This window comes from Periplaneta americana, chromosome 13 (assembly GCF_040183065.1).
Source record: "Periplaneta americana isolate PAMFEO1 chromosome 13, P.americana_PAMFEO1_priV1, whole genome shotgun sequence".
In the NCBI taxonomy this organism is placed as follows: Eukaryota; Metazoa; Arthropoda; class Insecta; order Blattodea; family Blattidae; genus Periplaneta; species Periplaneta americana.
The window spans coordinates 37,742,017-37,863,912 of NC_091129.1; the positions used below are offsets into that span (position 1 = coordinate 37,742,017).

The 121,896-nt window shown below is 35.0% G+C and overlaps 1 protein-coding gene across 2 annotated transcripts; it reads right to left on the reverse strand.

Moving 5' to 3' along the window:
• Nucleotides 1-11,778: 11,778 nt before the first annotated feature.
• LOC138711805 (alpha-tocopherol transfer protein-like) lies at nucleotides 11,779-120,366 on the reverse strand. Of its 2 annotated transcripts, none has more exons than XM_069843049.1 (7): nucleotides 120,232-120,366; nucleotides 80,845-80,993; nucleotides 75,300-75,468; nucleotides 58,764-59,013; nucleotides 40,043-40,153; nucleotides 29,148-29,253; nucleotides 11,779-12,160 (listed from the first exon to the last, which is right to left on the reverse strand). In XM_069843049.1, the coding sequence occupies exons 2-7, from the start codon at nucleotides 80,987-80,989 to the stop codon at nucleotides 12,009-12,011; spliced, it is 933 nt and encodes a 310-aa protein (XP_069699150.1). In that variant the 5' UTR covers nucleotides 80,990-80,993; nucleotides 120,232-120,366; the 3' UTR covers nucleotides 11,779-12,008. The 2 variants fall into 2 exon arrangements, with proteins under 2 accessions (XP_069699150.1, XP_069699151.1); XM_069843050.1 differs by lacking the exon at nucleotides 120,232-120,366 and adding an exon at nucleotides 114,433-114,503.
• Nucleotides 120,367-121,896: the final 1,530 nt, after the last annotated feature.

A 121,896-nucleotide genomic window follows, 5' to 3' on the forward strand; every position in this document is an offset into this window, starting at 1 on the left:
ATAAACTTAGAAATATTTCAAGAATTCTACAAGGTGATAATTCTGTTGCGGTTGAAATGGATCCTGCAATGTTGTTATGTTTTAAATTTGCTCCAATAACTTAGAAAGCATGATGGAATATTCAGATTGTCAATTTCTATAAAAATTCCATCTATGAAAACCTTACCCAAGACACATAAAAACCCCATAACAATGAGACCAGTAGTTAATTGTATAAATTCTCCAAATTATAAAATATGCAAATTTCTCCAACGTTTCCTAAAATCTGCCTTGAAATTACAACATTTATACACAACAAAAACTTCCAAGCAATTGATTAACAAACTTCAAAATTTCAAGATTACAAAAAATACTAAAATGTTATCATTAGATATTGAAAATTTATATACTAATATTCCCATAAAAGAAACTCTTGACATAATAGAAAAAAACTACTTAAAAACAATATAGAAAAAACCACAATAGAAAAAATAATTAAACTATTACACATTGTAACCAAACAGAATTACTTCCAGTTCAATAATAAAATATATACACAACAAAAAGGATTAACTATGGGCAACCCATTATCCGGTTTACTTGCCGAAACATTTATTCAAGATATTGAAGATAAAGAAGTCAATAATATTCTAAAAACACACAATATTAAATTTTACAGTAGATACGTAGATGATACTTTAATAATTTATGAAAGCCAACAAATCAATAAACAAATATTAGAATCTTTCAATAATTTGCATAATAACCTAAAATTCACACAAGAAATTGAAGTTAATAATATGAATCATTTTTTAGACATTATGATAAAAAAACATAAAAATAAATTAGAATTTAATATTTACAGAAAACCTGGAATTACTAACCATAATATCCCCATAAATTCAGAACATCCTACTGCACATAAATTAAGTAACTTCAATTACATGATTAATAGATTAATACAATTTCCACTAAGTAAAAACAATTACAAGAAAGAATAAAATAAAATAATAGAGATAGCTAACGAAAATGGCTATAGTACTAATTTGATTAAAAAAATAATAAACAAGAATAAAAGGAAAAAAGAACTAAGCAATATATCTACATTAACAAAACAAGACCAACAAAAAATACTTCAGTTTAACATATAATAAATATATATCTAGCAAATTAGCTAACTTTTTTAAAAAAGAAAATATTTCCATAGCGCACAAACCAACTAATAAACTCAATAACAATTTAAACAATAAACTTCAAGAGGTTAACAAACTTCACAATAATGGTATTTACAGATTGGAATGTTTTACATGTAAAGAGAAATATATATAGGACAAACCAAAAGAAATTTCAAAATTAGATACAATGAGCACATTTCTGATTTTAAACATAATCGTAAGAAATCTACATATGCATCTCATCTAATAGATACTGGACATGAATTAGGCCCAGCAAATAAAACCTTAAAAATATTAAAATCAGGAATAGAAACTAAATTGATAAATTCTGTAGAAGAATATTACATTGCTAAACAGATTCAAATAGAGAACAGCATTCTTAATGAAAATTTAACCCAAATCCGAAATCCCCTGTACAACCTCTAACCCCGTCACCACACAATATCCTTCCGCGTGGTTGTTTACACGAATACACACTCCCCCCACGTCATACCAGTTACAGTCCTAATAGAAGCAGGTCGCCTCACGTCTACGTAAGTACGTCCATAATTTAATCCTCCAATTAATTTTTCAAATTCTTCTAAAATTGATATTAATTATTATTTCATTACAGATAATTCACATAAAACACAGGATGTTTATAGTGATCCATACAGTTGTTAACTATGCAGTTGTCATATTTTAAACGACGTGAGTACTTTTAAATATCCAATCCGATTACAATTTACATTTGATAATTCCCATCTCTATCCGTATTTTTTATATATTTCAGATACATTCACCACTCATTGGACTGAACAAGTGTTCCACATATTATGAAGTTTAATTACTACATGGTTTTTAACATTTTTAACATTATTTAAGTTTATTACCTGTAATATTACATTTTAATAATGAAGATGTCCTATACATAATTAATTTTAAATAGTACTCACCACCAATAGCTACGTATATGACATTGAGATATTATATAACTCTGCCTGAGGATGCCTGAATAGGCGAAAACGTTCGCAATTTTGTAATTCATGTATATAAACTTAATGACTATAAAATAAGTCATTATTTTACTTTGATTTGTCATTGACTGAGTAATAAAATATTATATTGTATTCATTTTGCTCCAATAACCTCTATCGAAGTTGAGAGATCATTTTCTCATAATATGAAATATGTGTTATCTGACAGGAGACTCAACATGACCCCAGAGAACTTACAAAAAAAAGAAAAATTGGTTGTCGTGAGCAATGCATAAGGCATTGCAGTACATAGGCCTTCTAACAACGTTTTCATTTTTGTATCAAGTACAACACTAGCACTTTGTTTAAAACTTTAAAGTTCTTTAAAATATGACTATCGAGTTATTGAATAGTGTAATCTAGTAAATAAATGGGTCTAGTGAAAGGTTTTTGTAATTGCCTTTTATTACGTATTTTAGCTATTTATAACGCCTTTTTGCCTGCCTTTTTATCTATTTATGATGCCTTTTTGCCTGCCTATTTTAATGTTTCATAATACCTAAACTTCCGATCTCTGATAATACATAAGTGTTGCAGCTGTATTGTTGTGTATCTTCAAAAGGTTGTATTCAATTTGTGTCTCCAATACTAAACTAATTTACAAAGCCAGGAAATAATATAATTTTGTTATGTGTGTTTAGGCACTGTCTGTCTAAAATTACTATAGTTATTGTACCATACGTCATTCTGAAATTCAAATCATGGAGTAGATATCACGACCACCTGCATGAGCCTCCAGAGCGCACCGTGGCAGTGAATTGCTGCGAAACTAGAAACAACTTGTAACTGCTGCGGCTAGCTCCGTCTGTCTTTCTCTCTTTCAAGGTTTTTTTTTAGCACTTTCATAGTTTTTGAATCCACATTACACTAAACAATCACACCCTCACAGGAAACGTAAACAGAAGACGCAAAAATCAGGATCACCCAGTTCTGAAGATAGCTCACAACAGGCTGCAATTAGTCATCAAGGTACCGTACCTAGTATTTAACACGCAAAAGCAATAAACTACATATTCCGAAGTAATATAGTGTTAAAAGTTCTGTAATCAAGATGTATAAAAAAATTAGAAAATACAGACGTCCGAAAATACCGTCGGTACAGCAGTTTTTATATGCATTTATTTATACACGCTTTAACATCTGTGGCCATATCGCGTGTAGGATCTCTGGGTATATCAGTAGGCCGTTGACTACTTTTGAGTTCCTGTTTCTTCTGGCATGTGTTCCATAAAGATAGCTTTTACTCACGTAACTGATTTAGATTTCGTTTTTATGATTTATAAAATAGTAACTCGTTTCATTGTTTAAAAAATTCCCTGCCTATGTATGTATAAAAACGTTCAATATTGAATTGTAGTGTAATTTTACTAATAAAATTCACGGGAAAACTCTACAAACTGTAAAATTTACGAAAATAATAACTATTTGTTTTCCAACGAATGAATGCATGTGATTTTGCAAATATTTCTGAGATGGCCGTTTATACAATTTCGAAGGCCGTAAACAATTGCATTGCTATAGAATATTTGAATATGAACAAATGAAAGTAGATCTAATTAATTATATATCATTTGAAATTTGCATGAAAATTTTGAGAAAAATTACGAAAGCCTGTGTGATTTATGATATCTCAATTGAAAGCTATTGATATCGTGATTATGGGAAAAATATAACATTGTCAAACTTTGGATGTTGAAAATTATATATAATATTTACGTTTGAGATTGTTTCTTTCTTTCCGCTTATTTCATGGAATATAAGTTCGAGATTGTTGCCTTCGTTTGATATAAAATTGTAAATAAAGTGCGTTGTGTGAAAATATTAATGGAGGAAGGGAAGATTTTTGTTTCTTATTGAGTTGCAAAGTGATGCTTTCATCATGAGTGACCGTGGTCGTCCATGGAAACGTGGTAGGACTTAAAGAAATATTAGAGTTTCATGCTATGAAAGACGAGTGTCTATAAAAATGGCGTTGGTGCCATGGACAATGTATCAAGACAAATTTAATATTATAATTCTTCCACTCAACCAGCAAGAAAGTATACATACAAATGAATGAACTTACAAGCTACAAATATCACAACAAATTGAGTTACATAAAAGTTACGTGTATACAAGATTTACTTATGAATTAACAGTAAAATATTATGAACTATTAATTAATACAAACTGAGATACGAACTGTGTTAAAAATTGGACTAATATATATAGAATGTTAATATATTTCAAATAATGTTATATTATAGGGAGAGATTATCATGAGACAATATTGTGAAAATACAGCGCTATCAGAAAACATGTCTAAAGAACGAAGTTACAATGTAGTCAGTGACCATTCAAGTCAGTGTAATTAGAATGATTTGCTAAGAAGTTTATCCTTTAAGATATTTTTAAAAGTGTTCATTTTCTTGCAGACTTCAATGCTTTGTGATAAGAAATTCCATTGTCTCGAGATAGTAACTGTAAAAGAGGAGAAGTAACCAGATGTTCTGTGAAGAGATATGCTAAGCATTATGATGTAGGTCCAATAAATGATGCAAGTAGTCTTTGTCAAGCATTTCATTATAAAGGAGTGATCGTGAATGAACATTTTATTCCATGCTGCCACAACGCTGTATTGTCCTTTACCCAGCAGAGTGTAGGTCTATACAGAGTGTTTCAGATTTCAACCAAAAAGTTCAAGGGTTGTGGAGGGGTAGTATGTAAGTATTTTCAGATAGTGAACTAGGGATCTGCGAGTTCAAACTTGCACGTAACTGCGTGAAATATTTTGGGGTCAGTACGCCACTGATTGAACCTACACATTCCATAGCGATATATTTGTAAATCTGTCGGATCAATATTGCTATGTCCCTGTAGCACAATCGGTGAATACTCTAGATCAGGCATGTCAATTGATGTCCACAAGCGCGCGCTTTAGAGCCCAGGAGAGCCTGAGCGCTTTACAGCGGAAAGGAAATAGACAGACGAAAGAGGTGGTATATGCCGCTTGGTCGGGCTATATTCAGGGATGGCCAGCACTGATTCAATAGATAAAGGGAAGAGAACTTATTAAAAGTGTTTCCATGTTAATTTTTAGATTTGTCTGAGAAGTATAAGAGCATTATAAGAAGGTAAGTTTCAATTGTAATGCTCATTTTTCACAAGTTTGATTTTTTTTATTCAAAAGAAATATTTTCTCAACTTTTCGTATAGAAAAGTGAAATTTTCAGGTATATGCCTATTTATTTAGTAGCCTTACAGAATGTTTTCGTAAATCTAATATACCGTTTATACGTATTACTGAAGATAGTGTATTGAAATTTTTTAAAATATTCGCATTTAATTGTTTGTAAGGAAATGAATTAACAAAGCAACTACTGTTACATCATAAGCAAAAGATACGTGCCCAGGTGTTGTAAAAATGTCAGCTCTATAGCTTCAGCACATTTCGAGAAAATAATTTAATATTTTCATGATAGGAAGTTGCTCACAAATATCACCTTAAAAGCATAATGCGATAAGTGTTTTGTTATGTAATATTAGTTACACTTAAAACAGATACTGTACCTGTGTAACTTTGCTGTGTACTGTAATATTGTTTTGATTAGTTTATTGGTTACTTTTGTAAGGTTAAAGATACCATCAATATAAATACCAACTTATCATGTCATACTCAATCTCTTTCTTTGGAATATCACTTTCTTTATGAATGATGTGTTTCATCCACTTAATACAGTATCATATTATACTACTATGGAATTTAAGTGAATATTCCTTCTTAACTCTCTATTATGTTATTAAGATTTAAAACAAAAGGGCAATATTAAGAAATCAGTGTTAGTACTTTTGTTTTACAGATAATAGGCTACGTGTCACAATAGCTGTTAGACATCTCTGCCACGTGTGTATAGCTATGGGTGGAGAACACTTTGAACAGAACTTGTATAGTTGAATCGAATTATATTAAAGGGTGGAACTAATTCTCACAAAAATGCTTTTTGCTTTAAAATGAACGTAACACGCTCCCATTCAACATATTAAAAATATACAATCACAACATTGTGCAAAGAATAAATAATTGCGGATTCGCTACACATTAGCTATATGAAATGCATGATAATGAAAGATGCATACGAAGAGTACAGTGAAAAAACAATGAAAGTCACAGTTCCCTTAAGGGTGATGTCATCTTCTAATTCAGTAGGGGATTGCTGTTCCTAATGAAAAAGTAGGAAAGGATGATTGTATCCGCGGTCTCCTTTACCAGTTCTGATAAGAAAAACACAACCAAGTAAACAGTCCAAGCGGAAATCGAACCCGCACCTGAGCGCAACACCGGGTCAGCAGGCAAACGCGCAACCGTCTGAGCTACGTCGGTATCTAATATGATATAATTATGCCTGCAAAATTATAGTTGATGAACAGTGTTATAATATGAAGTGTACGTGCCGCTGATATATACTGCCATATACGTTACTACGCAGAAACTGTAGCGGGAAACATTGCAAAAATTATGAAGGAAATGGTGATAATAATAAAGGAATATTTAATATTACAAATAGTCTTTATATTGGAATGCCAGATTAACTGAAAGTTATTATTTTAATTTCATTGTAATTAAAAAGCGTTGGAGATTATGTTATTGAAATGTTATTTTAGTACTTATGTAAGGCTAAACCATTTTTCTATATGAATTTGTTGCATTAAGATGAGAATGTCTATTTTATACATTTTGATCTTTGATACTTCTTAATGCAGAACAAGTCAATAAAACTTTTGTTGTAATTAGTTTCTGGTTCCGATTTTCCCCTCCCCTCTAGTACGACTCTACTTGTAAGGGGCTGCAATACGATGAATATTGATGCAATGTTGCTGGTACAAACATGTATTTTCCAATTAACAATGATGAAGCATTTAATCATATTTTAATATTCTGAACCTTCGGCATCTTAAGTAAGTATAAGAGAAGTTCCATATAATACAAATCGTGTCAGAAAATCATTGTGTTCCAAATTTCACTTCAAAAGGGCGTAAGACTAAAATAATGCCGTACTTTAAAAGAAGTTTATATTTTATATTCCAAATGGCCCTATCTCCCACCACCTTACAGTTTACGAAAACTATCTGCAACTCTCTGTATCAACATAGTTATCATTAGTGTAATAAAAAGGTTCGAAATTAATGAGAACGCTTTGAGATAAAGGAAGCTCTCCAGCCTCCAATCCGACTCGCATGTGCAACATGTTTTCAGGTTTTATTTTCGATCAAAGCTAACGCATTTATCTCACAACAAAATGTAAATTATTTAACTTTTAATAATGACGATTTATAGGGAAATATGCAATATTACACGAAACTATTTACTGTTTATCAAACTGCAACATTTCAGTATATGAATATGAAAGTTGTAATCTTAATGGATACATAGTAGAGAACAGTACTACATTCACTTATGAGCTGTTAAGTCACGTGACTAATGCCAAAGACTCTGGTTAAATTATATTCAGTCCATAACTGCAGCGGAGATATTCTCGTTCATTCGCTATTCCCTCTCATTTTCTTTCCTTGCAAAGCATAATATATTTCTAAATCAAAGGCAGATTACTTTAACCAGTCAGAATGAAACTAACAACGTGACGATTAGAACTGAATTAGTTCTATGTCCTTATTAACACATGGATTTCGAAATGGATCATTCTATCGTTCCGGACAAGACGCTGGGACTACATATATTTTTTTTGGAATTAATCACTTTTATTTCTGTCGTATTATTTCGGGGGGGGGGAACGTGGCAGATGTTCTTGAATCTCTCTTCTTTCGATTGAGATAAAAAAATAGTTTTTATAATGAGATGGCGACGAAAATTGAGATCAAACTTTCGTTCCGGATATGACGCACTTCAGACACGCTTATTTCCCATTTCTTGAAAACCCTCAATCTCGGCAAAATTCTTAAAACTTTAGAAATGAAAAAATATGGGACGTTACTCATTCTTAAAGGTTTATTTTAACGCTTTTCGAACTTTATACCAAGAAAACATTCCCAGAATATAAATGAAACTTGCGTTCAAGACATGTGGGGAGAAATTCGTTATGGACATGACGTCCGAAAATATTTTTACATAAGTTATAGAATTGTCAATATTTCTTAACATGCTGTTATATTACATAAATATTACACTAACAATGGGAAAACCTGACTCAGATGTGTACAATTAAAAAAAAAAAAAACTTTCTTATTAACAAAGTAGGTCTTCAAATGCTTCATTCACCTATGAAAATCAATTACTTTTAATAGATCTACTATCATACAGTAATTGATTTGTATTACTACGAATTCACTGTAAAAGCTGGTCCACAATAAATCGGGAACGGAAACGACAACGAGAATGAGAACGGAAATATTGTTAAAATAAATGTATTAAATGTGAGGATTCACAATTAACTTTCACGTTCGCGTTCCCGGGCTCCGGCAAGCTTCTCGTTAATTGTGAATGCTAACATTTAAATACATTTATTTTTACATTATTTCCGTTCTCGTTGTTGCTTCCGTTCCCGGTTTATTGTGGACCAGCCTTTCCTGTTACGGCTTATTTTATTTAAAATACAACGAGACTGGTTTTAAGTTCATTTTTCAAATATTAACCTACTTAACATTACTTCAAATGCCAGATATTCATGTTTTAGCATTGAGAGATATGTTGAAACAGTTCCGCACCTCCTATGACTTATTCCTATAGGCTCAATATGATGTAGTTTTTGTGTCGAAAGTATTCGTCTCACTTTTTCCCACTGCGAGCGATATGTCAGTTGCATTATCTTTGACTTCTCTTTCGGTGATAAGGTTAATATTTATCCCTTTGGTTTGTGATGACAAGTCTACCGCATGCTTCTTCAACACGACGGTAGTTGTTCTTAAGCATCTTCGCCGTTTACCCCACTCCGTCTACAGCACCCTAGCGAATGGCACTAAAGAACTCCAAGTAAAGAGTGTGCCTATGGTTTTGAAATATTAGTACATGAAATTGTACCGCTGTTTGAATTGAGAGGCGGCTCCGGGGAGAAGAAATGAAATGTTTTAATGTTACTCTATTATTTTGAATTCAAGATCTGTAATTGTGTAGTCAATCAACAAAGATACTGCACGCTTGTCGTAAGATAAATAATCGGGCACTATGGCGTAATTTACTTTCTATCATTCAGCTGCACTTTGGCCGTGAAAAATGAAATTTAATCCTGACATCAATGCTGAGGCCGTCTCTCTCGTCACGTCGTCTGCGTCGGGTTAGGTGACTATGATCGACATCTCTCCACACGACGTTTTCTGCCTATTCTTTCAGCTCCGGCTGTCAGTTCCACTTATGTCGGAACGGGTGATTCGAGGTGGCAAGTTTTGTTGTGTTGTTGTTGTTGGGCGCCAGGCCCCTCGAATCAACTGTGGTAGATCAGAGTTCTCAGGTAGCTAATGGACGATCGAGACGAGGAGTTTGGGAGAACGTAGCGTAATGTACTAAATGGTGTAATCGACACGCGTATAAATTTGAGTTCACTAACTCCAATTGGGATGTTTATTTTCGATTGTATGATGATATATATATATATATATATATATATATATATATATATATATATATATAGGGTGTTTCAAATATACGGGGAATAATTACAGGTATGTATTTCCCACATGTGGACAATCAAAATAGTTCATTACAACATGTGTCCGAAAATGCTTCATTTCCGAGTTAATGCCTTCACAACATTGAAATTCACCGGAACGTTTTTATTTCCGCTGGTCGGTGTCATTACAGAAGATGTTAAAAATGTCCACCTTCTGCTTGAATACAGACCTCACATCGATGCCTCATTGACCTGCGAACACGATCCCAAACTCCAGGAGTATTGCGTATGTCCTCAGAACATGCCACAATTCGACTCCGAAGGGATTCCAAATCAGGCACCGGAGACGAATAAACCAATGATTTTAAATGGCCCTACAAGTAGAAATCGAGAGGGTTCAGATCAGGTGAGCGTGGAGACCAAGCAATTGGGCCACCTCTACCTATCCATCGATCAGGAAACTTTCGATCCAAGTACCGGCGAGCCGTACGACTGAAGTGTGCAGGAGCGCCGTCATGCAAGAAGTGAATGTGTTGACGATTGATCAGTGGAGTGTCTTCTAAAACATGAGGTGTGGTGTTTTCCAGGAAGTTTGTGTACGCCTGCCCCGTAAGTCTGTTTACAAGTACATGGGGTCCAACTAATCGATCACCAATGATACCGGCACACATGTTGAGGGAGAACCGCACCTGGTGATGAGATGGAACAGTTGCACGTGGGTTTTCATACGCCCATACATGCTGATTGTGGAAATTTGTTATGCCATCTCGTGTGAACAGTGCTTCATCTGTAAATAATATTAAAGCAGGAAAGTTCGGATTTACACCACATTGCTACAAGAACCACTGACAGAACCTAACTCGTGCAGGGTAATCTGCTGGTGATAGGGCCTGTACACGTTGCAAATGATAAGGATACAATTGATACTCTGTGAACAGTCTCCAGACAGTCGTATGAGGAACATTGACTTGCAACGATACCCTTCGTGTGCTGATAGCAGGAGTCATGTTCACAGCCTCCAGAATCTCCTCCTGTGCTTCTGGAGTTGTAGATCTTGGTCATCCCCTTCCCAAACCAGGAGAGTTAAATTTTCCATATTCGCACAGACAGTAATGGAGACGTACAAATGTCTTCCGATCTGGACATTGTCGCTGTGAGTACCTCTCCTGGTACAAACGACGAGCCAGCGCAGCATTTCCGTCCGCCTTACCGTACATGAAGTGTATCTCTGCCAGCTCTTGATATGAATACATGTCGCACAGTCTAACGCCTACACAACACTGGATGTAACCTTCGCCTCGGAATGAACTGTCAGAGTGCCCTCTTAATGTCTCCTTTGACGGCAATGACCTGCGGAAAGAAAACGTTCCGGTGAATTTCAATGTTGTGAAGGCCATACTTAACTCGGAAATAAAGCATTTCCGGACACATGTTGTAATGAACTATTTTGATTGTCTATATGTGGGAAATATATACTTGAAATTATGCCCCGTATTTTTTAAACACCCTGTATATATAGCTATAGCAGAACGCGTATGCAAGTGTGTGTTAAGTTCACTGTTACAGCAATTGACGAATTGTATGGTTTGTTTTCCCTGGACGAATAATAATTATGATCGTACTCGGCGAGGTTTTAAAGTTGCTAAAAATTGAAGAATGACAGTGTGATTCGCGAGTAATGAAAGGAGTTTTCTCGGTGGCGGCTGCTATGATATCTTCCTGCAATTATAACCCGTTTTTGTACGACTATTCAGCCTTAGATTTTCTATTCAAAATTGACTGGGTTGGTGTTACATTTTCAGCAACAGGAACACCACAGCAGGTGCCTATTTGATTTCTGTTCCTAATGAACTATTTAAATATTATAGTTTGAGGGAGTACGGAAGATTACAAACATTGACAACTGTACTGTCTGATAGTCCCTTTATTACTAACAGAATACCACATCGCAAAATATTTCGTACGCGCATGCGCAATAATCACACTTATTTTGTTTGTTACTATACCATATTTTGGAACAGAGAGAGTATTAATTACTCTACAAATTATAATAATACAGAACTTTAATAAAATTATCAGAATTTTACTACTTGTGAACACTTTGTGACCTTTTATTCATCCAATTTTAACCTCTACTTATTTCCTTTCTATGTTTCATAAACGCACCGAATTCATCTGTCAAAGTTGTCTTCATTTTCGACCCCTGGATCACACATTAATTGACAGACGATCCCTGTCCACTAGTCCACGTCCAGTTTCCTAAATGAGCCCTCGAACCCAAACAAGTCGCTACTAATAGCATTTCCTCCTAAGCGCTTCTTCTCATCAGACTTCACGTTTTCGTGTTGCAGGAACCAGTTTTGGTAAGTTTCGAGCTTCTTCAACCATAAGTCTGAAATAACATCAAGTTAGTTTTAATAGCAAGAATTTTTAAAAATAATATTTATTTGTATGAGTACATCGTGGAATACAGAGCAGTTGTGGTGCAGCAATTCTGCTTCAATTATTTAAACCATATAAACCAACCAATTGGAGGGAGAACCTCGGAAAAAATCCCAAACCAGGTAATTTGTTTCAAGCAGGATGTCAGCCTCGGCACGCTCTCTCTACGGTCTGACGTGCTAATCTTTTCTCCATAGCGCCTCAGTTCCAGGTCCTTAGGGTTTAATTAGTTTTCGCCTGATTTTGTTTGTACGTCTTCATAAGTTTATTTTAGGCACTAAACAATCCGTTTGATATTGCTGTTAGGCAGATTATATTGTTTGTATACATACTTAAAATATAATATAATTACAATTAAAAAAAAATCATTCCAAAAATTTAATGGATTTTTAATTGAGTAAATATGGAATTTCCTAGACAAATTATTTTTTTATTGTCTAAGATAGGTAACATATTATAATATTTAGTACCTAAATAAAGATGAGAATACATTATTTAATCTACATTCAGGTAAGGTAATATTGTTTTTCTTTTTGTTGATTATTTAGCGTCCGTCGATGGGATTGGTGATAAGGAGATGTTATTGGACGAGATGAGGCCGAGGATTCGCCATAGATTACTGATATTCGCCTTACGATTGGGAAAACCTCGGAAAAAATCCCAAACATAATCAGCACAAGCGAGAATCGAACCCATGCCAGAGCGCAAATCTAGATCGGCAGGGAAGCGCACTAGCCGGTGGCTAAGATTATTTAAACCTAGTACTGTAGATATATACAGGTTTGTTTAAATGGTTTATTTTATGAACATTTATCAATTGCAATGATATGAGTGAAATGAAGGTGATAATGTCAGCGAAATGAGTCCAGGGTCTAGCGCAGAAATTTACCTAGTATTCGCTCTTACTGGATTGTACGATTGTGATTTGTACGAACAAGGATCACGGTTAGACATGCTAACCGTTACTCTGCGGCGGTGGACATGTAATTATTTAGGAATATAACATTCCAAAAGATAATCTCGTACATGAACTAGAAAATCTAATAAATATAGATTCAGAACTGTCGAAATTATAAAGTTAATGGAAAGAAGCTTAAAAAAGTTCTCATATCATATTAATTAATGATTCTTGAGGGACACTAGGACTGAGATTTGACATTTTTACGATTGAAGGGCTTCCTGCATAGAGGGGTGGTCAAACTATTTGGTGAAATTAATGTTTTGCTTGTATGACACTTTAAAATTATGTCCGACTTTTTGGTGGAAGATCGGTTAGATTTCGTGAATTTAGCACTAAGCTACTGTGGAATTGGTGTTGAGCTTCCAATCGTTTCGTCGCAAAATAGGAGGCGGCTCCTGGAGCTACTGTATATACTCAGTGAACCGAAAATTAACTTTGCGATCTACAAAAGAATTTTACAATGTTACATTTGTTCGGATAATACCTAACAGACCAATAAGATTCGCAATCGCGCATTTCCGCTTTGCAACTGTACATGACAGCTTGGCGCAGCATCTCCACCGCTTCGATATTTATCCAAATCCAACCTGCACCCTTTGCGACCTTCAAGAATCGATGAATAGGAATCAACGCCAACGCTGCCAAGCTCTAAAATCGCGAACAGAATGTGCCAGATACTGGGTAGCGAAAAGCATCATGCCTCTGCTTAGTTCTTTAAGTTTTTTGTTTAGTTACTTTGTCATATTTAATTTTAAAGTGTATCCGGTTTTTTTAATGTTTTGATCTTGAGGTTGTGATCAGGTCAAAGTTAAGTTATCTATGTACCTGACATTAGAATAAATAAATATAGACCTATAAAGAAATTTATTCTGATCAAATTTCTTAAAATTTAAAGGATAAAAATAAAAAATTCTTTCAATAATTTATTATCATTATACACACCTTTCTTAAAATGACCGAACATATTGGAGATTAAATCAATTGCTTCCAAAAACACGCCATGAAATGCGTCATAAAACAATTTGTATCTAAAAAAGTGAAGCAACAACGAGCAAAATTCCATTAAACTTTTTTGTTTGAAATATCTCAAACAATAAAAAACACACACACACACCTGCTATGTATTTTGTTGTAGTTTATAATATTGACACAGTAATTGTATGTTTGGTTCAAAACTTAGCCAATTATATACTATTTTATTGAAAAAGAGGGTAGCTTCATTACTTCTTTATATTCTACCTCATAAATAGCTGATTATAATAAATATTTTTGTGTTAAAAAGAAACTCCTAGCTACCTAGGACATACAGTGAAAAGGTAAAGACGCTTAGTTAAATTTTGAAATTTTTAGACTTTGTTTTGTTATTTTGAACATATATATATATATATATATATGAATGTGGAGCTACCTCGTTTTTGCAGTGAGCCCTTCAATTTTAATCACATTTATTTCATACTTAACTGTTTGGTAGAGGCGGCCGGGTAGCTCAGTTGGTAGAGCAGCTGGCTACGGACTGAAAGGTCCGGGGTTCGATCCCAGGTGGTGACAGGATTTTTTCTCGTTGCCAAACTTTCAGAACGGCCCCGAGGTTCACTCAGCCTCCTATAAAATTGAGTACCGGGTCTTTCCCGGGGGTAAAAGGCGGTCAGAGCGTGGTGCCGACCACACCACCTCATTCTAGTGCCGAGGTCATGGAAAGCATGGGGCTCTACCTCCATGCCCCCCAAGTGCCTTCATGGCATGTTACGGGGATACCTTTACCTTTACTGTTTGGTAGATGCATTAAGAATAAGATGTGTGGAAATTTTGAGCACAATGAGACTGCTAGTTTCAAAGTTAATTTTATTTGAATTATGTAAATGGGTGATGTAATGACAATGTTCCATGCGCAGTAGATTTAAATAGATCAAGTTCATTTTTTCTTATCTTTGGGCCCCTGATTCACGGGTGATATTTTAACGTTGAGAAATCCATGATATGTAGGCCAGTTTAGGCACACATCTTTGAACATCAGACATTTAATTACACACATTTTCATTCCATCTTCTAAACACCAAGCTTTAGAATCTGTGCGGTACAAATGTACCCTACACAGGAATATTTATATTTTCCTCATTTTACACAATAAATTCGAACTTAATAAGGGGAAAATTTAACTTCCTTATAATATTAAATACATTATCAGTCACAAAGTCAGTCAAGTCCCTATGAATAACATTTGCATGTTACAGTTTTACTGTCAGCATGTTCCTTACAAAAAACCACAAGCACTTATTACATTTCTTTCTGGATTTCCTGTCCACTTCTCTTAGACATAGTTTCCACCGTCCAATGTTAGAACATTGTTCCACTGTTTGCTCCTCATGTTCAGCTTCGTGAAGGTCCCCCATTACAGCCACGGTTCGTGATATCAACCTCTTCATATTCTTCACTCTTTTTTTCACATACAGTTTTACTAGTTATTTTCCCAAATCCCGAAGAGACTCTCTTTGCCAGTGCGGTCAGGGACGTCTCTAGGTGGTTGCGAAAGGATGCGCAAGCACTCCATAAAGAAATTGAAGCACCCTTTCCGCACCGCAAAGGACATTTAAAGGCACGATTTGGACAATTTATTAAAAAAAAATACTGTGCACTAGTTATTTTGAAGACCGAAAACAGACATGTTCCTGTAAAAGTGTGTGAACCGAATTTCACTAAAGCCGAAAAAATAAAAACTAGCCATAGTAGATAAGAAATGACGGGAACCTCCTGGAGGTAGGCTGGCGGTAGGGTGGAGGTAGGGGTTCCATGTGACGGCATTGTGGGCGTGGCCAAAGTATGACGTCAGAAGTGGGCGTGGCCAAAGTATTACGTCATAGTGGGCGTGGCAAGTGACGTCATGGGCGGGGCTTAAAGTATGACGTCACGGAGGGGGTGGGGGGCTAAAAGTATGACGTAGGAAAGTGGCGTAACTTAAATTACGTCATAAGAGTTCAAGGTTAAAGTGTGACGTCATGCGGGTATGTAATGGCATGACATGTTCATACATGTTTATCTCCTCAATGTGGGGGGCTTAAATTATGACGTAGGAAAGGGGCGTAACGTCATAAATGGCAATCTAAGAGTTCAAGGTTAAAGTATGACGTGCAGGTATGTAATTGAAGTTGTGGCATGACAAGTTCATACATGTTTATCTCATCAATGTAATGTCTGCTATGTGTGCAAATATTATGCTGATTCATATCCGGCAATTGTTCTCGGGTGAAAGACACAAGTTCATACATGTTTGAAAATCCCATCTGCTATGTGTGCAAATATTATGCTGATTCACTCGCCTGCTATGTATGCAAGGTCACATCCGGCGAGTGTCCAAGAATTAATCTATCACACTTAAACACATACATTATTTTTCTTAAGATTCTAATGTAATGCTAATTTAATTGATGGGGAATGGATATTGGAATGTGGGACATAAATGGTTGTATAAAAATTAATCTAGCACACTTGTAAATTAAACAGGATGTGGCTCAGCAATTGCATCGTCGCCGGAAGTGATTAAGCAAGCTTGCATAATATTTGCACGCTTATGCATTACACAACATATACATCTACATTGATTTATCTGCTACAATTACTGCTCTAAATCATAATAATGTCACATTCTGATGAATTTAATGTTGGTAATAATGTATGGCTTAAATTAAATACGCTAAACAAACCACTCAATTTTACTTCAAAATGTATTACATTGGAATAATAATAATATGAGAAGAATGTATGTGTTTAATTTACAAGTGTGCTAGATTATTTTTTTTATAAATTGGCTTAAAGTACAACCATTTACGACATCAATAATTCCCGCATTCCAATTTCCATTTCCCATTACTATTTATCAATTCAATTACCAGTACATTAGAATCTTAATATTTTTTATCAATTACTCAACAATTGGTTTAAAGTACAACCAGTTTCAGGACATCCATTGGACAGCTGGCCATTATCCAGCACTTGCGTCTTCACCGGATGTGAATTAACATCTTGCATATTATTTGCATCATGCAATATTTGTGTAATCTGACACGTTGCAGGTGCTTCAAAAACATGCTTTTATTATTACTCAGCAATAGCATCACCGGATGTGAGATTGCATAATATTTGCACATGTAATCACATCATTGTGTAGATGAAATCTCAGACATGTATGAACTTGTGTATTTCAACTATACAAACTTGTATGAACATATGTAATTCAAATTATTACGTTACGCCCCAACCTGCACTTGCGAATGACGTCACACTTTAAGTTATGCCATGTTTATTTCAAATTATTACCCCCTCCCCCATTTCCAACTTCAGCCACATCCTGTTTAATTTACAAGTGTGCTAGATTAATTTTTATACAACCATTTATGTCCCACATTCCAATATCCATTCCCCATCAATTAAATTAGCATTACATTAGAATCTTAAGAAAAATAATGTATGTGTTTAAGTGTGATAGATTAATTCTTGGACACTCGCCGGATGTGACCTTGCATACATAGCAGGCGAGTGAATCAGCATAATATTTGCACACATAGCAGATGGGATTTTCAAACATGTATGAACTTGTGTCTTTCACCCGAGAACAATTGCCGGATATGAATCAGCATAATATTTGCACACATAGCAGACATTACATTGATGAGATAAACATGTATGAACTTGTCATGCCACAACTTCAATTACATACCTGCACGTCATACTTTAACCTTGAACTCTTAGATTGCCATTTATGACGTTACGCCCCTTTCCTACGTCATAATTTAAGCCCCCCACATTGAGGAGATAAACATGTATGAACATGTCATGCCATTACATACCCGCATGACGTCACACTTTAACCTTGAACTCTTATGACGTAATTTAAGTTACGCCACTTTCCTACGTCATACTTTTAGCCCCCCACCCCCTCCGTGACGTCATACTTTAAGCCCCGCCCATGACGTCACTTGCCACGCCCACTATGACGTAATACTTTGGCCACGCCCACTTCTGACGTCATACTTTGGCCACGCCCACAATGCCGTCACATGGAACCCCTACCTCCACCCTACCGCCAGCCTACCTCCAGGAGGTTCCCGTCATTTCTTATCTACTAGCCATTATTCAATGTGTACATAACGTTTTGTTTTTACACGATTCCCAATTAAACTCAATTTTATGTTAATCATGTTTTTATTCCATCACTAAACAGCATTATATCTGCTTGAACCTCACTAGCATTAATATTTACGAATATTGGTGCAATGCAGTCGACTCGACAATGAACATTCCCGGATGTCAGACTCATTATTGATATGATTATATTATTATTTTTCAATATATTTAACATTCTTTATCAATGAAATTAACATGATTTTAATCTACGTACAACAACAAGACTATTTGTGAAATTTCAGGAAGATTGAACGAAATTGAATTTTCATATGACGTCATATTATTGTTCAGCCATGTTAGGAATTGAGCGTATATCAAGACAGTACTATATCTATCAGGAAATATTTAATCAATGCGACAGTGCAGTATGCAGTTGACTTCTAACATAGTAAGCTTGTTCTTACGAGTTGCCAGTTTAAATAAAATGTTGTTCATAATTATAAGATATTAAGTGATTTGGTTGCAAAAAGACAAATCCTACATTCTGTTATAATGTCTACAGGGGAAACACGTAATATATCGGACTTAGTTTCACAAATCACGCAGAAGCAAAAAAAAAAAAAAAAAAAAAAAGCAAGTGAAAAAGAAGATGTTACGACAGAATTTGAAAGTGAAGCGAAAGCGATAGAGTGTGATGTACTCGCGCTTAATGAGAGTAAAAGTTATTTATTCCCAGTCGATATAGCTAAATCAGTTTCCGACGGTTTCACAACACTTGGTGTTAAATGAATACCCGAAAAGAACATTTGGGGAGGAGGAGAAAAGAAGTTTCCAGTCTGAATGGTAACTGTCTCCTGGCTGGAGTGTAGTGTTTCTAAAGATGCTGCATTTTGTTTCGCGTATCGTTTCTTTTCGACTGAGAGTGGTCGTTGTAAGTCTCTAACAATGAGAGACTGACATAACAACTGGAAAAAAGCACTTTCCGCCGACGCAGGGATAAAAAATATGAAAATGTAAATCACATAAGAAAAGTTGTGCTGCATGGGAAGAATATCGAAGCATCAAAATAAGAGATCCACAAACATCAGTTGGGAACTTGATAAGCGAACATACACTATTAAGGTGCGAGAGAATCGTATGTATGTTGGACAAATAGTAGAAATCCTCAGGTTTACTGCTGTACAAGGTATCGCTCAGAGAGGCAACGATGAAAACACAAGATAGTGAAAACCGGGGATATTTCCTAGAGTTACTACAGCTAATATCTAAAAACAATCCCACTGTAGAAAACAAACTAAAGGAAGGGCCAAAAAATGTTAAGTATGCTTTTCTATCAATTCCGAATGAAATCTTACATGTCCGTGGTAGCTGAAGTTGTGAGCAAAGAAATAAGCAGCGCTATTTATTTTGCTCTTATGGTAGACGAAATTAAAGATGTAAGTAAAACTGAATAATTATCTATTATCGTTCGTTTTTACGTAAATGACAAAGTTCATGAAAGCTTTTTAGGTTTAGGCCAGCTAATTTGTTAGACGACACTTCACTTCTAACTTACATAAAAGAAACCCTGAGTAAGTACAAAACTGTATTGCACAAACTTATGACGGTACCAGTGAAATGAAAGGCAGTTAGTGGTGTACAAACTCTATTTATAAAAGATGTATCTCAAGCGACTTATATCCATTGCTTATATCATAGACATAATCTCGTTATTGTTGATATTTGTAAAAATGTTGAAAGGGTCAACAGATTTTTCTCATTGCTACAGTAGTTGTATGTTTTATGTTAGGATCAGCCACGCATTCCGTTTTTATTAATGTTCAGCAAGAAGTAAGAAAATCTGTTATAGAATTGAAAATTCTGAGTGAGACGAAGTGGATTTGCTAAGCAGCAGCCTGCGAACATATGAAGAAAACGTTGCCTGCCAATCATGCTTCACTGACTAGCGGAAGATAGAGGAAAAGGAGATTGATCACAAGAGTCTTATGGGTTACTTAATTCAATAGATATGGGATTTTTAGTTAATTTGTGCGTATTAGTGCCTTGTTGAAGGATATAAAAATTGTGTCAGTTGTTCTGCAGAGTAAAGATTGTGACATTTGTATTGCGTACAATTACAGTAGATTGAAAGCACCATTGGTCGCCTAAAGATTCTACGAACCTGTAGGGAGGATTTTAGAAAAATATGGCTAGAAGCTTGTTTATTGAAAGAAGGAAATGGAATTCAAGACAGCAGGCGTAACACCGTCTTCATAAGCACTTGAAAAAATTTGTTTATGTACAGCACTGACATAAAGAAAAACTTGAGTCAGAAGATGATTACTATCCGCATGCCTTTCTGTTATTCTTAATAAAATTTTTAATGAATTGGAACGCAGATTTTCTGAACATAGCTCAATAATTAAAGACATGAAGTGTTTGCAACCTGAATCTAAGAATTTGTTGGATGTGAAACAGCTACGTCCATTAGTGCATCATTATGGATATGAAGAACAAAATGGTGGAAGCCGAAGTGAAACTAATCCCAAAAACAATTGAACGTTATGAGAATGAATATGATGTTTCTATTGAGAACATTTTGAACTTACAAATTAAACCAAACCCTTTAACTCTATTAAATATAGAATATAATCTAAATTTAACAGAACAAATACTGAAATCAGAAATAAACACTGAAATAATGAAACAATTGTCTTTAGAGACAATTAATATTAGATACCCTCCACAAAACTGGCTTCATTTACACACCGACGGATCCTTGATCTCCAGAGAACAAGGTGCCGGTGCAGTGTTACGTGCTGTCTCTTCACACTTTATAGTTCTCTTGTATATGGAACAAGTTTTTATGGAGAAATCTTTGCAATAAGTGAAAGTCTCAGGAATCTTCTATGCCACATCAATAAATTTAAGAATGCAGTTATATTGTCAGACTCCCAAGCAGCTATTCTATCAATAGTCTCTAAACACACACCTTCATCTCAAACAGCAGAATTAACTAAAATGCTCTCTCAATTAATATCACTCAATAAAAGAATTGCATTCCAATGGATACCATCACATTGTGGAATCCTGGGAAACGAGAATGCGGATGCTTTAGCAAAGAAGGGCAGCACTGCTACTTACAGACCTGTTACTAAATCTACGTATTACTCTGTGAAAAGATTTATTAAATCTACATACTTAGACTTCAACAAACAAAATTTGAAAACAAGGGAAAAAATGGAAGTCTCTGCATCATAATCCACAGTTAATTCCCAATTTACCACGAAAATCGTCTGTCGCTGCATTTAGATTGGCAACAGACCATGATTGTTTGGCCAAATACCTGCATAGAATTGGAATATATCAGTCTCCTAACTGCCCATTGTTCAACTCAAACCAAGAAATGGATTTGGAACACCTCAAAATCTGTGCTTCAGTGGCTGGTCATGATAATATCTTTGAAAAATATTGGAGTGCAAGAGGTCAAATGACTTTATTGTCAAACGTCTGGCATTAGAAAACAACAACAACATTTTAAAATTTGTTAATTTTCTTCAGGAGTATAAATTAGCATTTCACGAAATCCACAAAATTTCCATGATTCGTGTCGTTACACCAGCATCTAGTGCGGGATGTGAACGTGGATTTTCGTATTTACTTGCGGAACAGAACGGGCCATGAACGTCTGAGCGATCTCGCTTTCCTTGCTGTGGAGCAGGATATCATAAAGGCCCTATACATTGAGGATCTAATCGACAAATTTGACACTGTCCACGGTAATCGACGCATAGCTTTACATTACGAAACTCAGCACACATTCCAAGGTAAATAGTAATAGGCTAGTAGCAGTAGTAGCAGTAGTAAACACATGTATAGTATACGCGCAAATCCACATAAGAGAATATTTTGGACTTCTTATGTACCACATTTTTACAGCTCGCACCCCATCCTCACCTTCCTTTGCTCTGATCCTGGTGACGTCACTGAGTACGGTGACTTAATTTTCCATAGGAATTTTAAGTTTTTTTTTTTTACATTGTATATGCAATAAGTCATGCAACGTCTATGATATTCTTCATCAACAAGAAAGGCTTACTGTTTATAGATTTTTGCAGGACTATTCATTTTATTCATTGTGTCAATTACTCCTATAGTTTGATAATAATGAAATAAAATATCTGTGTGTGCACGATCTCTTCATTGGCTTAACTGCCATCAGGGTGCTCAGAACTTAAGAGAAAAGCTGCCTCTTTTAAGGTTGGGAGGGATTCATACGAGATTAAAGTTGAAACTTCCATTTGAAGCAAACAATGATAACATTTCTTTCCTAGCAGGCATAGGCTGAAGCTCTGATGAAATTTCAGTTTTGTTTTTCCTTAATGTTTTTGTGAGAGTGGATCCAGTTTCAAAACTCATGATCCAGGGAAACACTGGTAAAAGAACTGTCTGTTGTGATTTCATGGCCTGATTTCAATGAGGTTCGTAAGGCTTAACACGACTCGGCAACTATGATTCTTTTCGGCTGTTGACATTGTTTTCCTGCACAAATCTCTATATTCACAGCATATGATGTTCTAATGTCACATGCCAGCCATATAATTTTATATCATATTTTGCAAATTGCATCAAATTTAATTTGACGCTATTGAAGTCTGTGTTGTTGTCGTATAAGAAACAAAAGTTGCATTGTTGAGAGAACCTAAACAAAGCGTCAATAATGAATTAATTAAAACGAAATCTGCTGAAGAGAGGAAAAAACGCAGTGAAATATTTTACCAAGTGGGTACAACTGTACCCCACATCATTTTCAAAGGCTTAATTAATAAAATGTGACTTCGTTTTTGCATTGGGCTGTATCATGATACACAGCGATGTCTATTTGACCATGTAACTATGTATGAAATACCTACAAGAAGTTTAGTGTACACAATTTATTAAAAAGGTACGACTGGGTGTACAGTTGTTCACCGCTTGGTATACGAAGGGTTAACTACATACTAAATTTTCAGCTCCTAATTTTCAATATCGTCAATATTTCTCAACGATAGATCTAAGATAATACATGCGTGGACACATGCGAATATTTCCATGGAATTTCGTTAAAACTGCATGGGAATGGAGTATTTCAACATCATAAATATACTGTAGTTTCGAGATAAAGGGAAATTTGTGAGAAGAGAATATTAACGTATCGAGCAAGCCTGTATAAAATTCACTCCTGGACCTCAAAGGAAAAATAGAGGCAGAAAACCTCTATCAACTGCCTAAGTACCCCAGGAATAATTTGATACGTTCTTACTTGTAGTTTCTATTTTATTTTATTTCTATATTCCTGTTATATTAAAAATATTTCTGAACTGCGACCAAACACCAGCGCTCCTCATTCGATCCTTAAAATTATTAATATTAGTGTATCCTCTTTTATGTACTGATATATTACTATATTCTATTTCTATTGTTGTACATTCTGTATTTTGTATTTATGTGCATTTTTGTGTATATTTACAATATGTTAATTAGCAATAGCAATAAATTTTACGAATCTTTCGTATTTATACAAAAAAGTTATTGTTGGACCAGTTGTAATGTCAGTTCTAGTGTCCCTTAATACTGTCTTCTGTAAACGCGGGATATCGCCTGTCTTTTTAATTACTCCAAATTATATCATATTTAGTACTAGCCGTACCCATGCGCTTCGCTGCACTTGTTATAAATAAGTATCATTGACTTAAATCTGTTATATTTCCAAATACAGCTTTGTTATTGCAAGTGAATAATTAATTTATTATCGAGTATAAATCGTTTTCTCCTGAATTACTTTCAAAGTTGTATTTAGAACTACGAATGTAACTGTTATTACCATGCAGTAGATTCTGGAGTTGTTAGATTAATTCTACTTTTAAACGTAGTAATACTCATATATTAGACATAACAGCGTCTGAAATAGAATATATTTGTAAGAACTGAAGGTCGTTATTCTCAACTTTAAGTAGGCTTTGTCACCAAAAGATACCATTTGAAAGAAATGTGTTTTATTGCCCTAAATTATTTAAAACGTATGTTGATAACGGATGTACTACTATAAGTACCTACCCCTCTTATACCGAATTTTGCACACCTCTACTCCCTCTTACTTATCTTTCCGATTCCACAGTCTTTCTCAGTATCATAACCTAAATACTCGATCACAATATAACACTCTAGAAATACCACCCCACACATCATCTCTTTGTTCTTCACCTTTCACTGTTGCTACTTCTCGTCACTGGAATTCTCTGTCGCCTGAAGTCAAGGGGTGCCGAATTTTAATTTCCTTTAAATGTAAATTAGAAAAATATCTTATGATGAGTTGCCAGACCTGACGCGTTGCAAATATTTAATGGAATGTGTTCCACTGTATTTATTTTTACATTTTATTATTATTATTATTATTATTATTATTATTATTATTATTATTATTATTATTATTATTATTATTTTCTGTTTCTTATTTTTATTGTGTAAGCATGTAAATCATGTTTATTTATAACTTAACGCCAATATGTATCCCACAGTGTTGTTTTTTTTATTATTAATATATTTTTGTGTACATTTTATTCAATTGCCGGTTTCTGGTTTAATTGTGTAAATCCTACTTAATTGTAATCTAATACTAATATGTATACTGTGTACATTTTTTATTGAATTACCGGCTTCTGTTTTTATGTGATTCGTATTTGATTCTAACAACATTAATATGTATTCCACTATGTTTATTATTATTTTATGAGGCAAGTTTTTATGTAACTATCTCTTTTGATCTCATTATGTACCATAATTGTATCAGTATGTAATTACTTAATTCTGATCCAGTTTTATGTTCAACTATGTAAGCAAGTTTTAATCCTGGTTGAGTGTAAGAGAAGGCCTTACGGTCTTAACTATGCCAGGTTAAATAAAGCCATTATTATTATTATTATTATTATTATTATTATTATTATTATTATTATTATTACCTAAGTGTTTAATTTGTTGTGGAGGTTCTAGAATCTCAGGAAGAAAAACATTTCCAGCAACACAGCATACTCAAGACTAATTTACAAACATATTAAGCGAATTATTCTTACAACGAAAACGGATGCTCCCTAGACCAAATAGTCGTATTTTAATTATGTAATTACTTCATAATTGCATATGGTATTGTATGATGTTATGACTGAAATACCTATGTTGTTAATTTTTTTTTATTATAACATTTGGCCATAACTGACAGAAAACATAAGACAGTGTTCGTCGGCACTCGCTGAAATGGGAAGAGCGCATGGAGGGTAAGGAAATATTCTCCGTCATGCACAATGGATAGAGAGACAACATATTCGCCAGCTGCCACGAAAGCACGCTAGGTTAGTGTCTTGTCCGCGGGTAAGAGACGCTAGCCCGAGAGTGCAGTCTACTGATGACCGCTCATATAAGATCTCGCGCTCAGAGGGGTTGAGTTCGGGTTTTGAGATGGCCTACAAACCACAAGTCATGCTAAAGATTTTGGTTTATTAATTATTCAATATGGAGTATTATGCACTAAATAGAACTGTTACCTGTTAAGTATACATTACCGTAGCTCACGAAAATACGTAATTAAACAATAAAAGTATGTACTGTTATGTTACTGAATAATTAATACGTAATATGTGCCGCGTTATATTTGTAAAATTATTCCATTTCTGGCTTTCATTCTGTAATAAAAAACGCAACGCAAATCAGACATCAAATTTCAGTACGGCACCTCCAAATAGCATTAAATTTAACTGCAGTGCATGCAGCCAATTATAATAATAATTATTAGTCTCGACAGTATATAAAGTTTTCTGAGCGTAAGGTTCTGTTAACTCCTAACTCGTCGATTCACTCATGAGCTTCTGTAATGGCATAAAGCCTACGTCCATCTAAAGGAACTACACTTTCCAATGATGAAAGAATTATATAATCTATTAAATAGTTTCCTGAGATTGCCTCATACAAACACACAAACACTCTCTATAATATAATAATATTTAGTATATTATAAACACATATCATATCATCCGTATATTAATCCGATTGTTGTCCAAGGACTCCAAGCCGGATTAAATAATTGCAAAATCCTTTGTTTTATCTTTATACTCATATATTAATCAAAGCATGGGGCTCTACCTCCATGCCCCCCAAAAATGCCTTCATGGCATGTTACGGGGATACCTTTACCTTTTACTCATATATTAATCTGACATGGCCATGATATTAAAAGCATTGTTATTTTAAAGGAGATATATCTCGGCATATGGTAATGCAGAATTCCTGCACGAAAATATCACCGTGTACTTCGGTACATCTTGTAATATCAGTCCTATCAAAATTTTGTATAAAATAAAACTTCTCGGAAATCGTTTTTAAAGGAACTTTTGTTATGTAACATTTTTCATAAGAATCAATAATAAGCGAGATATTTTGATTTATTTAATTCAGGCCCCCTTATAATCTCCTTTGAAATAAAGTACTTCGAATGAGATATAGCCTAAAATCTAAGTTAGAACGAACTTAATTTATATTCTAATTTGCATATAAATCGGTTCAACCATTATCGCGTGAACAGGTAACAGACATCCCGACAGACAGACAGACAGACAGACAGACAGACAGACAGAGAAAAATTAAAAAAAAAACTATTTTGGGTCTCAGGATGGTTAATTATATATGTTAACAAAACTTATTATTGAAAAGGCTGAAATTACCAGAAAAAATTTGGTTACAGATTTATTATTATAATAGATGTGACTGAAAATATATATCCTCATTTGTGGATAGACAAAAAGTTATTATTTTTATTATTAAGACAGGGTCGTCTAGAGTCCTGCTGTCAACTGTTGACGGTTCCGGATAATTAGCCACAGAAATTTGGGAACTGAACAATTGGCCACAGAAAATTGGTAACAGGGACAATTCGCCATAAATAGACAATTCGCCACAAATAGACAATTTGCCTCAGATAGAGAATTTGCCACACTGAGATACAAAGATAAATCTATGACTTCCAGAAGCTCTATATTGTGCGAATGGATACAGAGATTAATAATTGTAAATTCCACTAACTATGCGAATTGCTATGTAAATGTAAATTTGGCTTCAAAAATGTCCTTCCAGTTTGTGGTATACAGCTCTCAAGTACCGGATGACGGTGCCTTCTCCCTTGTACCGCGGGTATTCTTCAACTATACATGATATTCGTCTGTCCATGTTGTTGTACTTCCGCTTCTTTTTGGTAGGATAATGACCACGTTCCAATCTCTCTATGTATCTGTCGGCTATAACGTTCAGTTGGTCAATATTCCTTGGTTCAAGTAGGTGCAGCTTCCTGGCAAGGCGCACAGTTTTTTTAATAGATGGTTTTTTCGGTAGGTTCACATAGGCTTCGCTTGCAGTACGCTGTAATTCATTTTGAATAACGACAGACGTTGGTTCTCGCGAAGTCCCTGCCCTTGCCTTCGTGTTCTCTACACATTCCTTTGCCTTAATCCTTCCCCAGTCTGCAGAATGATTCTTGTGTTTAGACGGTTCTTTGACGACACTGCTTCCATCTTCTGATAACGTGAATGTTGCATTACACCCGCCACGCATGTCACAGCGCCAAACAACTCCATTCTTATTTTCTCTAAGTCTCGTGTACATGTAGCCAAGATATATTAATTTGCCTTTTTCTGATTTTGTGAAGCGAATTTCTTCCGCCATAGTTCCGAATTAGTTTACAGCTTCTGGATTTGTCTTGTGTTATCATAGTACTATATTATAAATTGTTGCGAATTTGAGTATTGCCTTGACTTTTATTGTGTGGCTAATTGTTTTTGATACGAATTTAAATTATGTGGCGAATTGTCTTTGATACGAATTTAAATTATGTGGCGAGTTGCCTTTGTGGCCAATTTTCTGTGGCGAGTTGTCCCCAACCTAACTGTTGATTGTGAATGTCCCATTTCCGCTGATTATCAGTTTTAAGTCTGAGAAATTTTGTAACTTCATAATTATGCATATTTTTCAAACACAGATTTTAAAGTTAATAGTTCATAAGTTTTATCTTAATATAAAAACAGAACATTAGCACTATGTACTATATATACAATGCATATCGAGATATTCAAGAATATTCGAGCTTTGGGAGAATATATAGAGAACAAAGATAATTAATAAATATTGGTATTTTAATAGCTTCATGTTCACGGCTGTGGAGTAACTATATATACAATGCATATCGAGATATTCAAGAATATTCGAGCTTTGGGAGAATATATAGAGAACAAAGATAATTAATAAATATTGGTATTTTAATAGCTTCATGTTCACGGCTGTGGAGTAACATTTAGCATGCCTGACCGTTTAACGAGCGAGCCTGGGTTCAAATTATGGTTGGGACAAGTTATCTGGTTGAAGTTGTTTTTCAGGGTTTTCCCTCAAACCATTAAGATCAAATGCTGGGTAACTTTCGGCGTTGGACCCTGGACTTATTTCGCTGGCATTATCACCGTCATCTCATTCAGACAAATGTATAACCATAACAGTTGGAAAATAGTCGTAAAATAACAAATTTCAACAAAATATATGCTACATCATTATCATCATAATTACGGTCACATCTTTATCATCTTTACTTCCAAATTTACAGTGACGTACCAACATGACATGTCCGAGTTCCTTGTTTGATTTAATGTTTGAAGGTTACTTAACAATAGGGCTTTTTATGAGATTAATTTGTACAGTTTTATATTAATTTGAGAACAAATGATACCAGTGACAATAGTAAATGAAAGAGTGTTAATGTGGAGTCACAGACACGGGATATGTTAATTTGAGAGTGTAAGGACAATCTTACTCCAGTTCTCACTAATAGAACCTCCGCATCCTCCCATTTCTGTAGGAAGACTCTCCTTTGGGACTTGCTTGTGAAGCTCGGTAAGGTCTGATCCATGAACATGTACCTGAAACATGATATCGTTGTTTTTACATAAAGAACTGGTACATCAGAGAGAGAAGCGACGAACAGAAAAGAGCTCAACATTAATATTTGTCTCAGTCTTATTATAGTGGAAATTATGTGATTAGGCATAGTTTGGAGACCTGAACAATAGGGTAGAGAATATGATGGAGGAGTGGTTGGACACTCGGCGAAGAAACAATAAATGACAGTGGAAAAAGACTAATCAACGTTGGTAAGGAACATGAATGTCTAGTGACTAATGCTCTATTCCAGAATTGAAATGTACATAAATTTACTTCGGATGGATGTGGTGGAAATCAAACTATATAATAGGTTTATTGATAAGATGATCAGAGAGAAAGGTAAAATTTCCTCTTTTGTCTTAACTGATGCACAATTTTATATTATTGTGTAGAAATATCATTAGGCCTCTACAACAACTGAAATACGAGATTAGATTAAAATAAAAATGGAACCCATATTTAAAGTAGAGAATACAGTTGTTAGGTAAATTAAATCTTTAATTGTTGTCAGTGTTAACTTTAAGTGAATTTATATAGTGGTAACACTGTTAATAAATTATACAAGACATATGGCTGAACGAGTAAACTAAGTACTATTTCATGGTCCTTCTGAGCCTGGATCGTTTTACTTGAAATTCCGAGAAGCTGGTGTCCTAACTGCAAGGTAATCGACAAGTACATAGTTTGCATCATCATCATCATCATCATCATCATCATCATCATCATCATCATCTATGTAAAAGTCTACATGATTAATTGATTACATTGGAAATTAAACGAATACCAAGTGAATGAGAATCAACATCATGGTAAACGGAAACAACGTTTGAGGTACAACTAACGCCATGTCTCTTGCACATCTCAACTTGTCAAAGGGAGCCAGTTTTAGTCTAAAGCCACAACCCTTTGCAATACAAACTCATTAATTTCTTAACGCCATCTGTTAATGAAATATTAACTTTTACAAGGTCTTGAATCCAGCACCATCAACCAGAGAAGTTGTAAACTAGATGAAGGATAATAATTTTAAGTAACCATTGTAGAAGGTATTTACAGTCTACACAAACCTCTTTCGGTGTTGGACCCCGGACTCATTACACCAACATTATCACCTTCATCTCATTCAGACGCTAAATAACCTAAGCTCTTGATAAAGCGTCGTAAAATAACATACTAAAATAAAAAAAATAAAAAATATATACATAACTGGAAAGGTATTGACAGTTCTCTCTTGCACACGCGGAAAGGGAGCGACGTTGTGAAGTTGTACGGTAGTGCAGTGCGATTCTTTGCGGCGCCTGTCTGCCGTGTAGGAACTAAGCAGCTCACACGAACTCGTAAACTCAGAAAAATGTAATCTATCATACGGCAGTATATGAGTGGACTAAAATAATAATAATAATAATAATAATAATAATAATAATAATAAACGTACGAATGAATGCGAATATGGTACTTAGGCTAGTGTGTAAGCAATGAAAAATATGTAAGTTCAATCATAAGACTTATCTCTTTTGCAAATATTTATTTGCTATGAAGGTATAAAATATATAAACGTTTTCGCCTCATTGGGCATCATCAGAAATAATAAAATACGTGATCTGGAACTTGAGTAAATTGACAAATGAACAATATAATATACATGGCAAATGGATCTTCATGAGTTTTATGTATTGAGTTATAAGTAAAGTTTGTTAGAACTAATTTCAATACAATGTGAACTTGAAGGAATCGAAAAAATAGTTTTGTATACATCTAACTCATGTTACAAGTATATATACATGGTAAATGATAAGTAGATAATGAAATTATCTACATATATAGCTCTCGTTAACTATGTCTACACATAGCAAACCATCCATGATCACCATTTATAGCACGCATTAATCCAGATACAATATCATATCGTCGCCTGAATGCAAGAACTACGTAACTTGATTTTTCATATTTTGTGACATTGCCTATTTACTTATTTATTACACTAAGGAAAATGTCTCGTTTTCTTGTACCTATTTGTTATATTGGAAAATAGATGCCGCTGGTATCGTTCGATCAGTTACCTACTTCTTGCATTACATTTTGTGCGATTTTTACTATGCTATAAAATAGGTATCTAAAAAACGCAAATTTCGAGTTACCTAGTTCTTGCATTCACGTGACGATATGTAAATCCAGGCGTATACATACCACATCACACAGCAAATTCCACAAGCATATCATTTTCGATAATGATCAATTGACAACATAAAGCACAAGATTAATTAATTGCAACATTGTATTAATAACAATTGATCATATAGTAATTTTAAAACATTTTATTCTTCGTAAATTTTAAATCCATGACATCTTGTTACTTTTATTTATAATCATATTTTAATTAAAATTTTAACATCGCTGTTACCTGCATAATTTAACCACTTATCATTTACCATGTATATATACTTGTAACATGAGTTAGATGTATAAGCAACTATTTTTTCGATTCCTTCAAGTTCACATTTTATTGAAATTAGTTCTAACAAACTTTACTCTTAACTCAATACATAAAACTCATGAAGATCCATTTGCCATGTATATTATATTGTTCATTTGTCAATTTACTCAAGTTCCAGATTACGTATTTTATTATATCTGATGATGCCCAATAAGGCAAAAACGTTTATATATTTTATACCTTCATAGCAAATAAATATTTGCAAAGAGATAAGTCTTATGATTGAACTTACATATTTTTCATTATATTACTACACTTACCTGAACACAAAAATGAATTGCAAAAAAAGTAGTGTGTAAGCGTTAATTTCTCTCCATTAATACCTTACGACCATTGACTTTGTTATACTTGAAACCTAAATCCTTTAAGACAGTGTGCAGAGAAGAAATACTGCTGTGGAAAAGATCCGCATCTCGAAGCGAAGTTTTTCAATATTTTTAACGTAGGATGGTACTCCAGTCGGTAATATAAATATACATTCCGCCGGATTGCATCCTCCTGAAAGGCATCTAAATTTGTCACCCGCTTTTCTACTTTCCTTTTCATTCCCGGGGTTTCATTTCGGGAAGTTCCATCCTCTTGTTCATTCAATTTAAAATTTTCCTTTCCTATTTTTACGATGATGTTCTTTCCTATTTTGAGAGCATCTGGAGTAGTATTTACCACCTCTTGTACAGAAATAAGGGACCAGTCATTGTCTATTCTTTTTGAAAATAGTCCCGCACATTACAAACCATTTCTCTCGCCTGTTGTGAAAGGAGCACCTTTACCGTTACTTCTAGACCTCCTGTTGTCCCTTGTAGCACTCCTTTCTCCCTTTGAGCCCTTGGTTCATTTTGTGCCGCTAACTGCAGGAGTGATACTTTGTGACATTGTATAAGTGAAACACACGGACACTATAAATCGCGTTACAAAACACAATTAAATTAAATTTAAAACTAAACTCAAACTAATTCTACCTTCATAACAACAAAATATCTACGAAAACAATAGTAACGACAGAACACCAATACATCTGTAACACAGTAACGAAGATTCAACACTTCCGAACAAGGCACATGCTGGCTGCGAAACAGTCGGCAACGTCGGCCTTTTGTCATGGTCTCTGATTGTCTAGTTTAAGCGGTTGCCATGGTGACGCTTAGACGCCGCTGAACTGTTAATACCTTTCTAGTTTTGTATACACTGTAGTTAAATAACTACATTATAATATTCTCATCCCTGTTGCCACAACACAATAGCATAGACATGGACAATGCCAACAGAGGATTATTGACAAAAAAACGAGCTACCTTGAAGGCTACTATAACTCGTATTCTGTAATTTGTGAACTGTGACATAAACACTGCAGATGTTAGCCTCATTCATGTTAAACTGAATGGACTGCTCTCCATTAACGAAGAATTCAAGCAAATCCAAGGCGAATTAGAATTACACGATGATGAAAGCGGGGAGGCTCATGCTGCCTACAGAATAGAATTCAAAGACATCATCGATCTGCTCGAGGCTAAACTGAGAAAGACCTCCAACGGTCAAAATACGCATGTGAAAGCTCAGGTGCCAGCTGAGTTATCGCATGACATGTCCAGAAACATAATGCTTCCCAAAATCAAAATCCCTATCTTTAGCGGGATTTTAACTACCTGATTACATTTTAAGGATACATTCGAAAGCCTAGTGGTAAACAACAATGACTTATCCAACATAGAGAAATTTCACTATCTGCTCTCCTCATTGAAAGGGAAGCTAAAGACAGTATCAGTATCTCCCACGCCAACTTTCCTGTAGCCTACAACATTGTAGTGACCCGTTATCATTCGCCCAAGTTGATCGCAGCCGAATATATTAGGCAAATTATGGATACTCCGAGTAAACGCAGCTCAACCGAGAGCGAAACACGCCAGCTAATCAACACATTCCGAGGCAGTATAGACGCTCTGAACGCCCTAAACGCCCAACCAAGTATCTTAGATCTACTTCTTAACGAACTCATGCTCTCTCGCTTAGACAAAAAAATTAAGGTTAAAGTTTGAAACAGAACACGCTCACCTCGTAGCTGTAGGAAGCTAGAAGCTCGTTATCTTCTTAGAAAGACTCTGTCAGACACTGCTACTATGTCCATCTGCACAGTCGCTTACCAAAAGTGTGAACCATCACTCCAAGGCAAGGCCAAGGATTGCAGCACAACAACAGTCATACATTTCAACTGCAGAGAGATGTTATATTTGCTCAGAACAATATAGACTCTACAAATGCCCAGAATTCCTCAAATCCAACTGTAATGAAAAATTCAATTTAATCAAGAATAGTAACCAATGCACCAACTGTCTGAGTCCATTACATTCGTGGAAGCAGTGCAATTCCAAAACTGCATGTAAAATATGCAAGAAGTGTCATCACACGTTACTTCACCAAGAAGAAGAGAATCGGGCAACGACCAACCCAAAACAAACAAACGACGCCATGACACAAAATCCACACAGTGACAATTCACGGCAATTGTCGTATCACTCTCTTAGAAGTGCTAAAAGAATTCGGGTACTTTTGAACACGGTCTCAGTTAAAATTAAGGACTGTAATGGAGGATTTCATTTTTGCGCGCAGTATTACACAATGGTGTTCAGAGCAACTTCATCTCGGAGCACGCGGTGCAACAGCTCAAGCTCAAGAAGAAAAAGACGACTGTCGTATCCTTGCAAGCATTTGGTGACCTTACTTCTGAAGCTGACTCGTCGGTAAATGCACAAGTGCACTCGACGGTCTGTGACTTTCACTTGAATATGGAATGTATAGTACTAGCCAGGATAACTGGCATTATTCTTGCATCATACATTAACTACAAGGAGTGGAATATCCCGTACGAAAACATCCCCGCTGACCCAGATTTCCACCTACCTCAGAGTACTCGCTTGCTGATAAGAGCTCAGTTCTACTTGTACCTATTAAAGGAGGGAAGAAAAACGCTACCAGGATATCAAAGTCTGAAGGGCACTCACCTAGGATGGATTTTATGTCAGGAGTATCCGCAATTAAATGAAGAGAGATACAAGAGACAAGAACCTAAATCATTCCTCATTAGATCTGACCACAACCTAGAAAATCAGATGCAGTGATTTTGGGCCCTAGAGGAAATCAGTGACATAACGTATTTGCCAGAACATAGAAAATGTGAAAGCACTTCAAGGATCCTACTGTACGTGATGAAAATGGAAAATATATTGTAGAATTGCCTATTAGGATGGAAATTAACCTTGGAAATTCGAAGCAGATTGGTCTTCAACGCTTTCATTTTCTGGAGAGGAAGCTGCAAGCACGACCACGCCTTCGTATAGAATATGTTGAGTTCATGAGAGAATATGAGAAACTAGGGCATATGTTCGAAGTTTATTAAAATTCTACACTACGAAAGCCGGAGTATTACGTAACTATCATGCTGTTGACAAACGTTCAAGCAATACAACAAAGACAAGAGTCGTTTTTGAAGCTTCTGCAAAAACTGACAATGGCGTGTCGATAAACGATAGTTTACTGGTGGGACCAACTCTACAAGATGACTTATGCTCATTAATCATGCGATTCCGCACACATAAAATAGCCTTCACAGCCGACGTAGAGAAGATGTACCAACAAATAAAGATACACTCAAAACATCAATCTTTGCAATGCATATTGTGGCGAGAAAGCCCTCAGAATGAGCTGAAGACTTACGCTCTTACAACAGTCACCTGTGGCACGTCATCAGCAGCTTATTTGGCCACGCGATGTTCCCAACAGCTGGCAAAAGATGAAACAAAGAGATTCTCTCGAGCCGCTTCACTCCTACGACACGCCTTTTATGTGGACGATTGCATTTCAGGAGCCGATACTCTAGAAAACGCTCTAAGGCCACCAATCGAACCCCAAAACCTTCTTCTGCTTAGAGTATTCCCACTACGAAATTGGTACACGAATAGCCTAGAATTACTTGAGTCCATCCCGAACAACTTAAGACAGCATAGACACGCATTGACTGATAGTGACAGCAGTATAGTCAAGACATCGGGCTCGACTTGGCATCCTTCAACTGATCAATTCAGAATTAACTGTGATCTAAATTCAAACGCAAGAGGATCCAGCTACTCAAAACTTATGGTCTTATCCATTATATCACCGATATTTGACCCACTAGGACTGATAGCTCCCGTTGTTGTTCTCTTCAAGATATTTATGCAGCACCTATGACAAGAAGGTTCTGGATGGGATTGCCAAAAACGGGGAACTTACTCGATACCTGGAATAACCTTTATCAGCAAATATCTGCTCTTAACCGTCTAAAAATTCCACGATTGGTCCTCAGTGAAGGAATAGTGAAGAATATTGAGATACACGGCTTCTGCGACGCATCACAGACTGCCTACGGGCTTCTGTATACATAAGATCCGTGAACCGAGAAGACGAGATCCTCACGAGACTCCATTGCTCAAAATCAAGAGTTGCGCCTTTAAAGCAAATCCCGATTCCGCGTCTCGAGCTGTGTGGTGCCCTAACATTGGCTCGTCTAATCAAGAACACACTTAGTGCAATACCGCATAACACTGACAGTATTGTGCGACTTTGGAGTGACTCAGTGATAGTACTGGCTTGCCTGCACGCTTGTTCCACAAAATGGAAAACATTTGTGGCAAACAGGGTGGCAGAGATTCAAGACGTTTTACCGGGTTCCCATTGGTGCCATATAAAGTCACAGGATAATCCCGCGGATCTTGCTTCACGGGAGGTACAACCAAAGCTTCTTCAAGACTGCGAACTATGGTGGGAATGTCCCAACTTGGTTACATCTAGATCCACCAAAATGACCCTCACAAATAAGCTGCGATCACTCAAGGATTCCTGACCAGAGAACTATGACAGCACTTATTGTCATGCAATATGATGATTCGTTCTTGAGTCATATCTCATTCTTACACTGACTACTTAAGTCTGTTGGATACTGTCTGAGATTCACTTCTAACTACAGAAACACCCGCGGTGAGAGATATACTGTAATCTCCACTGAAACCACAAGAGGTAAGTAATGCTTTCAATGCCTGTCTTAAAATTGTGCAATCGGTCTCCTATCAAAGAGAAATACAATGCCTCGCACAAAATAAATCAGTCGATACAACCAGTAAACTCAAGAGCTTGAGCCCTATCTTGGACCAAAATGGCTACCTTCGAATCGAAGGAAGACTACACATGTCACCAATTCGCTATAAAGCCAAGCATCATCTTATACTTCCGTCTCAACACCACCTCACGAAACTTGAAATTCTGAGTGAACATTTACGTTTGTTACACGCAGAGTCTCAACTTCTCATCTCATCATTACGACAGAAATACTGGATACCTATGATTCCCCAAGTTGTGAAGAAATTCATTTATTTCTGCATCACATGCTTCAAACTGAGGTCACTAGTAGCTCCCTAAAACCAGAGTCACGCCCTCTAGACCTTTCCTGAACGTGGGGATAGATTATATTGGTCCATTACTAATACGAATAAGCAATCAACGAAGCAAGAAGTCAGCAAAGGCGTATGCTGGAATCTTCACATATCTCGCAACCAGAGATGTACACATAGAAGTCATATCTGACCTCTCAACGAATGCATTCATGGCGGCACTTCTTCAGTTCACCTCACGTCGAGGTTGTCCCTCCAACATCTATAGCGACAACGGCACCAATTTCATCGTTGCGTCCAGGGAACTGAGAGAAATTCAGAAGTTCCTAGAAGACCAGGAAAGTGAGATTGTAGATGGCGTATGAATATTAGGTATTACCTGGCACTTTATCCCTCCATCTGCACCCTATTTTGGAGGTGTCTGGAAGTCCATGGTGAAAACATTCAAATATTGCCCTAGTAGAAATATGGGAGTAACGGTTTTCAACTTCGAGGAATTAATCACCTTTTCCTCACTAATCGAAGCGTGCTTGAACAGTCGCCCACTATCTAGACTTAGTGACGATCCTAGCGATACATCCTATCTCACTCCATCCCATTTTTTAATTGGCGAATCTCTCACAGCCCTTCCCGATTATAATCTTGAATATTGTTCCATCAATAGTCTTTCCAGATGGAAACATATCCAAAAGATGACTGAAGACTTCTGGCGGATATGGCACAAGGACTACCGACACACACTACAACAGTGACACAAATGGACACAAGAACATCCCAACATACGTCCTGGGGAACTTGTGCTCATAAAGGATGACAACTTGCCCCCACTTCGATGGAGAAGTGTCTTGATAGAAATGGTCCATCTCGGCGATAACAGTCTTGCCAGAGTGACTACTGTGAAAACCAGTTCCGGTGTCATCCTGCTTCCTATCAAGAAATTGTGTTTGTTACCGAAACCTGTTTAGTAGCGATTGTGAAAACATATTCTTAATCTAACTGCTATACTCATTTCAGTAATTAATATTTGTAAAAGGCCACTGTATGTTAGGTAAATTTAATCTTTAAATGTTGTCAGTGTTAACTTTAATTGAATTTGTATATTGGTAACACTGTTAATAAATTATACAAGAAATATGGCTGAACGAGTAAACTAAGTACTATTTCAACAGTAATGCACTAAATGAATATATCTTACCATTTTCAAACATAATATCAAAATTTCTACAAAAAGTTCCTCCTAAAGGGACGTTCTTTAAGTGATTTAGCTCAATTTTAGATATTACTTTTCAAAATAGTAAAATGAACCATTACAATTTGAGGATGAATTTTAGTGGCACATCTAAAGATATATTGACGTATTTACCAAATGCAAAAAAATAAATAAATAAATAAAAATAATAATAAATTTATATAACGTAGAAAAGTATTCTAAGAGCCTGAACAATATCTGTGTCAAATGTCATGCATGTGCGAATATATATAACCTTCTATATGAAATAAAGGAAAAAATTGAAGTTACTGGAAATTGCACATTTTGAATGTAATTTGAAAGCTCTGTGCACCATAGCTTTACAATAGCGTCACAGGAGCCAACAAATGCCTGTTAAATTTTATGTAGACCTAATTTAATGGGTTGTTAGCTCTTCCTTCAACCCCCGACCAGGAGGACCACCTCTTATCGGCTGTCCGCGACTGTTTCTAAAATATAATCGCAGCTACCTTCCATATCTGTAGGCCGTCTCCTCTATCCACAACCTGAGGACGCGCTTACCGGTGTAATAGGAACGCACAATACATAGAGAATGTAATAATAATAATAATAATAATAATAATAATAATAATAATAATAATAATAATGAGGTTGTTCATAGCTGTGGAGTAACTGTTAGCATGTCTGACCGTGTGACGAGCGAGGCTGGGTTAAAATCCTGCTTTGGACAAATATCTGGTTGAGCATTTTCCGGGGTATTCCCTCAACTTATTAAGAGAAAATGCTGGCTAACATTCAGCGCTGGAACTAGGACTCATTTCGCCGGAATTAGCACCTTTATCTTACTCAGACGCTAGAAAATCACATCAGTTAATAAAGCGTCGTGAAATAACCAATTAAGAAAAAGATAGTGAGGACAAAATGCAGGTGTGTTTATGTAATCCCAAGAATTAAATAAATACAATTTTGTGTTAATAAATGTAATTTGAATAAAGAATGCTAACATAATGAAGGAAATTAATGTTTTGAAGACAAGTATTCTACAAAAGTAATATTTTAAGAGAAATCATATTCTGGAGAAGAAAAGCAGTCTTTCTGACAATCGGCTTTCAAATAAGTAGACCCTCTAAATGTCTGGCAGATCTTTACACTATTCACACTAAAATACGCTATTTTCACTATTACCTTATTATAAAGAATGAAAGCTTACGTTGATCAAACATTATTCACACTATTATATTAGAACTTACAAAATAAGTAGGCTATAGAAATAAAATATCTTGCATTGTATTGCGCAATACTTACTGTATACAAGCTTAATATTTTAATAATGTTCGATCAGTATAGGCTTGCAATCTTTATTTTAGTGTGAATAGTATAACCAGCGTATTCTAGCGTACACAGTGTAAATAATTTCAATTGTAAATATTAGTGTAATGGTTAAAGCGGTTCATGTTTTGTTCCGCCTAACTTTACCGGAAGAATGTCTCGTGGATAGTCAATCAAGTTCATCGCTTGCAAGATGCACATGCGTTATCCACTACCGTTAAATCTCCCTTAATACTTAATATTGTAGCCTTCTAGGACAAAGTATGGTCCCTAGAGTCATAATATCAATCGTCAGAGAAGTTTTGTAATTCACGTACCCTTGCTGCAAGCTTAGAAGACAGGACAGATTTAAGTATCTCGACGGCAACTCCAGCAAAGGGCGGTGCGTTGATGTAGTGGATGGCTTTCAGGCGCGTACTGAATGCTTTCTGAAAAATAGAAATGCAAACAAGTTATATTATGGACCTCTAACTATTGCTCTTATAGGAAAAAGAGTATATAGTACTTTGTGATACGGTCCATATCTTTAGAGGACAGTAGGTAAAATGAGCCAACGTTGATCCAAATTTTATGAGCTATTGTAAATGACCATGTTTATACAGAGTGATGTGAATATGTAAACTGCGGCACGAGGCGTATGCTCATCAATATAGGGATTATGTAGCTTCACCGCATGTGTATATATAAATAAATAAATAAATAAATATATATATATATATATATATATATATATATATATATATATATATATATATATATATATATATATAACAGTCAGCGAGTCTGGCCGCGAAACCAGGTGGCCCGGGTTCGAATCCCGGTCGGGGAAAGTTACCTGGTTGAGGTTTTTCCGGGGTTTTCCCTCAACCCAATACGAGCAAATGCTGGGTAACTTTCGGTGCTGGACCCCGGACTCATTTCACCGGCATTATCACCTTCATTTCATTCAGACGCTAAGTAACCTAGATGTTGATACAGCGTCGTAAAATAACCCAATAAAAATATTTATGTATATATACATATATTATTGCTTGTAGAGACATAGATAGAAATAGAGATATTTTAGTTGGTACCTCACTTTATACCAGAGCATCTGGACCAATAATAGCAGTAAGCAATATAGACAGTAGTGAGGGGCAGCTGGGAGCGCGGTGTAGGCTCTGTCACGTGGTCAGAAGTAGATTCATACATTTAACAGCAGTGCGACAGAACTTTGAGATTAAACGTGTGGAGATACATTGTTCCACATTTTGGAAGAAAAAAAAAACAACTTGTTGAAATGAAAATAGGCTACTCCAATCATTCGTAAATTACTCAAATTAAGGTTTTATTGATTTTTAAATTAATTTGGAAATGATCGATTTAAAATATTTGACGAGAGAATACCTACTTCTTCCACTAGAATTGTGGAATTACATTATTATTTTTATTGGAAATATTTGGATAGGAAGCGAAATATACAGGTTTTTGTAAATATTGAGGAGGTAGCAGATACGTAAGAGTATATTTTTTGGGATAGATCAGACTTTTTCAAATAAAAGAAATGTGTAAATTTTTAATTTTGTGCACGCTGTGTTTTTCATGAATTTATATTGCATTGTCCTATCTCCTTTGCTTAACTCCCTCCTTTTCTCTTTTCTTAAATTATTTGCTCTTTATTTGTTGCTTCTCTTACGTTACCATGTAGTTTAAGTTCTTTACGCCAGAATTCGACATGTGTTTTACTGTTCACTTACATCGCTGCAAGGGTTTATGTTTTATGTAGCTAGGTTTGAGATTTATTGTCTTCCCTTATTGGGTTCCAGTCTAGTTTGTTAGATAGTTAGTTAGTTAGATAGTTGGGTTTAAATCAGCTACTCTCGATATTTGCGACCTTGTCTGAAATTAAAAAAAAAAAACATATACAATACAATAGGCTGAATGCTAACCCGAAACTAAAACACGTTGTTACAGTAAAAACGAGATATACAAATGCAGTATCCACTATGTGATTCTAAAAAAAATGATAAAAGTTAGCAATCCTCAGACCTTAGGTAGTATTTGAAAAGAAACAATAAAATAATAAAACAAATACCACTAGAGATAAATTATCTGGCGCATTACAAAACAATAAAATTTTATAAAATATCCGGATGTAAATGCCCGAAATAAATAAATAAATAAATAAATAAATAAATATATATATATATATATATGTGTAAAGGATCCGGAGGATATGTAAAACAGGTCAATAAAAAACTAAATCACCCTGTCAAGTCCTGTATTCGATAAAAATCTCAGCACTGCAATTGCACAATTGAAATCTTTTCCAAGAGCGTCACGTAGAGTCGGTCGTATTGCATGTTGTTGACGGTCACGTTCATGTTTCCTGCAATGCAATAAAGAATGTACGACCGTAAGCGGTATACGCCATATATCATACTCCGGCTGAGGCTCGCCACATAGGAGATAGCTATGTGTCAGACGAGAGTGGCCAATCCTCAACCGGGTGAGCAAAATTTATTCGGGTCGTGACGCTGTTGTGGACGAATCCCAAACTCAAATAGTATTATGTTTATACTTCGTAATTTGTTTTTCTTTTGTGCAGACCATTCTCTTTCTCATTACCACCATATTGCATATTTCAGGTAATTTTTAATATCTTGCCACCTCTCTCGCCTATACATCTCAGAGCCATTCATAGCACCGTCCCTTGCTGCAGCATCAGCTGCCTCGTTGTCAGAGATTCCAACATAACCCGAAATCTAGACTATTCCAATCTCATAATCAGAGCTAAGGACAGTGTGGAAAAGCTCCTGGGTTCTCAACACAAGCGAATCAACAGAATTAAACAATTGCAGGGGCTGAATGGCACTTTAAGAGACGGAGCAGTTCAAGAATCTGCACCGGGGTTGTCTAATTAAAAACAATAAATCTCTGTAAAAAGAATATAGTTCGGCGATAAAAAACACTAATATATTAGCTCAGTTTATATTTAAATATCTGTCATTTGCAAGGAATAACCAACACAATCATTTACCCGGGATCCGTTAGGAAAAACTAAAGAATAACTTGGAAATCGTGATACAATTTCACTAAAACAAAGTCTATAAACAAAAGCTGGTGTAAAATTTTAAAAACTCTAACTCAGACATACATCAAACATTGGAAGTCGCATAATCTACAGTGAAGTGGTCTTATACTCCAGTGGTGAACTGTTGGAAGGCGGATGTCGAGCTCAGAGAGCAGTTCACGAAATGGACACCTGCTGGACAAAGTCTACATGGATTTTAACTTTATCGGCAGTAAAGACACGAATGGTGAAAGGAGCCCTATGAATTGTGCTCTGGCCGCGAGCGCAGCCTTACAGCGTATGAGTACAACAAGACATTACGTCGCCATACAGGGATGGTTCTCCCACTTCGCAATACAGATTCTCTATCCGACTATTTCGGAAGGTTCCTGTAGCGAGTCGTATCCGTTGATGATGGATAGTATCTAAAATACGTAACTTTGATTTATTTGCTGAGTCATATATAAAACAGCCATAATATAGCTTTGATTGGATAAGACAACTATAAATACGTAAAAGCACTACGCGGTCCCCACCTCAGCGAACTCCTGACTAATGGCGTAAAATATTGAAGGACTTTTGACAATACATTCTCAAATCACGTACAGTATATGCGACGCCCACGTTAATTTAAAATCAAAGATAATGCCCATAAATGTCGCAGTGTCTGTATATTGCAACTCCATTCCATTAAGACACAGTTCACGGTGTGGATGAAGTCCAAGATGGTTGTAGAAGTGGACAAACTGCGTTGTCAGAGTGGAGAATGAAACCCATTGCGAGGAGCCCATGCTGACAATACATTGATGACCAGTTGCAACTGTCGATCGATAGATTAAAGATATCGGGAGCTATAATATAAACTGAAGTCATCGACCTACAGCAAAGAAGATACTCTTCCACGCACACAGTGGGCAGTTCCATTAATCGCAACGGAGAAAAGAAGAACGCTTAATACAGGTCCCTCCGGAACGCCGTATTCTTTGAAGTGTTGGTCAGAAAGTGTGATGCCTACCCGGACTCGGAAATACCGCTCTGCCATGAACTTTGCTATAAAATTTGGTAGAATGCCAAAAAGTCCCCAATCATGCAGATTTTGCAGAATACCATGACGCCATATGGTATCATACATCTTTTCTACATCAAAGTAAGACCGCCACAAGATGCTCCTACTTGAGGAAAACATCTCTAATGGCGGTCTCCAGCCGAATGAGATGGTCTGCAGCTGATCTGTTCTTACGAAAACCACATTGGCTATTAGATAATCGGCTTTCCGATTCCAGTACATACATCACGCGTTTACTTCTCATGTTTTCCATAACTTTACACACACAGCTTGTGGGACAAACTGGCTTACAGATAAAGATAGACTCTTTCCCGATTTTTGGACTGGGATTACAATGGCGGAACATCAAACAGATGGAAATATTTCCTCAGTCCAGATTCTGTTATAAATTGTCAAAAGGAAGGATTTTCCAGTTGGTGGGAGATGACGAAATATAATTATGGATGTTATCAGGGCCAGGGGAGGTGTCAGGGGATATGACTATTGCCGCTTCCAGCTCCTCGGAAGTGAACGGTGCATTGTAATACTATGGTACCTGATGGAAAAATGATGCTTCGTTTTTTTGAAGAATTTTTTTTTACTTTAACATATTGCGGATCATAATTTGTAGAGCTGCTTATCTGTGCCCGGAATTACAGAAATACTTTTCCTCATTATTCGACGGACTTTGTTCCATACGTTGTTAGCTGGGTCGTGGCGTAATTTGTCCAGGACGTCTTGTTAACATCGCACACAGTGCGACGAGCTTTGGCTCGAAGACGTTTAAAGTGGATAACATTTTCTTGGTTCGGATGGCACTCAAATTGGCATAGGGCTTGTTTACAGCTCGGATTGCATCTCTGCAGGCTTCCGTCCACCAAGGGATAGAGAAGCGTTTTGGCCCGTAGGACGAACGGGGGATGGACAACTTTACCGACTTAATCACCACATTTGAGAAGTGTTCTATACGGAGTCTACACTTTCATGCTCGTTATCATCGAATGAAGTGGAGTCCGAGAATCCGACACAGTCCGCCTTTTTAATAACTCAGTTTGGAGAACGAGATTCCGCAGAAGATAAAGCGAACATACGCGTTCGGATGGGGTAGAGGTCACTATCGTTTAGGTCATGAACCACAGAACACTCAAAATGCGTGGACCAAACGGGGCTACAAATGGAGATATCTATAATGGAGCAAGTACCATAAGCCAAAAATAGATGTGTTGCTTCCTCTTATTTCAGGGTAATGAGATTTGGACGGCTACATATCTCTGCTATTTTATTTCCTCTGTAATCATCGGAATTTGAGCCGCATTAGTGGGATGCATTAAAATCCTCACTAATAGATATGGAGCAGGTACCTGGGGCAGAATACCTTCAATATAATTCACTGCGAATCAAGGTGTCTATACAGGGTGTTTAAAAAATACGGGGCATAATTTCAGGTATGTATTTCCCACATGTAGACAATCAAAATAGTTCATTACAACATGTGTCCGGAAATGCTTCATTTCAGAGTTATGGCCTTCACAACATTGAAATTCACCGGAACGTTTTTCTTTCCGCAGGTCGTTGTCATTACAGAAGATGTTCAAAATGTCCACTTCCTGCTTGAATACAGACCTCACATCGATGTCTCATTAACCTGCGAACACGATCCCAAACTCCAGGAGTATTGCGTATGTCCTCAGAACATGCCACAATTCGATTGCAAAGGGATTCCAAATCAGGCACCGGAGACGAATAAACCAATGATTTTAAATGGCCCCACAAATAGAAATCGAGAGGGTTCAGATCTAGACCTACATATATTATAACAGACCTGCCCAGATCAGTCGGAGTACTGTCCGCCCTGTAACTTCTCAAACGGCCGCTTGAGCGCTAGTCACCCACCATACGAAGGAAACACTAGTAGACGACAGCTCGTTCGTAGGCACGTGGATATGTCGATGATATGTTTCTGTTTCATATTGTGTAGTGTGTTTTAAGTGTAAAATGGTGTATTGCTGTGTCCCTTTTTGTACCAGTAAAGGGATTAAAGGTACCACAGTATCTTTTCATGAATTTCCGAGTGATGGTGAGAATAGTACGAAGTGGATGCAAGTCATATCCCGACGAGGTTAGTTAAACCCAAAATTTGTTAAATTTGTTATATATGAATTGACGTCTATTAGCTGCCGATATATAACTATAAATATATAATGCAATAAAATCTCTGTGATCCGAAATGTAAAGTGGAAATATTTCTTTGTCAAGTCCAACTAGAACTAGAGCGTAGCGAAAGGCAAGTTTTATTAATAGGCCAACACAATATATTATTGCGTATTCAACAATGGCTTTATAGCCAAAAATTATAAAATGGTCCGCAGTTGTGGCTATGCGGATAGCATGTGCGCTTCCCAATCAGTGGTCCGTGGTTTGATTTCCGACTGGGAATGGAGGAACTGATCTTCTGTTCGTGGGACTGTGTTCTGTGATGTCCTTCATTCACATATAGCGGAAGACAACCACCGCAGTATCAACCTACCTAGGAAACCGAGGGAGGGTCTGGTTCGCATACCCACTGTCTCGTCTAAAGGATATACATGCCTTCGGGCAGATCACCCGCCATCGTCATACAATGTAGCAAATGAAATAGTACCGTATTTTCTAAACCTAAACGTCTATGCCTTTTAGTTCATTAGCTAAATTACAATCTGTCCAACAATGTATACAATAAGTGATAATATGAAAACATTTTTAAGAAATTGTTGCCGATTAGCAAGAATTTGGTTTATAAAATTAGTTAACTCGAAAATATTATTTCTGTTTCCTCTGTCTGATGAGCACAATTTCTCTATTGTTTGTTTACATCTGAAGTCAGATTAGTGTAAAATATTACTAGTCAGCGATGTATGCAATGGAGAGGAACAGGAACTAGACACCCTAACCCACTATCTCCTGGTCTAGTTGCCTCATAAATTATGTCTTATTGGTGACACTTATGAAGTTTGAACCTGTCTTCTGACAGTTCACTAAACAACAATAGCAACAACTATGCATTTTAATGGTTATTTAAGCTTTTTAATAGGCCTAAGCAAGACACTATTTTCAAATGTCTTCTTTTGTTGTGATGCTAAATCATGTGAAGTGTAGGCCTATCTCACATTGACATACCAACATTTGGAAAACAGAGATTTTTATTGAGAAGTGAAATAATGCATGCTAAATTATTTTATTACAATTTTTGTAGGTGATGATGACGGCTTATGGGAGCCCTCTGATTGCAGTGTAGTGTGCAGTTTACATTTCACTGAAAACGATTTCAAGGAGTGCAGTTCAAAGAGGATCCTAAAATTAAGTGTAACTTCTTCCGTATTTCCTTGTTACCCTTCCTAAAACAAGTAAAGGATGTTTCCTGTAGAACAAAACGAGTGAGAGAAGAAGCGCCTGAAAACCATCGAAAGAAAAAGAAAGACATACCGGCACAATTAAACTTGGAAATTACGAGTGACATTACCCCTGAAGCTGCAAATTCGTCAAAGCAATCTGTTCATATTCAGACCGATCCTAGTTCGTATTGTGTCTTGAAAAGAAGACAAATTCAATCGCTCAAGCGGATCAATCGTAGAGTGAAATGCAAAATAAAAGAACTAGCAACAAAAACAAAGATTTAGAAAAGCGCTGCATTGAATCAGAAAATAAAATTAAATCCTTAAACATTAGAGAATTGGAAGATGCTGCAAATGAGGGTGACTTTAAGGCATCGTTTTTTATTGAACAATTACACGCGTTCGGACAAAAAAAAGTCATCGCTGGAGTGAGTCTACTGTTAGATATTGTGTCTTATGGCGAAGTAAATCTCAGTCGGCTTATGATTTCGGAAGAAACGCATTATTTACACTTCCTAGCAGATCCACACTGAAGAGATATATTGGCACATGCACGAAAAACATCATAAAGTGATTAATATCTCAACGGCTAGCTGAACAGCGCAGTTTGCTGGGGGAAGAAGAAAATCTCGGTTCGTTAATCATTGATGATATGTCAATTAAACCAGAGGTTCAATACCTGAGATGTAGTGATACTGTAGTTGGTACAGTGGATATGGACGGATTGGAGGAAAACAATGGAAGAGAAAATATCATTGCCACTCATCTTACATGTTTTGTATTTCAAGGTCTTTCAACACACTTTGCTATTCCTGTGCATTATTATTTTACTAATAACTTGACAGGAATAGAACTGAAAGAACTTACGCTGAATGTTATTTCAGAAGTAGAATCTGCAGGATTTTTTGTAATTAGAATCGTCACCGACAACCGCGCGACCAATGTCAAGATGTTCTCTGAAATGTGTGGAGGACATCCTAAGCCACAAATACAGCACCCTCTTGATTTCTCAAGACTTCTGTTTTTGTCATATGATTACTGTCATATAATAAAAAATGTCAGAAACCTCTTCCTCAAGAAGTCATTTCTCAATAATGGCAGTTCAATAAGTCCCATGTACCTTAGAATGTTGTATAGTATTCAGAAGAATGAAGTCTGGAAGCCTGTCCGATTCCTTACAGAAAAAAACATTTAATCCCAGTAACTTTGAAAAGATGAATGTTAAGAGAGCCGTGCAAATATTTTCTGAAGATGTCATTGCTTCTCTAATTACTTTAAACTATCAGGGTCCAGCATTCGGAATAACAGGCTTTGAGAACTGTGAAGCAACTGTACAGTTCCTGGAAATAATGAGGACTTGGTTTAACATACATAATGTTCGGAATACCACATATCATATCCATTCTCGTGACGAGACTTGTAAGCATTTTCTTGAAGTAGATGGTTCCAGACTTTATTGGTTGAAAATGATTTTCCGAATTACCTTGATCTTTGGAAAAACACCTGCACAAATCCGAAAACTCAGTTTCTGAGTAAAGAAACTTACGATTCCATTACTCTGACAACTATTTCAACTACACAGTGCATTAAATATCTTATTTTATCAGGTTTTCATTTTGTACTCACAAAGAAGTTCTCCAGTGATCAAATTGAAATTCTGTTTAGTTCCATACGGAGAATGGGTGGGAGTAATGACCAGACGAATGCAGTAGTTGCTGTTCAGGCTATTCATAAAATCCTAACTACGGGCATGATATCTGCATCTCTGAACGCTAACGCTGTTGACAATAGTACAGGAATACAGAATATACTGTCAAGAGATGTGACGCTACAATCAACAAGCACTAGTAGTTCACAGAATGAAAATAATAGTAATAATAGTAATAATAATAATAATAATAATAATAATAATAATAATAATAATAATAATTTAACATTAAGAGAAATTCTTTCCCCCACCTTACAAGACTTAGAAAATGGCACCAATAACATTGAATCCACATTAACTACATCAATATTAGCAGTTATTGCTAGCTATTTGATACGAACTGTCAAGGACAATCTAAATTGTGAAAATTGTAAACAATTTATTTGTATCTGAGGATGTCAGTATCCCTGCACTCTCTCTCTTAAAAAATCTCAACAGAGGAGGATATTTTTATCCTACATTGAAATTCTTGAAAATAGTGTGTGCTTTCGATTCTGCAGCAAAAATCGCTCTTTCCTACATGTACAAAGATAAAAATCCCTTATAAAAAATTAAAGATATTCTACATCCTGTCTTGATCCGAAATCCTACTGTATAATGCGATAGTTCTACAAACGATGGTAATCACGAGTCAAAATTATGTGACCTCCTATTAAACAAATTCCTCAGACCTTACATTAGTAATTTTTGTCGGAGAATGTCAGAAGAGGCAAGATGTAAGAAAACAGCACTTTACTCTAAACCCTTGTCAAGAAAGGTGCACAAAATATAAGCTGCAGTTGGATAATCGACAATGATGAAGTATCGGTACCACATTGTTTATATTGAAAACAAATGCATCCCGGCGCGTCAGCTTATAAGGTAATCAATTGCGTATATAACATTCCGTACTACATTTGTTGCATGAACTGTTTAAATGTGATATTAAATGCATGTATAACAGTCTGACATTCATGGTTACGTTCCATATGAACCAATACAGTTGATGGTGGGTGAGTGGCGATCCTGCGGCAAAAAGTTGAACTACGACGCGGACAGCTCATTGCATTGTGTGCGGGAAGAGTGAGCAGGTCTGTTATAATATATGTAGGTATAGGTTCAGATCAGGTGAGCGTGGAGGCCAAGAAATTGGGCCACCTCTACCATCCATCGATCAGGAAACCTTCGAACCAAGTACCGGCGAGCCGTACGACTGAAGTGTGCAGGAGCGCCATCATGCAAGAAGTGAATGTGTTTACGATTGATCAGTGGAGTGTCTTCTAAAACATGAGGTATGGTGTTTTGTGTACGCCTGCCCCGTAACTCTGTTTACAAGTACATGGGGTCCAACTAATCGATCACCAATGATGCCGGCCCACGTGTTGAGGGAGAACCGCACCTAGTGATGAGATGGAACAGTTGCACGTGGGTTTTCATACGCCCATACATGCTGATTGTGGAAATTTGTTATGCCATCTCGCGTGAACTGTGCTTCATCTGTAAATAATACTAAGGCAGGAAAGTTCGGATTTACACCACACTGCTGCAAGAACCACTGACAGAACCTAACTCGTGCAGGGTAATCTGCTGGTGACAGGGCCTGTACACGTTGCAAATGATAAGGATACAATTGATACTCTTTCAACAGTCTCCAGACAGTCGTATGAGGAACATTGACTTGCAACGCTACCCTTCGTGTGCTGATAGAAGGAGTCACGTTCACAGCCTCCAGAATCTCCTCCTGTGCTTCTGGAGTTGTAGATCTTAGTCGTCCCCTTCCCAAACCAGGAGAGTTAAATTTTCCATACTCCCACAGACGGTAATGGAGACGTACAAATGTCTTCCGATCTGATCTAGACATTGTCGCTGTGGGTACCTCTCCTGGTACAAACGACGAGCCAGCGCAGCATTGCCGTCCGCCTTACCGTACATGAAGTGTATCTCTGCCAGCTCTTGATTTGAATACATGTCGCACAGTCTAACGCCTACACAACACTGGATGTAACCTTCGCCTCGGAATGAACTGTCAGAGTGCCCTCTTAATGTCTCCTTTGACGGCAATGACCTGCGGAAAGAAAAACGTTCCGGTGAATTTCAATGTTGTGAAGCCATAACTCGGAAATGAAGCATTTCCGGACACATGTTGTAATGAACTATTTTGATTGTCTACACGTGGGAAATACATACCTGAAATTATGCCCCGTATTTTGAAATACCCTGTATACACAAACTATGGTGAACTGAATGCTAGGCAGAATTATTGTTGCGACAATGCATTAATGTGGAGTGTCAGTATTTATGACAGAGGAAAAGAGACTTTGGCGGAGTAGGAGGGCACAACCTCCGTTGGCACGAATACCGGCAATATGATCGTACCGGTAAAGAAAGTATTCCGATATATTCAGGGAGATGTGTTTCATGAAGACATAAAATAGTTGTCATGATAGATCAATTTTTTTAGTTCTGTATAAACCGTTCATTGTTCATTGTATATGAAATATAATCATTAAGCGAGCAAAATACCATCTATCAATAAAAAATATTGGTTAATAAGTTACTATTATAATAGTGAGTAGTAAATATATGCTATTGTAGCTTTGTGTACAATTTACATCCTGATTTTATTATCTGGGTTATTTTCGTGTGCAGGTTACATACCCATAATCGGTGTGTGTAAATTACCTTCTTTTAGGTGGTATACCTGAAACGTGTGTGCAGTTTACCGCGCACGAATAGAAGTGGTAAGCACAATAAGCCTCAGGCTGCAGTACAAACTTTCGGGTCCCTTCATCATACAAGGGGTAAACAGAATGCGCCTCAATAACACCAATGGACCATCACTTCCCTTTATCACAAAACGTGTTTATGTTAGATGAATTTTTTAATGGGTCCGTTTTACGTGAGAGAAAAGTTACAAAATATGTTCTAAATTACATTAATTTTGTCTAAATGAACCCCGGTATAATGTGTAGTGTCCCTTACACAAACGTAATCAGAGTTTGTATACAAAACAAATGTATTACCTGTAACTACTGTAGAAAACTTTATGAAAATCAGTTATATATGAGACGAGTTACTAATTCGCTCTAAAAGCATCACCCTAAAAAAAGTTCATCAGAGTTTGTATACAAAGCAAATGTTCTCTAAATTGAACGTACTGTAGGAGGTAGTTTTTCGTATACAAACGTAATCAGAGTTTGCATACAAAACAAATGTACTACCCAATAGTACTACATAGAAGAAAAGTTATTAAATTTCTTTTGATGCACCTCCCTATAAGGGAGGTAACTAAGGGAGGTAACTACTGCATAAAGTTTCATAAAAATCTTTTAAATAGGAGAAAGATTAATTTCCTCTAAATGCCTTGGTTCTCTCAACCCCCTTTCTCTCACGCTTATACGAAGAGGGACACGAAGGCTTACATTGCATCCTGGGGCTTTTTGTCCTTACCACTCCTATTCTGTAAATGATTGTTTAGCCCAAAGGCCGCGTTCTTGTACACGTACAGCACGCAACACTGTGAACTTAACCAGGGAGATGATGATGATGATGATGATGATGATGATGATATATGAATTAATGACTGCGAATGAATCCAGGCACAACATCGGAACTTATTCACGAATTATGCTTCAATTGGTTCAGGGAAGAGCTCGGAAAACCATAACCAAGTAACTTGTTCCAACCAGGAGTTGAACTCGGGCCCGCTCGTTTCACAGTCAGACATGCTAACCGTTACTCCACAGCGGTGGACTGCATTATGAAGTCTTAGCCGCAGTTTCTCTATCTTTTTTTCCCCGCCAGTGTTTTTATACTGTTTTTTATATATTTATATTTCGTATATTATTTTCGAAAACAGTATTCAAAGAGTAAATTTATATTTCATTAGCTGAAAGCACCCGGCGTTGCCCGGGTTTTCCTATCTGCTTCTGCAAATCAAATCTTTCAGGTAAAGCTTCCTGTAAAGCAGATTTGAATAATTTCAAGGGAAAAATTGTTCCGGGGTCAGGTATCGATCCCGGGACCTCTGGTTGAACGTACCAGCGCTCTGTCAACTGAGCTACCCGGGAACTCCACCCGACACCGTCTCAACTTTTCCCTTTTATATCCACACAACTCGCGTGGGCTGACGAAACGCCAGAGACCCACATCGAGTGCACACAAACTCTGTGTGACTTGAAATTGTGGTTTTCAAATCTGCTTTACAGGAAGCTTTACCTGAAAGATTATATTTGCATAATATATACGTGACTGTGTACGTTAACAGAAAACCACAATTTCAAGTCACACAGAGTTTGTGTGCACTCGATGTGGGTCTCTGGCGTTTCGTAAGCCCACGCGAGTTGTGTGGATATAAAAGGGAAAAGTTGAGACGGTGTCGGGTGGAGTTCCCGGGTAGCTCAGTTGACAGAGCGCTGGTACGTTCAACCAGAGGTCCCGGGATCGGTACCTGACCCCGAAACATTATTTCCCTTGAAATTATTCTTTCTGTTTCTGTTATTAAATTTTCGGAAATCTCGGAAACCTAACTATACACAACCAGAACGAATTGTCTATACTAAGCTTTCCTCGCCATAAAGATGATTCTTTACCTAACGTCACTTACATGAATTAATGAACTCCTGCCAGGGTTAACTCAATTTAAAACAGCCGTAAATCAGGCACCGAAAAGAAAACATTTCATCATGTGCCTGACGTTAAACTGCTGTTTTAAATTTATATATATATATATATATATATATATATATTCTGGTATAGTTAAGGCCATTTGGCCTTCTCTTCCAAACCTCCAGAAATACAAATAAAGTAATAGAAAAATCAAATTATAAACAAGGTACAACCCAACGAAAATATAATTCCTTCTCCTCTTTCTGATCAGTTTCAGCATTGAATCAATATATACATATAAAATTTAATTTATATTGGAAGATTTTTTACCTCTTGACCGCTGTACACCCACTTATATCATACCCAGTTTTTTTTTAATATAACTTGAAACTATATCTCATAAATTCAGAACATATTATATTAATTATAATTTCATACACAGAATACAGATACAATATAAACTGCAATAAGTCATTTTTTAACATAAAGACTAATATTCTGAGAAACGTATAGGCCTACCGGTATTTTAGAAATTAAGAGATTTTTATTTCCATAACGCTTAACATACTACATTTTCAACGTGATTATACAGATTTACTTTCGCAGCAACACATTTTCAGACGTGAACAACACTATTTTGAGAATTAATACAATTTTATTTTCAGTGGGCTTATGTACATTCACATACTAGATTAACAACATGACAAAAGTATCATTGAATTGCTTATTGATATGTGTAATTTTTTTTTTCACTTCTTTGTATAAAATATAGTTGAGGATGTGAAAAACACGCAGTTTTTAAGTTAAAGTCTGCAACTTTGAGCGACTGTCCTTGAGTTTCATTTTAATATGGCCATTACAAATGCTAGTGGCATTGAAATTGCAGTTGCTTAAAATTGAATGAGTATCCTAGCAATACTTGGAATAAAAAGATCTCCTTTTATTTTTGCAGTTAATATTGCCAATTCTTTTACGTTTCGTATGAGTTTTTCACATCATTTCTTATTCGTGCATAATTTTGGTGGGTTAATATTTCGCAATAGTATTATTGGTTATTCAATATTAAGTAAATTATGTGGTAGCAATCTTGTAGTTTCAAATAATTCTAGAATTCAGTTGTATAAAACAGTCTGCTCACTATCTACAAAACTGCATTCATAATACGGTCCTGGACTGCGTAAAGATACTTATTGCATGAATTATCTAGTTTTAGCCTTCATGTGTAACAGCAATGTAATTTAATTTCGTGTTAAAATTTCCAAGGCCTCTTGAAAGTCGATGTTGAATGCAACAGACAATAATAAAGAACAATTGACTGTATAAGATTTTTCATTTTAATATTATACACGAATATTTGATCTATTTATTTTTATTTTTTATATTTTAATTAATTTAACTTCCATTTGCACAATTTTAATGTAGCCTATGTTCTTCTCCTGGTTATGAAGGTTAAATATGCAAACTTTGACACATATCGTTCAAAGCGTGTAGATTGAGAACATACATACATACATACATACATACATACATACATACATACATACATACATACATACGTGCATACCCACATTCAATTTAATATATTATGATATTGAAAAAATTTAAAAGAATTTAGTTTCTTCAAAAATCATTATTAAAATTTTGGCTTTTATGTTTACATTCCAACGTCATAAAGTTAGTCTTATTCACAGAAATTCTTTTTTCCGTCTCTGATAGTAGTATTTGGTTCTCTGTAAATATAATTGCATTTATTTGTATATTTTTACTTTTAAAATTATGTTTATACTTTTTGTATCAGTTTGTCTCCATCGCTGTATGATTCTGTTCATGTATAGAGGGTGGAAGGTAACCACTGCACCAAAATTAAACTGGTGATAAGTTACTGTATATCATGAGGGGATGTTTGAAAATTTAAGAACTTTTTTTTTCGCAACATTAACCATTTTAGATGAAGTCGTTTTGTTTCTATGAAGCATTTGGTAACATCGCGGCTACTGCAATACGGTAACTCTAGCATGCGCGGCTGCCAATCCCTTACCTTCCCCTCTCTCTCTCTCTACTGTAGCCTATTCATGCGACACTGAGTTACGTTGAAAGATTTATTGTAACGATTTTTGCAATTATTCAGTTAAAATTCATGGATAAACGGTTTAATTTGCAAAAAAAAAAAAAAAAAAAAAACTCGAGACACTAACTTTACAGATTATTTTAACTAGCTGCTTGTGTTGTTGTAATATCCTGTCATTAAATAACGATTAAAATTGTGAAATTTTGTTTACTGCTGCTAGAGAAAGGATTGATGTTAATAATCCTTTAAAGTTTCTTGGTATTTGTATTGACTTCAGATGAAGCCTGAACGTCCATGTACAATATGCGGCTAAGAAAATTACTAAAGGATTATATATGTTAGTAGATTAAGTGGTGTTGTGCAGCAAATATTTAACTGAATGTAAACCATGCACAATTACACAGTTTGATTTCCTATGGTATAAATATCTATAGATCCATAGCTGCGTTCGGACATTGGTTCGATTCCCTCTTGGACTTATTGTCCGGTTGGGTTCTTTCAAGATTTCCCCAACAGTAAGGTGAATTCCAGTATCCCCCAGGTCCCCCAGGTGAACCCTGAACCTCTTTTCGCAAAGTACCATCTCGTTATCACGAATTCCAACAACTGTATATTACCTAGTAGTTGACACAGCGTCGTTAAATAAGCAACTAAAATAATATATGAATATGTTCGTACATATCGTCGGCTTACTTCTAAAACCCTGGAAGTCAAATTTTTATCGACTATCAAAAATATGTATACTTTCAAAATGCGCCTGCTGAAAGAACCTCGTGAGTCTGCAAATGTTTCTATATTTTTTATAAAACAAATGCATAACAGTTCTTAGGTGGGACATAAAAATAATGAAAAGTTAATTTCCTAATGCAGTTACGGTGTTTTAAAAGGAAGCAAACCAAATGCATCAAACCGTAGCAGCACTGAGTACCATTTTACGAAGGGAATTTCAGTAGATTCATTTCTGTGTACAACATAAAATTTACTTATCTTGCTGAGTCTGAAAGAAGAAGAAAGTCCGGATAAACAAGAGATAATTCACAGTAATGTAATCAATTTCGTAAACTGGAGGCCGTATGGCGCAGATCCATATTTCATTCACGTGAAGTGTGTTACAGTAGTAGGTAAGTTCATCGTGTCGGAATTCGAATATCCGTCAATATCATTTTTTCTAAAAGAATCGGGCTTTGGCTGAGTCGGCGACACGGCTATGGGTTTTACATCAATACTTAAATGCTTAAATCGAGATCTTACGTTTGGCAACGAAAATCAGTGCGTTACTGTATCGGAGTCGCGAGATTTACTGCGAGGAAACCTTCACCTACGACCAAAGTGACCGCCAATAACTCAGATCTCCACCTCCGCCTCGCATCGTAGTTGTATACCCGACCGAACGAGACCACATTTATTTCAATCGTGTTTTAGTCACGGAGTTGTAGTGTCGGAAGGAATCACCCTGCAAAAGTTACTTCGTCTTGTCGGTTTAATTTTAAAGACGTATTCATGTCAAAACCATAAACTAATTGAAGGACTCCTTGCAAGAAGGGGGAGGCTTTCATTTTTTGGTAAAATTAATGTCTTGTTTCATAAGTTAAAAAAATATGCCCGACCTTTTATGCAGGAATGGTGTGATGCCGAGAATTTTGTAGAAAGTTACAGTGGAATTGGAGCTGAGCTTTCAATCGTTTCGGTGCAAAAAGGAGCTATATACAGAGTGACCCGTAGTGTCATTAATTTCAGGGATATTCTTTCAGATGTTTTAAACAAAAATGTTTAATACAGTTTTGCTCGTTTTTGCTTCCTTTTTGACATAAGAAATACTGTTTTATATTAATCATATAGATTATTTTCGGAAAGTCATTGATTTAATTACCAATGTGCTTAGTCATTTTAAGAGAGCTGTGTATTCTTTAAATAAGTCATGGTCTTTTTCCCAAGGCAGATTTTTCACTGGAAACCCAGCATTCTCCAGTCTATATTCCGGTTTCTTCTTAGATTTTGCATATGATCCATATATCTTAATGTTGTCTATGCACTGTATTATGTATTATGATAATAAATAATTGAAACTATTTTAGTTTTTTCCTTTAAATGTATAGATAGAAATTTGATCAGACCAATTGTATATTTTCATTTTGTAAAGTAACTTTACAATATTGTGAATAATTTCAACAATTTCAAGGAAAAATTGAATAATTATTCAAACCTGCTTTACAGGAAGCTACTACCTGAAAGCCAGATTTGTATAATACATTCGTTACTGGAGGTACGTTAACAGAAAGCCACAATGTAAGTCACACAGTATTTGTGTGCACTCACAGTTGAGTTCTGGCGTCTTGTCAGCTCATGTGAGTTGTGTGGATATAAAGGAAAAATTGTGACGGTGTTGTTTATAGTTCCTGGGGTAGCTCAGTTCGTAAAGCGTTCGCGCGCTAAGCGAAGGGTCCCGGGATCGATACCCGGCCCCGGAACAATTTTTCCTTGAAATTATTCAAATCTGCTTTACAGGGAGCTACTACCTGAAAGCCAGATTTGTATTTACAATGTTGTATTTGTGTGGATCAGGTTTCTGCACATTAAAGGACAAAACTAACATTTTTTTTCTGTAATTTATTATCATAATCCACTTCTCTCTTAAAATGACCGACCATATTCCAAAAATACGATAATACGTTTCTTATATAAAACAATTATTTTCTCGAAAGGGAATAAAAAAATTAGGAAAATTGTATTAAATTTACATTTTACTCCCCTAAATTTGCTGGTTATGGTTCAGTGATAAAATGAAATTCCTAGGTACCTATGACATACTCAGCCGCAAGTTGAATGTTTTAGAATGTTCTTTGTGGTTTTCCACAACTTTGTAAAAATGGAGCTACCTCATTTTTGCTACTCCCTTTGTTCAGTGAGAGAGAAGAAAGATTCATAAGCGTACTTTCTCTCAAACATGGAAACAGCTGAAATTTTGGTTGTCTGGTTCCTAACTTCAATCATTGCATCAGTATGGCAGGAGTAAATCTTAACTGGAACAGATTTCTCAGAAAGCGTCACGTCTAGATTTACGGCACTCACGCTGAGAGTTCGCGACATAATTTGCTCTTCCAAGTAAATTAACAATAGGCCTATCTACCTATACATATCAACTAAAAGGTGCCTCTGAATGAGGATTACAAGCATTACGCTGAAAAAAAGATTAAAAGAATGAATTACCGTAGTGCAAACTATGCCTTTCTTCAAGGCTGCAAATGAATATTTGGTCACGTGTGCTGGTGTGTAATGGGCCAAATCACTGATGAAGATGTCTCTGAGACTATAGTCCTCACACATTCTGACTTCTAAAGTCATCTGAGCCATTCTGCACCAATCTTCCATCACTAAATCTGTTGGGTCACTTGACAGAAGCCCGATACATACTACCCGCTCACATTCTGGCGTCATCTGGGGCATGGCGGTGAAATATCTGAAATAAGAGAATATTAAACTTCAGTGGTTTAGTAAATTGTTATTGAAACATGTGCATTTGTTCAATAAGTGATTTCGATCTGTTACCTTTGCAAATTCAAACATTACATAAAAGGAGAGATTTATGAAATTATACTGGTATGTACGACGCTTTTGTTTGGTTATTTGAATAGTAAATTCTTTTGAGAATGTGTTCAATTCCAAATAACTGTGTTACTACAATAAGAACTTTAAGCTTAAAAAAATTAAAGGCTTAGAAGTTTGTGTTGGAGGTTATGTTGACCACTAAACAAAGGCACAAAGAATGTATCCACTTGCAAAGCGTGTTGCTTCAATACATGGAAAGATGATTGCAATATTGAAGAAGCTCCGCTATGATGGCTCAGTGCAAGAGCTTTGAACTTATTATCCAAGAGAACCGGGTTCAAATCCCGGTGAATTCACCCTGAATTTTTAAATTGTGTTGGACGGGCTCGTGGTCCCAGCTACACAGGGTTTTTTTCCGGGCACGTCTGTTCTCTTGTAGCATCCTTATTTCTCTAGCATCATTCATTAAGAATGTAATTAATATACAGCGCCTGTAGTGTCCTCTGGATAATATCTGACGAACTAAGTGATCTACTCTTTTCGACACGTATATTTATCAACTTGCCGGGTAAAGGCGGGCCAACAATGGCAAGTTAAAAGCCTTGTTATTGGATAAACATTAAATCAGATAAGCTATTTTTGTAAAATTTCACGAAGTATTTGATACTTTATGTTGAAAACTTGTGTACTTATAATTGAAGACCTGAATTGACAAATATACAGACTCCAATATTGATTGAATTTGACTTTCTGTGTGACCTATGTTTTTTTTTTTTTTTTTTTTTTTTTTTTACAGGCTACCATTCTGTGTAAAAGGAATATTCCAAGACCTACACTAAACTTTTGTTTTTTTAATCATACAAAAATATTTGTTTCAATGGGTCTACTTTTATATGGCAAGATTTAGATTTTATGCTCCCCTGAAAATATTAGTTCAATAAACTTCGGATGTTTTACAATTCAGGACTTAAATTTTATTTGAAGAACGGTAGAATTCTAAGTAATTTAAAGCTTTGTATCACAATGAACGATAGAATGTTATAGGATAGTGTATGTCATAATTGAAGAGTTCAGAGCCATAGCATCATTTATTAAAAACGGAGAAAGCAAGGGTTAAGTGAATACCATAATTTAATGACGATTGACATATCATTTAATTCGAATGTATATACTTTATTATTACTTGCTATGTGTTTCCATTGAATTATGGTGATAGCTTCACTTTAACCCTTGTTTTATACGGTTTTTTTTTAAATGGCGCTTAGCCCACTATGGTTCTAAAACCTTCAATTATGCGTTTCATAAAGTAACTCATATAATATAAAAATGACTATACTGTATATATAGGCCTAATATTGTGTCTATACTGTATATATAGGCCTAATATTGTGTCATATTAATTCCAAACAACTATTGTCAGGCCGTCCTCTCTGGAAATTTAAAATACTAATAATAACAATAATAATATATTATTATTATTATTACTATTATTATTATTATTATTATTATTATTATTATTATTATTTCCTTTGTAATAAAATAAAATATGATAGAAATTGATTTAAATTTAGTTTCAAATAGGTGGTTGTTCTATTTGAGATTATTATTTATAATATTTCTAAGATAATCTATGTACCTTTTAATCTGAATATTACGCTTCTCTTTTATTGAGATAAACGATTCCTGTGCCATTATTTGCACGTTCTCTTTAATCTTTCTGTATTTTAATGAAGAATTCTTGTACCATTGTTCTCCTAGCCATATAAAAATGTTTCTAGATCACACGTTGAATTATTAAAAAGAGAGAAAAAATCTAGAAGTAGTCAGAAAATCGTGTAAATCCCTTCAGCGTTAAGATACATACTTTTTTAAAACCATTTCTATATAAAAATATAAATGAGACTATATCACTGTTGATTTCCTTTTGACCAAAATATAGGCCTACATCTTCTATTCATTAGTGATTTTGTGATATAAAATTCATAAGAGTATTCTTTGTTAGTTTTCGCTTTTCTTCTGCAGAGAAAGAGAAAATCTTAAATATAGGCGAAAAATGACGAAAAGGATCGCTTCTCTCAGGTATTACCAATGCATAGAAAGTTGATTTACCTTTGGAAATTCCACCGATAAAATTGAACTTTACATTAATTTGTTCTCGCGAGCTTCGTCAGAAATCGTAGAGGAAATGACTGTTTCACTATTCGTAATGATTACCAGTAAATCCGCGGAATTAACGTGTTCACTTAGTGCAGTGTAGGCTACCTTAGGGAAACCCGGGCTAAGCAGGTAAGCTGAGAATAAACAATGCCACTGGCTGTATTTTGATGCTCCCCAAATAAAAACTTCGGGACATTGGTTGTGACACATGTTGTCCACATATATAAAAAAACAGCAATTCGTTTCCCGTACCTTCGGACAGTGATATGATATGAGAAAGAAAATGTAGTTAATTATTCGCTTTGCCCGGGTACCCAGGCAAAGTGAATAATTAACCCGGGCAAAATGAATATCCCTATAAAATTTTCACATTTCTATTTAACTTTTATTCACTGATAATAAAATTAAATCAACACATAAACACGATGTTAATGAGGCATATGACACGATGAGAAATGTTATTACAGCCCTTTACAGCACGTTAGATTAGTACAAAATACAAATTTGAACAAGTCGGCATTTCACTGGCACTGAAGACTTGGATTTCTTCTGATTTTGCTCCTCCCCATAAGTTATTTCTCTTTCAACGTTTTTAATCGGTATAAATGTAAAAGCTTCAGAGTGCTGACATTTTATTCGTTTACCTCGTATCTTTCGAGCATCCACTTTTGGCACTGGTCTAAATCAGAAGAAATGACTTGCGTTCTCCTGCTGACGATGTTGAGGGTTTTGGTGTACCCAGAACTGAAAACCTGAGTGCATTGCTGTATTCAATATTTCTTCAATCTGTGAAGAAGACATCACAGGGGTAGTTGATTCTGAGTGAGAATTAACTGTTTCTTCAGCCGCTGAAGAAGCTGGCACCGCAGAATTTGTTAAATCTGAGCCAGCTGTCGTTTCGCTGATTTCTGTCTCAAGTGGGCGATCTGTAAGTTGATCTGGAGTAAAATCTTCATCAACACAAACATTATGGTTGTATGGCCAGATAGCAGAACCACTGATTGGAAGATTTTATTTCTTCAAGTGCTTTCTTCATGATTTCTTCAGACCATTTGGCTTGTACCATCTTCCTCTTGAAAAATTTAACCATCTGAAAACACATTACGACCTTTTTAAGTAAAAATTAAGATCAGTGTTGCTGATTTATAATTTAATTAGTGTGCCTTAATGCCTCCACTATGCAAAATGATCTAACACGCTTTATTACAGTAGACAAATACACACAAAAATACAGCTAATACTTATATAGTCAAATAAAGATGGCAGGGCAAGCGGATAAGTTATCCACTTTGCCCTATTCACTTTGCCCGCAGACGCCACTTCGCTTTTCATTTAAAATTATACAAACATGAACGTCAATAATCTTGTTCGTAAGTACGGCACTTCAGAAGTAATCGTATCGCCTATATATTACTATCACATAACAAAGAGTTTCTGCAGTATTGTGTGTTGTACATTTGTTTCTCTTACCTTGAAATATTTTAAGAAAACCGCCAATTTTCTTCAAACACACGCTGACTTTTTCTCTCACTAGCTAGAATGACGACAAGTCAGTTCCTGCAACAAAATCTGGTAGGGATTCTTCCCTAACATAGCAGAAAGGGCTACCTTTTGGCGTTTCTAAGAAATATGCATTATTCTCTTTGCCCGGGTTATTCGTTTTGCCCGGGTCTCCCCTACACCTACACATCTTTCTTATTCTGATGTTCCTCTAGCTAAGGAACCCGGCGTTTAATTTCCTTAATAATTCCAATACCAATGAAGATATTACAATGAAATTTGAACAGACGTACCTTCGTTGTGTGAGAAATGTAATGTAATGTGTGGTGCGGTCCGCTTCGCTTTTGTTATATCAAGTAGGTAGTGGTCCTCCAATCAGCCAACTTCTAGCATATTTCATGATGTTTTCACATTTGTCTCAAAGAGAGGTATATCGGCTTCAAATTTCATTGCAATATCTTAATTAGTGTTAAAATTATACAGAAATTCGGGGTTCTTTAGTGACTGGGAGTAGTGCTATGTAATGTTCGAACATGAGAGGGAATATCAAGATACTACGAACTTCGCCCTACTTCATTAGCATCACAACATTACAGCCCAGTTACTTTATGGTGACAGATCGTTGACGCGAGAGAGGAGAAGGTTCGACTGTGGGAGGGAGACCGATCCGAGACGGAGCGAATGGAGGGAGGGAAATACAGTCATATTAGAAATGAAGTCTCACGTTGTAGCGTCTGCATAATTTTGAGCTGCTGTCACTGTGTTCACTTCATACTCCGGAACAATAGTCGCTAATAAACACTAAAGAAGTAAACTAACATGGAAATACAATGAGCAACAGTTCGGAACAATAATAAACACTAAAGAAGCAAACTAATGTGGAAATACAGTGAGCAGCAGTTTGGAACAATAATCACTAATAAACACTAAAGTAGTAAACTAATGGAAATGCAATTAGCAGGAGTTCGGAACAATAATAAACAATAAAGAAGTAAACCAATGTGGAAATACAATGAGCAGCAGTTCGGAACAATAATCACTAATAAACACTAATGTGGAAATACACTGAGCAGCAATCGAATCACTATATTTAACAATTTAACTAATTAACAATGAAATATACTCACGCGGAAATATCGGTAATGTTCATCAGTGCTTCACTGTTACCTTTCCCATCACCACCACCACCACCACCACCACCACCACCACCACCACCATCATCATAATCATCATCATCATCCACGTAAAAATGGAGCGGCCTTCTTCTCTGTACTTCTTTATTTTTCTGAAATACTGCAAACTTTTGGCCCTAATGCTGTGATGCTCGACCAAAATTTGGCGATTATTTGTGTTTTTTTTTTTCAATGAAATCCTAATTTCAAAATAACTTTCCTCAAAGTCGAGATACCTCCCTGAAAGTCGACAGTCTTTCAATTTCAATAATATATATATTTTTTTAAGTGTGGGCCGCTATTTCTGTGAAATATAGAACTCGTGCTTTGGTTCGTCTTATGACAGCTTCATTAAAGTTGTCCACAGTTGATTTTGGCGCCGATTATCAATGTCTTTACTCTCCCTTATTATTTGGCTAACACAGCTCTCAGACACAGCGGTAAACTCTGCTACAAGTTTTCCAACAATTGTTACGTTTTTTCTTCCGAAGCTATCTTCATAAAGCGCTACACGTTGCTCACGACTTCTCGCGACTGCGAATGCAATACACGACCTTTCAGTTTGTTTCTAACAGGCAGCATTTTCGCAAACAGAAAATAGCAGTGAATCTAGACAATAAATACTACATACTAAACAATACAAAACAGAAGCACTACAACTATTTAAGTAACTAAATGAAATGTACGTAACAAACACACTAAATTGCAATATACAAGACAGTGGTGGTGTAGTAAGTCCTTAGCGCGACTGTACGCACACACTAACGCTCCCGAGCAGTGGCGATTTCTCTTAAGGAGCACAGGAGCAGTGCACCACCTCATCAAATAACACGTTTTTAAAGTTATATCAATGAGCTGCAGTAGACTATGTGAGCAACATAATTCTTTATTATAATACTACGTAAAAATAACACTGCACGGTATACTGGTCTTGTTGACGCCTGGGAATTATGTTTACCGCTCGACACTTGCGGCACACTGTTCCATTGGAGCATGCGCAGTAGTGCTGTTTCACTGGCAGGCTTTGGAGCATGGTAGGGAGGCAGTACAATGTGCATAAGAGGGGTTAGGAGCACTTTCAGATGTGTTCTCAAGCTGTCTGCAGTAGTCGTTAGATCGTTACATCACAAATGTTACAATGAATAGTGTGCAAAATCTTTTAAATATGTAATTTTCTGTAAGACCTTTACACGAAAAGATCAAAATAAAGAAGATGGATACACCTACACGTGAATTAAAATTACAAGTGGCGAAGCATAGTAATAGAGAAGAAAAAAGAAAATTGAACATTCGGACTTACGAAAAAGCAATATTCGGCTACAATATAAAATACGCAGTATTTTGTTTTGCTTGCCAATTGTTCGACGGCGATAATTTATTGACAAAAACAAGTACGTTTTATGAATTTTATTTATTTTTCTGTTTGAATTTTGGACTGTGCGTAGTAACTACATAATTTTGATTATCTTTCTGCAGGTATGATTGATTTGAAGCACATGAATGAAAGAATTAAAAAACACGATTCTTCAGCTGCACACATCAACAATAATGTTAAAGTAGCAGTATTGGTTCAAACAAACATACAGACACAATTGGATTTAATATTGGATTGTTGAACTTCACAATGATAAAGTTACCAAGAACAGATATGTGCGTGCGGTTTTGTGGAGCTTTTGAGTTGGCTTTAAGAGGTCACGATGACGGAGACTCATCTTTAAACGCTAGTATTTTTCTTGACCTCATCAATTTAAAAGTTCTGAATTAGACGCACTCTTAAGGAACATTTGGAAACAGCAAAAGTGTTTAAGAACACATCAAACACTATACAGAACGAAGTCCTTCAAGCCATTTTGCGTGTATGCCATGATGAGATTTCAAAGAAATAAAGAATGCTGTTGACTTTTTAGCAGATAAGGCTGATGATGAACTTTGTTATAAAACGCAATATAGCTAAAACAATATTATTTACGGTGTGTTGCAATAGAAGTTCAACATTTTACTTTGCTATTAATGGACCTACATAGGAAACTAATTAACTGCAATTTCTTGACTAACAAAATTATGTAAATCTATACCTATATAACATATGTTAATAGTTATGGAGTAGTTAGTACAAATAATGATAATGATAATAATAATAATGATAATAATAATAGGGTGTAATAATAATAATATGATAATCATAATAAATATTTGTGCACCACCAGGATTATTTATAACCACACGCCACTGCTCCCGAGATGTGAACTCTAGCGCAGCCAGGGGAAGACTAAAGGAACACCCACCCCTTCGAACAAACAGTGAACTCGCCCAAACCACTGCGTCGCCAGGCCAGAGCTGTCACCATAAAGTAACAGGCCTGTACGTGGAAATGAAGCATTAAGCTAAAATAACCTTGTCTATTGAAAACCGGTCAGAGACCTTTATGTTCGGCTCTAGTTGGCCGAGTCTCTGTAGAACCGATGCTCCCTTTGCGTTTGTCCAGTCTTTCCCCTTCCTTACAAATGTTCGGTGACTTTCGTCTTACTTCCTCCTCTCCTTGCGCCTCTATGTTTTACTGCGTAAGAATGTCAGGCACTTATCTTGCGAAGTTACGGACATTAATGAGTATAGTTAATTTTCCTTATTAATAATATTACAAAACTTTCACAAAATATATTCGTACGTATTATAAATAAATAAAACACAATCTATACTAATAATAAAACTGTAACATAAATTTTTGTAGTAATTTTCGCTTTAAAAAAATAATTGATGTTAATATGTATAGTGAACGGTCCCGAAACCGAAAATAACATTTCTGACATTTTTGTTTGTATGTCCGTATGTTTGTTAACTTTTCACGCGTTAATGGCGAACTGATTTTTTTAGGACATTGGTATATGAAATAGGCTATGTCCCACATAGATTTTAGGCTTTATGGCATTCAAAATACTCTTCTAAAAAGGGGTTATAAAGAGGACTGAAGTAAATAAATCGAAATATTTCGCTTAACATGGATATCTTAGGATAATATTACATAACAAACGTTGCTTTAAAAATGTTTCCGATAAGTCTTACTATTAGAAAAATTTTTATAGGGCCAATATTTAACGAAATATGAGTTTTCAAATAACCAGGGGCGTACACAAGGGGAGGTTACCGGATTTGAACCCCCCACCACCTTGAACTTAAAAATAAGACATGTACGGTACTGTACTCTGTATTAGAGTATTCCTTATCCATAAACGTTGTTCCTTCTCTAATTTTTCACTTTAAGATTAACAAAATCTACATCAACATAAGGCATAATTTTCCTACTCCTTCTTCAATATATTCATTCACTTTCTGAGAAACGAAATCTACATTGACATAATCCTCCTACTCCTCCAATATATTCTTCATCATACCACATTTATTCTTCAACTTTGGTGAGTTCTGTGTTCCATTATCGATTTCAATTAAATTTATTTCAATGTAGTTGATTGTCTCCATGGATTTTCCTGTTATATAAAGTAAAGTTCTTACCTATCACATACAAATAACTGTTGCTGAATGATTATTGTATAAGTGTAATAATGACAGAAGCATTTTTGTTGTACAAAATTAAACAAGTTATAAGAATATTCATGAATAACATGTTCTATTAGAACGTAGTATAATTTATTAATATATATACCGTAACTTAATAATGATAATAATAATAATAATGATAATAATAATAATGATAATGATAATAATAATAATAATAATAATAATAATAATAATAATATAAAATTTAAAAACCGATAATGTGAATTGCAAACAATTTCAGTAATAACCCACCACACTTGATAAAATTCTGCGTACACGACTGAGAATTACATAGAGTTATGTCCGTTATAATAGCCTAATTTCATCACCCGCATAGTCACACTTCTATTGTTACCGAGCAACTGTGATTTATTTCAATAACAGGCTATGCGAAGAATGTAATTATAGCTACTTCCTGTCGGTAATTGGTATAGTAAAAAGTGTCATACTCGTATATTTTAAAAACAATTTGTATACTGTAAATAGTTATTTTCAAGTAAAATATCTATACTAATTATTTTACGTTATACATTCATAAAACATGGAATAGTCCTGGAGGATACCTACCATTATTCTGCAGCAGAAATCCACAGTGCAATGGTTAATTCAAACATCTAGTCTAACCTCGGCAGATGCTACATTGAAGCACAAATTGCAGAGATTATAGCGGAAGGTATGAAGGATAACTTAAACCGATGGGCAACAACCCTGGGGGCAGATTCCTTATCTGCTCCGACTCTTTAAGTGCATTCAGTCGCTGCAGCGTTTGAATTCTGATGATCCGTTTGTGTTGAGAACCCAGGAACTTTTCCACACTCTCCTAAACTCTGATTATGGGATTAGAGTAGTGTGGACTCCGGGTCATGTTCGCATCCCTTGTAACAAGGCAGCGGATGCTGCAGGAAGAGACGGTGATATGAATGGGTCTGAGATGTATTGGCGTGAGAGGTGGCAAGACATTCAAAATTGCCCGAAAGATACTATATGATGGCAATGGGAAGGATAATGGTCTGCACAAGAGAGAAATAAATTACGAAGAATAAAGAATACTGTTAGAGTTTGGGATTTGTCCACAAGAGCGTCACGACACGAAGAAGTTTTACTCACCCGGTTGAGGATTGGCCACTGTCATCCGATACATGGCCATCTCCTACGTGGCGAGCTTCAGCCGGAGTGTGATGCATGCCATGTTCCACTTACGGTGGAACATTTTTTATTACAGTGTAGAAAATATGACTGTGTCCGTCGGAAATATGGAATTCAGCCGACTCTGCGTAACGCTCTTGGAAATGATTTTAATTGCACAAATACAGTTTTTCGATTTTAAAATCGAATATAGGACTTGACAGGGTGGTTTAATTTTATAATGACCTGTTTTACTTATCCTTCGAACCCTTTACATTCGGAGGTTACATTAATTGTTTAGCATATGTTTTTTACAATCTTGGCTATCGGACCTTTTACATCCGAGCATTTTATAAATGCGCCAGATAATTTATTTCTGATGGCATTTGTTTTATTATGTTATTGTTTCTTTTTAAATGTCAGCTAGGGTATAGTAACTGCTCACTTTTATGATTTTTATGCATCACCTCGTTTTAACCGTGACAATTCTTTTTAGTTCTCTTAAGCATTCTGGTTATTGTATCGTGGTTCTGTTTCGTGAAGGATTTTTAGATAAAGGCTTAAATAGCCATAGTAACTGACGCGCCCTTCTTAAAACCGACCGACCGACCTCCGACCGACTGAAGAACTAACTGACTAACTAACTAACTAACTAACTAACTAACTAACTAACTAACTAACTAACTAACTAACTAACTAACTAACTAACTAACTATATGTAACATAATTGGTGAACTGGAAATTCTATTACATGAAAATAAATTCTTAACTGAGTGTTTAATGGGACATTGGTGTAAATCTTATAAGATTGATTTTATTAAATTACATTTTTACACTCGTGTTGCTAAATTCTGTAGAGAAATCAAGTTGCATGTTGGTGTTGCTATTTTTCTCGATGTAAACATTGACTATAGGACTATTGATGTTGACAAGTTTTTTACGAAAACATTTTGAGGTTGCTGCTGTTTATATCTAGTTTTAATACGATTTTATTATCGATATATTGCTCCACTAGAGGCGACAAACTTTTGCTTTGTTATTGGAGACGTTGTTTATATTTTTGAATTCTTTTAATTTGCCCTATGTTTTATGTGGTGATTTTAATATAGATGTTAATATTAATACAGATTTAAATTAAATTTTTTAACATTTTGAGAGCTCATAATTGTTACTGTACCAACCCTACTAGGGGGAATCTTGTCTTGATAACATTGTTACCAATATATCTAGACCTTTAATAAGTTCTACTATTTTAATTTTCCTTTTTCTAATCACAATGGTTTGTCCACTGAAATTGTACTTCGTGATTCTATGTCCAATACTAAGAGAAGTATCGTACGTAAATTTAGTAGTAACAACATTCTATATTTTATGGACTATTTATATTCTATTGATTTGAATTTAATTTCAATATTAAGTGCAATTTTGACACTTTCTTTGCTGTATTTTTATATGGATTCAACTATTTTTTCCCGTTACACATGTTAGTGCGAATAGTATTAATGCAAACAAAACTCGTACACAAACGATGGGTTGGTATACGAAGGATTTGAGTATTTTAAAAGATCGTTTATAGAAAATCTATAGCGATCTTGAGTGGGCAAATTATTATAAAGTTAATATTACTGATGTCAAAGCTTTAAATACTCCAACTAAAAAGGAGTATGCATTGACCCAAAAACAGGCGAAACGTGAATTTAATGAATCTTATATCGATTCATCTTCTAAGAAATGCAAAGCGGTTTGGCATGTTATAAATACTGAATGTAATAATTTGCATTTGCAACTATGGATTTAATATTGATGAGTTTAATAATTTTTCATAAATTCTGCTAAACATATTTCAGAAACGGTTAATCGTTATAATGCCACATCTATGGACTATCTTTTTAATACGTGCTGCATTCATTATTGAAACAGATTTTAAATGGAAATTTGTTATTCAAGAAGAAGTTATAAAAATAGTTTTTGATCTCAAAAATTCTACATGTAAAGTTTTATATGATATTAATATTGATTGTATTAAGTATGTTATTTATTCCATCATCGAACCATTAACTTGTTGTATTAATGGGTGTTTATCAAATGGTGTTTTCCCTGAATCCTCAAAGGTAAATAAAACCATTTCTGTTTTTAACAAAAGTGATCCCTCTAAAAATGGAGAGTTTTAGACCTATGTCAATAGTTCCTGTTTTTTTAAGATAATTGAAATTATCATAAATAAGAAGTTCACTCTGTATTTTGAATCTAATAATCTATTTTCCAATTCACAATATCGTTTTCGATCAGGATTATGCACCCTTGATGCACTTAATTATTTAGTGGGCTGTTGTTACTCGTTTTGAAAGGCTAAACAATACTATGTCTACACTTTGTGACCTGTGCAAGGCTTTTGACTGTGTATCTCATGAAACCATTTGATCCAAACTTCAATTCTATGGAATCAGAAGGAAAGAATAGGGCCTAATGAGACCTTATTTACATAATCATACCCAAAATACATGTATTAATGAGGAATTTTCTAATGCTGTTAATGTTAATATTGGAGTTTCTCAAGGATCTGTTGTGGGTCCTGTACTATTCCTTATTATGATTAATGATCTATCTTTTAATATAAATTGTGGCACAGTCCTTTTTGCTGATGATACTTCCTTTTTGCCTATTACGTATGACATACATCATCTGTCTTTATTAATGGATTCCTATTTATGTGATGGTGCTGGTTGGTTTGAAGGTAATGGGTTGAAGCTTAATAGATCTAAAACTCAGCGGATACTACTTTCATTAAATCATTTTCGTAATGAAATGATTTCAGAAGTTAAAATTCTTCGTATTACATGAGATTCAAAACGTACTTGGGCGGGGTACATTACGATTGTGTGCAAAAGGTTATCTTTTGTGTAAATTAAAAGCTCTTGTACCTAATAGATATTTGAAAGAATGCTATTATACATTTTTCCATAGTGTATTACATTATGATATTTCTTTGTGGGGTAACGGTGCTAATATTAATAGTGTTCTAATATTGCAGAAAAAAGCATTACGTATTATTACTAACTCATATTTTAATGCCCATTGTCGAACTTTATTTCGTAATGCTAATATTCGTACTGTGATTAATCAATATATTTATGACTAGTCTACACCAAGATTAATTTAAATAGTCATACTGTACTTCTCAATCCCAGCTTTACAAGTATTGTACTAGAAATAATCATTACCTATATTGTAACACCTATAGTCAGGTTGACAAAGACCAAGAAATGGTTCAATGTTATTTCTTTAGATAATATGTTTAATAGATTGCCTAAGAATGCCCACTCATTACCTTGTTTAGAATTAAATTTGTTTTAAAAATGGCTTTTAGATAATCTTTTTTATCATATTAATGAATTTTTTGACAGCCATGTGAACTTGGAATTTTAATCTGTTTCTTTTTATTGACCATTGTCTATAATTACGTTATTGTAATTTTGATAAATAAACATGATTGATTCATTGATTGATACCAGCAATAACCAGAGGAGAAAGTTAGTCGTAACCAACGATTGCTCCGCCAGTTGTGGTCGCTTCTCTGAACAGCACTAGATACTCAACTTTTTTTTCCTCTCTGTTGTCTCTTTATTAATTTTAGTCGAAGATGTCATTAGCCTAATTGTATTTGCTTCTATGTCATTAGAAAACAAATAGCCTTATTGCATTTCCTTCAGTGTCATTAGAAAATAAATAACCAACTTGCGAGAGGTTTTTCCCGTCCGTACTAATGAACTACGTAAATTCATTTCAGCACGCAAATTTCATAAACATTTTCCATAATTAGCAGGATATATGAATCCTGCCAGGACCTGGTTTATATGTTTTCTTGTCAAGTTTAGGAACTTAGTCATAGACATATTATTTACAACAATTTAAAATGATTTACTTTTGCCATTACTTAAGACAAATTAGCGTATAGAAAAGTTACATAATTGTATCCACTTTATCAGCACAGTCGCACACAATTCACATATCAAAGCACGCTTTACAATATTAAAAATAGGTAGCCATGCAATTTTCAAAGAACTGGAACTAGCTTCGAAATAACCAAATTGACAAAACTTATAATCCTGCAATGCTCCCCGGGATGACGCGACACCCCAGATGACTCGATTTTCTTGTGTAGTTTTGTGTAATAATCTAATAATAGATTGTGCTATTCAAAGACAAAAGCTTAAATTTCCTGTAGTAGCGGTAGGAAGGAGAGAAAAGTCGTCTGGTGACAACATACCCAGTGAGCAGTAATGACGTCCGAAAAAGGGTGATCAGACCAGAGTTAATAGTTCAGGGATTACATAGACCGTTAAAAATTTATTTTTCATAAATTTTATTCCTTCATTATCCTTAAGCTCAATTTTTATGACTTTTTATGTGCTTAATGTCTGAAAATTTCTCTTCGAACTAAAAGGGGGAAAAATTGCCTACAGAAATAGTTTTTGGAATTGTTAATCTCCAGAATTGTTATTTTCCAGTTTGTACATAACCTGAAACAAAATTTGGGTCGCCTGAGTAAGCTCTGAGTATGCGAAGTAGGGACTTGAAAAATATAGATGGCCAAAATTTTGTTTCCGGCTTTGAAACAAACTACTACTTAAAAATAAATCCTAAGTATTTTAATATATTTTAGTAATCATTGTTTTGCAATAAAAGTAGTAATAATAATAATAATAATAATAATAATAATAATAATAATGGTGATGATAATAATGAAAATAATAATAATGAATATAATAATAATAATAATAATAATAATAATAATAATAATAATAATAATAACATCCGTGTCAAGAAGCTCAAGCTCAGTGGTTAGAATTTGTGCACTGAAGGAGAAGAAAATTTTTTCGTTTACTGAAATTTTAACAAAATTTCAATTTTTTTAAACCGATAGAGCAAAGATTGAGCTACAGTCCTTTCATCTTACTGAGAAAAAGTGCCATGTAAAATTTTATATTATTATCTGAAAATAATAATTATTGTGAATTTGTGATTTTAAGAATTAAAAAAAAATAGAGTTTTTAGAAAATTAGAGATAAACTTATAGACTGCTGGCTGGTATTGCATTTGCATTGCAGGATAATTAATACATAAATTGATCAGTTTCATAGCTATCTTAAAACAACTATCACATATTATCTGAAAATTAAAACTCATAATAATTACTATAAGCAGAGTTAAAAATCAATATGAGCGATACAACTACATGCAAAACATTGTAATGCATAACTTGGTGAATTTTATAGATATTATCTATATAACTCTTTGTCGCCGAAGGAAATTTTAATGTCATGTTACTTAGGCAGTTAGGAAAAAAAAAAATATTTCTCTCGTAAGTCTTGCACACCCATAACAAATCGATCTCCAAAGAAAAGCAGACAGAAAGAATGTGAAAAAGCATTTTTTCGGTCTATTACTGCTGAAAATGTGCATTTCTGTGAACATTCAAAATATATTTTTGGCTTCGTCATAATTTTTCGTATCACCGAAGCTTAAGAAATTGCGGAATATTTATTTTCCTTTGCTTTAGTACAGACTGTATAGTTGTAAATTTTCCTGTACTTTAAATTCCAAAAGTAAGTAAAGTAATGTGGTGATATGTGATCAACGGCGGTCTCATAAAAATGAAATACAAGTAGCTCGGTTTGTACATTAGTAAATAAGATTTGCATTAAAATATAAGAAAAACGCCTTGCGGTGGTTGAGTGGTCAGACCTGTCACACAGGCGCTCGGGTACGAGTCCCGGTCAGGTCTGGTGTTTTCCATTTAAAAATTCCATACTGACACTTGTGGGTCGCAGTTGGGATTTTTCTCGTGGTTCTCCCGTTTTTCCCCATATTAGTCATTTATATCATTGCGTCACCATTTTTCCATTTCGTCATCATTCCATAGAGCGTATTCCGAATCTCAGCACTGAGCATCTGATGGCATCACGGTGTTCCAGATTTCACCAATGGCGTGACTGATGTTCCACCAGTGTCGCACCGGTGCCATCAGCTTGCAGAGGTTGTGGCAGTCTCCATCAGCCGCCATCAGTGAATCTGATTGGTTCTTGTATAGGGCGGGAATTAGCAGACGAATGACTCGTGCTCTGTTGTGTCATGGCGGTGTGTTCTGCTTTAGTTCTGCTGTATTGTTTGTAATGAGCACAACGTAAAAACAATATGTTAATGGCTTATGAGCGAACATATCAACGGACCAGTTATTACTACCGGTTCAAGAAATAAATTGTTTATGCTCTCTTTTCTTTGAACGAGATGGCAGTACGGAAATTTCGCAAAAATTTGCTAGCGTAGCACAGATAACAACTTATACAGTCGCCATGACAGCCATCGATCCTTCCAGCAGTTTTGTTCCTATTTCGCTACAGCGTGACGTCATTGTTGTCCACCGAACCGGTGAGATTCGGAATAGGCTGATAGCATTCCCCGATCACCGGCTGGTGACGTACGGAGGGGGCTGGCCTAGCTACGAGGCGGTTGCCTGCTCGACTCCTGGGTACGCAGCGAATCTTAGTGTAGTCGGCCGGTGTGTGTTTGGGAATGCGCCTAGCCTGAGGGTTAGCAAAATAGACCGTAACAGGTTGCAGTGCTGGGCCATAGTGCCCCACTCCCGTAAATTCAATTCTATTCAATATAACAAATCCAGGAGTCCACTTACGCTAATTTACTGACAGTTTTAAACCACTTGCTCTGTAAGTTCCAATCCGACATCATTTCAGGCGAGAGAGACTTCAATGTGTAGTACATGTCTACGGACTGCTTGGTTCTCTCCATGCTGTTCTTGCAGCGTATCAACCAGCGTTCTAATCGGGCCTCATGTAAACTGCCTAAAGACAAAGAAAATTCAATCGAATAAGAAGAAAGTTTGATCACCTCTGTGCACTGTGTGATTTCTGCTTCTTAGTCAGAAATGTCTTTAATATAAACTATGATTATTTAGTTATCATATTCGTATGTTTGCTCAGAGTTGCTTTCGGTAATAGATTTATACTACATTTAGAATATTAAATTATTTATTTTTCTGATTTATACACACACAGGATAAACCGTAAGCAGTGTCACTAATTTTAAGGGGCTATTCTTCCAGGGGCTGGTGTTTAGTTAGTATAATTTGTTTATGTGTTTAGTTTGTAAGTGTATAGTGTAAGCTCTCTTGGACTGGCTCCCCAAGTGTAGTAGACCTTCAGCTCACCCTACACTCTCCTGTAGGAGGCCGTTGCCCTTATGGGATTTCAGGCTTTTCGTATTTCGTATTCTTCCAGACATATGAACAAAAAACTGGTTGTTCCTTTATTTTCGAGATAAAAATTGTTTTGTATGATAAATTTTATAACATGTTTTGCTAAAGCCATAGATTTAAATCCCATTATGGTCAGACAATTTAACAGGGCATTGTGTTATGATAAAATAATAAATGAGTTATAGAATTTTAATTTCATTCCTTAAATGTGCAGCAAATTTATCTAAACAAATGTAATATCTCTTTCTACAAATTAATTTTACAATGTTACATTTTGTTCGGATCAAATTCATGTGTATTTAAAGGAGAAAAATAAAATCATTTCAATCAGTTATTACCATCAATTCTCTTAAATTGACTGAGCATATTGGGACTAAAACCAATGGCTTTCCTAAACATGCTATGAAATGTTTCACATGAAACAATTTTTATTTCGAAAAGGAAGCAAAAACGAGTTTAACTCTTTTGTTTGAAATTTATCAGAAAATAACCTCCTGAAATTGAAGTTAATATTTACGGTTCAATCTATATAGGCTATATATGTGTGTATATATTATATATATAAACTGTACATATGGTGGAAGAAAAATTGCTAGAAAATTCTGTGATATGCAAGAATAACACGAAAACAAACAATTTGAGTTAGAAAACCACTTTACGGAAATGGGTTACATATTACTATACTCAGTATCTGAAATCTGTAAAATATAGGAAAGAAGGCCTGTGCACGAGTGCTGAATGGATGGGGCTAGGTCAATGATCGATCTGGGGGAAGGCATTGCCTGCGTTCAGCCGGGACAACGCTGGGCTAGCGCTGAAATAGCGACTGGATTGAACGCTTTGCTGACCGACAGCGCTAAAATAGTGGCCGCCATATTTCATAGCAACATTTATTTCGCTGCAAGCCAACGAAAATGTAGGCGCTAGGCAACAACCAATGATGGCTTATATTCCGGAGTAGTCGGAACAATGATGTGTTTCTTTTTGTAAACACAGCGGACATCCTGGAATCTGGTCGTTCAGCCACTCACAGTTGCTGTAACTCAGAAAAAATGAATTGCTGAATTACTGCTGTCGCAGCTGAATGCAGCCATTGCCTGAAGCCAACGAGGAACTGCGGAGAGGGGATCACTTCTATCTGAACTCAACTGCAATTAAGATGTCACACTTTCCGTTAATACAGTATTACTATCTGTCAACACGCATGTTACCTCTCAGCAGCCATTCGCTTCTCTTTCTCTCCACCCAAATTCGCTGACTATTCTACGGATTTCAGACATGGAAGAAATCTCCAAATTACAGACACTATCACCAAGCAAAATTACTTCACATACAACAATAAATACTACACTCAGATCGAAGGCCTGCCCATGGGATCACCCATCTTCAGCATCCTAGCCGACATTTTCATACACAGGGTAAATCAGACACACATCCTAAAGAAAGACAACAGCAAACATGTGGACAACATCATTTGCTAGCAATAATACGTAGACGAAATACTAATAGTATACAAAGAAAACAGTTTGAAAACTTACACAGACACAAAAACAAGATACATCCAAAACTATACTACACACTACAAATAGAAAACAACAAATCCATACATATTTATAGCTACATCAAAATAACAAAAACAGAAACGAACATAAGTTCAAAATATACAGAGAACCACTACCACGGTAATACACATACACAACACCACCAAACATTCAGAACAACACAAACACGCAACTTGCCAATCTATGGTACACAGACTCGTCAACATTCCTACGAGCCCACAAGACTATAAGGAAGAAATTCATATTATCAAGTACATAGCAAAATAAAATTATACAACCCTAAAATAATAAACAACATGTCTACAAAGACAAAACGCAAACAAGAAAACGCAACATGAACACAAGAAGAAAACATACGTCACACTAAAATACGAAAAGAAGGAACAGATACAAGATTACAACATTTTTTGAAGAAATTAAAATAGAACATTGCATACAGAACTCAAAAGACACTACAAAAACATCTTAACACACAGACAAGACACACAAATAAATACAATGTAACAGGTGTACACAAACTTTCATGCAATAATTGCAACGATTTCTACATCGGACAGACTCATTTCAAACACATAGCATAGCAAATCAAGCTTTTAGGTATAACTCCCTGTAAAGTTTATTTGAATAATTTCGAGGGAAAAATTGTTCCGGGGCCGGGTATCGAACCCGGGACCTTTGATTTAACGTACCAACGCTCTACCAACTGAGCTACCCGGGAACTCTACCAGACACCGATCCAATTTTTCCCTCTATATCCACAGACCTCAAAGTGGGCTGACAACCATCAAGCTACCAACATTGAGTGCACACTAGCTCTGTGTGGCTTAAGTAGAGACTGATATAAAAATACTGCACTTCCAGCCAAAATAAAAACAGAAACTTGACCCTTCAGAACAATATAACATTTATAAACATACAAAAATACACCCCCATTTCATCCTGAACAATCAACTCAATTTACACACAAACAGGAACAAGTCCACCAAAACAGGAAACCAGAAGATAACGCGGGATCTTCACTAGGCTTCGGGAAATGAAGAATACCACTTCGAATCTAGTCAACGAGATAAAATTCCTCGTATTAACACGGTAAAGAAGTTTACAAAGTTAATCGTGTTTAAAATTGTGTTGATTTCTTATATATAAATTGTTTGATTAAAACTGTTCTCTCCATCTTTTGCACGGACGGCTTGGTTTCTTATAACCTGTCGATCTGTAATTTAATATTATATTAGAGGCCCATCTATTGTTCCATTCTCTGTGTATGTTACTGTCATTTAATTTCGTATTATTTAATTTTTTTATATCTCTTATCTGTAGTTCTTAGCATATTTCATCAATACGTTTATGATCTATTAGTTGATAGCCCACCACTGTCCTGAGCATCTGTCCTGCTTCAATTATTTCCTGTTGACGATTAGTCCATATATGGGTACAGAGCTATTACTATCATACGCCTTAGAAGAGCTGCCGGCCAGCCAGCCGCGTCCTGCGCGGTTTCCGCCGAGCGCTTAACAATTTCTCTGACGCTTCTCCAATATAACAGTGCTAACAATAAATGTTCAATAATTTGAACTTACCATGCTCACAGTCGTTGCTGAAAATGGCCACCGTTTGCCCACACACACAACTGACATCTTCTGATAAACGAATAAACAACACTCTCAAGTTCCACATCATTGATAGCTTGGATTTCATTTCGTATATAGTCCTTTAATTAATTTATAGAATGACGATTTCCCCTATAAACCCAACCTGTTAGTGTTCCTTATTAATAAAAGTCACAGGGTGTTATATCTGGGCTTCGTGGAGGTCTCAAATTATTACCGATTATTCTCGCACCGAAAATACGCCTCAATTCCCTCATTGATACGGCAGCTGTGTGATCAGTGACAGAATCTTGTGGAAATAAACTGAAATCGTTCCGCTTAAGAACACTACGTTTTCTGTTTGATTTTCGATTCTTCACTGAGCCTGTTTCTTTAAATCTTTTAGCGAGTCGTCTAATTGTTTGTCGTCTGTTTGGAAACTTTATTCGAAATTTTTGTCTTGTTTTCACACACGACCTTCTGCGTTTAATGTACGTATTGTACATGTACACACGTTCACACAGTGAGAATTTGTTGCTAGGCATTGCCTAAATACACAATAATCACTAAACATTATACACTAACGTTGCACGCTTGAACAATCGAAAGTTTCTTTACACGACTTCTAAGCACACTGAATGCCATATGGCTACTGGAGGTCGATTGCGCGGGAGAAACGGTTAGCGCGCGGCGGAAACCACGCAGGGCGCGGCTGGCCGGCTGGGACGTATGATAATAACAGCTCTGAAGAAGGTTAGACACTGCCATGATCTTGTGTGTTTTCAATAAAATTTCTCTTCTCACATTTCAAGTTAGGGTTTTTCTAATTGTGAGACATAATTGTTGGAATCGTTGCAGTTTTATATTAATACATATTTCTTGATTGAGATCCATATTAAATCATTAACAATTAAAATTTGTAAGTGGATCACAAAATTTTACATCTATTAGGCCTACAATCTTGATTGTTATAGGATCCTTTCCTCTAAAACTAAAACTTTGGTTTTGCCTGTGGATATGTTAATATTGTATTCAGAAAATAACAAATGTAATTTATATACAGCTCCCTGCAGGAATTCCTCCGTATTGACCATTAGGCCTATCACCTGATAATAGCAAAATGAGGTTATGAAGTTCCGTTCCTTTTAGGTATAATTTGCGTTCAAATTCCATCTGTCATCTTCTTATGACATAGTCTATATACAGATGAAATAATGCGGGCGATAATGAACAACCTTATCTAATTCGTGATTTATGAGAATCTTTGTATCATTTGTTTCTTCTCCTTTATGAATTTAAATTCTAGTTTCCTTATACAGATTTTTTTATAAGTGCGTTGTATTAAATATACTATAATTGAATGAATTTCAAAATTGTATTCCTACTGATCCTGAGTTACTTTTGCAATGGAATTTGTTGGCTTTGGTGAAGATAAAGGTAAAGTTGACATTTCAAATTATGCAATTTATAAATTTGAAAAGTAAAAACAATGTTAGTCGTTAATTTCTCTTCATCACGGTCTAGAAGAATGTTGAATATAACTGTTCATTCTTTAGGCTTACTGCCTACTGTTCCCTACCTGTTCAAAAGATTTCTTCGTAATTCTGTTATCTTCTTAATACGTTAGATATAGATATTGTCTGTTAATCTACTTCTCAGTTCAATTTCATTATTTCTTAATCAGCTGTTGAGGACTTATCTCTTCTTGAGTCAAGGAACTCTGCAGCGAGAGCTGCGTTAGGATGGACCTGGTGCTCAAACAGACATTTTCTAGACCCCTCTTCCCATGGAAAGTAATGTAACTTCACTCACCTTCTTCTTTTGGTAGATGTGGTTGTAACTGTATCCAGTCCTGCAACATTTCCACTGCTTCTTTAATACTTCTTTCGTCTAGTCCATATTCTGCCCATATTTTCTTTATAACATCTTTGTTGGGAATCCCAAGCTCTTTCGCCATAATTCTGAAAACATAAATTTCCCTAATTACTTGTTATAATGTAATTTACAATTTAATCGGTTGCATAACAACGGACTGGAAAGACAAAAGTGAAAATGAAAGCTAAAAGTCGTGTCATTCTCAGTCTTTGACCAACCAATATCCTGTTTATAAATGTTTCTTACCATGAGTAAACTGAATGCAACGTGATCTGTCTGTCGAGGATTTCGTTCTAGAATTTCTTTTTCTTTCGATACACAAGATGGACGTGTTTCAGAACGAACCTGAGCCTCTAACTGAGACAACAGGAGACTTCAGGTTAATAACGTAAAGACTTGTAAATTTATTTAGATTGTACACCTAACGTGTTATTCCGTGCGTACACACGACCGATGGTGTTGTATAGTCTGATCAAAGAGGTTGTAATTATATATCTAGACAAACAATTGCCGCTGGTGTCGTGTACAAATTTGAAACCTCTCGCACAGGTTCGCGCGACGGCATGTTCGGGGAGCACGAATGTTTGCTTCTATAAAGCGTTCGGAGTTTAGAAAATTCCATTGGGTATATAGACATTTTCTTAGCGGACATCCCCCTTCACTGTATTATAGGGGAAGTTTGAATATATCGTACCACTTTTCAGTCTTTCTTTATTTATTTCGAAATGTGAAGGAATTTTAATTGCATATATTATTAGACATTGAGACAGTACCATGGGACACAAAATATATTCTTTTCGAAATGTTTGAATACTTATCAATTGTTTTTATAAGTCATTATTTAAAACTCTGCGAGTGCTACGATTTATGCGCCCAGTTTCCTAAATCGTACCTGGAGGTTGCTTAAATCGTAACCATTTTTAAAATATTACATATAATTTTTGAAACAAGAACTACGCTATATAAAGTAACGTAATGCATATTATATTGTTGTCATTTTTTATACCATTTTATTAATACAAATGAGAAACTGAAATGTTTTAAAATACAAAGATTTTTGTAATATACATTAAAAAATTTTTAATATCTACTAAGACGAAAACACGTAGGTTCTCTTAAGGTAAAATCCTATTTAACACAACTGAAAGATACCTACTTTCAGCTTGTCTCGTTACACATGTTAGAGACAAAATGAGAACGTTCTTGGGCCGTAGAAACTCGTGCACATGTCTCATGCACCCATTGATTGTACAGAGAGCAGGGAATCATATCTTCAATGACAGCTTCTTTACAGATAAAACATAACCAGTCCTCTTCTTTCACATCAACATGAATCATATTAGAAGCTTTTTTCGTGACTTTTTTTAGATGATTTCCATCTTATTCTCCTTTCTTTTTTTTTTTAAATTTCTCTTTTCGGTTTCTTCTGTTGCAATTGATTCTAATAGAGACTTGAAGTTAACACAACAGCTTGCTGAGCAACTTTTCTCGTTCTTGTTTCAACTGAAATCTTTGGTTTAGGGAGAAGACTATTTCATTCAATAGAATCAAGGATTTAATAAGTGTATGTGATTTAGGACTGACGATTCTTCTCGTGGATTGCTGAACAATGCTGTTACTGGAGACTGGCTGGTCTGTGCTTTTACTGGTGGAAGGCTGGTTAATACTGGTACTGGTAGTTGGCTGATCGACTGTGCTAGTACTCGTGGATGGCTGATCTGATCTTCAAACATCAGAATACGTTAGACCAATTCCTCTTCTATTTCCCGTGGAAAAGCTGTATTCCTCCCGTTCAAGGGCCCGTTTGCAGGACGATCCAACCTGTCTTTACCTTGACCATCAAATGTCGTTTGAAAGTCGGTTTTTGAATGTCGCACTTACAGCAACATTCATCCAATTCCAATGCTCCGGGGCGAAATTCATCCAATGCCTTAAGTAAATTACTTCGTTCCCATTTTCCGTATTCTTGTTTGGCCATTATCTATTCTGAAATTTAAAAATTTTATGCACCAAACATTAATTGTTCACGTTGCCAAAATCATACTGGTACGATATGAGTAACATTTTAAAGGTACGATTTAGGAAACTAGCACTCCAACCAAAATATTCATATTATAACCTAAACAAAGCTGTTACAGTGACTATTTTTAAGTTACTATTTAAATAATTAAAACTGTCTTATATGCTACGTTTAATAGAAGACATTCATTAAACTAACTCAGTGTTTGAATAACAGCTTACGATAGAGTAACAAAATCTTATATCAGAAATCAGAACTTATTATTAATGACGTTTTAATACACCTGTCGTCTTGGGCGAAAGGTGGGAAACTGAACAAGTATCAGTTTACATTTGTATTTCGTGAAAAATTCCCCAGATGGGTCCTACATACATAATTTCCTCAATATTAATAGTGGTACGATTTTGGCGCCGGTACGATTTAGGCTACTTTCCAGTAACTAAACTTATTTACGTATTTTCTAATGTAAATAAATAAATCTAAATACTGCAACTAAGCATTGCTTTAAATATAAACGCTTTATATTGCTCATAATTAGACTTATTAGTTTATTTTGATTTCCAATGACCGAATACATGGAAAAGTTTTACTTGCGTTATTTTATATACGTTACAAAATACAATAATAACTTATTTAAATTAGTCTATATTACAAAGAGGAGGATGTCCGCTAAAAGTGCCTATATATCCAACGGTATTATCCAAGCACCTAACGCATTTTAATAATAATACTCAGTGTTTTGAAAATCAAAATCGATATGACTCTTTAGAACTTTCAATTGCAGACATTCATTCCAGTTCCCTCAATTTTACGTCATTCTCAATGACAGAATGGTTCGAGGAAACAATTACGAAAAGAGAAAGATTTCTATGCTTCATTTTTAAGAATATTTCCTGTGTCAGTAGGATATAAATTGGAAACATATTCAGCGAAAATTTTAGAGAAATTGTTCATCAATAGTGAAGGAGATAATGACTCTAGCATTCATTTTATAATTCCAATCCGAAATCACTGCTTGCTCTTGCAAAAAGATAGTTTGAAATAATTATCTGAGGTGAACATGTCATGAGAGAAACAGCTATAGTACATACAAAATTTTTAGAGATGAAATTGTCCCATTCTTGTCTTAACTAACAATTAAAGTAGGATGGTACATTGTCTTTAATTATATTTACACGTGAGAAAATATTTCGATATTTTCTTTATACTTTTCTAACACCAATGATTTCCAGTACCCATATCACAGAGATCTAGGTGGAATACATGTGCAATAATAATTGAATGCCAGAAAATATTAAGCAATATTAATGAGAAGAGTATTTACTTATGACCAAAAATGTATCCTAATACTCGTCTGAAATTTGCAGAAGTTACGTTACAACAGACAAAACTGTATTTGAACAGATTTGTAAATGTGGTCTTTATGTAAATACAATACAATACAATACCACACAATACAATCATAAGTCATTACGTACAATTCTGAGAACGAGAGTAACTTAGCAGACTTTTAGTGAAAGATCAGTGTCAAGAAGGCAGTGAAGGCTAAGGGATGTCAGTAGATAAGAAATGACGGTCACGTGATGGCTCCCATGGCTCCCCATGTGACGTCATAGTGGGCGTGGCCAAAGTATTACGTCATAGTGGGCGTGGCAAGTGACGTCATGGGTGTGGATAAAGTATGACGTCATGGAGGGAGTGGGGGGCTAAAAGTATGACGTAGGAAAGGGGCGTCACTTAAATTACGCCATAAGAGTTCAAGGTTAAAGAGTGACGTCATGCGGGTATGTAATGGCATGACATGTTCACACATGTTTATCTCCTCAATGTAGGGGGCTTAAATTATGACGTAAGAAAGGGGCGTAACGTCATAAATGGCAATCTAAGAGTTCAGGGGTAAAGTATGACGTCATGCAGGTATGTAATGGCATGACAAGTTCATACATGTTTATCTCCTCAATGTAATGTCTGCTATGTGTGCAAATATTATGCTGATTCATATCCGGCAATTGTTCTCGGGTGAAAGACACAAGTTCATACATGTTTGAAAATCCCATCTGCTATGTGTGCAAATATTATGCTGATTCACTCGCACTGCTATGTATGCAAGGTCACATCCGGCGAGTGTCCAAGAATTAATCTATCACACTTAAACACATACATTCTTTTCCTTAAGATTCTAATGTAATGGTAATTTAATTGATTGGGGAATGGGTGTTGCAATGTGGGGCATAAATGGTTGTATAAAAAATTAATCTAGCACACTTGTAAATTAAACAGGATGTGGCTGAAGTTGGAAATGGTGGAGGGGGGTAATAATTTGAAATACACACGGCATAACTTAAAGTGTGACGTCATTCACAAGTGCAGGTTGGGGCGTAACGTAATAATTTGAATTACATATGTTCGTACAAGTTTGTATAGTTGAAATACACAAGTTCATACATGTCTGAGATTTCATCTACACAATGATGTGATTACACGTGCAAATATTATGCAATCTCACATCCGGTGATGCAATTGCTGAGTAATAATAAAAGCATGTTTTTGAAGCACCTGCAACGTGTCATATTACACAAATATTGCATGATGCAAATAATATGCAAGCTGTTAATTCACATCCGGTGAAGACGCAAGTGCTGAATAATGGCCAGCTGTCCAATGGATATCCTGAAACTAGTTGTACTTTAAGCCAATTTTGAGTAATTGATAAAAAATATTAAGATTCTAATGTACTGGTAATTGAATTGATAAATAGTAATGAGAAATGGAAATTGGAATGCGGGAATTATTGATGGCGTAAATCGTTGTGCTTTAAGCCAATTTATAAAAAAATTAATCTAACACACTTGTAAATTGAACACATACATTCTTCTCATATTATTATTATTCCAATGTAATACATTTTGAAGTAAAATTGAGTGGTTTGTTTAGCGTATTTAATTTAAGCCATACATTATTACCAACATTAAATTCATCGGAATGTGATATTATTATGATTTAGAGCAGTAATTGTAGCAGATAAATCAACGTAGATGTATATGTTGTATAATGTTATTTCATATGCATAAGAGTGCAATTATTATTAAAGCTTGCTTAATCACTTCCGGCGACGATGCAATTGCTGAGTAATGATAAAAGCATGTTTTTGAAGTACCTGCAACGTGTCATATTACACAAATATTGCATGATGCAAATAATATGCAAGCTGTTAATTCACATCCGGTGAAGACGCAAGTGCTGAATAATGGCCACCTTATTATTATTATTATTATTATTATTATTATTATTATTATGGTTCCAATTTAATACATTTTGAAGTATCATTTATTGGATTGATTAATAATTTAATACATTTTGAATTAACATTTATTGGATTTATTTTAAGCCATATATTATTACCGGAGCAGTTCGTAATATAGTAATTGCTTCTTCTTCTTCTCATTATTATTATTATTATTATTATTATTATTATTATTATTATTATTATTCGTCATAAAGAAGATTAAAGTGTGACGTTATAAATTTGTAATTGAAGTTGGACATGGGTGAGGGCTGTTTATAATATGAAATACATACGGCATAACTTAAAGTGTGATGTTATAAATTTGTAATTGAAGTTGGAAATGGGGGGGGGGAATTTTCATAAAATTCTAATGTAATAGTAATTTAATTGATAAATAGTAATGGGTAAGGGAAATTCGCAAGTGTTAATTGAAATTGGAATTGGGAGATTATTGATGGCGTAAATGGTTGTACTGTAAGCCAATTGATAAAAAAATTAATCTAGCACACTTGCAAATTAAACACATACATTCTTCTCATATTATTATTATTCCAATATAATACATTTTGAAGTAAAATTGAGTGGTTTGTTTAGCGTATTTAATACATTATTACCAACATTAAATTCATCAGAATGTGACATTATTATGATTTAGAGCAGTAATTGTAGCAGATAAATCAATGTAGATGTATATGTTGTGTAATGCATAAGTGTGCAAATATTATGCAAGCTTGCTGAATCACTTCCGGCGACGATGCAATTGCTGAGTAATGATAAAAACATGTTTTTGAAGCACCTGGAACGTGTTATATTACACAAATATTGCATGATGCAAACATCCGGCGATTGTTCTCGCAGCGTCTTATGTTACACAAATATTGTATTGATTACAAGTAAATAATAGCTATCTGCTATGTGTGCAAATATTATGCAATGTCACATCCGAAGATGAAATTGCTGAGTAATGATAAAAAAACATGTTTTTGATAATGACCTTGGAGGTAATACGGCTGGATGATGAGGTGAATTATTTAGAAGTGTAATGAAAGAAGTATTGCAGTTTGCAATAATTGACATTGAACAAGTTTAGACAGCAGTGGGAGGGGGGGCAAGATGATGAATAATATGCTCAAATTTATACAACTATTACACTATCATATATTTTATAAAATATCTTTGTCAAAAAAACTTTGGTAGTGTAATAGCAGCCATAGCGTTAATAATGTCTCACAATATTTATTTTTTATTTTAATTTAGATGATACTGCATCTCCAGTCTCGGTTTGAGCTGAAGAAGAAGAATTCGCTCTGAGTGTAAAAAACAGTGACCATGATGAAGCGTGGTGAATGTTAAGCTTGATTATGAAGAATGTTCGAATTGTAACAAATGTTCTTTTTGGAAATAGTTTTGCACTGTAATTTCTTCTATGTCTTAACCATCCATTTCCATCCCACATAACCAAAGGGTTGGGTTCGTTTAGAGAATTAACCTATAACACTTTCCTTTCAGATATTAGTAATCCTTTTCCAATATTGAGAATTGGTATATAGGTTTTCAAATATTAATAATCCTTAAGAATTGGTGTATAAGTTGAGATTATTCTAAACATATATGTTACCAGAATATAACATAATTCCAGTGGTAGCTTATTGATTTGGGAGCGGTGGATTCATTACATGTTTGTATGATAAAACCTGAGGATGATTGAGAGAATGTCAATGATTAAACTGAATCTAGTCATTGGGGATGGGGATGTGCTTGGTAAAAGAAAATAGTAACAACATAAAATTATGCGTATATATTTATTCATAAAAAGAAATACAGTGCACTGAGTAATGAAATATATTTTCAGTTAGTGAATCCCAATTGTGATAATGTTTTCACCAAAATTGACATTATTACCCACATTAAATTCATCAGAATGTGACATTATTATTATTATTATTATTATTATTATTATTATTATTATTATTATTATTATTATTATTATTATTATTATTCCAATTTAATACATTTTGAAGTAAAATTTATTGGTTTTATTTTAAGCCATATATTATTAGCGAAAGTATGATTTAGAGCAGTTCGTAATATCCACTTAATTTCCAGAGTAGTATAATATTATACTGTATTAAGTGGATCATAAAGAAAGTGAAATTCTAAAGAAAGAGATTGAGTATGACGTAAGTTGGAATTTATATTGATGGTATTTTAGCATTACAAAAGTAACCAATAAACTAATAAAAACAATATTACAGTACAAAGCAAAGTTACCTAGGTACTGTATCTGTTTTAAGTGTAACTAATATTACACAACAAAACTCTTATCATATTATGCTTTTAAGGTGATATTTGTGAGAAACTTCCTATCATCAGAATATTAAATTATTTTCTCGATATCTGCTATGTAATGCAAGCCTGCATTAACATCCCGTGATTGTTTGACAACCATCTGCGATGTATTATATCACACAAATACTGTATGCACATAATAGCTATCTACTATTTTCAGCTAATATTATGCTAGCTTGCAATACAGCATGTCGTTGCAATAACGCAACAGCATGTCGTTGCAATAACGCAAAGCATGTCGTTGCAATAACGCAACAGCATGTCGTTTACAATAACGCATCAGCATGTCGTTGCAATAACGCAACATCATGTCGTTGCAATAACGCAACAGCATGTCGTTGCAATAACGCGTAACGTATATGTCACAAGATTACGATTTTCGACACGTTGTAACGTAAATGTCGCAAGATTACGATTTTCGATCTTGTTGCGATAATGCAATGCCATGTCGAAAATCGTATTCTTGTTGCGATAATGCAACGCCAGGTCGAAAATCGTATTCTTGTTGCAATAATGCAGCGCCATGTCGAAAATCGTATTCTTGTTGCGATAATACAAAGCCATGTCAAAAATCGTATTCTTGTTGCGATAATGCAACGCCATGTCGAAAATCGTATTCTTGTTGCGATAATGCAACGCCATGTCGAAAATTCTATTCTTGTTGCGATAATGCAACGCCATGTCGAAAATCGTATTGTTGTTGCGATAATGCAACAACATGTCGAAAATCGTAGTCTTGTGACATATGCGTTACAACTTGTCGAAAATCAATATCTTGTGACATATACGTTACAACTTGTCCAAAATCGTAATCTTGTGACATATACGTTACAAGTTATTGCAACGACATGCTGTTGCGTTATTGCAACGACATGCTGTTGCGTTATTGCAACGACATGCTTTGCGTTATTGCAACGACATGCTGTTGCGCTATTGCAACGACATGCTGTATTGCAAGCTAGCATAATATTTGCTGAAAATAGTAGATAGCTATTATGTGCATACAGTATTTGTGTAATATAATACATCGCAGGTGGTTGTCAAACAATCACGGGATGTTAATGCAGGCTTGCATCACATAGCAGATATCGAATATGCTTCAGCAGATTTCGAGAATATAATTTAATATTCTGATGATAGGAAGTTTCTCACAAATATCACCTTAAAAGCATAATATGATAAGAGTTTTGTTGTGTAATATTAGTTACACTTAAAACAGATACAGTACCTAGGTAACTTTGCTTTGTACTGTAATATTGTTTTTATTAGTTTATTGGTTACTTTTGTAATGCTAAAATACCATCAATATAAATTCCAACTTACGTCATACTCAATCTCTTTCTTTAGAATTTCACTTTCTTTATGATCCACTTAATACAGTATAATATTATACTACTCTGGAAATTAAGTGGATATTACGAACTGCTCTAAATCATACTTTCGCTAATAATATATGGCTTAAAATAAAACCAATAAATTTTACTTCAAAATGTATTAAATTGGAATAATAATAATAATAATAATAATAATAATAATAATAATAATAATAATAATAATAATAATGTCACATTCTGATGAATTTAATGTGGGTAATAATGTCAATTTTGGTGAAAACATTATCACAATTGGGATTCACTAACTGAAAATATATTTCATTACTCAGTGCACTGTATTTCTTTTTATGAATAAATATATACGCATAATTTTATGTTGTTACTATTTTCTTTTACCAAGCACATCCCCATCCCCAATGACTAGATTCAGTTTAATCATTGACATTCTCTCAATCATCCTCAGGTTTTATCATACAAACATGTAATGAATCCACCGCTCCCAAATCAATAAGCTACCACTGGAATTATGTTATATTCTGGTAACATATATGTTTAGAATAATCTCAACTTATACACCAATTCTTAAGGATTATTAATATTTGAAAACCTATATACCAATTCTCAATATTGGAAAAGGATTACTAATATCTGAAAGGAAAGTGTTATAGGTTAATTCTCTAAACGAACCCAACCCTTTGGTTATGTGGGATGGAAATGGATGGTTAAGACATAGAAGAAATTACAGTGCAAAACTATTTCCAAAAAGAACATTTGTTACAATTCGAACATTCTTCATAATCAAGCTTAACATTCACCACGCTTCATCATGGTCACTGTTTTTTACACTCAGAGCGAATTCTTCTTCTTCAGCTCAAACCGAGACTGGAGATGCAGTATCATCTAAATTAAAATAAAAAATAAATATTGTGAGACATTATTAACGCTATGGCTGCTATTACACTACCAAAGTTTTTTTGACAAAGATATTTTATAAAATATATGATAGTGTAATAGTTGTATAAATTTGAGCATATTATTCATCATCTTGCCCCCCCTCCCACTGCTGTCTAAACTTGTTCAATGTCAATTATTGCAAACTGCAATACTTCTTTCATTACACTTCTAAATAATTCACCTCATCATCCAGCCGTATTACCTCCAAGGTCATTATCAAAAACATGTTTTTTTATCATTACTCAGCAATTTCATCTTCGGATGTGACATTGCATAATATTTGCACACATAGCAGATAGCTATTATTTACTTGTAATCAATACAATATTTGTGTAACATAAGACGCTGCGAGAACAATCGCCGGATGTTTGCATCATGCAATATTTGTGTAATATAACACGTTCCAGGTGCTTCAAAAACATGTTTTTATCATTACTCAGCAATTGCATCGTCGCCGGAAGTGATTCAGCAAGCTTGCATAATATTTGCACACTTATGCATTACACAACATATACATCTACATTGATTTATCTGCTACAATTACTGCTCTAAATCATAATAATGTCACATTCTGATGAATTTAATGTTGGTAATAATGTATTAAATACGCTAAACAAACCACTCAATTTTACTTCAAAATGTATTATATTGGAATAATAATAATATGAGAAGAATGTATGTGTTTAATTTGCAAGTGTGCTAGATTAATTTTTTTATCAATTGGCTTACAGTACAACCATTTACGCCATCAATAATCTCCCAATTCCAATTTCAATTAACACTTGCGAATTTCCCTTACCCATTACTATTTATCAATTAAATTACTATTACATTAGAATTTTATGAAAATTCCCCCCCCCCATTTCCAACTTCAATTACAAATTTATAACATCACACTTTAAGTTATGCCGTATGTATTTCATATTATAAACAGCCCTCACCCATGTCCAACTTCAATTACAAATTTATAACGTCACACTTTAATCTTCTTTATGACGAATAATAATAATAATAATAATAATAATAATAATGAGAAGAAGAAGCAATTACTATATTACGAACTGCTCCGGTAATAATATATGGCTTAAAATAAATCCAATAAATGTTAATTCAAAATGTATTAAATTATTAATCAATCCAATAAATGATACTTCAAAATGTATTAAATTGGAACCATAATAATAATAATAATAATAATAATAATAATAATAATAATAATAAGGTGGCCATTATTCAGCACTTGCGTCTTCACCGGATGTGAATTAACAGCTTGCATATTATTTGCATCATGCAATATTTGTGTAATATGACACGTTGCAGGTACTTCAAAAACATGCTTTTATCATTACTCAGCAATTGCATCGTCGCCGGAAGTGATTAAGCAAGCTTTAATAATAATTGCACTCTTATGCATATGAAATAACATTATACAACATATACATCTACGTTGATTTATCTGCTACAATTACTGCTCTAAATCATAATAATATCACATTCCGATGAATTTAATGTTGGTAATAATGTATGGCTTAAATTAAATACGCTAAACAAACCACTCAATTTTACTTCAAAATGTATTACATTGGAATAATAATAATATGAGAAGAATGTATGTGTTCAATTTACAAGTGTGCTAGATTAATTTTTTTATAAATTGGCTTAAAGTACAACGATTTACGCCGTCAATAATTCCCGCATTCCAATTTCCATTTCTCATTACTATTTATCAATTCAATTACCAGTACATTAGAATCTTAATATTTTTTATCAATTACTCAAAATTGGCTTAAAGTACAACTAGTTTCAGGATATCCATTGGACAGCTGGCCATTATTCAGCACTTGCGTCTTCACCGGATGTGAATTAACAGCTTGCATATTATTTGCATCATGCAATATTTGTGTAATATGACACGTTGCAGGTGCTTCAAAAACATGCTTTTATTATTACTCAGCAATTGCATCACCGGATGTGAGATTGCATAATATTTGCACGTGTAATCACATCATTGTGTAGATGAAATCTCAGACATGTATGAACTTGTGTATTTCAACTATACAAACTTGTACGAACATATGTAATTCAAATTATTACGTTACGCCCCAACCTGCACTTGTGAATGACGTCACACTTTAAGTTATGCCGTGTGTATTTCAAATTATTACCCCCCTCCACCATTTCCAACTTCAGCCACATCCTGTTTAATTTACAAGTGTGCTAGATTAATTTTTTATACAACCATTTATGCCCCACATTGCAACACCCATTCCCCAATCAATTAAATTACCATTACATTAGAATCTTAAGAAAAAGAATGTATGTGTTTAAGTGTGATAGATTAATTCTTGGACACTCGCCGGATGTGACCTTGCATACATAGCAGTGCGAGTGAATCAGCATAATATTTGCACACATAGCAGATGGGATTTTCAAACATGTATGAACTTGTGTCTTTCACCCGAGAACAATTGCCGGATATGAATCAGCATAATATTTGCACACATAGCAGACATTACATTGAGGAGATAAACATGTATGAACTTGTCATGCCATTACATACCTGCATGACGTCATACTTTACCCCTGAACTCTTAGATTGCCATTTATGACGTTACGCCCCTTTCTTACGTCATAATTTAAGCCCCCCACATTGAGGAGATAAACATGTATGAACATGTCATGCCATTACATACCCGCATGACGTCACTCTTTAACCTTGAACTCTTATGGCGTAATTTAAGTGACGCCCCTTTCCTACGTCATACTTTTAGCCCCCACTCCCTCCATGACGTCATACTTTATCTACGCCCATGACGTCACTTGCCACGCCCACTATGACGTAATACTTTGGCCACGCCCACTATGACGTCACATGGGGAGCCATCACGTGACCGTCATTTCTTATCTACTGATGTTAAAATCATGTAGAATGTAAAAAAATTAAAACATTTATAATTCTAACCTTTCAATCTGTATCACATTGACATTTTCCGTAATTGAATGTTAATACGTGCATAATTACATTCTAACGGAGTATAATGTAAAATAAAACTCCAAAATGTATAATCTCAGATAAGACACTGGGATGAAATGAAAGGCCTCGGAAGATATTGCTGAGAGAAACAATAAACTCAGTCAATGAAGAGAACGCAGAATTGTGAAAATCAAAGATATGGCTTTTTAAGATACGTTTAAGCAGGAAATCAGCAGCGATGACATTGCAAGAAAATAAAACCTCTGCAGCTAAACAGCACTATCGAAATTCAAAGTAATTGCCATTATAAACATAACATAATAGTACATTATGCAACGAGCCTATAATGATAGTAATTAAGAGGCGAGTATGGATGTTTATGAAACGAGCGCAACCGAGTTTCATAATTATCATACGAGCTTCTTAATTACCATTATAGGCGAGTTTAATACGACTTTTTATGCTCGACCATATTTCTAACTTGAAATTATTCAGATATGTTCATTTTATTTGTATCTGACAAGATCGGAAGTGACCTTCTTCTGGGTCGTGAATTGTGAGATGAGCGCAGACGCGAAAGTATTAATTTTTTCCGAGGAACAATAATGTCATTGACCTTGATGCAATCCCGTTAAACTTGATGTAACCTTGATTATTGAATTCGACATTGAAAAACGAGATGACAAATTGAATTTATTTGAATATTATTTACAATTAACGCTAATTATTATAGTAACAGAACATAACCTTCTGCGACAGTATTGGATTTCCAGCCTCCGTAACTTTTCGCTAATTCTCTTTCGATTGCATATCCGAGAATAATCGATACTTGCGGTTTAATAACGGTACAAAGCTGACTTGTCATTGGCTGAACACCTGTAAGCTGAGTTGTCATTGGCTGAACACCTGTACTTTAATGAGTAGGTGTACTTTAATGACATGCATTAAAGGACTGCTACCAGGTGTATAATTACTATATTTCGGCATGGTCGAGCATAAAGATTAATAAAGCAGATTACCATATGAATTACGTTCAACTGGCTTTTCTGTTAATAGTGAGAACGAGAATTATCATATGTTTCTTTAGCCAGCAGTTCGAAGATTCGTTGAATCTTATAAGTGACACCATCTAGGTATCACTCATGATGCAACTAAGCCAGGAGATAATGGGTTAAGGTGGCCAGTTCCTTGTCCCCCCCTCTATTGCATACATCGCTGTCTATATACATACAGTGGATTCTCCTAATTTCGACTGAACAGAATTGAAAGTTCAGTCCAATAAAGGTAGTGGGAGTGGCAGGTGAAATGTATACAAATTCTTATTGGTTATCCATCAACGAATACAGTACTGTACTTGCATTTCCTGCCCGCCCCAAGGATTCTGTATGCGCTTCTAGTACCACAGTGGGTTTCGACAGTTCCGTCACACAAACGGCACAATTCCCAATTAGAAAAAGAAGATTTCATTAATTTAAAACCAGTGATTAAATATGGATGCCCTAATCAATAAAATATTCTGTTTTCCTTTAATAGAAGTATCACTACAAGACACAGAAACAATCCCCATTCAAATAGCAAACCCATTTCTTAGTGCCCATATAGGGGCCTGTCTAATTCTCCTACGTAAGCAGTCGAAATATGGGATGTCGAATTTGTTTTCTGTCGAACTTAAGAGCTTCCACTATATTATACAAATAAGACTTCAAATGTATGCAAACAATTAAAACATCTTTTTAAAAAGCACACTCGTCACAAGACATAATTTTCAGAAGAAACAAAAACCTTCGTCCCTTCTTCAGTATTGTAGGGAAGTTTTTGAAGCATTTTTACTTGAAACTACAGGATATTGTTCACATTATATATATATATATATATAGACTTACAAAAAATATTAAAAACTAGAACACCCTGAACAAAGATTGTTATTAGAAAAAATTTGTTGATGAACATAACAAATTTTTATTGTTACTGAATTTATTTGTGCCTTATATTTTATGCCATAAAGAAAGTAATACGTATATATCTGTTCACATTCATATATTTTTAATGAATTTTACATAAACGCTGAACTAATGAGGGTGTAAACATAAAATGGAATATCACAAACTTAACTTTGTTAATGTTACTATGTCCCATTCAAAAGACCAAAATACTTCGCAAACTAAGACAATGGAAACAAAACAAGTGAGAATGTCTTTAATATTCCTCTCCACAACAGAACTGTTGTTAGAACAGTCAATAACTATGGGATAAAATTCCGCACAACGGCAACGCTGATGTAACCTCGGCAGTTGCGAACGTAGTTAAATAAAACAAAATTTAACAGTCAATGAAGTGGCCCGAGTTCAAATGCCGGTGGAAGCAAGTTACTTGTTTGAGGTATTTTCCGTGGTTTTTCTTAAACCCATTAACAGCAAATGCAGGTAACTATCGGTGCTATAACCTGCACTTACCCGGCATTATTACCTTAATTTGATTCAGACACTAAATAATCTGAGATGTTGATGCAGCGTCGTAAAATAGACTATTAAAAACTGTCAATATCCACAGAGGCTACAAAGTATATTCGATTCAATTCCAGTTATTATTAGGCCATTAAACATAGGCTTCGTCGCAGATATATTGAAAACATGTATTATACATTTGAAAAACACAAACATAATTGAAAAAGTAAAATTTGATTAAAATAATGAAAACATGAAATAATTTGGAACTATGAAATTAATGAAAACACTTCTTCCTTACTGTAATAATTGTAACTAGATGTAATTAAATCTATTTATTAAAAACAATTTTATACAAATTTGTGTTAAAAATTCACCACCAGAGTAAAAAGGATTATTTAATAACCAATTATACTATCAAGTTTTAAAGCTATTAATAAATTCTTAACTCATGATATTGACTAAGAAGTTTATTATACATATAATTTCATCCCCGTAATATAAAAGTTTGTGTTGCTCTTGTGTAATGTACAGTATGGAATATTAATTTGTTCATTATTTCTTATTTTATGAACATGTAGATCTATATTGGCCACTAATGTCAACACGGCATGGCTCGTCGTCAGGTTGAGAATAGAGAAGATGGCCTTCAGGTATGGAGGGTTGCTGCGAACATATTGAATAAGCAGTCGCGGGCAGCAGATGAGCGGCGGTTCTACAGTTTCGGGGTTGGGCGAAGGGCTAACAACCCACCACCGTAAAAAACTTGTTACGAAACCTTAAAATAAGCCTTGGAATGGGACTGATTCTCTGGCACGACCAAAGCAAAGAAATAAAGTTTGGTACTTGGAATGTTACAAGTCTATATAGAACAGGAGGGGTAACTAGCTAGATATAGAATATATTTTATGGGAGAGCAGGAAATTAGGTTACATGGGAACGGCATATCACAAATAGGAGATTATTTGTTGTATTATGGGGAAGGAAACAATAATAACCAATTAGGAACAGGATTCTTTAACCATAAACAGAAATGCATATAGAGTGTTAGTTGGGAGGCCAGAGGGAAAGAAAACTTTGGGGAGGTCGAGTCATAATATATGGGAGGATAACATAGAAATGGATTTGAGGAAGATCGGACATGATTGTAGAGACTGGATTAATCTTGGTCAGTATAGGGACCGATGGCGGTGTTATATAGGGCGGCAACGAACCTCTGGGTTTTTTAAAAGCCACAAGTAAAAAGGTAAATAATAACGTAATGAATTTTGTCGATATTGTGTCGAGTGTAATGTCCTAGATCACATATATACAAATCTATTACTGTTAATATCTATGATTGTCTGAAACGTAGTCGACAGTGTTCAAGATAGATTGATTTGCAGAAAATTCTAATAGCTTTATTTTGTAAAATTAAGGCGCTTTCAATTTTGGTACTATTTTCCCAGAACATTAAGGCGTATCCGATTATCGATTGAAAGGAAGAAAAGTACGCACATCTGAAATAATTTTGAGAAATACAAGTTATTAGTTTCTTTAAGAAATATAGAACTATTGATAACTTTGTAAGTATACGTATATTCGATATGGTTATCTGATTTTAAACAGGAGTCTAAAGAATGTCCTACAAATTTTGTATAGTTTTGTCTGTTGTCCTTATTTGTTAGATGATTTAGTTCAAAAGTTATATTGATAGTCTTTTCTTGATTAAGCAACAACCCATTAATAATATTAAAGACTTATCAATTTGTCATACAGAATTATATCTGTAATATTAATTGACAATTGTTGACGTTTTACGTCCAAGTCAACTGCCATTATACAAGAGGCGCACTGAACTGAGTGACTTATTTCGATAAATTAATAAATCTTTAATATTCTCGTAGCTAGCAGTGCATATTCCGTGCAGATTGTTGTGCACTTAACTGCGGAATCCCGGCTAAATAAGTCACTCAGTAGAGTGCGCCCTTTGTAGGTATATAATGGCAGTTGACTTGGACATAAAAGGTCAACATATGTGCCAAACTTTTAGTCAGGCTAAAAGGGAATCCAATGAAGGAGGAGAGTTCGATCCGGTGCTGTGGATTCAATTCGGCGTAGCTCGGTGGTCAAAGCGCTTGGTACGTAGAACCAAGGAACCGTTTTCGATCCCCGGACCCACTAAGAAGGCGTTCGTGCGTGTTTCTGTGCTGGTCGCTATTACAAATTTAGTTTTTTTGAGACAAAATCTTTATTTTTATCTGTATTTTTTAGTTTATAAGAATACAACAATCAAGTATAGAGAGTAGTGATGGGCGAAGTTGTTCTTTTCCCGGAACAGTTCCGGCTGTTCCGGTTCCGGAAAAATACTATGTTCCAAATAACAGTTCCGAAATAACAGTTACAAGTAGAGATGTGTCTGAATCGTTCACTGATGCGAGCTATCTCTTTGACTGTCGCTCCATTTGAGGAGTCGTTCAAAAGAATGGTACAGTACCCTCCCTCTTCCCCAAGCAGCTCGCACATACGTTGGAGCACTCATATCTCGGACTCCTCTTAATACGTTATTGGCATGACGACATAACACACATGTTTCTCAATAGAGGACATTCCAATGCATATTCGAATCTGTTTGGAAACTTGTGTATGTGGACAGAAGCTTCGTGTTTATTAGATAAACAGCTGTTGAATACAAGGTCAGATTGCAACACTAATTGATATATGAAGTCATGAAGACACGGTAACCAACTAAAAAATTTAACATGTAATTTAAAACGTGTAGTATGTAATTTTTGTTCTCCGTGTTCCGTAATAAAAAAAGAATTAAATTATCAATTTTTATTTTTACTTTTCTTAACGCTTAGTTATGATAATAATAATTACATTATAATTTGATACATAATAAAAATATATAACTACTGTATATATTTATATGTACATTAGCAGTAGTGAAACCTGAAATTCCCACACTTAGTAAAATGTTAGAAACGCATATGTACCAAAGTGTAATAATTTAAACTTCGCATCACACCTCGCTCTCTGTCATTACTTATGATCACACTACAAGGATTTCAATTTCCATGCTTCCTCATCCATCCACGTGAGAGTTCCAAGTTCCAACTTGTTCCAAGTACAACATAAAGAACAACGAGAACAGTGTAGCCGGAGCTGTCATTGGTTCAACGGAACGGGTTCCGACTGTTCTCTGTTGTCTCGGAATCGAAACATGCTTTGCGCAACGCAGTACTACGGACCCGGAACAGCTGGGCAAGTGAACAGCTTGGAGTCGGAACAGTGTTATTTCGGAACGGGAGGTTCCAACCTAATGTTCATTTTTGCAACAGTTCCGAGGCCGGAACAGTTCCAAAATAACTGTTGTGTTATTTTTTACCTATCTCTAATAGAGAGTTAGTTGTTTTATACTTCTTGTTTTTTTACTTTATAATACTATTGATTATTGATAATGAGGATTTTAGTCGTTTTTCATTTATGGTACAGTTTCTTATTAGTCATGTGTGTTGCCTATACTGCGCTGGGAGTGAAAGAACAGACGATATTACAATTTGAACAGAAGAGGGCAACTGAAATATTTAGTTTCGAAATGAGTTACGGATACGGAAATACCAAAAATCAAATCAGAACTATAATTCAAGCATACAGGGAAGAAATGTTCATATTTCTTCTATCACGAATTCAATAGTTGATGTTTACGACATTTCAAGTCCCAACGTCCGAACATGCACGACAGTCCACTCGATATGAACGATAACTGTCGCCAAAACAAACACGGGAAACAGCATCGTACCCTCCACAGCAGCAAGCTTGCTGGCCAGCAAGGAAACAATTACCGTGTACATCGGGCTTAAATCAATAGCAGCATCAAAGCCTCTCGCACACACGAGCGACCTCGAGAAGCGTATTAGGACAGTCTAGTATATACAGTCACGAATAAGTAATAAATATGCATCCATAGATACGAGTAGTTGCTAACCACTAGGTTCGCTAATATCGCCTCACCTCATTACAGAAATGCGAAATAGTACCGACACAGTCTATAGTTTATAGCACCCTCACAACTCAAGCTTCGTGACTGTATATACTCGCACTAGACTCTGGTATTAGCAGTAAGGACTGTTTACGTATCTCGTACCAAGGACCATGAAGGGATGAGTGTACTAAGCAAGTGTTGAACAAATGTGGGGGAGTGCCATACGTGCCAGAGTTCAGGAATAATTCCTTAATGAAAGAATATCAATAAATAAAGAAATTGTGTTCCATCGGATTTATTTGCAGTAGTAGCAGGAGATATAACTGAGTCTGTACGTGTACAATTAATTTATTCTTCATAAAATGTACGGTAACTACAGCATGTTACTTAAGAAAAATTAATTGTATTTTTTTGGCCAACGAAATTAAGAAACTACAAAAACATATCCTTTTATACCAAGCGAATAAAAGAGGACCGATAATTCATATTAGATCGCAGTGTACAGTTATTTACTCGTATAATGGATTGCACACTGCTTTCAAACGAAAGATAATAAAATAATATGATTATTATGTAAGATACTTGCTTAATTAAAACAATTCTTGAAACATTTTCCTAAAAACTTCCACTTTCATGGACACTTCAAACATAAGTTTAAATATTCTATTAGGCATATAAAACATTGTTTATTGTCTAACATTATAACAAGACCTGTGCATATCCAAATCATCTGTGCAAAAAGGGGATTTCGTTTTCTCAATTATTTTTGCAATATCCGGATTAACAGATTTTGATGTTGCAAGCCACAAAACAGCTTTTAATCTTGTTTCTTTTATGTTTGCTCTCAATCTTGGCTTCACACGCTGCATTGTAGAGAAAAAACTATACATAGAATGCAAATTATGTAGTCTTCATCTTCTTTTCCTCCTCCTCTCCTCCTTTCTCCTCCTCCTGCTCCTCGTTTAAATATCCTCGAAGTCCGTTCCAAATAGTAATCAAGATATTTCATCTTTTCTTCGGTCTTCCAGGTAAACTCTTTCTCCCTCTGGGATTTTATCTCGTCCTGTCTGACGTCATACGATAAGTATGCTGATTCCATTCTAATCTTCTTCCAACTATTCAATCAGCTATCGCTTGTACATGCAGCTGTCTTCTTATTTTTTAAATTCTTTTACCTGGTGTGTCAAAGATTTATCTAAAATTATTATTCTCAAGATATTCATTTCATTTGTTTCTGAAACCTGTTCAACTCTCACAGTACGAACTCTTGTCATAGAAGCATAAGTCAATGTTGGACTAATCACTGCTTCATAAATTTTAATTTTAGCATCCCTATTTATCCCTTCGTTACACGCGTTCATTTTTGTGACATGGTTAGGCGCGTGGAGTAATGCTGCATTCCACTGCTTAAATTCAAATTAATAAGTTCTCTTGAAACTCAACTGACATCTAAACTTTATTATCAGTTTATCTAGGAATTCTGCATTGCAACTAGTAAATAAAATTACTTTAATTGTTACGATTTTCATTATAATGTACAATAATATTGAGGTTTATTCTTAGTAATTATATAAATAATCTCAGACCGAAATTAACACTGAAATATTATTACTTTTAACTCTAAGGACACCATCATCATCATCATCATCATCATCATCATCGTCATCATGTTCTTTTTTTGTTGTTTGAATTCACAATTATTTTGATGACATTGTTGTCCAAAATCAGATCGAACAATAGTATTTCAGAGCACATTTCACGAGCTCCTCCCTTTGGACCTGGTGAAGGATTTGTTATGTGGAGAAGTGTGAACGTTTGTTTTAGTCTTTCTTCGTTCCGCTTCGTTTTTCCATCCTTCCCTACAAAATATCTACTTGAATGGGCACGATTAGCATCTTCTTCCTCTGCATCTGACATTTCCTGCTCCGAATCTGTCTCATGATCGCTACTTTAATGTTATCTTCTCCTCAGATTCATCGTCTGTAGAAAATTCTTCATTCTCACCAATACTCGTACTATTGAACCAATTGAATAAAACATCAGGATCTGAAATTTTCTTAGGGTTAAATTTTCTCTTCCTTTTGCTTCCGACATTTTGCGGTAAAAACGAGATCCCACAATTTACCAGCAGTAGTAGGAATAATAATAATAATAATAATAATAATAATAATAATAATAATAATAATAATAATAATTTTATTTTAGCTGGCAGAGTTAAGGTCTAAGACCTTGTCTTCCATTCAACCAGTAAAAAGTATACATATATATGTATGAACTTACAAGCTACAAAGAATTCAACAATTTGATTTAGATAAGAGTTACATGTATAAAAGAGTTATTTATGAATTAAACACAAAATACTGTGAACTATTAATTAAAGAATGAAATACAAACAGTGTAGCAGAATTAGGCTAAAATACATAGAATTTTAATATATTTCAAATAATGTTAGATAATAGAAAGAGATTATTATGAGACAATTTTATAATAATAATAATAATAATAATAATAATAATAATAATAATAATAATAATAATAATACTAAGTTTTAGAAATATTCAGTAATAAGTGAAAAACATACCTCCAAACTTATTATTTCGTTGGAAAACAACGAACATGGCAACATGTTTCCAGTGAATATTTGTTAATTATGTAATAGTAATAAAAATAATAAATATTATATTATAAAAATGATTGTATATTTCGTTTCATATTTTTTTATGAAATTTCAGAGTACTGATTACAGCAAATCTTTAATTTTATTAAAATTAAAAATGCAAGGTTTTGACAATGTAGGGCTATGTGCATTAGTAACACATTCAATTATGCAGCTACATCCACTCAGTTTGTGTGTGATAATAGTAATAATAATAAATAAAAGAAAAATAATTACATTACACGGATTTTTCTGTAGATTAGCCCTTAACTTGGCAAAGCTTCATTTCTCACACTAGTTTATATAAAATCTTGTCGGACCGTAAAGAAAACAACTATCGCAATGTCCATGTTTTATGTGTTGTACAATAGTATAGTATTGTGAAATTTTAATTTTTCTACCAATTTTTTTCTAGTGTTCTATTAAAATTATAGCATACTAGTGGCTTGTGCAGCAATTGCTGCAAACTAAGTCCATAAAAAGTTCAAATAAAATTGTTCAGATTTATTTTCAATGAAGAATACCAGACAATTTGATAGTTATTTGGTTCCATAATTGTGAAACATACTCCCTCTGAATGTTTTTTTTTGGGGGGGGGGATACTTTTCCATGACCTATCCGTCTTCAGTTCTTGAGTTTCAATGCGAAATCGCTAGTAACAATGTCAGGATGATCAGTGGGTTATTCATGTGGGAGTAATGCAGTAGCTATTTCGGGTCATTGCGGATTGTATGTGAAAGTTAAGAAAATGTAAGGTTTGTCATGCTTTGAACAAAAGACTTAGCATCTTGGTATAGCTGCTGCATGTTTCGTGAACTACCCTGAAATGTAGAATGCAGAATCACTTTTTCCCACTAAGAGATCTTGCTGAGGTGATCAAGACTCCACAAAATCTTGTAGGCCTCTTATTTTATCAATAAATAATACCTTTTGGTCTTTTCTTATTAATTGTAATCTTTTTTGCTTCTTCCAGACAATACTGATCTATCAAATACTGCTGGATTAATTTGTGTAACAATAAATGTTATTTCGTATATTTTCTGTAATATAGGCCGTTGTGAGGAATTTATTGCTGAGATGTGAAAAATGAGGGAAATGATATGTCAGAGTTGTAGAATCTTATATGCGCCCTAAATAAAATTGTCCATCGTAAATCGTTAGCAGTTTCAGTGTTTCATTTGTTGCTGGTTGCGGGAAATAAACTTACTCATCACGGTAGCAAGAAGTAAAATGGCATGCCATTTTCCCTACAACAAAATATGCTTGGCAGCGATCACAAATCTAATCAATTAAACCAAAGAAATATGAAATTAATTTTGATGTAGTTTAAAGACGCAACTAAAATAGGAAGCATGACTCAATTACTACCAAGAAAAGTTAGAGGATCAGACATATAAATATCTATATCACACTGCCATTACATATATGAAAAGGACCCACACCACTTGATTAATAATTGTAAAAGTATTTCATTTTTAATAACAATACTGTTACCTTACGTAAGTTTTATAGTTTTCAGTAACATAAGTTTATATAGGCCTATAGCCGTTACTCAGTAAATTATAGAAATGAAGATCTAATATAAAATATTCTTTCTCTGCGTCTACTTACATAAATCCCAAAAGGTTTCACTTTCATATATCAGTATAGCATTATGTGTTGCATTAACAATAATAATATTTCATTTTTAATGGTAATAATGTCATCAAACATTCTTAAGTTTTGTAGTTCTTAATATCCAATACACAGCTGTACTCGGAAAACTATAGACCAGAGAATCAGACCTATAAATTATTTTTTATACGTTGTCAAAAAATTGCACAAATGAAGATCGACATATTGGCATTATGATGAGAAAGAATCTGAGCCGTCTGAACTCTATGTCAGCAATCCTGTAGGTCATGGCCTTCGTGTAATAGCCTATTGTTTATTGTAGTGTGTGTTTTGTTTTATTCTGAAATGCAACACGGCCGACGACTTAATGCTCGCTTCGCTTAAGGAAGCGAACATCAAGTCGGCCGTGAATGCAATTAATTAGTTCTCAAAATTGGCGAAAGATGGATTTTGGAAAAAAGGAAAATGATGTAGGAAAATTGACATTCCACTGAAAACTACTACTTTTCCGAAAAACTTTGGGTTCCAAGCTTCAAAATGAGGGGTCATTCATTAAAATCCGTTCAGCCGTTTTCCCGTAATTTCCATTACCATTTCAAATTATATATATATATATATATATATATATATATATAGCCTATTAACCAGTTGTATCTCTAGGATACATTGTCAATTTAAAGGTTAAAAGGGATTTAGGAGTGGATCTTTTCTGAAGAACACTGCTCTAGACAGGCCTACAAATGATGGCTAGAAATTAATGCAAAATACCTAGAATATCTTATGAAAATAGATAAAAGAAAAAGACTCTAGCGAAAGTTTAATCCAATGATGTCAATTGATGCCCATAGGAGCAAGCGCGCGCTTTAGAGCCCAGGAGAGCTTGAGCGCTTTACAGCGGAAAGGAAAGAGACAGACGAAAGAGGTAGTATATGCTGCTTGGTCGAGCTACATACAGGGATGGCCAGCACTGATTTAATGGATAAAAGGAAGAGAATTTATTAAAACTGTATCCATGTTAATTTTTAGATTTGTCTGAGAAGTATAAGTGTATTATAAGATTGTAAGTTTTAATTTTAATGCTCATTTTTCACAAGTTTGCTTTTTTATTCAAAAGGAATATTTTCTAAACCTTTTAACGAAAAAGTGAAATTTTCAAATATGTTCGTTTAGTAACCTTGCAGGTAATGAAACAATGTTTTGTACATCTTCGATGCTACTTACCCATTAGAGTTCTACGAAATGTTTATTTGGCCATTATTCAGTCTATCATTCAATATGGTATAATTGTTTGGGGTGGAAGTACAAAAATTAATCTTAGTCCGTTAAATTTACTACAAAAACGAATAATTAAAATTTGTTTGAAGAAACGTTTCGATTATCCAACTAAATTAATTTATTCTGAATTTAATATATTTAATATTGAACAAATTTATAAGTATACGCTGTTAAAATCTTACCATAAAAATCGTAATAAGTTTGTATTACAGACACACAATTATGACACAAGACGAAATATTAATTCAACATTAGTAGAACCTAAATGTCTCTCATCTGCTGGTCTAAAGCATAGCATAAATTTTGGCCCTCGGTTGTACAATGCTTTAACTAAATTACACCCAGAACTTCTAACATGTAACCCACTAACATATAACAAGAAAATTAGAAACGTGTTAATATCTTCAATTTTATTAAATAAATTTATAGCCTATGTGTATGAATTAATCAACCTATATTATATTTGTATTCTATAATTTTGAAATATATATGAGTCCTACTTTTCACGTGCGATATTATTCTTCTCTAGTGTTAATATTATATTAAATAATTCCATTGCCGCTGTAATTATATTTTAGTTCCTATTTTATTTTACTTATTTATTTATATTATTATTTTTTATTTTAATATTATATCTGAACTGCGACCGAGCACGAGCGCTGCTCATTCGGTCTCAAATTTTGTTAATACTACTGTATCTTCTTTTTATATTGCTTGTATTATTTTATTTGTATTTCTCTTTGTTTGTTTTGTAATTATATTTCTTTATTCTGTATATTTGAAATAAATAAAATTGAAATCTAATAAATCGTAAATACATATTACTGAAGATAATGTATTAAAATATTTGAAAATATTCGCATGGAAAATGTTTGTAAGGAAATGAATTAACAAAGCAAATACTGTTACATCACAGACAAAAGATATGTGCCTATGTGTTGGTAAAACGTCAGCTCTATAGCTTTAGCAGATTTCGAGATAATTTAATATCTTGATAACAGAAAATTGCGTACCAATTCACCTAAAAGCATAATGCGATAAGTGTTTTATTATGTAACTAGCTGAAAACACCCGGCGTTGCCCGGGTTTTCCTTCCTGCTTCTATTTTTAATTAAACTGGTTATTAAATTTTCGGAAATCTCGGAAACCTAACTATACACAACCAAAACGAATTGTCTTTACTAAGCTTTCCTCACCCATAAAGATGAATCTTTACTTAACGTCACTTACATGAATTAATGAACTCCTTAGCCAAATGCCTGCCAGGGTTATCTCAATTTAAAACAGATGTAAGTCAGGCACCGAAAAGAAAACATTTCATCATGTGCCTGACGTTAAACTCTTGCTTTAAATTTATTTATTTATTTGTTTTTATTTATTTATTTATTTACTTATTTATGTTATTTATTTATTCTGGTGTAGTTAAGGCCATTAGGCCTTCTCTTCCACACCGCCAGAAATACAAATAAAGTAATAGAAAAGTCTAACTATAAACAAAGTGAAACCCAACGAAAATATAATTCCTTCTCCGCTTTCTGATCAGTTTCAGCATCGAATCAATATATACATATATAATTTAATTTATATTGGAAGATTTTGTTTAGCTCTTGACCGCTGTACACCGACTTATATCATATCCAGTTTTTTTATAATAACTTGAAACTATATCTCATAAATTCAGAACATACTATATTAATTCTAATTTTACACACAAAATACAGATACAATAATAAACTCGCAATAAGTCATTTTTTAACATAAAGACTAATATTCTGAGAAACGTATAGGCCTACCGGTATTTTAGAAATTAAGAGATTTTTATTTCCACAACGCTTAACATACTAAATTTGCAACGTGAATAACAATATTTTGAGAATTAATACAATGTTATTTTCAGTGGGCTTATGTACATTCACATACTACATTAGCAACATGACAAAAGTATCATTGAATTGCTTATTGATATGTGTAAAATCTTTTTTTTCACTTCTTTGTATAAAATATAGTTGAGGATGTGAAAAACACGCAGTTTTTAAGTTAATGTCTGCAACTTTGAGCGACTGTCCTTGAGCTTCATTTTAATATGGCCATTACAAAATACTAGTGGCATTGAAATTGCAGTTGCTTAAAATTGAATGAGTATTCTAGCAATACGTGGAACAAAAACGTTTTCTTTTATTTTTGCAGTTAATATTGCCAATTCTATTACGTTTCGTATGAGTTTTTCACACCAATTCTTATTCGTGCATAATTTTGGTGGGTCAATCCTTCGACCTAGAGAATCAACCATCATCCCGATTCCATCTCTCTCGTTATCCTGCCCGCCCCACAACACACATGAAAGCAAGCCGATTTTCACCAGGCACTCCCGTTACCCCTACCTCACTTTCATTCAAGTCGTACTGTACTATCACCCCTCATAACTCTCCTCGCATCGAAGCCTCAAGGACGAATTTCTAAACTATCAATTTCTATCACGACTATCCCGTTACCCCTACCACAGGACTAGGAAGAACCACAGTTATACTTTCTTTGTTAGCTATTTCTGTAATAAACAAATGTTACTTTAAAACCGTCTTTCCTTTACTTCACCACAGTTCCATATTATTACCCCCACCCACAAGCGACAGCCATCTTGTCACGTCACTCCCGTTTCCCCTCCCCACCTCGACAACACGTCGGAGAGGAACGACCACGGAGACCGGCGTACGACATATATATATATGTATATATATATCTATTATCAGCATTATAATGAATATCATTTTCTGAAATTGCGCATTAATTTTTCGAAACCTGTGTTAACCAGAGTGCCTTTCTTCCTAAAGTTTCCAACATACGTAATTTCTTAAGGTACCCTAGCAGTAAGGTGAATGCTGTGTAATCTATGAAAAATGGCTGGACTCATGTTGCCAAAACACTATCTCACTATCACCAATTTCATCGACACTAAATAACCTAGTCTAATAGTTGATAGAACGTCATAAAATAACAGACTATCAAGTATTTAAGGAACTATTCATGGTTCATTTTATGGTAGTGAACCCTCGAGTGGTACTAATATGTTGAGATATTGCCTTTCATAAGGGAGTTTTCATACTTTCTATTTTGTTCTTTCTCACAATTATTATTTTGTTACAAAAAGGGACTGTACTATGGTTGTACAATTGCAGGGTTTTAACTTATTATTCGCCCTGACTGTAGGACTAAGCTCATAGATATCATTTTTGCCGAGGAGCGTAGGCCATTCAGTTCTTCAGAAACTATTTAGAGTGGACATGGCTGTGGTTGCACATGCCATTACACTAGTCATGAATGACGGTGAGAATTGTTTGGATGTCACAGGGGAACCGGAGTGCCTAGAGAAAACTCCTGTATGGCCAGCATTACGGGATTATCCAACACGTTAGAAATTTATGGTATAGAAAGATTTGAACCCAGGGCCTCTTGGTTATATCCTCAGAACTGAGCCACTGTAGCGATTATTGTTACAAATTTTATTTCTACAGTAGTTATTTGTTTCCTTTGATCAATATTCGTTATAATTAGAGTATAATATGTTATATTCTGTTCCGTCCCCATTCTTTGTTATAATCCGTCCATCTCAGGAGATTGCGTTCAGACTAGTACTAGCAAGTCAACAAGAGGGACTACTAGGGAACTACAGGTTCCATAATCCACGATATAGATTATATTATGGAAGTGTAACAATACCCTACCAGAACGTTGGATCGGAAATGCAGGATACGACTCACCAATGTCAATCTCCCCCCCGCGAATGCCAGACTTAACCTGCGATTTCTTTCTGTGTAGATATATCAAGGACTTCGCGTTTGTCACACTCATACCACAGAATCTGAACGATCTGAGAGGACGTATCACAAAAGCAACGGAGAAAATGTGAGAGTACATAGTGGCATTTTACTGGACAGAACTGGAGTACCGTCTCGACATCTGTCTTGTCACCAAAGGGCTCAAATCGAGCTTTTATAGTGCACAGGTATAACTTGGTAGTGATCGAGTCTTTTCATGTTAATATACTATCTTGTGTTAATTTCATTCAGTTATGAATAAATCAAGTTTACTTTTGTACCATTTTTAATCACCATGTACAAATGTCGCTGAATTTGAATTTAGAGTTTAATAACATTAATAATGAATGGTGAACCTCTAACAACCGTCAACAAGTTCAGACAGCTTGGAGTAACCCAGCAAACCACAACAAAGTCATTCAGATGCCACATACAAGAGAGAACTGAAGCAGCCAAGAGAGCTATCTTCACCAGCCCTGTCCTTAACCATAGCAATGATGCTTTTTAATACCACCATCTGCCCCATAGCAACTTAAGGACTGGAAATAATATTGGAAGAGCTGTCACTCAGAGACCTAGAAAAGACTGAAAACGCCAAATGTCGTTTTCTCAAATGTGCAATGAGTGTTGAGAAAACGTCACCAAAAAGAATGGTCTACCAACTAGCTAAATAGACTTTCTACACTGAGGGTCTCAGAAAACGAATGCTACTGCCTTCTATGGATCTCTACTTTGAACACCTGAAGAGAAGAGAGACATCGAAGGGAGAGGTAGACCCTGACTTCTACGCCATCAACACAGTGTTGGAGAGAAACTGGACCGAAGAAAATCAGGAACAAAGACACGCCCTAACACGCCTCGTCATTCCATCACAAAATATACAATGACAAGACGTAACTTCAGTGTGTGTATGTGTGTATGAATTGCGTGGTCAGAGATGTGACAGATTCCACGTAACAGTGTGTCATAACAGACTGATAACACTGAGTGAATATAGTACAAACTAAACCTCATGCCCGTTCGGGAGATCTTTTCCTTATTATTATTATTATTATTATTATTATTATTATTATCATTATTATTATTATTATTATTATTATTATTAAAGAATAGGTTATCTGCAAGGAGTTGAATTCTCACCAAGCAAACACTGAGAATTAAAATATACTCCTATACTTTTATTAATGAAATAACAATAATATTATGACTAAAAGTAAGAAGAGTTTATATGACAGTTATATGTCCCAAAGGAGGGCAAAAAAGCAAAAACAAAGAGGTTTTACAATATATTCCAAGAGGAAGTGGATAAAAGAAATAAAAACCACTTTCTTGTCATAGCAGGAGACCTCAATGCAAGAATTGGGCATAAAGAAAAGGATAGATGTATTGGCAATAACGGTAAACCAACAATAAATCAGAATGGAAGAAACCTTATAGATTTTGTAGCATCAAGTGACCTTAAAGTGACTTACTGGTTTTTTCGCCACAAAGACATCCACAAATATACATGGAGTTCAGAAGGTTATGGATTAATTATTGATTATGTGATAGTAAATAAAAAGATAGCTACATTTATTGAAGACACGAGGGTATATAGAGGATATGATATTAATACAGATCACTTCTTACTAAGCTCTAAATTTAATATGGCCCCGAAATGATACAGAAATAAAACAAAATTATATCAGAAAGAAAAGGTATACAAAATGAACCTATTACAAGACATGAGTATCCGACAACTCTGTCAAAATAGAATAGCCCTACTAGTAGTGGAAACACCTATGAGTTGAAATATAAATGAAGAATGGCAATTATTGGAAACTATTCTAACACAGGCAGCGTCAGAAGGCCTAGGTAAACGAAAGAAAAGACGTATTAAAATTGGACTTAACATTTGGTACGACGAATTAACAACAATAATAAAAGACAAAAAAGTGCATACTTATTGTATACTTCCCACCATACAGATAATAAATATAACAGACTCTCTGAAATTCCGAAGAGAGAAATAAGGAAAATTAAAAGACAAAGCTGGGATACATTTGTAAATAATAATATTGAGTATGGTATTAATGGCAGACAAGCTAAAGAATAGAAAATTATGAAAAAATTAAATAAAGAAGAGAAAGACACTATAAACTGGAATCCCATTCTTATAATGCGTAGATTTTTATCACTATTTATGGGCTTATAAGGACAGTGAAGAAAACATACGAACGGATACATACAATGAAAATGCTGATCCAATTTCAATAGATGAATTGAAACTCGAAACTACCAGAAAGAGGAAAACGTCGGCATCAGATGGTTTAAAACTGGAATTGTTTAAATATGTACCACAATGCTTTAAAAAAATAAAATTTTTCAAATATATGTTGTAAGTTCGGTCACAAACCAGAAGACTGGAATATAGCTCTAAGTACTCCCATTTAAAAAAAAAAAGAAACAGGAAGAATTGTGAAAATTACAGAGGGATTAGCGTTCTTAACTCAGGCTATAAAATATATATGCCAAGATTATCTCTCAAAGACTAAACAAAATTGCAGAAGTGCTTTTAACAGAAGAACAGAGTGGATTCCGGAAAAAAAAAAAAACATATCTTGTATTGATAATATCTTCGCCATAACATAGATTATAAAAAAAAACATGTCGAATTTAATAGTCCCACTTATATGGCTTTCATAAACTTTGAGAAAGCATTTGATATGATTAGCGGAACAAACTTGTGGATGATATTAAATATTAAAGGAATTCCTGAGCATCTAATGAGGGTGGTGCAGAGTATGTACAAAAATACAACACTCAAAATGAATATAAACAAGATTACCACCAACTTGCGAGACGTTAACCAAGGAGTCAGACAAGAGTGTCCATTATCACCTACTCTTTTTAATTTGTGTCTAGACGAAGCCATAAGAGAATGGCAAAACAATTTAAAAATATATTATTTTATAGATAATATCATTTTAGATTACTTACTTTTCGCAGACGACCAGTTGGTGTTGGCTGATTCTGAAGACAACCTACAGAGTGTAGTTCATTTGTTGAGAATTGTTGCTAATAACTACAATCTAAAAATATCACGCAGGAAAACTAAAGTATTTGGTTCTTGCGGAAATAATACACTAAGAACTAAAATTCTAGTAAAGTATAACATGATTGGACAAGTAAATTCTTTTACTTAACTTGGATGTGATCTCTCTTACATATCTCCATAGGCGTAGAAAATAAATTAAATACATTTGAGACTTATTGTTACAATTAAACGAGGACTCATAAATAAAGTCGACAGACAAACTGTCTCAAATTTTAAAAGACACTGGCAATTCCAACATTATTATATGGTTCAGAAACGTGTATTCTGACTAGAGCCCAACAGGGAAGTATTGAGGCCGCTGAGATGAGACTGTTAAGGCCACTATCAGGATTTAGACTACAGGATCATAAGAGAAATGAAGATATACGTTAAGAACTGAATATCGAGAGTATAACAAGTATAATTGAAAAATATAGAAATAATTGGTACGACCATATAACAAGAATGCTCAACGATAGGATACCTATTAAAACATGGTGTTACTGACCTACACGAAGAAGACTAGCGGGAAGACCAAATAGACGTTGAAGAGACCAGTTAGACAGATAAAATTCTGGAGGCGGAACAAGCCATCGGCCTAAACCTTGATGTTATTGATGATGATGATGATGATGATGATGATGATGATGATGAACATTTTAATTAATAAAGATATATGATAATATTGGAGCCATTCATTCCTATGTTCATTCAATCCATCGTTCATTCAATCAAATATTGTGTCAATTAATTAATTAATTCATTTATTCTTTCTACCCACCCATCGATTTATACATCCTTCCTTGCCTTTCTTATTATCTTTTAACTTTCTTAATCTACCTGTACACAGTATGTCGGGAAAAATGTCACTTTTTAGATTCATACAGTACCGTACATTTTAAAATTCCTCTTCAGAAAAAAAGCTATATTACAATCAAATTTCTGCACATTTAAGGGATACAAATAACATTATTTCAATCATTTAGTAACATAATATGCTGTTCTCTTGAAATTATGGAGCAAATTGAAGATTAAATCAATGATATACCCAAATCAGGCTATGAAAAGTAAACTTTCTTTGTCTTAAGAAGGAAGAAGAAACAATCAAAAGCGTAATAATATACTATTTTGTTACAATTACCTCAACTTTAGCCCCTGAATATAATGGCATTACTTATGTTTCATCCTGTATACATACCTACATGCCATTTTATAACTGATATGTTGACGTAATTGTTATTTGTGACCAAATAAAATTAATGATTTAAAATTAATCAGCAAGTTTGAGAAAAAGAAAGCTGTCTGACCTCCACTCCTACTCCTCGGTGGAGCTTGGCGCCACAAAGAACTACTCATTCCTCTCATAAATAAAGCACAACTGTTAGTTTTTAATAATTGAGATTTGTAGAATTACATAATATAGTCTGTGAAATTACCTCATTTCAGAATTATATTTTGGATTATAAAGACTACATGTCAAATCTCTCCTCTTATTTAACACATAAACCGCAATGATACAACACCTACCAACTGCTAAGATAGTTCGCTGAATCCTCTGGTTAAATTATACTGAAACGAATGAACAAGTTAAAGTAAAAAGTACATCGCTACTGCAGGATTATTTTTCGAGATAATGACATTTATTCACCAATTTTTTTCAGTTCCTTTCCTTCCATAACATCCGTTTGTAAATGAAAGGCAAATGACTTTAACAAGTCAGCATGAAAGTAATAACGTGACGATTAGACCTGAATAAATTCATACCTAATTTCTTCCGGCTCAACCCACAGATTTTTCAGGCGTCCGTCACTCCGTGCTTTCCAGCCTTCACTGCCTTTCCTCTTCCGGAGTTTATCATATTATGAAATCGGTGGAACAGGTTTCTATAATATAATTCAAACTTGGACATACGCCAATTTTTTTTATCGCATATTATTTCAGAAAATTATTAGTTTCTAATATATTTACTAATTAATAAAAAAAAAATATGCATACATTTATGTCCACTATTGAAGAAAAATGTAACACAATATACAACACGATAGTAGGCATATATATTAAATTACAAAACTTGGCGTATGAGACACAAGTACAGTACTTCAGTTCTGTGAATGGTTGTAAGCGTACCGTGGCTTAGTAAAGAATGATGGGCATATTATTACAGACGGTAAGAGATGTCTGCCAAGAGGACACCTTTAAACACGCAACAAAAACTGAAAGGTATTTCGTCGAATTGGAAATGGCGGAAACTTAAAACGTTTCGCAAGTAATAACAAAATTTCTGCTCCCACACGATTTAACATGTTGTCTCCTGGGCTAAATTTTTACCGAAACTGTAAAGAGAAGATGAACTGTAAAGAGAAGATGATTTACATAATAAAATCGAAATATCGACTTCTGAATAAAGAAAACTTATACAAAATCCTTCAGTCATTACGCTGCAGATATGACTCTCATCAGACTCGTTTGTAAAAATACTGTTCAGTTTTTCTTTAATAACAGAGTAAACTATACGAGTAAGTTTGTCAGGAATTCTTTCAGTCCTATAAATATTACAGCTCCTAAAAGAAGAGGAAAAACTATAGATTTTGTCTATGAAGTTGAAATTGTCCACACCTGTGGATAACGGCTAGAGCATCTGGCAGCGAAACCAGGTATCCCGGGATCGATTCCCGGTCGGGGAAAGTTACCTGGTTGAGATTTTTTCCGGGGTTATCCCTCAACCCAATATGAGCAAATGCTGGGTAACTTTCGCTGCTGGACCCCGGACTCATTTCACCGACATTATCACCTTCATCTCATTCAGACCCTAAATAACCTAAGTTGTTGATAAAGCGTCGTAAACTAACCTACTAAAAAAGATGCAATTTGTGTTTAATATTAAAGCAAATCAACGGTGTTGAACAACAACCTCGTAAATTCGTATATAAAGATATGAAATTTGATAGGATAGCCGAGAAACATATTAAAGTCTTCATAAGGAGCAAATGTCTGATATAAAAGGATATTTAAATCTCTTCTTGTGAAGTTTGTATCCATGCCTTGACTTAAGATATGTTTTCAGGGGTTTCAGGAAAATTTATTTAATGAGAATTAAGTAAACCTTTCTTGTGTTCTAGGTTGCCGTTCAGCACCATGTTACATTATAACACAGGGGTTATTCAATAATTATTGGCAACAATGGTTGTATGTGGCGCTATCAGCGGTAAGTGATGAAAGCTGATAACAATGAGAAAGAAGAGCGTCTGATGTTTGTTATCTGTGAGTTTGAAGACAGTCTCATTTATAAAATATTTCTAGTGGTTTAATTTGTATACTGTTACCTGTAGTGCTCTAAAATGTGTAGCAAATACGAACGAAAATGCATTATTAAAATTCAGATTGCAAGAGGCAAGAATGCTCGTGAATGCTATTCAGCATTACTGGAATCTTGCTGTAAAGAGACTTCACCATATCGTTCAGTGGCTAGGTAGGCATATGCATTTCGCAACGGGAGGGAATTTGTTCATAAATAACGTGGAGCTGACAGACCGTAATCTGGAAGTGATGATGTACATGTGAACACTGTAAGAGCACTGCTGGAAGAACACCGTTGTTGGACTTGTATTGAACTAGGAAACGAAGATGGAATTGCTCCTTGTACGATTCTTCATGAAGTTAAAGAAGAGGAAAATCTGCGCTTGGTCGGTTCCACACAATCTCAAAGAGGAAAACATATGGCAGAGAATGGAAAGAGCGAGATTGCATTTAGAACGCTATGGATGTGAATTAAGGCGAGCGTTTCGTTAGACGTATCATAACGTTAGATGAAACCTGGGTTCGATTCTACCAACCAAAATAGAAGAGACAATCGAATGAATGGCGGGACACTGATTCCCCACGGCCAAAAAGTATCAGCAAGAACAGGATACACTTGAAGTCACGTTCATTGATGCTTAAAATTTTGACGGTGTCCTTGTCACCCATTCAGTTCCTACGGGAAATCATGTAAATGGTGCATATTACAGTTACTTTTTGGAACACCATTTATGACCAGCTGTGCGCCGTAAATGTCCAAATCTCCTGAATTTTCATCCCATTGTGCTACATTATGGTGTTCGCTCTCATATATCTACCTCTGTGTTAATTTACTTCGCAGATGGAACTGAGAAATTCTGGAGCATCGTACATACTCCTCAGATATGAGCCCATGTGATTTTGATATTATCGCAAAAACGAAATTACCACTTAGAGGAGTTCGCTTTAGAAGCAGACAGACAATTTTAGCAGCAGTAGAGCAGTCTGTTCGAAGATTACCTACAACAAGGCGCTGTGAATGGCATCCGTCATCTCCCTGAGATGTGGGTTCTTGATGTTGGAGGAGATAGAGATTACGTCTAAGCACTGCAACAATCTGACTCCTCCAAAAACGTTTTCTTTGTTTTTAATTCAAATTTTGCCTCTAGTTTATTGAATGATCCATGTATTACACTGTGTATTTATTTGTTGTACTATCGTGATATTGGGTCTTTTCCTTGCTATCTAGGTGAACCAAAAGAGGTGAGCTCCTTCTGTGAAGGATTTTATACAGAATTGAAGCTGTTCTGTTTTTCTGATTACAGGCATATTTGTTGCCGCTTAGTACCTAATAAATCAACCTTTCCGACTTATTACCTATTTCAGGAATCAATTGCAATGAGTTGGCTAGATTTTAAATGCCAACAAAGATAGCAGTTTTCTTCTATTAATAATATACTACAACATTATTTTATGTTACTTTTTAATTGTTTTGTAGACTTTAAATTTAATAATTGTTTCGGAGTTAAATACGGAAATTGATGCTGTGGTTTCTGGAATTTTGCTATATTGTCAAGCATGCATAATTTACTCAGTCAGATGAATGTTTGGGTACATTACGCACCTGAAACTAATAAAATGTTTGATAATTGATTTTACAGTATTATTAAATGAACACAACGGTAACTTTTATTTAATTAAGGCAAAGTGTTTATTTCTGAATTCTCCATGTGTCCTGAAAAAATCACACATCGCTTCCTATACAAAGTGAATACTAAATGTCGTCTTCGAAGACCAGGGCGTACTAGACCACATTAAAACTTGCTAGAGACACGAACCAGTAATCTATCTAGCAATTTTTCTCAAATGTCTAATTGAGTAAGTATTATTTCCCTAGGATACGCTTCTGTACACATGGGTTTAAGCTCTGACAGTAACTCCTACGTGTTCTCGTCGAACATCCCGTACTTCATAATTGCACTTTAGTGACTACAAACATCGCGCATACATGTTTGTTAACGTTTCATCACTCGCATGCCCAATTGTTACACAATCACTCGCACGTTGGATTTCGTCCAACATACAATTAATTAGTTAAGAAATCAGTTTTTTTATCTAAATATGCGAATTCTTTGTTATATTATATTACATATATATAATTAATATATGAGTTCAGTTCTTTTCGAGACAAGAATAATAATAATGATAATAATAATAATAATAATAATAATAATAATGATAATAATAATATTAATAAAAGTAATATATTTTGGAACAAAAGTAAGAAAAATCTTGCATGAATAATAATTGTAACAGGGTACATACAGCTTCAATAAATCATAAATGTAACAGCTGATATAGTTAAGAGACTGGTGTGCCCTAATCTCAACACAAATCGATGGTACTTTCATATGCTTATTTTGTAATCATTCAAAACTCCCCTGTGTACACTCATCTTCCTCCACTCCTGATTCAGATTCATATTCACTGTGTTCACAACCTGGAATTTCAACACTCCCCTGCATACTTTCATCTCCCTCGAGTTCCAAATTAGATTCATTTTCACTGTGTTCACAACCTGGAATTTCAACACTCCTCTGTGCACATTCAACTTCCTCCAGTTATGATTCAGATTCATCTTAACTGTGTTCACAACCTGGAATTTCAACACTCCTCTGTGCACCTTCAACTTCCTCCAATTATGATGCAGATTCATGTTCACTGTGTTCACATCCTAGAATTACAACACTCCCCTGTAAACTTTCATCTCTCTCGAGTTCCAATTTAGATTCATGTTCACTGTGTTCACAACCTGGAATTTCAACACTCCTCTGTGCACCTTCAATTTCCTCCAGTTCTGATTCAGATTCATGTTCACTGTGTTCACAATCTGGAATTTCAACACTCCCCTGTGTACCTTCATCTTCCTCCAGTTCTGATTCAGATTCGTGTTCATTGTGTTCACATCCTAGAATTTCAACAGTCATATGTGCACCTTCAACTTCCTCCAGTTCTGTTTCAGATTCATGTTCATTGTGTTCACAATCTGGAATTTCAACAATCCTCTGTGCACCTTCAACTTCCTCCAGTTCTGATTCAGATTTATGTTCACTGTGTTCACAACCTGGAATTTCAACACTCGTGCATCTTCACATTCCCGCAGTTCTGATTCAGATTTATGTTCACCGTGTTCACAATCTGGAATTTCAACAATCCTCTGTGCACCTTAAACTTCCTCCAGTTATGATTCAGATTCATGTGCACTGTGTTGACAATCTGGAATTTCAACACTCCTCTGTGCACCTTCAACTTCCTGCAGTTATGATTCAGATTCATGTTCACTGTGTTCACAATCTGGAATTTCAACACTCCCCTGTGTACCTTCATCTTCCTCCAGTTCTGATTCAGATTCATGTTGACTATGTTCACATCCTAGAATTTCAACACTCCCCTGTGCACCTCCATTTCCCTCCAATTCTGATTCAGATTCATGTTCACTGTGTTCACAACCTGGAATTTCAACACTCCTCGTGCATCTTCACATTCTCGCAGTTCTGATTCATATTCATGTACACTGTGTTCACAACCTGGAATTTCAACACTCCCCTGTGCACGTTCATCTTCCTCCAGTTCTGATTCAGATTCATGTTCACTGTGTTCATAACCTGGAATTTCAACACTCCTCGTGCATCTTCACATTCTCGCAGTTCCGATTCAGATTCATGTACACTGTGTTCACAACCTGGAATTTCAACACTCCTCTGTGCACGTTCATCTTCCTCCAGTTCTGATGCAGATTCATGTTCACTGTATTCAGAACCTGGAAATTCATCACTCCCCTGTGTATATTATCTTCCTCCAGTTCAGATTGAGATTCATGCTCACTGTGTTCAAAACCCGGAATTTCAACACTCCTTTGTGCACCTTCATCTTCCTCCAGTTCTGATTGAGATTCATGTTCACTTTGTTCACATTCTTCGTCACTAAATTCGCTATCACTTTCATTGTTCTTAGTAGCTGCATTCTTGTTGTTCTCTTCTTCTTCTTCATCTTCTTCCATTTCTTGCAGAATTCCAGGGATGTCTTCACGTTTGACATAGCTAGTATATGTAAACTAGACTATTGTAATAGATACATACATACATAAACACATACATACATACATACATACATATATACATACACGTACGTACGTACATACATATATGCGTACATGCGTACAATTTCTTTTTTTGGCAATGAAATTGCTAAGAAAAAATAAAACAGCAAGAGCACAAATTTACTTACACGGGCGCTAGCGCGTTGGATATAGTCAAACGATGCACACTCCAGTACCTTTAAAACAGTATTGTCTGTTTTAAGCAATTAATATATATGAAACGTTTCGTAAACATATCGAGAAATGTCAAAAATGGAATAGAATTGGCGTGTTATTCAAGAGATGACCTATGAGAGGAATTATAAATAATCAAATATGAAAATATGTTGGATAAAGTCCAAGAGTGCAAGTGACGAAAGGTTAAAGATAAATTTCAACGCCGGATATAGGATGCTTTGAAAATCGACTTCAAGTACGCAATGTAAACGTCACTCGCAGTCATAACGTCGTGAACTTATTTAACAACTATTACTGATATTAATTAATTATGATTTCATAATTTGGGAAATTATTGTAGGTAAACTGAATAATTTTACATTAAGAATTGTAGTGACTGAATTGAAATTGCAATATGTTAAAAAAATAAAGAAAGAAAGAGGGAAGATAATCCGCACCATCACATTACAATAAGTCTAGTAAAAATACATATTTAACATGATACGCGTTTGTCCGAAGATTTAATGATATATTAACAATGAAACTACGGCGCATAAGTCATGGTCGACGCAAAATCGTGCATTTCACTCAAACGCGGTAGGCAATAAATCCACTGTTTACGAGTATTAAAATGCATAACTTGTAATTCGTAGTACTGGAGTTTAATTTACTTCCAGCATAAGTTCGCATTCCCGCAGACAGATTTCCCTCTTCCTATTAATTTTTTATTTTATTTTGCAACAGCTCAACTAAACACATTATCTGATTAAAGGTTACAAAGTAACGAACTATTTCAAACTTTCTCACTTAAAGGAGAGAAATGAATACTACTTTGTTTAGAGTATAATGTATTTTCAGTTACGGTATTAATTTTAATTTCTGTTAATAACAATGTATCTTTTGCCTGGTAACTGACAAGAAACAGTTTATTTTGCACTAAATCAAAAGTTTCATTGTTGGTTAAACAGTAATACAGTCTATTTTGGATCTCCTCGCGAACGTTTTGGTGAGTGTTCCTTTACTACTCCGATTACATTCTTGATTTATTCTATTTTTCAGTTCTTCAATATTCTCAAACGCAAGAGGACAAACAACTGATTTTAAATTACCCCATAAGAAGAAGTCAAGCGGTATCAGGTCTGGAGATCTCGCCGGCCATTCTACAGCACCTCTCCTACCAGTCTATTTTCCAGGACATTTTCTATCCAGCCATTGTGCCATAGGTACTGCATAGTGGGGGTGAGCTCCGTCCTGTTGAAACTGCTAATTTTGTTCGTCCAACACCAGGTCTCCTTCTTGATTTGGTTATCTAGCGACAATGTGATAAGTTAATCAATTACATTTTCTAATATGTCCAGATACAATTCTCCAGTCAGGGTTTCTTCAATGAAAATATGTCCAACAATATCATCACTTATTTGAGTGAGACAGCTGGAACCATACACAGCATGGTACGGAGGAGGATAAAACTCCACGAGTGCAAAATTCAGCTTCTGCAACGGCTTCAACCAGATCATTAAGCGACAAGTATTAAATTCGTCGTTGACAAGTTCTTAGGCCACATTTTTTGACAGCATTGCCTCTTCTTGTAAGGTCAAGTTTCACGTCTCAACCAACATATCTTAAAGAAAAATATT

Coding starts and splice junctions, on each gene's coding strand:
- LOC138711805 (XM_069843049.1), bottom strand. CDS start 80,989: ATGGCGAAAGAGCTTGGGATTCCCAACAAAGATGTTATAAAGAAAATA. Junction 40,154..58,763: donor AAGGCATAGTTTGCACTACG/GTAATTCATTCT, acceptor TCTATTTTTCAG/AAAGCATTCAGTACGCGCCT. Junction 29,254..40,042: donor CTTCTAAGCTTGCAGCAAGG/GTACGTGAATTA, acceptor ATCATGTTTCAG/GTACATGTTCATGGATCAGA.